This window comes from Helianthus annuus, chromosome 11, assembly GCF_002127325.2.
Source record: "Helianthus annuus cultivar XRQ/B chromosome 11, HanXRQr2.0-SUNRISE, whole genome shotgun sequence".
In the NCBI taxonomy this organism is placed as follows: Eukaryota; Viridiplantae; Streptophyta; class Magnoliopsida; order Asterales; family Asteraceae; genus Helianthus; species Helianthus annuus.
Window position 1 is genome coordinate 187,660,017 of NC_035443.2, and position 144,179 is coordinate 187,804,195.

The 144,179-nt window shown below is 36.1% G+C and overlaps 3 protein-coding genes, 4 long non-coding RNA genes, 1 other non-coding gene and 1 pseudogene across 10 annotated transcripts; 4 read left to right on the top strand and 5 right to left on the bottom strand.

The window, feature by feature from the left end:
* Positions 1 to 4,554: 4,554 nt before the first annotated feature.
* Positions 4,555 to 5,596, bottom strand: LOC118484352. Its single transcript, XM_035980391.1, has 2 exons — positions 5,332 to 5,596; positions 4,555 to 5,231 (listed from the first exon to the last, which is right to left on the bottom strand). Exons 1-2 carry the CDS (start codon positions 5,590 to 5,592, stop codon positions 4,668 to 4,670), a joined length of 825 nt encoding a protein of 274 aa, XP_035836284.1. The 5' UTR covers positions 5,593 to 5,596; the 3' UTR covers positions 4,555 to 4,667.
* A 1,067-nt stretch (positions 5,597 to 6,663) lies between these two features.
* On the top strand, positions 6,664 to 48,920 carry LOC118484233. The gene is made up of 6 exons (XM_035980234.1): positions 6,664 to 6,812; positions 7,099 to 8,062; positions 19,296 to 20,303; positions 22,127 to 22,228; positions 47,235 to 48,221; positions 48,735 to 48,920. Exons 2-6 carry the CDS (start codon positions 7,103 to 7,105, stop codon positions 48,918 to 48,920), a joined length of 3,243 nt encoding a protein of 1,080 aa, XP_035836127.1. The 5' UTR covers positions 6,664 to 6,812; positions 7,099 to 7,102.
* On the top strand, positions 47,120 to 55,830 carry LOC118484353 (wall-associated receptor kinase-like 10). The gene is made up of 6 exons (XM_035980392.1): positions 47,120 to 48,221; positions 48,735 to 49,634; positions 50,185 to 51,117; positions 54,081 to 55,088; positions 55,405 to 55,591; positions 55,666 to 55,830. Coding segments are annotated over exons 2-6 (2,421 nt in total). The 5' UTR covers positions 47,120 to 48,221; positions 48,735 to 49,343; the 3' UTR covers positions 55,668 to 55,830.
* Positions 55,831 to 56,135: 305 nt separating this feature from the next.
* LOC118484234 lies at positions 56,136 to 60,743 on the top strand (annotated as a pseudogene).
* Positions 60,744 to 82,934: 22,191 nt separating this feature from the next.
* On the top strand, positions 82,935 to 83,087 carry LOC118484589. Its single transcript, XR_004873697.1, has one exon. It is a non-coding gene; the product is annotated as a U4 spliceosomal RNA (small nuclear RNA).
* Positions 83,088 to 83,301: 214 nt separating this feature from the next.
* Positions 83,302 to 85,416, bottom strand: LOC118484354. 2 transcript variants are annotated; one of them, XR_004873443.1, is made up of 6 exons: positions 85,380 to 85,416; positions 84,446 to 85,286; positions 84,154 to 84,209; positions 83,849 to 84,012; positions 83,628 to 83,741; positions 83,302 to 83,538 (listed from the first exon to the last, which is right to left on the bottom strand). It is a non-coding gene; the product is annotated as an uncharacterized LOC118484354 (long non-coding RNA). The 2 variants fall into 2 exon arrangements; XR_004873442.1 differs by lacking the exon at positions 85,380 to 85,416 and having other exon boundaries at positions 84,446 to 85,336.
* A 3,242-nt stretch (positions 85,417 to 88,658) lies between these two features.
* On the bottom strand, positions 88,659 to 92,950 carry LOC118484355. Of its 2 annotated transcripts, none has more exons than XR_004873445.1 (3): positions 92,657 to 92,950; positions 90,744 to 90,832; positions 88,659 to 90,526 (listed from the first exon to the last, which is right to left on the bottom strand). It is a non-coding gene; the product is annotated as an uncharacterized LOC118484355 (long non-coding RNA). The 2 variants fall into 2 exon arrangements; XR_004873444.1 differs by having other exon boundaries at positions 88,659 to 90,288; positions 90,455 to 90,526; positions 90,744 to 92,950.
* Positions 92,951 to 105,653: 12,703 nt separating this feature from the next.
* LOC118484356 lies at positions 105,654 to 108,189 on the bottom strand. Its single transcript, XR_004873446.1, has 3 exons — positions 108,033 to 108,189; positions 107,167 to 107,252; positions 105,654 to 105,856 (listed from the first exon to the last, which is right to left on the bottom strand). It is a non-coding gene; the product is annotated as an uncharacterized LOC118484356 (long non-coding RNA).
* A 2,836-nt stretch (positions 108,190 to 111,025) lies between these two features.
* On the bottom strand, positions 111,026 to 113,513 carry LOC110896927. Its single transcript, XR_002568288.2, has 3 exons — positions 113,379 to 113,513; positions 112,513 to 112,598; positions 111,026 to 111,202 (listed from the first exon to the last, which is right to left on the bottom strand). It is a non-coding gene; the product is annotated as an uncharacterized LOC110896927 (long non-coding RNA).
* Between the last annotated feature and the right edge of the window lie 30,666 nt (positions 113,514 to 144,179).

Consider the following 144,179-nt stretch of genomic DNA (forward strand, 5'->3'; position numbering starts at 1 on the left):
GCACTCGATCGATCGGCAATCCGATCGGACAGCCATCCGATCCAGTGACTGCCCCGACACTTTGTGTAATCTCGTTATTCTGTCCGACTCTTATCTGTTGTATTCTATCAGGCTAATTCTAACAGAGCTCCCTTTGATCCAATAACAGTCTATACTATTAAGCAATCACTATGAGTAATCTATCAGGCTAATTCTATACTGTTAATCTCGTTATTCTGTCCGACTCTTATCTGTTGTGCTATGTGACGTTTAATCCAGGGGGTGTAGTTTCGCCTTAACAATAGTAGCGCTATAGGAGGTGCACCTCTCCCATTATTCTCGGGGGGTATTGTTAGGAGGATTCTAGTTTACCTTGAGTCTTGGGTAAACACTAAAGCATCGGGATACTTGGGCTATCACTGCATGGAGTGCGATACTAGCACGGCTGAAACTATTTTATTCTTACACTGTGGATATGAGTTGTTTAATCTATTATTTTATTATCAAACTTGTATACTCGCCAATACTTTTGTATTGATATTTTAATACATGTTGTAGTCTGATAGGTTGCTATAGGAACACAAGGGAATCAAGCTAGGACGATGCCTAGAAACGTCACATAGCTAATAAGACTTGAACAATCTTTTGTGTCGATGTAATATGGTACTTGATGTGTTGGATATTCGTTTTAGACTTTTATGCATGAAACCAATTTAAACTCTATTGAAACATCTAGTGTTATGGAACTTCATGAGCAATCTAAACGCTTAGTGCTCGCACCCCGATGTTTCCGCCATCGGTTGGGGTGTGAAAAACTACTTGAACAATTAGGAATTTTGTTAAGTGTTCATAGGTGATTAGAACTGGGTTATGACATAAGAATTAAAACCCATAATTATGATGGTCAAATTGTGTAATTGCTTATAAAAAACTGAAATTTACATGTTTATTTGGTTGCTACTTGAAGCAAGGAATGATGAATTGTAATGATGTAGTAGGATGATGACAATGTGAGTAAATAAGAATAGTTTAAAAATTATGCACATAAGGTGTTTGGTAAAATGCCCAAGTGAAAGCAAAATGCTAACAACTTATGAAAATCATTGGTCAAGAATTATATGAATGGTTGTTAGCAAGTATTAATGGTTGTTAGGAAGTATTGAAAAAATAGCCTAGTATGAAGGCCTATAAATGATACCTACTAAGTGTATGATATAGCGCCTAAACGAGTTCTGTTGAATTGTTAATGCATTCATAAGTGTTAAACGACAGTTTGACTTCTAAGAGTCGATTTGACCTATAATAGGATCAATTGATAATTTTGATATAAAACTCGTAAGGTGGAATGGTCGTGATAAATAATGACTAATCTAACCATCTTGCGAATGATAAATGATAGTTTGATGCTTGAAAAGCTAGGTGGAAGCTTGGGAAAGAAGCGGGTCAAACGAATCAAGTACGCGGGAAAAGTACAATCGGATGCAAGGTAAGTTAAGCTTACAACTTTAAAATAATACGTCTACTATTGTAATATGATTAATGATGAGCGTCTAAGCAATTGAAATGAATCTTTGAAATATGATGTTCTGATGCGAATCAATACGAATTGGAACAAATAAAAATGGTAGAAAACCATATTTGTTGGTTAAAGGCGTAAAACCATAATTTAGTCATGTGATGACGAAAAGTCAACGAGTTTTGAAAAGTTACATTATGGCATAAGCCATAATGGGCGACAAGAATAAAGGAAACGACATCTAAGAATTTGACCCTGTGGTGAAAAGCCGTGATAGGTCAAATGCGTGAAATGGTAAATAAATACCATTTCGTAATATATCTATATAATGTTTGATCGTTTAGGTCAAACGGGTCAAATGGTGATATTATCACCATCGTACAACCCTTCTTATTTGACTTCAATTATCATGCCTAGTTAACTATAACATAACCTTACTTAACAAACTAATAAGTGAATCGGAAATCACTTACCTTGTGCATCCGTGTCCGTATCCACTTCCTTGCCTCCTCTTGACCCGTTAGCCTTTCATGCTTGAGTCCATCTTGATATGATTCCTCTACTTTCATGCCACCAATTCACATTCTCGTTAGCATACACAATTGTACATGTTAAAGATCATATCAATTGCATATTTCACATTTGACTTTCATTAATCAATTATAACAAGCATAAGATATATACCCAATTTAACATCCTTTCAAACTCATACAATTTACCATGTCATTTCATATAACGCGTATAGATGTAACATGTACCATACGACTTTCTAATATCCTACCTTTGCAACAACAAGTCAAATTATGCTTCCTATGCGTAGTTGACTTTCAGAAGTCAACGGTTTATCATATGAACTTCCGACTTATTCACCTATATCCGTAACATCATTTATGCTATATCAAAGACACTATATACATTTCTTACTCACGATGCAAATGTGCTTACAATCACATGATCACCTAGTGATATTAAACACAACGTACAAGTCCTTAATGCATAGTCTTGAGCAAGACACACATTCAACCCGAATTCTTGTATGAGTTCCATCTAAAGCACCTTCTTCAAGTTAGTATACTACTAATTACATCATTGCCTCATCTCATTCATATATAGCAAACCATTTCATACAATCTCACATCTTAACTTCACTTAGACATTTCATCATACAATTGGTGCGCGTACACCATTTAGTGCACATTGTACAACTAATTAAAGCACATTCTTCCTAGTTCATCCATGGATTTACATAATCATTCACAAATCGTTATCATAACCAAGCATCATATGTTTTATATCAAATCATCCATCTAACTACTTTCTATAACACTACTTTAACATTAACATTACATAATTCATCATGAATCTTCACTAAACTTCATCTTCCTACAAATTCTAAGTGGGTTTTATCCCAACTCATCAATATAATCAAAATTAAGGATATTACAACTTCCACACATTGATATTAACTAACATTCATGTTCAATTTCATAATACATTCACGGATTACACATAACCCACTTCATCAAACAACACCAAAACATAAAATTCAACTTACTTGGTGTCAAGAACACTTGAGTGATCATAAATCTTAGTTCATGCATCCATTTAACCTTCAATTCCCTTTTCAATTTGGCAGATTTTTGATGATAAGGGTTTGGTCTTCTTCTTTGTTCATCACGTCGCACACACACACACATATGTCTGATGTATGTGTTTTGTATTTTAAGTTTTTAAATTTATATTTCAAGTTGCCTAAGTTTGACCCCTCAAGTTTACCATCTTCCCATACTTGTCACAAGCTTCTTTCCTTAAAATTTGACTCAAACTTTAACTAGGTTATTTAAAACCAGTTAACCCACTTCATGCCTTGAAATAAGAAAACATATTCGTAAATTAAACATTTGGTTTTTGCGGCGTTAAAGACCGGGGGGATGGTTTGGGTTATAGAGTAGTTTAGGATGTAGATAAAGGTTGACGCAAAAGAAACAAATGAACAAATCCGAGTAGCGGCTTCGGGGTTGCCGGAAGCCTGCCGGAATCCCGCCGAGGAAGAAGGCCCCTAGAGCGGGTTTTGATTGTTATGTTTTGAAAGTTTTATGGACTTGACAATAACAGTCCCTGTGGTTTCTAATATTTTTCAAACAAGTTTTAAACTTAAAATTTCCTTGTATTATTGTACATTCAGTTTTGCCTAAATGTTAAGTTTAGTCCTTCACTTTTTAAAACTTTATTTAATACAAATCTTATATTCAAACTTTAGAATTGTAAAATATTTTTATAGAAATGATTTAGTTATTTAAATTTATTTAATATTATAAAAGTTAAATGTAATATATATAAAAGATAACTCGAAACATTTATTGAAGAATAATGTGTTGCAAATAAAATAAACGAATACAAAAATATGTGTTATAATTATTTGTGTTTTATTTGGTGTCAATTGTTGATTAGTTATTTAGTTAGGTATTATTTGGCGTTAAGTGTTTATTATTTGGGTGTTATTACGCGTTGTTTGTCGATTATTTAGTCGTTAATTTGTTAGAAACTTTGTCGATTATTTAGGTGTTAATTTCATTAAGACCTAAGAGACACATTTTTTCAAGCTCGGACAAGGCACCTAAATTCTTTAAGAGGCACATTTTTTCGAGCTCGGACATGGCACCTGAATTCTCAGGGCCGGCCTCGAGCACAAGCATGCTCACTATCTATAGTTCCAGGTAAAACCCGCAACACAAAGGCTCACTGTGTAACGCCTAGTTGAGATCAAATTCGAACTTAAACTTAAGACATGTGGCTTTCAACCCCGAATCTTCAAGTCCCCTCTCAGTTGAGCATATCTGAATACTATCTAATTATAAGGGTGTAAGGGGTGCTCACTTCTTAGGTGAGTCCCCCCTCTTACACACAACCAATCACATAGTGCCATGTCAACTCCCCTAATACACTCCCCTAATACCGATTTTTGATGGCGGCACTCACCTATTAGGTGAGTTCAAAATTAATTTTTTTTTGGTAAAATTATGGATGTTTAAAAATTAAATAAAAGACATTTCATTAAATTTAAATAAAAATACATTCAAAGTAGAAAATAAAAAACACATTCAAAGTAGAAAATAAAAAACACATTCAAAGTAGAAAATAAAAATTACATTAAAACTAGAAAACTAAAATTTTAGAAATCGCATGGCCACCCGTACTTGTTAGCGATTTCTCGCTTTCGGGCGAGGATGATCGGCAACATACTTGGCGGAACATCGTCGTGCGGCTTAAGGAATGTTTTCATATCTCGATCGAAATTGTAGTTTTTCATCGTCTCGAGTTGTGCCGATATGAGCTCGCGAGCCTCCGACTCTCTTTTTTTCCTCAATTCGGTCGCCTCCAATTCTACCGCTTGCTTCGCTTCTTTCATGGCGGTGTACACTTTGAATTGTGCCGCCAACTCGGCCGAGCTTCCCTCGGACGATGTAGCTTGACGCTTGTCTCGCCGTTGTGCTCTTTGTGGCGCGGGATCTTCGTTCATATCCGGTATCGAAAAGTCCACGTCAACGGGCTTTCTTTTATGTGCCGAACCTTCACCTTCCTCACCCATCAATGGGACTTGGGCCCATTTCTCGTGTCTTCGAACGACCTCCCACGCCTCGATGTGTTGAAAACCGCTTGGAAATCTTTCTTTAAATTCTTTTAACGCGACTTTCATCACGTCGAGATCCTTACATCCGCTTGCTCGTGTGCGATCCTACATGTTATAAAATAAAAAAAATTAGAAAGTGTTAAAAAAGTATGAACTTAGAAAAAAAATTAAAAATATGCAATGTTAAAAAAAATATAATTTTTACCGCTTGTTGGTATAGGCCGTTGAAAAAGTTTATTTTCGCATGCATCGGGTTCCATTTAGACCGTACTTGATGAACGGTCCGGTTACTTCCACCGATAGTTTTGTTAAAGTGCTCTAAAATTTTACCCCAAAAACTTTCGCGACTTTGTTGATTGCCCTTTTTTTGTTGGTAGAACAATGTACCCACGCCTTCGCCAACGCCTCTTCTTGTTCTTTTGTCCATTTTTCGCTCACCGTTTTCCCTTTTTTTCTCGAGCCTCATCTTCTTCGTTGGCCGCGTCTTCGTCCACATTATATTCATCTTCCTCGTCGTCGTCGCCCAAATTTTGAGTTTCGGGCACTACCTCATCCTCGTCGTCGTCGTCGTGAATAGGTAGAGGACGTTCGACATTTCCTCGTGTAGAACGAACTTGTGAAGAACGATAAGCATATGGGTCGAAGGCGGGGGATTGAGGAGGAGCGTCCATTGATAACAAATTTTGAAAATAGCCGAAATTGGGTTGTTGGGTGTTGTAAAACGAGGGGTGTGGAGGTTGTTGGAAAAAAAACGGGGGTTGTGAAGTGTATCCGAAAGGGGGTTGTGGTTGAGCATTTGCACCGCTCGAACCATCTCGAGACGATTTCGAGACCCGTCCCTTAGTTTTTTTCTTGGCCTCGCGGGGTCGGTTCTCCATTGCTCGGTGTATAAAAAATAAAAAGTGAAGGGGGTTTGGTTGGAGAGTATAAAAAATAAAAAGTGAAATGGGTGTGGTTGGAGAGTTTAAAAAAATAGAGAGAATGAGATGGGTTGAGTATAAAAAAATGGTGAGAATGAGATGGTTATTTATATTAGTTTAAAAAAAGTGAATTTTTTTTTTAATTAAAAATCCGACCGTTGAAAGAGGACCGTTCCTCAAATCTCGTGCAAAATCAATCGGTGAGTCCACGCCTAAAATACACCCCGAATCGGGACCCCGCTTTGATGGCGGCGGTGTTCCCAATCGGGGAATGCCATCACTGAACACCCTCACCGAAGGCGTGTATGATTATTTTATAAAGTGTTGTAATTTTTTCCTTGTATTTGCATCGGAGTTGTAACTTTTTTTTCATAGGATGTCTGGCATATTTTTGCAGCTGAAACATGTGATGTGCACGTTACCATTTTAATAATTTCAAGGCTAGTAAGACAAGGATCACGTGACTTGTTCAACCTTTCACATTAATCCATGTCCTGACTTGCTTCTTCTTTATATTCCCCGAGGTATTCACCAATTTGATCATTTTGAAATTTGGCGGGAAATTGTTTTGTATCAATAATTAATCTTACCAGCTTCTTTATAATTAACCTTTTACTCCTTTCAAAAGAAAATAATAATAATAATAACGTTTTACATCCGGCTGCCACTCGATCGCTTGTTGTCTACTTCTCTTTCACCACCGCTCGCTCGCTGCTACTCTTCAGATCTGCTGCTCCTTTTCATATCCGTTTCTACTCATCACCAGGTTCGACCCTTTTTGACAATATGTTTGTTGCTGAGGTGGTTTTGGTAAATCAACTACACCAGAACCAGGGATTACTAACCCGGTTACTATATATACTTTTGAAATCTAAAACTAAAGGACTTCATTTTTAACAGATTTTTTTTTTTCTAAAACAAATTGCTTCAAAACTTTTCATATATAGTGTGGTTGCTCATATGTATAAGTTACATTCTCTCATTCATTTGTAACTTGTAACCCACTCACTCATTTTTCACTCTTTTTTTTTTTTTTTTTACTTTATTAACAGAATCATGACAACAACAATCGCCAAGCTTGCTCACTTACAAATCCCACTTGAAGATGTAGTAAAGGCCACCAACAACTTTCATCATGATAACGTCATCGGACGCGGTGGATTGGGACATGTATACAAAGGACAACTCCAGCGGTCCGGGGAGTTGATCACCATTTCTGCGCTGAGGTTAGATCGTAAGCATGGTGGAGGAGTCGTAGAGTTCTGGACGGAAGTTTCAATGCTTTCAGATCTCAAGCATCCAAATATAGTCTCTATAGTCGGATTTTGTGATGAACAACATGAGAAGATCATTGTAACCACGTATGAGGCCAAAAATGGAAGTCTCAAGGAGCATCTAAGCAACCCGAACCTCACATGGACACAAAGATTGAAGATATGTGTAGGCGTGGCTCGTGCGTTGAGTTACCTCCATTATGACCAGCGCCGTGGTTATGGTGTTATACATCTCAACGTCAACAGCTCGACAATTTTATTAGACGAGAACTGGGAACCCAAGTTATCCGGTTTTAAAGTTTCCATCAAACAATCACTTAACCGAATGGACCAGGTCGTCCTTTCTGAACCTATTGGCACAATAGGGTATTTGGACCCAGAAATTGAAAAGTCCAAAGGGGTGACCTGCAAGTCGGATATCTACGCATTCGGTGTTGTTTTATTCGAGATATTGTGTGGGAGGAGAGCATATATTAGGAACGATGCTAATAGGTTGCTAGCTCCATTGGTCATGCAACATTATGAAAACGAAACGTTGCCAGATATAATCCATCCCGATCTAAAGAATCAAATGTCCGGATTCCAAATATCCGTAAGATCACTCAGAACATACTCAGAAACGGCATATTCTTGCTTAAAGGAAGAGCGAACACATCGCCCACATATGCTCAGTATTGTTAATGAACTTGAGAAAGCATTGGAGAAAGCATTGAAGTTTCAACCCCCACCACCTGAAAAATGTGTAAGAACTTTTATTTTTGTTTTTCTCTAGCCTTTAATTTTATTTTCCATCAATTTAATTTTTGTTACATTTAAGAATACCGCTTTAAGAAAAAAAAAACTAAAATGTTCATATAATATTTGTAAAAGTTTAACAAACTAACATATATAACTTTACTTTAAAATTCTTTGTTAGTTACAGATATAAGAAAATTTAAATAAAATTTATTTTAAAATTACTAGTAAAATTTAAATAAAATTTATTTTAAAATTACTTTATAACAGTTGTTTATTTAGAAACTGTCTTTATATGGCATTTTTAATTGCCCATCGATTTTTTTAAATTTTACTTTAAAATTACTAGTAATACTCGCGCTTCATAGCCGGGGCCTTAAGTAGGCTGTCTATAGGTTTTGACGTTTCACATGTGGAAATTGTTAGGATTGAACACACACGAAACTGAACACACACACGAAAGCAATAAATGACACGGAGATTTAGGGCATGTTTGGCTAAGCTTATTGTGAAAAAGGACTTTTTGTGAAAGTAACTTATTGACTAATAACTTTTTGAAAATAAGTTTTTAAAAAAGTGTTTGGATTAGCTTATAAGGTGGGAAAAACTAATAAGTCAACAAGTTGTTTTTTTAAAAAGTGTTTGGCTTAGGTTATTGATGTAAAATGACTAAAATGGACAAATAAATAATATAAGGAGGGTTGAATCAGGGGTAATATGGTAATTTGGTGTTTGAAAAGTTATAAGCTGATCAAAAAGTCACAACATGTTAACTCCTCAAAAACTCATTTTTCTTCTTTAAAAAAGTCATTTTGAAAAGGACTTTTAGATTTGTCAAACACTAAAACTCGTTTTTAGCTTTTTGATTAAGTCAATAAGTCAGTAAGTTGGTTGGAAAAGCTTAGCCAAACATGCCCTTAAAGTGGTTCGGTCAACTGACCTACGTCCACTGTTCTGCAACTAGGGTTTCTTTATTACTCGGGTGTTCAAGGAATTACCTGTATAATGATATCAATATATAGAGATTAATCTAGGGTTAGGAAACGTGATCCCCAAGTTAAGTCGAAGCCCACGTAGAGATAACTATTGCCGGCTAAACTAAAACCCTAATTTTACTACCAAATAAAGACGTGTGGGCCGACCCAAGGCTAGGGTCGGCCGCCCTCCCTTGATCGGGCCTCCACACCAATTCTCCCAACAATCGCCAAAATCACCCTCGCAACAAGCACCATCTCAAATGCCCCAATCACCAACAATCACACCAATACCATCCGTATAATTTTTGGATGCTTATGTCAAAGTGACATTAAATTAAATCATTCCAGACCATCTCAGGATTTGAAGAGAAGTTTGGTGTCAACCACAAAGTCAGTGCATATTTTAGCGACTCGCGAAAGCATAGCACCAAATACATGGGTGTTATTTATGGTATTAATCTCACGTGTGTCATCAAAGAGCGCACTTGCGAATGGCGCCCACCGTGACGCTTGATGGAAATGTCTCCGAATGCAACCGTACGAGTCGAGTGGCATCCACCGTGGTATCCACTGAGTCATATTCGGATTTTCGCCTTGTGGTCAAGGCGAGTTCGAGTGGGGTAGATTGATACATGCCCAACCTTGGAGCAACAAGCACACGTCTACATCATTGCATGTGACGTTTGTTATTATCTTTAGTTATGTATTTGTTATTTCCCTTCATTCACGTATATGGTTGTTTTGAGTCGTAAGTTTCCTAAGGGGACTGGGGGTGGTCCGTGATGACACCCCCATCACGCGTGGAACATCCTTGCACACCGCCGTCACCATGAAACATAACGCGTGATGTTTAAAACGCGTTGATAATATCACGGGTTGAAGATTGTTGAATGTATGTGTATGAGTTGTACATTGTGTATTAATGTACATTGGAATCCCATCACTAGTGATGACCCGCCACTAAAGAATGTTTGTGAGTGATAGAATAGTGGTTGCTGACATGACGGAACATGATTGGATGTTTGTGAGTAATGGAATTTCAACACTAGTGACCACCCCCACTCCCCTAATTGTAGTGCTTGGTCAAATATGGGTAGTTACCCATGTGTACATGTTTTAGCAGGTTTCGAGATTTAAGGGTTTTCTAGTTACATGTAATCCTTTTAATTGGAGTTGGAATTTATGGATGAGATATGAATGAAAAATGATTATTTCAGTCTCTTAAATCTCAAATTCTATCAAGATTCTATCTATTTTCTTTGGATTAATTAGTTAACGACTCGGATCGTAACAATTTGTATTAGAGCCCCCGTGATCCTCCTTCTGACCTACGGCTGCTCACAAACTATCCAAACCCGAGTTCTGTCAATGAGGGAATCCTTTGCGAGACTCGAGTCCCGCTTTGAAACCGTGTTCGTAGAGCTTCGATGGACCCAAACCGTGTTTGAAGCCTGCCACACCCCTACATCGCCATCACCAGTTACCGCTCCCGTCCCACCACCGGCTTCCGCCAGAACACCACCACCAAAACAAGCATCATCCGCCCCAACAACTACTCCCGTACCGGTTCCTAAATCTGTACCTGTTGCTATACGGTCACCAGCTTCAAAACAGGAACCGTTACCCGCCCGTTTTTCACCGGCGCCAACCCCAAAAGAAACACCATCATCTGAAGTGTCCACACCAGTTTTGGTTCGTACAGGAACTCAACCTAATCGGCAAAACGCCTTCGTTGAGCAACCGGCAGAGGCTATTGTAAATGTCACACCCCTATTTTCCACGTGTCACCGGTGGGCCGGTGGGGAGTATCGTGACGTAATCGATATCATCATAGTCAAACAACACAACATATGAATGCACAGCGGAAGCAAAAGATATAGATTTATTTCAACTGAATATATTGTAATGTTTAAGTATCACAAAACAGTCGAAACAGATCCACAGGCGGATCACATAAAAAGGAAAACTGTTCAATAGACTTTGACATCTAAAGCTTGCGAGACTTGAGTAATGATGCCTGGAGTAGCCAGCCTATTTCGTCTAGAACCTGCACTTAGCCTTTTTGGAAAATACGTCAGTTTGCACTGGTAAATACAACTTAACTGACTCATTTTGAAAACATTTAGAAAATTGATTTGAGTGCACTTAGGCAAAAATATATTTTTAACTTGGGACAATTATTCAAAATAATCTTGTATACAGTTTTACTCATCTGTCGTCCGTCAGGGCCGGTTTGTAGGGCCGGACTCAAGTTAACTGACACACCACAGGTATAGTGCCCACAAGGTCGAGTCCTTATAGTGGGATACCAGTTTTTACATAAGGCAGCTGTCAGGTCTACGCCTACACCCCGTGCTTAGGTCGTGGCCATTTCATGAATGATGCCAAGGATATCCGGGACATGGTCATTTAACCCTCAAGGGCCATACACCAAATAATACATATCAAACAGGTTATGTAAATACATAAATCACAATACGATTTAAATGACTACATACACCCGACCAAGCGGTACTTTTATAGCACCGTATCCCAAGCCCGTATAGGGAAAATAAGTTAAGAGTATTTACCTGAGCAATGTATAAATCAAATACAGCAAGTACACGTATCTTTTACTGGGATCCTAATCTGGAACGAAGGTTTTAATAATCTATTAGAATCCTAACGGGTCTTTTATTAAGCTTATACTTAGACCGGTTAGTTTTCAAAAGGAAAACACGGTTCAAACGCACGATGAGGCGAAGACCGGTTTAGAATGTGGTTTTGACCCAACAAGCTTGAATACTTGTTTAATATGGGTAACTTAATCACATTCTGGATTTTGAGACGAAAACGATTTGGTTTGACCCGTTTCGGCTAATATATGCAAACTAGTTACATAGGCCGATCCGAACGCGAAACATGCGTAACGGGTAACTGCAAGAGTCATGAACATGTTCCATAAGTCAATCTGCCTTTGATATGTTGTGATATCAGTAGGATATCTTTCATTATGCCCAAAATGAATTTAAAACCAACTTATGCCTCGAAAGGGTATTTTGGTAATTTCACATAGACTTAAAAGGTTAAAACTAAGATTCTGAGTTTAAGACTTTTGCTTACTGCTAAAGTATAGGAATTTACTTAAAACATCAGTAGGTATCAAGTCTTATACACCCTAAATGGTTTTTAATACATACTATGCGTTAAAAACGCTTAAAAGGCGATTTTAGGCCATTTTCGGGTTCTTAAAGGAAAGCTGATATTTTTACTATTCCAGAAGGCTTAACACATTATATTTATCATATTATATCAGTAGAAAAAGATTTGGTATCAAAAGGTTTTGTAAAACTCATTTTATGGCTTAAAGGGTAAAATCGACAATTACCGAATTAAGCTTAGAACTCTAGGTTATGATCAGCCTAAAAATAAATAAAAATCTTCAAAAATCCTAAAATATTATATTACATCAGTAGGTAAAAGGTTTGGAATCAAAAATTGGGTTTAGATAGGCTATATGCTAATCATACGGTTAATTTACCGAAAAAGCTTCTTAATTACGCTAATGAGCATATCTCCTAATCTAGACCTCAAACTGATGTGAAATTTTATGGACATGCTTATAGATCAGTAATAAAGGTTTTAGTCCTTCACATCTTCAAAAAATATTGTTTTAACATTAAAGGGCATTATAGTCATATTTAGGCATTATGGAAACATGTGATGGTCTTTAACTCTAAAGAACCAAGTAGTATAACTTTGGGAGGTTATACTATCATATAACATGGTCACAAAGGACCCTAAGGCATAAATAAACTCAAGCTAATTCGGGTCAGAACTGAAAGTCAAAGCAAAGGTCAAACTTTGCGACTTTCGGTTGCGAACCGAGCCTATACTTAGAATTGTCGGGTTGAATCATGCTTAGACATGATCAACTAATATTTACCAAGTTATTAAAGTGACAAAACTGATTTTAAAGATTTTATATCATTAGTTATGAATTTTATTTAAAACAACCCGATTGACATTAATTTGACCCGACAATTAAACTAAGTAAACGTGGTAATTAGGAGATGCCCTTTTGAGGGTTAAACACCTACCTAATTACGATCACGTAGCCATGTTCAACGCGAACCATGGCTTAACCGATTAAAAGTCAAAGTGTTTATCGATAACGCTTGACTTTTCGGTTTAAACGCTAAACAATAAACTAAGCATGAAAGGAATCACTTACATAAGTCCAAAGGACTTGGAAGAGGTTCTCAAGAAGCTCAAGACCCTCAAAGTTTGCAGAGAATTCAGAAAGGAATGGAAGGTGCAAGTGAAACCCAAACAAGAGGGGGGTATTTATAGGATTTTGAGAGCCGTTAGGATCGTTCCTCGTTAAACGAGCTTCGATCTAAGCCGTCCAAGTGTGCCCCCTGATTTGTAATACCTTGGGCACCCTTAAACAATCCCATAGACTTGTTAAAACCATTTGCAAACACGGGGAACAGCTGGAACAAGCTGGAAATCAATTTTGCTGTTCTGGGGGTTCCTTACGGACCGTATGCAAAGGTCCATACGGACCGTAAGGACCTTGCAGGTCAGCAACTTTCAAAAATGGCAAAACAGGCCCCTGCACCCCTAAACTTGGTTTTTGATGCATTTTTTGACACGTTTAAGCCCCGTTAACCTCATTTCAAAGCTCTAAAATGAAGTTAAAGTATAGGGAAATTGAAACATGCTCAAAAATATGCCGGATGTCGGTTCGTTTGGTCGTACGGTCCCGTTGTTCGGTTAATTACGACGAAACACGAACGGACGCTAAAAACGAACCAAATTACGCGACGAATGGAATTTTATCAAGCCAAACACTAAAATAAAATATTTTAGTGCTTACATAAATTTTTGGGCGTCCGGGGATATTCAGAATGCGAGATATGCGCGAAAGTGCAAACTTGTGCACTTTTTGACACTTTTAGCCCCTGCATGACATAAAAGTGTATTTTTGCGCACCAAACACCTCTAAGACTATATCTAAGCTATATAAAGGTTAATTAGAGTATACTAAACTCATGGTCATATTCCGGAAGGTCCGATTCCTTACGAATTGACATACTTTTGCAGTTTGACGCTTTTAACCCCTCACATACGAATATTGTCATAACTTTCTCATACTTTATCGAAACCTTGTGAATTTTTTATCACACATTCTTGTGAGTATAGTTAATCATTACAAAGCTTTGGGTCTGCCAAAAGATCACTCAGAGGTATACTTTAAACATGTTGACACATTTAGCCCCTGTAGTTTGTAATTCCTCACTTTCTTTCACAATTAGCTTCGTATGATCCATGACTTATTCGTTTTAGGGTATAAACATCATGTAGGGTTATTTGAAAGGCATATTTATCCATTGTTGACATTTTGAACCCTTATGTTCACATACTTTCCTTGTTTGTCAACTTTAGTCCTTCATACGAAATCTTTCACACGTTCATAGCTTATGACACGTGTCAGTACATTATTGGACATGAATTTTCGAGGTGTTACAGTAAAACAAGCGAAGGAGATGAAAATGCGAAGTGCTAAGGCCATTTCCCATCTTCTTGATTCAAGGCTAATCAAAGAGGTTGTATGGGACGTAAATGGGAAGACTGGATCAATGAAACCCATGGTCACTTCAAATGCAAAAGTCAACATTGTACAATCAACTAATGGTAATTTTAACAGCCGTAAGCTAAGTTATGATACAAATAAAATATCACCAAATTATTCCTTGTTGACATCATCATGGCTATCAAAGAGTGGTGCCCACTGTGGCGTTTTCTAATACTTCTCCAAACGGAAACGGAGGAACCAAGTGGTGGCCACCGTGATGCACCGCTAATGATCCGACTTCATCCTTGAGGACAAGAACAGTTTTGAGCGGGAAATAATGTTTTATGCCATTTCCTTATGCTAACGGGTCATCGCCACTGGGGGGTGTTCAAAACCGGATATCCAAAAATTCAGATATCGAAATTTTCGGATACCAGATTTCAATATCTGAATCCGTATCCGAAATATCGGATATTCGAATATCCAATTTTTTATTTATTTTTTAATTTTTTATTATTTTTTTAAATTCGGAACCGGATATTTCGGATAGATCGGATTTCCGAACATAAGTTTTTGGATATTTTTCAGATATTTTCTTGACAGCCGTATACGCCTCTTCGACTGATGGTAGGGGTTCCATTCGAAGGATCTCCCTTTTTATTGTATCATACTGTCGATCAATCACATTTAGGAACTAAAATAACTTCTGTTCGGTTCGAAGTTTGTTGTATATGGCAATGTCAACTGGTGAGGTCATGGGGTACGGATCTCTTCGATCTATCTCTCCCCAGATTCCTTGCATTATAATCCAAATTTATTTGAGTGGAATCCCATTTTACTTAATCTATTCGTCTTAACATGTAAGTCGAATGTTTGAAGTTTATCTTTACCACTACTATATGTGGTCACGAGTGCATCCCACAGAGATTTAGCGGTGGAAAAATCGGTCAAGTTACTTGCAATATTGGGCCCGATGTTTTGTATTAACCATGAAAATACTACAAGGTCGTCTTGTTCCCAGTGCTTGAACCCAACATCAGTCGGTTTGGGTGGTGCTGGATTTCCTGACAAATGGCCAAGTAGTTGTTTCGATATTCCACCGAGTGGCAGCCACTCTGATCATCCGAGCCCATAGTTCGTAGTTCTGATTGTTAAGCTTGAGACTAATCTTCAAACCGTCTGAAAGGTTATGTTTGTAATTTTGGTTTTGGGACTAGATCCCATTGAGGAGATTGGCTAACTGGATTGAAAGGTCATTGTTGTTTTGATTGTTGGAGTCATTGTTACCAGCCATGGGGTTTTGAGGGATTTTATGATGTAGAGGGGTCGATGATGAGCAACCTGTGAATCGGTCCGAGAACCATTCACTGCTCTGATACCATATTGTCGAAAAGAGATGAAGAAAGTTGGAAATTGTATTGATATTATATGTTTCTTGGTGATTACAAATGATAAAAAAGGCCCTATAAATTAAATAGAGATACAAGATATACTGAAAAAAGGAAATAATAACAAAGAAAACAATAGAAAGGGAAGGATTGAGCCTAACGACTCCTAGCCTTGAAGAGTGCAGCTGACAAAAAAAAGTCCACCAGAAAGGAGATGATGAACTTGATTCTGATCCTTTTTATTTTATTTATTCTAACATTGACCAGTAGTCGGTATTTTAGGGACGACAACGGTGACTTTCTCAAAACAGTCTGAATTCCCTAACAACCAATCGTAATTGTTAAGCACTAAGCAATATCCTTGGTGTAAGAAAACGTAAAAGAAAAGGGAATGTGAAGGAAGCGGTAATGGCGTAAGGAAAAAAATTAAGGAATACGGTGGCAGCCTAGGGTAGGCTTGTAAACGACCTGAACGAACGTGAACGAGGCATGCTCATATTCGTTTATTAACGTCAACCAAACCAACGACAAATGCGGACAATGATACGAACGGAATTTTCTTGTTTGTGTTCATTAATTAAATAAATGAACGTATTCGTGTTCGTTTGTGTTTGTGAATAGTATAAACGAACGATTAACGAATGTAAGGAATAAACATAATTAAACATAGATGAACGAATATAACCGAGCAGACTCCAAATAAAAATAAACATGAGCATCAATACGTTGGGTTAAAAAGTTATTAAAACTAGACTAAATTGTAAGAGGTGATATTTTAATTTCATAAAACTAAACTAAATTGTAATAGACCTAATTAATTTAAATGAATCTTTCTATACTAATAAACAAAAATCCTTTATGGACACGTGTCATTCTCTGGTAATTTCTCACCCTTAATTTTTATTTATCTCTTTTATTAAATGATAATAATAATAATATTAAACATCAATTTAACTAAATCTATTTATCTTTATTGTTTTCATAATTTGAAATTGATTTCTTTTTTAACTACAAAGTTTTAATATTTGGCAATTTAAGTCTAAAGTTTCAATATTTGGTATTTTAACCTGTTTGATTAATTTGATTTTTCAATTCTAATTCAAAAGTTTTCATCTTTTGCAATTTAACCCCTTTAATATTTTTTACTTTCAACCCAAAGCTTTTCATCTTTTGCAATTTAATCTTAACACTTTTTTTACTTTCAACTTTAGTCTCTTATATACTTTTCATCTTTTATAAGTTCTCCGTTTAACGTGTCGTTCTAAATTTCCAAGTTAACACGCCGCAACGTGTGTGTGAGGTTCAACGTTTTTTCATCTATTTTTTCTGTTTGACGTATCCGTCGCAGCGCGTCTATTTTTCCCGTTTGATAGGTCTGTCGCAACGTGCGAGTCAGATATCGACTTAGTTATTTTTTTCTCGGTTTTACACGTAAGCTCGTGGTCATGTGAGAAACATTTGTTTTTCATCTAACATGATACATAACTAATGAATCCTCCGCCGCATTGCGGCGGGTGGTAATTCTAGTATATTATGAACGAGAATGAACTTAAACAAACCTAATCAACAAACATAAGTGAACGTAAAAAAACAAACATACACGAGCATGAGTGAGCAGGCATAAATGAATGGTCACGACATAAATGAACGAACTGGACGTGTGTTCATGCTTCTTTGTTTAACTAAATGAACAAAAAAAAAAACATTTGTTTATGTATGTTCAATAAAGGAACATAAACGAACTTTCCGTCAAACAATTTACAAAAAGTTTACTAGATGTTCGGTTCGTTTAGAAGCCCTAGCCTAGGGGAAATGTAACAAAAAATTATTTACAAAAGATACTGAAAAGCAACAACCAATCCCAAAGAGTGAGTGTTATGTATAGAGAATGCAGTCAATAACATATGTAGTGTTTGGTATGTATGAGTGGCTAAATGGAATTGACCATTGTTAGGGATTGAAAAAAAAATTGGTGTTTGGTTGGTTAATGAAATGGAATCACCAATTACACAAGGATTTCCATTCCATCCAAACATCTCAAATTCATTCCATCCACCCTCTGTTTTTTTTTTTTTTTTTTTTTTTTGGAATATTGGATTTTAATAATCCCAACTATTTGTCGTTGGCTGCCAATAGTCCCAACTTAAAAAATAACAACTGGCAGTCCCAACTATTAACATATTGGCCTCCAATAGACTCGGACTAACAGAAACCTAACGCCGTTAGTCTTCGATCGTCATAAAAACGATTTTGGCCGGAAAACTCCTTTTTAGCCGAAAAACTTAACGTTTTCGCCCCAAACTTCCTTGTAACTTTATTATGAACTCGTAGGAACCTTTTTCTAGTAAAAGTCCTAGTAATTAAAGACGCCAAAAAACTCCTCTTTGGTCAGAAAATTCAATTTTAACTCAACTTTTTGGCTGGAAAACTCGCCATTTTCATCTCAAACTTCTTTGTAAATTTAGATCGGGCCTTTAGAAACTTTTTTCTGACCAAAAACGGTTTTTCGGCGACCGGAGACTAACGACGTTAGGGTTCTGTTAGTCAGGGTCCATTGGTGGCTAATATGTCAATAGTTGGGACTGTCAGTGGTTATTTTTGAAATTGGGACTGTTGGCGGCCAATGACGAATAGTTGGGATTATTAAAATATAATATTTCTTTTTTTTCATTCATTTCTCTCAATCAACCTTCACTAATGGCCACCCCACCACCACCGACTGTCGCCACACGACACAATACTGCCACCACTTGCCGTAGCTGCCTTTGCCACACACACGACCACCCACGCCACCACCACTCACCACCACCCACCACGATCCACCCTACCCCTGCTACCACCACCCCTCACCCCTCACCCGTCGCCGCCGCCCACAACCACTATTGCCGCTCACCACTGATTGTATTCCTTGTCTTTTCTTGCCTATCAAACAACATAGAATAATGATTCATTCCATTTCTACATGATAACCAAACAACAACTACCAACACCAATGATAATGATCCATTCTAATACCTAGTTCATTCCGTTATCTCATACCAAACAAACCCTTTAAAAAGTTTTTATAACAATGCATTTACTTTTATTTAGTATATTTTCGTTTTATTATTACAAAAGTGATTGAAAACTAGAAAACAAACTTAACCGAAAACAAAACCTTGGAGCAAAATATATCTATGGAAAAAACAAGCCTGATATGGCGTTAGTTTGAAATGTAAAGCGAAAAAAAAATTATTAACCACAAAAATTTGTTCTCGTGTTTCTAACAAGTATATATAATTTCATAATTTGTAATTCTCATTTCCCAACATGTAGGGAAATAATTTGGAACATTTGAAGATTCGGCTGGATGATATAAAGTTAGCCACCCATAATTTTTCAAACGAATACAAAACTGATACTGGCGAGTTGTATACTTGGTACCAAACAGAGCTCAACCATTTTGATAAAGAAAACCCTTCCTTTGCAGAAGGGAAGTGTACAAGTAAACAATCCAATAGACACACCCCTGTAGTTATAAAGCGTTTCCTTTCTAAAGATGACGATCTCGGAGAAGAACTATTTTTTACAGAACTTGAAGTACTTACTAGTATTAAGCATCACAACATAGTCACCCTAATAGGATTTTGTGTTGAAGGTTTCGAGATGGTACTTGTCACCGAGAAATTTTCTAATTGTAACCTTTGGTATTATTTGGGAAATTTCAATGACATGCATAAATTAACTTGGGAAAAACGTTTGAAAATCTGCATTGATATTGCACAGGCGTTTATTTACCTCCACAATGAGATGGAAGACAAAAAAATGATAATACACGGTAATATAGATAGCGCCAGATTTATGTTGGATGAGAATTGGGTGGCAAAGATTGAAGACTTTGAGTTCGCGGTCTTCCTACCTCCAAATCAAAAAGATGAAGCTCTATGTGAAAGGGCAAAGTTTAAGTCAAAGTACTATTTAGATCCAGAATATGCGAAGACCGGTAAGCTAAAAAGAGAGTCGGATGTGTATAGCTTTGGAGTAGTTATGCTTGAAATTCTATGTGGAAGGTATGCTGATGACCAAATTTACCTTAACAAGAGTGAGGAAGGGCTTGTTCATGTTGCAAGAGCAAACTTTTGCAATGGAACAATAGAGGACATGATAGATCCTACACTAAAGGAAGAAACCGGTAAAATGAGTTATATTTCAAATAGAGGAGCCAACAAGGATTCTTTGCAGATATTTTTAGAAGTTGCAAACCTATGTGTGGCAAAGACTAAAGATCAACGCCCAACTATGACAGTTGTTCTCAGTGAACTTGAGAAAGCATTCATCTTTCAAGTAAGCTAGCCGTCTTTATGTGTGTATATAACCATAGGGTACATATTAGCTTAATGCACAACGAATACATACTACGCATATAAAATGCTACAAAATTTTTACTAATTTCTTATATTGAAAAGATCTTTGAAAATGTCCAAGTGAAGACACAATTGAAAGAAGAACCCTTCCACTTAAACACAAAACCTTTCAAAGATCAAAAGCCATGACCTGTAGTAATGCTATTGCATGTGCATACTTTGTTAAAATAAAGGAAAATCTACTTGATAGGAAACCTAGTCTCCATCACTTTCATTTTTAGAATAGGCCGGCGAGGCTGGCCGTTGGTTAAAGCTTATGGGATTCGGATGGGGGACATCCTTTGATGAATCTCGAGCCCTTGTCGATTGGCCGCTCGTAAAAATAGTGTGTTTTTGTTACTTGCTTGCCCATTCATTTCGATTCAAAATGTGTTTATATTCCATAACACTATATGCATTTTTTAGTACAAAAAAACTAATCTTCATTTTAGACCCATATCCTTGACAAATTCTCGTCACCAATCGTTTTCGTGTATAAAGGTCACAATGGAACGGCCAATTTCTTTGATAAAATCTATATGCATATTTCTTTTTAACCGGACTAAGTATATGGTATTGATTATATCTTCTTTTAATATCTTTTCTAATATTCATTACCTTTTTTTAACCAAATTTGACCTGTAATTTATTGTTAAACTTATTTGATCGTTTTTAAGTAGGGCTGTAAACGAACCGAACGAACACGAACAAGGCCTTGTTCGTGTTCGTTCGTTAAAAAAATAAATGTGTTCACGAACGGTTCATGAACACTTACCGAACGAGATTTTATGTTCGTGTTCGTTCATTAAGGAAATGAGCGTGTTCGTGAACGGTTCACGAACACAAACGAACACAAATAAATTTGGCGAACGCGACGAAGGATAAAAATAGATTGCCCAGAGAGTAGCACTCGAACTTGAATCCCTTATTGTGGAACGGAGGTCGATCGTATTCGCCGATGTAAATAATGGGAAATGAAAGGGAAATGATGCATAAATAAGGTGAAAGTGGTTTCCTAGTTTAATTGTTAGGGTAATAAACTAAATAAAAGTTTAAGAATATAAGAAGTACAAATAAAATATAAGAAAGTACAAAGATCTTCAATTAAAACACAAACATACGAATATAAACGAATGCAAATCAACGAATGTTCATGAACACGTTCACGAACACCTTACCGAACGTTCACGAACACAATCGAACGAACGAGACCTCTGTTCATGTTCGTTCATTTAACTAATCGAACGAAATTTCTTGTTCATGTTCGTTCGTTTATTAAACGAACGAACATAAACGAACTTCCCGCTGAACGGTTCACGAACTGTTCGCTAAACGTTCGATTCGTTTACAGCCCTATTTTTAAGGCATCACCTTTAAACACCAAATTTCGTCAACATCTTATCATTTATTATATTTTTAATTATATAATGGTTTTATACTTTTGTAGATTTTCTTAGAAAATAGCGTTTTTTTGAACGGCAAATTTTGATCACTGACGGACCACTGAGTATCATCGTGCCACCAGTGGAACCACCTGATCATATCAATCTCCATTAGGCATAATACCTATACACCAATTCAGAAGGAAACCCAATAAATATTGGAAAAAGCCCCCTTATAGGAATCAAACCCAGGACATATTGGTCTAAAGTCTTATCTCACTCCCAAGATGCCACTAGGCTATAAAATCGTACCAATTTGTTATTTTGTCCCAAATTTATAGAATTGAGCGTTGACTTTTTTCTCACATACTCTTCCTGAAAGGTGGAGCAAGTACAGCAGCCGAATAAGGAACAAGTTGACGACAAACTTCATATGGCAACTCATGAAATTCCTGTAAGACCTTCCTTTTCATCTTTTTTGTTAGTAAATTGTTTATAAATGAAATGAAATCTATAAAGTAAATTAGAATTTAATGAAATTTGATATCATATACATCAATTATTGATCATATACAGATTAATAGGGTTAATATCTATCTATCTATACTAAATAATACAATAAACCTAACGGAACACGTGTCATTCGTTGAGGCCATTTTTTTCCTTTTCTTGTCTAAAAGATTGATTATATACAATTTATTAGTTATTGTTTTAGTTTACAAATATGAAATGTGTGTTGCATTTTCTTTGAACAATACTTTAATATTCTAATTGCAACAATTTACATTACTTTAATTAGTATTCTTGTGTAATACACAGCTGTAGGTATCTAACCTAGTTATTTTAAACTAGTGAGGAGCAACCTGCACTCAGCGGGGATAATGTGAAAAATAGTACAGTATATTTAACATGTATTTTGTATCAGTCGAAAACCATAAAAATAAACATCAATATTAATATATTACCTTACCTTTACCCGTTATAATAATGATGCAAATAATACTTTCTGATGAATACAAACAAATGTAAATAAAAATAAAATGAAATGAAAGTTACGAAATGTACATGTATACGGATATAATATAAATAATAATAGCCCAAAATCAGATATCAGAACAATCAATTAAAATCCGAAATCAAATAGCAGAACAATCAATTAAAACAAAAGAAGGAATAAAATGATATGTCTATTTTTTTTTTTCTTGCCTTAGAATCCAAAGGAGAAACAAAATAAGCAAAACAATCAATAATTCTATATATAATTATCCTATATATAAATATCCTATATATAATTTAGATTTGAGTAAATTGGCATTTTAGTCCCTAAGTTTTGTCCAAATTTGTCATTTTAGTCCAAATAGTTTTTTTTTGACTCTGGGTCCCTGACTTTTCCCTTTTGTTGCCATTTTGATCACATACACTAACTCCATCCAAAAACTCCATCTTTAACCAGGGGTATTTTGGGGATTTTCATTTTAAATGTTTTCAATTGCCATTTTTATCCAATTCCAAAAAATAATAAAAATTCCAAAAAATCAAAAAAAAAATTAAAAAATAATAAAAATTCTAAAAAAATCATAAAAATTCTAAAAAAATCCAAAAAATCCGTTTCTACGCGAACCGTTTCGAACCCGAACCGTTTCGAGCTGAACCGTTTCGACGCGAACCGTTTCGACCCGTACCGTTTCGACCCGAACCGTTTCGAGCTGAACCGTTTCGACAGGAACCATTTCGACCCGTACCGTTTCGAAGCCGAACCGTTTCAAGCCGAACCGTTTCAACCCGTACCGTTTCGACCCGAACCGTTTCGAGCTGAACCGTTTCGACGCGAACCGTTTCGACCCGTACCGTTTCGACCCGTACCGTTTCGAAGCCGAACCGTTTCGACTGAACTGTTTTGACGCGAATCGTTCGACCCGTACCGTTTCAAACCGAACCGTGCCGTATGGAACCGGACCGTTTCGAGCCGAACCCTTTCGAGCTGTACCGTTTCGACGCGAACCGTGCCGTATCGAACCGTGCCGTATCGAACCGAACCGTTTCGACGCGAACCGTTTCAGCTCGAAACAGTTCGGCTTCGTAACGGTTCGCGTCGAAACGGTACGGGTCGAAAAGGTTCAGCTCGAAACGGTTCGGGTCGAAACGGTACGGGTTGAAACGGTTCGCGTCGAAACGGTTCGGTACGGGTTGAAACGGTTCGGCTTGAAACGGTTCGGCTTCGAAACGGTACGGGTCGAAACGGTTCGCGTCGAAACGGTTCGGCTTCGAAACGGTTCGGGTCGAAACGGTTCGCGTCGAAACGGCTCAGCTCGAAACGGTTCGGGTCGAAACGGTTCGCGTCGAAACGGTTCGGGTCGAAACGGTACGGGTCGAAACGGTTCGCGTCGAAACGGTTCGGCTCGAAACGGTACGGGTCGAAACGGTTCGCGTCGAAACGGTTCGGCTCGAAACGGTTCGGGTCGAAACGGTACGGGTCGAAACGGTTCGGGTCGAAACGGTTCGGGTCGAAACGGTACGGGTCGAAACGGTTCCCGTCGAAACGGTTCGGGTCGAAACAGTACGGGTCGAAACGGTTCGCGTCGAAACGGTTCGGGTTCGAAATAGTTCGCGCCGAAACTGATTTTTTAGAATTTTTATGATTTTTTAGAAAACTTTGGAATTTTTTTGATCTTTTGGAATTTTTTTTGATTTTTTTGAATTGGATCAAAATGGCAATTGAAAATATTTAAAATGAAAATCTCCAAAATACCCCTGGTTAAAGATGGAGTTTTTGGATGGAGTTAGTGTATTTGATCAAAATGGCAACAAAAGGGAAAAGTCAGGGACTCAAAGGCAAAAAAAAAAACTATTTGGACTAAAGTGACAAATTTGGACAAAACTCAAGGACTAAAATGGCAATTTACTCTTTAGATTTAGAAGAAGTTTAATAGTGTGAAGCCACTAAAATGCGCCGTACATTTTTTACATATGTTTTTTTTCTCTTTTATAACATATTCTTTTTTAAAAATTTTTAATGTAACTATAATCTTTTTATGGGAAAATGTCACGGAACAATAACCAACTTTTAAAAGTGTTCTAATTAGATTACTCGTATCGTTTTTGTCCCATTTAGATAACTTAACATTCAAATTGAGTCATGTCCTTTTTTCCATGTGTCAAGAAAAAATGGAGCATAAGATGCTGGGCTCGGGTTATTTTAATATATGAAATTGTATTTATTAAAAACAAAAACACTATAATTACATTAACAAATAAAAAAAACAAGTTACAATCCACGTCATCACTCGACGTTAGCATCAAATAAAAGGGAAAAAAGAAATAAAAATTCACATCACCATGGTTACACATGAAATAGATGAAAAAACCTTTAGTTTTAATGAAAAAATGAATGTTGAGTGATCGGATTGGAACACTTTTGAAACTTGAGTGACCTAAGTGTAAGACTTTTCAAACTTGGTTACTATTCTACAAAGTTACCCCTCTTTTTAATTGTAAGTTGGTCCTTTTATTGGGTTTATGTTTTTTACCGCACGGTTTATTTTTAGATATTCTCTTACGTCTGTCATGAACCGATACTGACTGAACAAACTTCTGTCGCATGTCGCATCCCTGTGACAACGCACGTTTTTTTTACTTTTCCTCTTTTACTTTTCTTATTATTATTGGTGTTGTACTAAACATCGAGGTTGTGACAATGCTAAGATGATATTGACCGAATTTGCTACGTTTGTTATAGCACGGTAACAAACCGATACCAATTGAATAGCCTTCACATTGCGAGAGGAAATGCGGAAAAGTTGTTACCCTCCATGTAGCGCGGGCTCACCTTCGACTCTAGTTATATATATAGTTAGCAAATGACGATGAATAGTAACATTATTTTTAAAATAATATATAGCTTTTTATTATTATATTTGTTTAATATATTATAATAGTTTATTATTTATTTTACTTTTAATAACGTATTTTAATTTTTTTCCTTTTTTAAAACGATATATTTCCTTTACTATTTTTTAATAATTCTTTTTTTTCTTTTTTAGAACATATATTAATTTATCAAATAATTTGATACTTCTTTAATAACTTACATGTATAACTTTATTCTAAAAACTTAAGCACGTAGTTGTGTTTGATTTTTTCACTCGACATTCCTTATAAGTTTTGTTTAAAACGAAGTTGTATTCAAAATAAAGTATTTATTTTGTATCATAAAACGGTACAATGATAAACTAAACCGTTCTAATGCTCTAGCTTTCTAAACAACATGTTTTATTTTCAAATCAAGTTTGTTTTACATTATCATTTGCTCGGTTTCGCTGCAACGCGCAACGTAAAAAAAACTAGTTAAAATAAAATAAGAAATAATGGATTTTTATTCTCGCCTTATAAAGAAAAAGGGAAGAAATTAAATAATATATATTATCAATGGGCTTGTTTATGTCCCTAAAAATGGCCGGCGCTCAACAGTCGTCGCAAGCCATCAACAACCCGCAATTACACGGCCACTACAAGCCCCAACGCCACACACTGCCTTTTATGTGACGCTGCCGCCCAGCAAACTGTCACACCCCGATTTCCACGTGTCACCGGTGAGCCCGGTGTGGGGTATGGTGACGTAGTTGGCATCATCATAGACAAACAACACAATATAATAATGCACAGCGGAAGCAGAAATAGATTCATTTCAACTTTAAATAAAATGTAATAATAAATATCACGAGTAGTTGAAACGGATCCACATGCGAATCAAATAAAATAAGATAATTGTTCAACAGTTTTATTGTCGTCCGAGCTTGCGAGACTATTGTGGACGCTCTAGGAGACAGCCAGCCTAGTACGTGTAGTACCTAAACTTAACCTTTTGGGAAAATACGTCAGTTTACACTGATAAATACAAATTAACTGACTCATTTTGAAAATGATTGAAAATTGATTTAAATGCACATGACATAAAATATTTTTATAACTTGGGATAATTATGCAATATAAACTTGTGAACGAATTACATGTTACTCGTGCGTTCAGTAGCCCGGGATCTTGTCCGGGTTAAAGATTAATAGACACACCACATTAAAGAGTTATACACTGACGGGTGTACGCCTACACCCCGTGCTCTAGTCGTGGCCATCTCGTAAGATAATGCCAAGGATATCCGGGACATGGTCATTAACCCCCCAAAGGCTTTAAGTAAAACAAGACTGTTTAAACGAGCCGATCAAATTATTCAATTGAACACCCAAGGGTGCAAGATTTGTACGCTCGATCAAGCGGTATTCTATATACCGTACCCCAAGCCCGTATAGGGAAAATAAGTTAAAAGTATTTACCTTAGTAAGTATGAATCACAATTGGCAAGTGAGGGTAGCTTTTACTGGGCCTCCTATTCTGGAACAAAGGTTTATAATAACCTATTAGATTCCTAACGGGTCTTTATTTAAGCCTAAGCTTAGTCCGGTTAGTTTTAAGGATGATACGGTTCAAGCGTACGATTAAGCGAAGACCGGATAGAATGTGATTTAGACCCGACAAGTTTGAATACTTGTAAAATATGGGTATACTAAATACATTCTGGATTTTGAAACAAAAATGATAACGTTTGACCCGTTTCGGTCAATTTATGCAAACTAGTTACATAAACCGAACCGAACGCTAAAAGAGCGCTACGGGTAACCAAAAGAGTCATATGCAAGTTCCTTGATATAATATGCTTTAAATGTGATATAATATCAGTAAGTTATGTTCTATTATGCCCCGAATCAATTTAAACCCAATTTATGCCTTATAAGGGCATTTTGGTCATTTAAAAGATTATAAAAGAGTTAAATTGGAAATCTGAGTTACAAGTCTGATTTATACAGTAAATATACTTAATTTGACATATTATAACAGTGGGGTATGACCCGTATACGAAACTTATCATTTAAAACCAAACTATGCACCGTAGGGGTATTTTAGTAATTTCACAAGGGCTAAAAATGTCAAAACTGGAAATCTGAGTTCAAAAACTTATACTTACTGTTATTTTATGAAAATATGCTAAATACATCAGTAGGTAAAAATCCTTATATGTTTAGTATGGGTATAATGCATACTATGCGCTAAAAACGCCTAGAAGTGCGATTTAGAGCCGTTTCCGGGTTTTTTAAAAGAAAGCTGAGATTTTTATATTTTCCAGAATGCTCAAAATAATTTATTTAACAAATAAAATCAGTAGAAAAAGGTTTGGGGTCAAAAGGATTTATAAAATTCATTTTATGGCTTAAAAGGTCAAAACCGGCATTAACCGAATCAACTTAGCGACCTATGATACGATCAGCCAAAAATTAAATAAAAATCTTCAAAAATCCCAAAATATTATATAACATCAGTGGGTAAAAAGTTTTATATCAAAAAGTGGCCTTAAATAGGTTATACGCTAAATGCGCCGTTTATTTAACATAAAGCTTTATATTTACGCTATCGGGCATAACTCAAAATCTGGACCTCCAACTGGTCTCAAATTTTCGGTGCAAGTTTATAAATCAGTAATAAAGGTTTCTACTCTTTCATTTTTCCAAAAATCACGTTTTATAACAAAAAGGGCAAAATAGTCAACTTTAAGCATAAATCGGAAACATGCATATGAATCGGTTAAGCATAGACTTAAGTAGTAAAAATTCCAGGGAATTACACAAAATTAAAAATGGTCAAAAATAAACTCCAATACAGATCACAAACATGCATGCATGGATCCGAATCGAGAGTCAACGAAAAAGTCGTTTTATAAGACTTTCGGTTCTGATCCGAGTTTATACTAAAGATTGTCGAGCTAATCATGATAAAACATATTCTTACATTTATTATAAAGTCATTTTGATGATCAAACTGATTGCATGTCATCTATATTACCATTTATGCTATATTTCGCAAAAACACTTCCTGTTGACTTTTTAAGAACAACTTTGACTCGACAAATAGCATGCTTAGAGTGGGAATCCGAGAATACCCTTTTGAGGGTTTGTTTCCCACATAAATACCAACTTATAGGTACTTCCAATTTGAGAAATGACTAAGCCAAATTCGTTTAATCGAAAAGTCAAACTATATAAACAACGAATTGACTTTTGGCTAACAATCTATGATAGAACGGATTAGAGGAAGTTATGGATGCTTACAAGAGTCCTAGTGAAGCTTAGATAGCACTTGGAAGTAGCCTTGTCGATCAGAATGCTCCTGGAGTTGTCTTGTGAGTTTTTGAAGTTTCAAGTGTTCTTGTTTTCTACTCAAGAACTCAATTGTGAAGCTTTTGATCAGATTAAGGGTGTTTCAGATGTTTGGAGAGGCTCACAAGTGTCCATACATGCATGGGATTCGATTGGTGCAAAAGGGAGGTGATGCTAGCTGTTAAACACTCACAAAATCGGACCAAAAGCAAAATTTCACGAATTTCTGTTACTGGGCATGCTATACGGACCGTATGGTCCCTGTTATACGGTCCGTAAGGACCTGTTCAGCATAAGACATCTTTTGTTAATTGGCAAATTTGGGCCCTGTTCTACGCACGCGAGGTTTTGCCGTTTATCTTGACTCGTAAACCCCCAAACTTGGTTTTTAAGAACCTTGGGACATTTACCAACATGGTAAAGTCCTCGGTTAACTTTGCGCTCACCCGAAAAGCCATGAAATTCGGTGTTGACGCTTTTAACCCCTCAAGTACGGTTTTGGCCATAACTTTCTCATACGATAACGAAACTTCATGAAATTTTTACCACATATTCTAGTGAGTATATTCTAGCATTACAAAGCTTCGGGGCTATCACTCAGAGGTATAAATTCAACATGTTGACACTTTTAGCCCCTGTAGTTTGTAATTCCTCACTTTCGTGCATTATCCGCTTCGTATGATCCATGATCCATCCGTTTAGGGTTATAAACATTATGTAGGGTTATTATAGAGTCTATTTATCCATTGTTGACACTTTGGACCCTTACGTTCCATAGTTTTCACTGTTTGTCAACTTTAGTCCCTTTAAAGTATGTTTTCGCATATGCAAACTCTATGACACGTGTCAATACATTATTGGACGTAAATTTTCGAGGTGTTACATCCTCACCCCCTTAAAAGAAATCTCGACCTCGAGATTTACTGGAACAAATGAGGATATTTTTCCTTCATCGTGGATTCCACTTCCCACGTATATTCGGGACCTCTACGGGCATCCCATTTGACCTTAACAATAGGTATGTACTTTCTTCGGAGTTTCTTAACCTGTCGATCCTCAATCGACAACGGTTTTTCCACGAACTTCAAACTCTCATCTATGTGTATATCTGTATGCGGTATAACCAGTGATTCGTCAGCGAAACACTTCTTCAAATTACAGATGTGGAACACATTATGAATAGCGCTAAGTTCTTCCGGCAAGTTTAACTTATACGCGACTGACCCGACACGTTCGACAATCTCGAAAGGTCCTATGTATCTCGGGCTTAGCTTGCCTTTCTTACCAAATCGCATTACCCCCTTCCAGAGCGATACTTTAAGCAACACTTTATCACCTACATCGAAGTGAAAATCTTTGCGCTTCGGATCCGCATAACTTTTCTGCCTATCCCTGGCAGCTTTCAAACGATCGCGAATCTGCACGATATTGTCCGTCGTTTCAAAAACGATATCTGGTCCTGACAGTTGGACATCTCCAACTTCTGCCCAACAGATGGGCGATCTACACTTTCTACCGTATAAGGCCTCAAAAGGCGCAACTTTTATGCTGGAATGGTAGCTATTGTTGTAAGAGAATTCTATCAGTGGTAGGTTCTTATCCCAACTACCACCCAAATCGATCGCACATGCACGAAGCATGTCTTCCAAAGTTTGAATGGTACGCTCACTTTGGCCATCAGTCTGAGGATGATAAGCTGTACTAAAATTCAAACGAGTGCCCAATGATTGCTGGAAACTCTTCCAAAAATGAGACGTATATCTAGTATCTCTATCGGAGATAATAGATACAGGTATACCATGTAGCCCTACAATCTTATCGACGTATAATTGAGCTAACATATCGGAGCTATACGTCTCCTTGATGGGTAGAAAATGAGCTAACTTCGTCAGTCTATCTACTATGACCCATATAGTATCATTTCCCTTTTTCGTCTTGGGCAACTTGGTGATGAAATCCATTGTCACCATTTCCCATTTCCACTTGGGAATTTCAGGTTGCTGAAGCAAACCTGACGGCTTCTGATGCTCAGCTTCGACTTGCGCACAAGTCAAACATTTAGCTACATATTCAGCTACGGACTTTTTCAAACCAATTCACCAGTAGTTTGCCTTTAGATCCTGGTACATCTTATCAGCTCCAGGATGAACGGAATATTTAGAGCTGTGGGCTTCCTGGAGGATAACATCCCGAAGTCCTCCATAAACTGGAACCCATATTCGTCCGTTCAGTCTAAGCATTCCATCTTTGTCGTAGGATAACTGTTCCTCAGTTACTCCTAATTTCTCTTAGCTTCCAACACAGCTTCCTTCTGTGCAGCTAACACCCTTTCATTCAAATTATTTCTTATTTCAATGCGCTTGGCATTGATCCTTATCGGCTTCACTCTTTTTTTTCTGCTTAAGGCGTCGGCAACTACATTGGCCTTGCCTGGATGGTATCTTATCTCACAATCGTAATCATTTAAAGTTTCCATCCATCGCCTTTGTCGCATGTTCAATTCCTTCTGATTGAACAAATGTTGAAGTCTCTTGTGATCCGAATAGATTATACACTTGGTTCCATACAAGTAATGTCTCCATAGTTTCAATGCAAATAGAACGGCACCCAATTCCAAATCGTGGGTGGTGTAGTTCTTCTCGTGCACCTTTAGCTGACGAGAAGCGTAGGGAATGACCTTGCCTCTCTGCATGAGTACACAACCCATACCAGTGTGTGATGCATCACAATACACCACGAATTCTTCTATACCATCGGGCAATGTTAACACTGGGGCATTGCTCAACTTCTTCTTTAAGATGTCAAAGGATTCCTGCTGCTTAGGGCCCCAATCAAACTTAATCTTCTTACGAGTCAACGAAGTTAGGGGCGCAACAATCCTTGAGAAATTTTCGATGAATCGCCTATAGTATCCTGCTAATCCTAGGAAACTGCGAATCTCGGTAGGAGTCTTTGGCTCCTGCCAATTCATAACTGCTTCTACCTTAGCGGGATCTACTTGGATACCACGCTCACTTACCACATGTCCAAGGAATTGGACTTCTTGAAGCCAAAATCACACTTCGAAAATTTGGCATAAAGTTTCTCATGATGCAGAAGTTTGAGAATACAACGAAGGTGTTTCTCATGGTCAGCTTGGTTCTTCGAGTAGATAAGGATGTCGTCAATAAAGACGATGACGAATTTATCTAGATAAGGCTTGCAAACGCGATTCATGAGATCCATGAATGCGGTTGGTGCGTTAGTGAGCCCAAAAGGCATCACTAGGAACTCGTAATGTCCATATCGAGTCCTAAACGCTGTCTTGTGCACATCTTCATCCTTGACCTTCAACTGGTGATAGCCTGACCTCAAATCGATCTTTGAGAAATAGCTTGCTCCTTGCAACTGATCGAACAGGTCGTCGATCCTGGGTAACGGATATCTATTCTTGATAGTGACTTTATTAAGCTCACGGTAATCGATGCACAGACGCATCGATCCATCCTTCTTTTTAACGAACAAGATTGGCGCTCCCCAAGGAGACGAGCTAGGTCTAATAAAACCTTTAGCTAACAGCTCATCTAACTGTGTCCTTAACTCCGTCATCTCCGTTGGTGCCAACCTATATGGTGCTCTTGCTACTGGCGCCGCACCCGGAATGATGTCAATTCGAAATTCCACTTGCCTATCTGGTGGTAAACCAGGTAGTTCTTCAGGGAATACTTCAGGGTATTCTGAGATGACAGGGATATCTTCAATCTTTGGCCTTGGCTTATCAATAGTAACTTGTGCCATATAAATGACACAACCTTTCTGCAGACATTTGGATGCCTTGAGCATGGACACTTGCTCTGGCAATCCATGCTGGGTATCTCCCTGGATAGTAAGTGACTCACCAGACGGAGTCTTAACTACCACTTGCTTTTTGTTGCACACAATCTGGGCTTGGTTACGCGATAACCAATCCATGCCTATCACTATATCGAATCCGGCTAGCTTAAAGGGAAGCAAGGATAACGGGAAAGAATGATTCCTAATGGATATAACACATCCATCTAAAACAGTCGAGGCGGTTTCTATGGTTCCATCGGCTAATTCCACCTCATACTTCACAGTTAAGGTTTTAACAGGTAGGTTTAACAACTTACAGAACTTATCATCTACAAATGACTTATCTGCTCCTGAATCAAATAGAACTCTAGCAAAAACATCATTTACAAGAAAAGTACCTGTAATAACGTTGTCATCCTGGACTGCTTCCTTAGCGTCCATCTTGAAGACTCTTGCATTGGTCTTCTTTCCATCATCGACTTTCTTAGCATTCTTTGGGCAATTAGGTCGGATTTGCCCTTTCTCATTGCAACCATAGCAAGTTCCTTGAGATAATATGCTTTAAATGTGATATAATATCAGTAAGTTATGTTCTATTATGCCCCGAATCAATTTAAACCCAATTTATGCCTTATAAGGGCATTTTGTTCATTTAAAAGATTATAAAAGAGTTAAATTGGAAATCTGAGTTACAAGTCTGATTTATACAGTAAATATACTTAATTTGACATATTATAACAGTGGGGTATGACCCGTATACGAAACTTATCATTTAAAACCAAACTATGCACCGTAGGGGTATTTTAGTAATTTCACAAGGGCTAAAAATGTCAAAACTGGAAATCTGAGTTCAAAAACTTATACTTACTGTTATTTTATGAAAATATGCTAAATACATCAGTAGGTAAAAATCCTTATATGTTTAGTATGGGTATAATGCATACTATGCGCTAAAAACGCCTAGAAGTGCGATTTAGAGCCGTTTCCGGGTTTTTTAAAAGAAAGCTGAGATTTTTATATTTTCCAGAATGCTCAAAATAATTTATTTAACAAATAAAATCAGTAGAAAAAGGTTTGGGGTCAAAAGGATTTATAAAATTCATTTTATGGCTTAAAAGGTCAAAACCGGCATTAACCGAATCAACTTAGCGACCTATGATACGATCAGCCAAAAATTAAATAAAAATCTTCAAAAATCCCAAAATATTATATAACATCAGTGGGTAAAAAGTTTTATATCAAAAAGTGGCCTTAAATAGGTTATACGCTAAATGCGCCGTTTATTTAACATAAAGCTTTATATTTACGCTATCGGGCATAACTCAAAATCTGGACCTCCAACTGGTCTCAAATTTTCGGTGCAAGTTTATAAATCAGTAATAAAGGTTTCTACTCTTTCATTTTTCCAAAAATCACGTTTTATAACAAAAAGGGCAAAATAGTCAACTTTAAGCATAAATCGGAAACATGCATATGAATCGGTTAAGCATAGACTTAAGTAGTAAAAATTCCAGGGAATTACACATAATTAAAAATGGTCAAAAATAAACTCCAATACAGATCTCAAACATGCATGCATAGATCCGAATCGAGAGTCAACGAAAAAGTCGTTTTATAAGACTTTCGGTTCTGATCCGAGTTTATACTAAAGATTGTCGAGCTAATCATGATAAAACATATTCTTACATTTATTATAAAGTCATTTTGATGATCAAACTGATTGCATGTCATCTATATTACCATTTATGCTATATTTCACAAAAACACTTCCTGTTGACTTTTTAAGAACAACTTTGACTCGACAAATAGCATGCTTAGAGTGGGAATCCGAGAATACCCTTTTGAGGGTTTGTTTCCCACATAAATACCAACTTATAGGTACTTCCAATTTGAGAAATGACTGAGCCAAATTCGTTTAATCGAAAAGTCAAACTATATAAACAACGGATTGACTTTTGGCTAACAATCTATGATAGAACGGATTAGAGGAAGTTATGGATGCTTACAAGAGTCCTAGTGAAGCTTACATAGCACTTGGAAGTAGCCTTGTCGATCAGAATGCTCCTGGAGTTGTCTTGTGAGTTTTTGAAGTTTCAAGTGTTCTTGTTTTCTACTCAAGAACTCAATTGTGAAGCTTTTGATCAGATTATAAGGGTGTTTCAGATGTTTGGAGAGGCTCACAAGTGTCCATACATGCATGGGATTCGATTGGTGCAAAAGGGAGGTGATGCTAGCTGTTAAACACTCACAAAATCGGACCAAAAGCAAAATTTCACAAATTTCTGTTACTGGGCATGCTATACGGACCGTATGGTCCCTGTTATACGGTCCGTAAGGACCTGTTCAGCATAAGACATCTTTTGTTAATTGGCAGATTTGGCCCCTGTTCTACGCACGCGAGGTTTTGCCGTTTATCTTGACTCGTAAACCCCCAAACTTGGTTTTTAAGAACCTTGGGACATTTACCAACATGGTAAAGTCCTCGGTTAACTTTGCGCTCACCCGAAAAGCCATGAAATTCGGTGTTGACGCTTTTAACCCCTCAAGTACGGTTTTGGCCATAACTTTCTCATACGATAACGAAACTTCATGAAATTTTTACCACATATTCTAGTGAGTATATTCTAGCATTACAAAGCTTCGGGGCTGCCAAAAGATCACTCAGAGGTATAAATTCAACATGTTGACACTTTTAGCCCCTGCAGTTTGTAATTCCTCACTTTCATGCATTATCCGCTTCGTATGATCCATGATCCACCCGTTTAGGGTTATAAACATTATGTAGGGTTATTATAGAGTCTATTTATCCATTGTTGACACTTTGGACCCTTACGTTCCATAGTTTTCACTGTTTGTCAACTTTAGTCCCTTTAAAGTATGTTTTCGCATATGCAAACTCTATGACACGTGTCAATACATTATTGGACGTAAATTTTCGAGGTGTTACACAAACCGCCACACTCACGCCACAAACCAACCGCCCGCTTGCACACACAACCGACAAACCCGTCTCGAACCCACTTGCATCAGTTATAGATCAAGACGCGATCTTCTGGCAATCCTCATCCCATTCCCCACGCGTCTTGATTGATAGCAGAAAAGGCCTGAACCCAATGTTTTAAGTACCGGTATGAACTGCCTGGTTATACCTGTTAAACCGGATATCGGACACGGGCCGGTACAGGTCAGTAAAACCCGAATACAGTATGTCCGGTTTGCATTATCTTAAAATTTATTTTTTTTAATTGGAATAATGGATTTTAATAATCCAAACTTTCACCCATTGGCCGGCAACGGACCCAACTTCAAAAATAACCGGTGGTGGTCCCAACTTTTCGTATATTGTAAATCAAAGGACTTTTACTAAAAAAAAACCTTAATTTCTGTTTGTTTCCTTATCCTTTTCGGTTTAGTAAAGATCCATTGGTTTACATTATACGAAAAAGTTGCCGAAAAGGATAAGGAGACAAAAAGAAATTAAGGTTTTTTTAGTAAAAGTCCTTTGGTTTACAATATACGAAAATTTGGGACCACCACCGGTTATTTTTGAAGTTGGGTCCGTTGCCGGCCAATGGGTGAAAGTTTGAATTATTAAAATCCATTATTCCTTTTTTATTTTAATAAAATACGATATAAAGGTAATATTAACCTCCCATATTTCCATTAATTAACAAAATGCCCTCCATTTTAATATTCCATAACTGTTGGAACTGTTACTCACCTTGTGCAATATAATATTGTTTATAAGTAATAAAAATCCTCTTAAAATGCTTAATATTTTACAAGAAAATAGTTTTTCTTTTAGATAAAACCATGATCAGTTACATAAATCTTAATAGAGATTAGATTATTTTTCTTTGAGATTAATTTGTATTTTATGAAATTATAGGTTTGACTAATAACTCTGTTGAACCGCCCGGTACAACCCGATTAAACAATTTTATAGTCAAACCCAGTATGATAGGAGAACTAATTTTTAAAACATTACCCGAAACTAACATCACTGCTTGTGAACCTCTTTCTTGTTCCGCCTCTACGGACTACCATACGCACTGAACAACCAACGGTAAACATGAACCATGTTATAGTAACTTGCAGGAGAATAGTCTCACGTGGTCCCATGTTTGTTAGGAAAGGTTGACTGACATAGCCTTTTTATCTATAATTTATAATTATAATAAATCAAACCAACTTTGGCCACATGTCCTTCTCTTAGACTATGAAGTGCAACGTTGCAATTATACACTCCATTCTTTATTGGTTTGAGCGGTAAAACCCAATATTAAAGACACGGTTTCGTCTGCATCGCTATGCTATTTATAGTATAAGTAGGCAATATTCGTTTTTCCTCTCACACGGCTTTCTCTCACAATATTGTTTCCAAAATATGAAACACTTTCATTTATAAATCATTAATATGTAGAAAATTACTTGTAGAAGATATTAAGAATGTGTCTTCTTTTTTAAATATATGCACTTTCCTTTGTTATCTTTTGGAACAATATTTTCGTCATTAAAATTACTTTTGTAACAGTAATTTGTTAAAAAAAAATACTTACAGAAGCTTGCATATGATTAATTATTTTACACCAATTTTTAACTAGGTGTTTTTGATCCATTAAATTTTTCAATTTTAGTTACTTAACATTTCAAATGAAAACTTCGATGCTATTTTAAAGGTTTAAATACATTCTTTGTTTTATTAACATTTAATAATATTCTTTTACTTCAGCATAGAATTATCAATAGTTTATTCAATATTGTATACGTACTTTTTTAAATATTACATTAAGTAATTAAAAATGTTTTTGATTATTTTGATGTATCATTGTTTTTTTAGTAACGTTCCATTTTTAGATTAATCAAATCTTTTTTTGTATTTATGAGATTTTTTACTTTAATTTCGAGATGGTGTTCTCCATTATACGAAGTTGTTTCTGTAACAAAATTGTAAATGTAATTATAACTATATTAATTTTTAGTTTCCCTTTCTAAGACATCGTTCCTAAAACACTTAATATAATATAACTGACTTCTAAAAAAAATAATATATATATTTTACGTATTCAAATTATAAAATAATTAAAGTTTTTAATTATGTTCAGAAATGGTAATAGTTTAAATTGCCTTCTTTTTGTTAAAATAAATCAATATAACAATTACTAATGAAATCTTGAATGATAATCGAAAATCATTTTCATATTTAAAATATTTGCATAGCTTATAAATAAATAACAATTTGATGTTTAGCAAAGGCAAAAACTTTTAGATACACTTATATTTGAAGGTTTTAGGTTTTCAAGCCTTCTAGTCCCACTTACAACATAAGTAAAGAACAAAAAAACTTGTATATTGTAATTTTACTTTTTCATAAATAAATTATATTATAGAGTAGGGTTCGGGTACAAAGTACAAATTTCCTAAAAGGTGTAAAAAGTTATAAAACACTATAATTTGAGCCATAAAACACACATAAAACCCACAAATAACAGACTGGAGACTACTAAAACACCATATTCATACCCTAATAGTGCATAAAAACTTCAAACATATCATGGTAGAACTATAAATATAAAACACAACATGCTAATCAACATAAAACACAATAATGTTTATCATTCCATAATCAGAGCCTTATCATCTAAAACACAACATAAAACCCACATATATGATGTTTTGGTAATCTTTATTATATTATTTTGTAAGTTTTTCGTGTGTTTTATGGTTCACATTATGATGTTTTATACTTTTTACATTTTTTAGGAAATTTGGACTTTATAGCCAACTCCTAGCCTTATATTATATATTATATAAAGTAAAGTATATTATATAAACCAACCTGTGATTTTTGTCGTATTTATTTGTTAATGAGAAGCCACTTTGTGTTAAAGAGTATGGGATGTTCAAATATGTTAACAATCATTACGCGGGAACCAATTATGAGTATAGTAGCATCTACATCTATAATTTATTAAATCAATATATTTATAAGAAGTATTTTCTTTATGCAGTCCGTTTAACACACGAGATCTTAACAAGTTGTTATATAATATATATAGTATAAAACTAGTATGAAGCCCCCTACATTGTAGCCAGACATAAACCGTGCCAAGTAGCACTAATGTTACACCATTATCAACGACCAACAATACAGGAAAAGCTCGTAATAACAAAATAAATAAAAAGAAAAAAATAACACCTAACGAAAAGCAATACGTAAAATCGTTGAACCATGCATGCCCGTTGCGCCGTGCTAATGCGAAGAAATTAGAACGAAACGTAAAAATAGAAAGAATAACTTAGTCGATCTAAGACACGCGCGTTCTGACGAACTTGTTAAACACGAAAAAATAGACGCGTTGTAACAAACATGTGAAACGAGAAAAAATAGATGAAAAAAACGTTAGAAACCCACATGCACGTTGTGACGTGTTCACACGCAAAATTTAGAACGAAATGTAAAACAAAAAAATTGCAAAAGTTGAAAAGTATGAGAGATCAAAGTTAAAAATAAAAATGTGTTGGGGTTAAATTGAAAAAGATTGAAAGTTATAGGTTAAAAGTAAAAAAAAAAATTCAAAAAGGTTAACACGTAAAAATTGAAAACCTTTGAGGTAGAAGTGAAAAGTCAATTTGTTTTTTTTTTGGAAAACTTCCCATACTCCATCCTATACTTGAAGTACAACTCCATAAAGCATCAAGATATTCATATTTTATGGTATGGTAATGGTAATATAGTTTTTTAATGAGTTAATTACTGTTTTCGTCCTTATGGTTTGTCAAAAATCACTATTTCAGTCCATTAGTTTAAAAATTGCGATTTCAGTCCCTGTGGTTTTTTACTTTCGTAACCATTTCAGTCCACCGCGTAACCATTTCAATCCCTGTACTTAACATAATAATGGATTGAAATGGTTACGAAAGTGAAACCACAAGGACTGAAATCGTAATTTTTAAACTAATGGACTGAAATAGTGATTTTTGACAAACCACAAGGACGAAAACAATAATTAACTCTTTTTTAATAGAAACAATTATCTAAACCAATAATAAGTATAACAATCAAATACAAACAAAACTAACGTAAAAGACGATGTTAAAATCAAAGGAACTTTACAAATGTAGCTGTAAATATGCAAAATCTGAATAACTGAACAAATTTGATTACAGACCTTGGGTTCAATTGAAGTTACAGATCTTGATTTATGCCAAGGGTTGTGATTCTTTTTTCTTATCCTTTGAAGCTCGAGAATCAAATATAGAGATGGAAACGCAAAATTCACCTAGATCGATAGCTAATATGATTATTGAGTTGAACCTTCACGAAAAGAATGACATGAGTTTGTGTCATGCTTTTTTTCCTATGGATTTTATTTGTGATCAATAGTTGAATAAATAAAATTAATTTCCATTGCGTGTGTGTGTGTTCGATTGGTTGTTTGCTTTCAATTTTCTTCCTTTGCTTGAATTTAATAGCTGAAACATCCAATTATACATGTAAATAATTACTCTTGTTATAAAACAACTTTCATAAGAATAATACTTTGAGGCTATTTGGCAAGATCTGAAGCATTAAGAGCCAAACTAATAAGATGTCTGAATCATTAATAGTCAATCTGTGCTCAACTGTTCAGAGGCAAATGTCTGACCAATTCAGATTAGAGGTCTTAACCATTCAGACTTAGTATAATGCTTAATCATTCAGAGGCAAATGTCTTAACCATTCAGATATCTCCTCGCGAAACAAACAGTCTAAACCATTAAGTGCTGAACCAGTAAAAGGTGTGAACCATTAAGAGCCTTGTTAAAAGGTAAACAAACAACCCCTTACTCTAGTTATACGTAATAGTTGCTTTACATATTAAATAACTAGGTAATTGTGTAACTGTATAATTACTTTCGAGTAATTATGATCCAACTTAAATTATGATAATTACTCTAGTTATACTTTAGAGCAATTGTGATCCAACTCAAATTATGATAATTACTCTAATTATATAAACTTGATAATATTTTCAATTTTTTCACGTCGTGGAATTGGTAAATTCATCACTACGCACACTTGGTACATTAATTCCCGAACTTAACCCCAAGATTAATAAATAGCTTATTATTTTCACACTAAAAATAATAACAAATTATCTATTTTTTTTAACGGTCAACAGAATCAATCCCGAGCACTCTCGGGGCACCTACTGTACAAACGGAGTACTCCGAGAGTAACCCGAGTCCACCACCAATTCCGGGGAAAACCCAGTAACCCACCCGCCCGTAGGCACGACAGTGAAATGACCAGTAAAACCCGTTTGGCTCAAGGATCCAACCCAAGTTTCACTGGGTCTCCTATCATTGTCTACCAGTCCCTCACTCTGCAACAAATTATCTATCTACTATAATAAAAAAAAAACAAATTTTGGACACGTGTCATTCATTGAAGCCATCTAATTTTATAGATAATTAATATCAATTAAAAGATAATTATACAATTAAATTTAATATAAATTTAAACACTTCATATAGGAGATAATATATAATATTTTAAAATAGAGTAAATTAAAAAAATCGTCCTTTATTTATGTCACTTATTGCAAACTGTGTCTTTGTCTTCAATAATTACAGAAAATGTACTCAATGTTTGCAAACCCTTGCAAGCTATGTTCTTTAGCCATAACTCAGTTAGTTTAAATGATTTATTATTTTGTTAAACTAAAATAGTTAAGGGTAGAACCTATTTCAAAAATGTTTAAAGGTGTTTATTGGTTCTATACTTATATTTTCGTGTTTAATTCTCAACTCAAATATGGTATCACTATGTTTACGTGACATTTATAAGAACAATCACCGCAATCACCCCATCCATCGTATATCGAGTATATCCGTTAGTTTTTTTAAGATATAAATTTTTATTAGATTCATTCAACCCGTGTAATAAACGATGTTTTTAAAGATATAACGTTTTATTTTTTACTATACAAAATTACATTTATGCAACTTGCGTAATACTTGGGGTTTTAAAAATATAATTTTTTTTATTATGTAGTATATAAGATTAGATTTATTCAATACAAATAACATATAGGATTTATAAAGATATAACTTTTTATTGTTTTGTTTATAAAATTATTTTTATTGTTTGGTATATAAAATTACATGTGTTCAACCCGTATAACACAGCCTCCCGCTTTAGTCTCCCTAATGGTCGAACTTAGTCTCGCTCCTCAGCTTGACGAGGTTCTGAAAGATATAACTTCTTTTATTACTTAATATATAAAATTAAATTTACTCAAACCGTACAATACACGGGGTTTCTAAATATATAACTTTTTTATTATTTAATATATAAAATTACATTTGTTCAGCCAATGTAATAAACGAGATTTTTAAATATATATTGTTTTATTATTTGGTATATAAAATTACATTTATTCAACTCGTATAATCCACAGAGTTTTAACCTAGTAACTATAATAAATTAACATATAAATAACTTGGCAATCAAAATAAAAACAAGTTATAACTATAATAAATTAACAATAGTAAACGGATATATATTAGTTATCTATTACTTTTTTGTTTGAAATATGAGTAGACATCTAGAAGTGTACGATTGTAATATCCCATACGATTGTAATATCCCATCTTTTTTACCATCAATATTGTCTGTTTAAAGGTTGCCTATTTAAGAACTTATGAATTTGTGTTGGGTTGGGTTGCTCTAGTGGAAACGTCCTAGTAGGTCACATCCTAGTACTACTCTTACCTAAGCATTCTTAACTGTGGAGTTTTCATATACTTCCTAGCCAACTAAACCCAAAATGTATTGACGATTTAAGAGTCAGGGAATGGCTTATGAACCAAGAATCCCTCCTATTCAAGGTCGACGTGAGATTTGCCCAGGGTGTCACAGTAGTCCATATTAGTCTTCTCAGTATTAGTATCGATATCGTTACAATCACCCCTTCCCTTAGGGACTCATCATCCTCGATGAGGTTTGCCCCACCATCCCAAACGACACAGGAGTAACTCCATTACCATTTGTAACAACCCATGTAAATTGTGCCAACATATTGTCCGCTTTGCTTTCGATGAGTTGCCTATTCAGAAACTCACGTTTTGTTTCACCCGACGAGTTGCTCGCCCAAACAAAACGCGTTTGGGTAGAAAAGGTTTCCACCCTCTTATAAGGAAGGCTTCGTTTTCCTCCTCAACCAATGTGGGACTTAGAGCATTCACATCCATGACATCAAATTCTGTGTGTGGTGTTTTTAAAATATAAAGAGTATAAAAAGTGGTTGTGATTGGAGGAGATAGAAATGTACTGTTCATCTGTATATTTGGGGGATACTGTTCACTCCTATAATTTTTAATATATATTTTGAAAGTGGTTGTGAGTGGAGGAGAGAGAAAAGGTAATGATAAAGGTATAAAAAAATATTATTTAATTAAAAAGATAGGAAAAAATGTAGTGTTTTTAGTGTAATTTAGAGTAAAAATATGGTGAGATGGATGTGAATGCTCTTACATCTCCACCCCCTTTAGGGAGCCTAGCATCCTTGTTGGCACACCGGCCTAACTCCTAGCTCAGATACCATTTGTAACTTCACGCCTCTCTTACCACCAACATTGTCCATTTTGCCCTCGATGTGTTGCCCATCCATGAAGTCATGGATTTGTTTTTGGTTGCCCTGGTGGAGGCTTCCAGGAGGTCACCCAGCCTAGTACTACTACCACATAAGCACGCTTATCTGTGTAGTATTTATGTGCTCTCCGGCCAACTAAGTCCAAAACGCGTTGGTATTTAAGAGGCAAGGAATTTCTTATGAATCAAGTATCCCTGTTGACCAAGGCCGATATGAGATTGCCTAGGGTGTCACAGTTGTCAAGTATCTTCTCAGTATCAGTATCGTTACAATAGTAACTAGTCACTATTCACTATGACTAGTCAAAGAATCAAATAACTAAATCATTTAAGAAGTTTATGAGATTCCTTGTGGCATAGTGGTAGGAGGCTTGGTTTCTCCAGTGGAGATCCATGTTCGATCCTCACTTGTGTCACTTTTGGTATAGATTAAGGCAACCAAGGATTTGAGCTAAGCCTTGTGCGAGATTATCAGTTCGAATATATATTGATTTCTTGCCCTCAAACTTAAAACAAGCCTGACCATAACCAACAAATGTTCGAGAAAGGTCCGTAGGAGGTCTGCTTATTGTATAATCACTAATAGATGACGATAGCATACTCATGGGCCGGGTTGCGAAAGAGAATCTTTGATATTATCTTTAGGGGATCTTTCGTTTCATCACATTTGTAACTTTTTTTCCTGCATGGGAAAAGGAAGAAATATGAGACCACCAAGGTTGGATGTCAAAAGGATCACAATTTTAATTATTTTTGTTTCTAAATGCTATTTTTTTGTACGATTTCCATCTATACCTCTGTGGTTGGCTAGTTTTACTAAAAAGGTTGACGTTTACTCATGGTATGACGTAAGATGGTTCACATACAGGTAATTTATAGTTAGAATTTTGGCACTCATTTTATTTTCTTATCATCCCTTAAAGGAGGAGGAAGTACATTGCCCAGATAGGGATGACGTTGCAAATAAGCTTGGGAAGCAATTGGAACTTCCGGTGACACATGAAATTATTGTAAGACCCTCCTTTTTGTTTTCCTTTCATTGTTCTTTCATATTAATTTGAGTTTTGGTTCTAATAAGCGAAAACCATGAGATAGTATGAGGGGTTTGCATCTTAAATGTGGTGAGGCGCTAGATGAGAGGCAAGAGCTTCACTTGCGCGATGCAATTACGGAAGCGGTTAAATGGCTTAAGAACGCTTAGTTAATCAAAGTCTCTAATTTGAACTAGGGGTGGCAAAATGGGTGGGTTGGGCAGGTTTGGGTAATGGTTTAAGATGGGCAGGTTTAGGTAAAGATGGTTTTTGTTAAGATAAATTTGGGCATGATAGGCTAAAAATATAAATAAATAAAAAAATTTTAAAAAATCAAAAAACTTTTAAAAATTTTAAAAATTTTAAAAATTTTAAAAATAAAATAAATCAAAAATAAATTAAAAGTAAAAAAAAGTAAAAAAAAAAAAGGTTCAGTGCTTTTTGAGGATTGTACGTAGAGGTGGCAAAAAATCAGAAATTTTTTTTTAAATTAGATATTTCTACCCGGCTTTAGCATCTTAATACAAGCAAATCAATCTAGATGACAGATTGACAGAAATATAAGCTTATGAAGTAATACCAAAACTTTCCGGTTGCACACACACATACATACCTACATACATACATCAACAAGTGGAACTTGCACTTAGCTGAACCAGCCAAATATTTATTCACACACATGATTCATTTGCAATACTAAATTACATTACAATCATTTAAAAATAAAAAGCCTCAATTTGTCTTTTTAGGTTTATTATTTGAATATGATCTAATCATCTATTCACAAAACAAATGGTAATCACAACCCTAAAATTCAAAAATCCTTTTTCTTCACAAAACAAATCTCTAATTAATCAGCAGGTAGATCGAATAATAAAACAAACACAAATGATAAATCTAGAGATATTCTCTTGACAGCAGAAGCTGTGTACATTTCTTTATCTTGAAGAAATCAAATATTTGGGTCTGCGTAAAACCTAAAATTAAAATCAAATCAAAACTCTCAAACATTTCATGCAGACACACAATACGTAAACGGAAAACTCAATACTTTTAACCGCCGGCGGAGGATGATCGGAGCATTGAGGGCAGAACCAGGGGCCAATCGGAACACGAACAACAATAGGGCGGAGACACATCATGTGAAAGGCTTTATCACATTTATCGCACAGCAGCAGCCCCGGCGCTTTATCACATTTATCGCACAACAGCAGCCCCGGTCACCGGAGCTGCATTCATCGCAAACGGTGTCGTTGTAGTCGTTGTTGTGTTAAACGACAGAGGACACAGAGAGAGTACGGTGATTTAGGGTTGAATCCATGAAGTCTGATGCGTTTTTGGGTTAGAGAATTAAAAACCCATCCTGACCCATGTTAAAATTTAGATGGGTATTTTAAAACCCATCCTAACCCATCTTGACTAAATCTTCATCCCATTCTGACTTATTTCCTTTTTAAAGACCCAAAATAACACAAAATATCATGGTTGGAACCATAGGTTCCAAGAACAAAGTTCTATAATTCAAATTCAATAAAAAGATAATCAAAGTCTCTAATTTGAACCATAGGTTCCAAGAACAAAGTTCTATAATTCAAATTCAATAAAAAAAAAAAACTAAGCTATAAACACTAACAAATTAAAAGATAAAAATCAAACAATATACGGAAAATATAATTAAAATAAATATTTGAATTTAAATATACGGATAATGATAATGATATACTCTCCATCTTTCAAAAAACTTATCCTTAGGTCTACCAATGGACCAAAGCCTCCTGGGGTAAAAGGAATAATGTTTTGTTTCTTCTTATATATTCCAAGGACACACAACTTCACTGTTTCTAGATTAATTGGCTTTAGGTTTCTAATTGCCATTGGGCCTGTTTTATTTTCTATTCTCACATAATTCAACTCCTCTAAGATTTAGTGACCCACCGTCAATTTTTTTGTAATTAATCCATGAAACCCACGTGTGATCTCCTAAAGATTTTCAAATTCAACCGATAACGGGACTATGTATCTCTCTTCATACATGCCTAGTCTACCTTGAAAACAAACAAAAAAGGGTATATTAAAGTATTAAACTAACCTGTAAGCTCTCTTATTCTTATTAAGTTGTCTTGCAAAATTCTTGTTCCTATGCATTATCATATAATTATTTATAACATCTAATTTTTCATTTGATTTATGAAACAAGTTAAATACGTTAAATAATTTTAAGTGTTACAATAGATACTTCCTCAACTCCCCTTTTACAGTTTATTATTTAATTTTATTTAAGTTACAAACATATATAATCCTCTTTCTTACCAACAATTAACTTAATTAGTTGGTCTAGTAACTTATTTCAGTTCAATAACACTAAGGCAACACATATTATTAACAACAATATATAATTTTAGCAAATCTATTCTTAGGCTTATTATAGTCAAAGGACAATAAATTTGACCAAGCTTAACCCATAAGATTTATATTGGTTTCATATTATCACTCAATGTATATGGGCCTTATTTACTTATTGAGCTAACTATAAATGATTTGTGGGCTGGTAAAAACATGTTGGGCTGGACCATTCATTGTAAGCCAACCACATGTAAAACTAGGGCACATGAAACAGAAGCAAAGCAGAGGTCGTCTGGTTTCTAGATTCGAGTGACGGAGAGGAACTTTCACTGTGGTGCAAAGAGGATGGAATTAGATGGATATTAACTTCATCTGAATAGATATTAACTATCAATTTCTTTCAGTCCCCTTCTCGTTTTTCTATCTTAGCTGTAACTCCTTTGTCACAAATTTAATTTGCAGGTAGGGAAGAACTTGGAACACTTGAAGATTCCTCTCACTCATATTCAATCAGCAACCCATGATTTTTCAATCGAATACAGAATTACAACTTTTGTGGATGGCTATGCTTTCTACAGAGCAGAACTCGAGCATTATGATAAAGAGAATCCATCATCCAAGAGACACAACACTGTACTTATCAAACGCTACCCCCCTTCTGGAATTGAGTTGTTTGGAGAAAAAGAGATTCTCACAGAAATAGAAATTCTTTCCGGTGGAGTTAAGCATCCCAACATAGTCAATCTGCTTGGATTTTGTCTTGAAGCTTCTGAGATGATCCTTGTCATTGAAGATTTTTCTAATGGATTTCTTGGTGATTATTTGGGAAACCTCAAAGACAAACGTCTTTTGACATGGGAAAAACGTTTGAAAGTATGCATTGATGTTGCACACGCATTAAGGTACATTCACACTGAGATGGAAGACCAAACGAGGATAATAAACCGTGATATATGGATCTACAACATTGGGTTGGATGCGAATTTGGAGGCAAAGATTGTTAACTTTTGGCGGTCCGTATTCCTGCCTCGAAATCAAGAAGACGAAGCTCTCTATCTCGAATATATTGGCACACGTAACTATGCAGATCCGGAATATAAGAAGACTGATAAGCTAAAAAGAGAATCCGATGTTTATGGTTTCGGAGTAGTCTTGTTTGAAATTCTATGTGGGAGGTTAGCCAATGACCCAATATACCTTAAGGAGAGTGACAAAGGGCTGGCCCATGTAGCAAGACGAAGCTTGAGCACAGGATCACTACAAGAGTTGATAGATCCTGTAATAAAGGAAGAAGTTGGTGAAAACGGTTTTGTTCTAAATAGAGGACCCAACAAGGATTCTCTGCACACGTTTATTTCAATTGCACACCAATGTGTGGCGGAAACTCAAGACCAACGCCCAACAATGAAAATCGTAGTCAAGGAACTTGAGAAAGCATTATTTTTTCAAGTAAGTCAGTGTTCTGAATTCAGTTTATCAATGCCTAGAAGTAATCTGTGTGATGGTTCACTGTTATATAGAAAACAAATTAGAATGCCTTATGAGGTTGGGTTCAAATTATATAAAATTCATTGTTAAAAATCCTTTCCAACTTATAATGTCTAGGATCAACCTATCATGTTTACTTTTTAGACATTGTGGGAATTTATCAATCCTACCTTTTAGACTATTAAGTTAGGACCTTGCTAGAATTGCTTATACGTAAGTATAATAATAAATAAAAGTTCAATCCAAAACCTTTAGAAAACACAATACACTGCATATTTATAAGGGACATTTATCATCATATTAATATCATGTTGTTCAGTGTTTGTGATCAATGATGTGACCCAATTATCAATTTACTCATCATTTATAGTTTTTCATAATATTTAGAAAAAGATAATACCAATTTAGTTTTCTATTACCACTTTATTAAAGTTATTAATATATTTATTTTATTTGGTGTGTCATGTTTGACAGAACAACAACAAGGATAACCCCAAAATGTCACTTGAAGACATAAAACGGGCGACACAAAACTTTCACGATGACAATTTCATCGGTGGGGGAGGATTTGGTAAAGTCTACAAAGGAAACCTTCATGATGGAGATGGAATTAAAATCATTGTTGCAAAGCGATTGGATACAAGGTTTGGTCAAGGATAACAACAATTCTTTAGTGAGCTCCAAATTCTTTTGGAGTATAATCATGAGAATGTCGTTCGTCTTGTAGGCTACTGTGATGAAACTGATGAAAAAGTCCTTATCTATGAGTATTTGTCCAAGGGAAGTCTTGATAGGTATTTGAATGATACTTCTCTTACATGGGTGAAACGACTTAATATATGCATTGATGTTGCAAGAGCGTTGGATTTCCTACACGGAGGAGTAGGAAAACTAGCAAAGGTGATACATAGGGACATCAAAACTGAAAACATCCTGTTAAACAATGATTGGAAAGCAAAACTGGCTGATTTTGGGCTTTCGCTAATATGTTCAATAAATCAGGAAACAGACTATATCATCGATCATGCGTGTGGCACAAAAGGATACGTGGACCCACTTTATAGACAATCGGGATTCCTAACCATGGAATCTGATATTTACTCGTTTGGTGTTGTTTTATTTGAGATTTTGTGCGGGAGATCAACGTTTGAAATCCAAAAACATGAGGGACACTATCTACCAGATTTCATTGAAAAAAGTTTTAAAGAAGGAACGCATGGTGAGGTGGTGTTCAAACAAATGAGGGAACAGATCGTGCCGAAATCATTAATTACATTTCAAGAGATTGCCTACCAATGTCTACATCTTGATAGAGAAAAACGACCAACAACAAAAAAAGTTTTAATGCAACTCAAGAAAGCATTGGTATTTCAAGTAAGTTATCGCAATTTTATGAAAGCAGGGTTCCTTTAAGTGCACTAATACAAATTATGACTTTAACTTGTGTTCATCAAAAGGTTATTAATGGTATTTTTATAGATTAATCTTTGAACGACCAGAACAAACACACACATGTGTGTATATTAGAAACTGTATTCATTCTAGATGTTTTAGTGTATTGTTTTACGTTTTAATTATTTATATCTTTGTTGTAAAATACTTGACTTTTTTATCATTTTTTTGTTATATTTGAATATCTATAAAATAATTGATAACCAAATAGAAAGAGTATGCAAATCCTTATGTACGTGTAAATTTAAGAGTTTATTATATCATGTGTACCTTTAAATTCGTGACTACCTATAAATCATTATATTTATTCAATTTTTAAGCTTATTTAATTAATGGAATAGAAAGTCAGGGATTCAGGTTGCTAGATCTGATATATTTATGTATGTGTGGTTGCTCATATATCTTACTAGATCTTACCTTCTCTTTCATTTGTAACTTGTTGTTTTAACACTCCCTTCTGCTTGATAAACAGAACATGGCATCAACAATGAACCAGTTTGCTCACTTACAAATCCCACTTGAAGATGTGGCGAAGGCCACCAACAACTTTCATCATGATAACATCATCGAACATGGTGGAGGTGGTATTGCATATAAAGGACGACTCTTGTGGTCTGGGAGGTTGATGGAGATCGCTGCACGGAGATTTGATCGTAAGCATGGGGATGGAGACCTCGAGTTCTTGGCAGAAATTTCAGCGCTTTCTGATCTCAAGCATAAAAATCTGGTCTCTATTATTGGGTTTTGTGACAAGATAGATGAAAAGATCATTGTAACCTCGTATGAGGCCAATGGAAGTCTAGGGCAGTATTTAAACAGCCTGAACCTCACATGGAAGCAAAGATTGAAGATATGTCTAGGTGTGGCTCGTGCGTTGAGTTACTTACATTATGACAAGGGACGTGATTATGCTATCCTACATTGTAACATCAATAGCAACACTATTTTGTTGGACGATAATTGGGAAACCAAGTTATCCGGTTTTGAATTTTCCTTCAAACAATCAGTAAACGATAAGGATCAGGTGTGCCCTTGTGAACACACCGACACATTGGGGTGTGTGGACCCAGCAATTGAAAAGACGGGAGGTGTGACCCCCAAGTCGGACATCTACTCATTCGGTGTTGTTTTATTCGAAATATTGTGCCAGAGGAAAGCGTTAATTCATAACGAGGTTGATAGGTCTCTAGCTCAGTTGGCCAAGCATCATTATGAAAAGGGAACATTGCATGATACAATCCATCCTCCTCTATTAAATCAAATATTGTCTCCGCAATCACTCCTCATATACTCAAAGGTAGCATATTCTTGCTTAAATGATGATCGAGCACGCCGCCCAGATATGCACCATATTGTGGCTAAACTTGAGAAAGCATTCGAACTTCAGTTGCGTCATGAAAATATTGTAAGACCCTTTTTCTATTTTATTATCTATTTTTTTGGTATTCATTATTCTTGGATGGTTACTTTTCTTTTGTTTCAGTATCTTTATTTTCTATTCTACTTGAAAGTAAGTCAAAATAGGATGCTAAAAGAATCCAAATTGAACGAAAAAACCGAAACATCAAGGATGGGTAGCATAGTTTTATTTTTTGTGGGTTTGGACATGTATGATATTAGGTGATATAACCGTCCAAGTAACCGCATAGAATATGATATATGAATTTAAGAAATATAGTAAATAACATCTTTAAGTTGTTACAAACTTAAAATTACTAAAGAAATATAATTTTTGTTAGAAGTTTGTTTGAGTACACAATACTTTAATTCGATTTTTGGTGAGTTTATGATTGGATTATGGGTAATGGGTGTCCCAACGGGTAATTTTTACCACATGACCATACGAGATATACTCAATATGTGCGGGTACACCTTGTAGCCCACAGGTAATGTATACATGTCTGATACCAAATATTAGACACAATTTATAATCGGGTATGAAATTGAGATTACCAAAACCGACCCTTTACCATTCATAGTGAATCAGATGGAGTGGTTGGGTTGACGCGTTGGTTATAAACTTTTTATGTATTTATCACCATGGCAATACTAATTTATACTTTAAAATTAACTTTTTTTATGTTCAACTTTTTTGACTTGCAATCTAATTAAGCATGTTATTTTTAATTACTTAATTTATTAACAGTTTACTTAGGTAATTATTAATCTTTTATTATTATAGTACTTCTGTTATTACTAGTCACTACCAGGTGTAGTTAAATTTTAATTTTGGTCTTCTATCTATACTCGGCTGTAACCCATTGAATGTTGTTTGTTTCTGGTATAAGTTTTATTTTGGTTATCATTTCCCTTTGTTTGAAATAGAAAACAAAAAAAAAAATTTATTCAAGGCTTTGGTGTTCTTAAAAAACCCATGTTACATATGGATGCCTATTGTTGGAGAAAACCTCAATCATTGTTTTTTTTTTAAAAAAAAGGGCAAGGGTTCTTAAATATCTAAGCAAATCACAGTTGGGTTTATGAAGAACACTATTTTTTGTTATTATACGAGAGGTGACAAAAACATCCAGGCTAGTTGTTTAAGATTGTGGGGTGTGGACTCGACATTTGGCAAATGTGGGCTCCACCAGTTCACACCCAAAAAAGTGGAGTGTAGGAGTGGCGTGCCAGGCCCACGTGAGCTGCCATGGGTTTTTTTTAACTTTGACAGTTATATAAAAAGCACAACTTACATTAATTAAAAAAAAAGTTACATAAAAGACAATTCTAAAATATAAAAAAACCTATTTAAGAAATCCTAAAAAATTAAAAAAAAAACCTACTTATTAAATCCTAAAAAATAAAAAAAATCAACTTATTAAATCCTACAAAAAAAATAAAAAAAAATTACAAAGCACGGTAAATATTAAGGTGGGGAACCCACTTAAACTCCGTATTCCCGTCGTGCATGTACTCGATCTTCGCGATCTCCACTCAATCGTCATAGGTCAAGTCGCCCGCAGGGACACGGTCGAAGCAAACTTTAAACCAATCCAACCTCGGTTTGAGCTCACGCATTTGTGTTGACACGCTTTTAAGTTGTGACGCGTGTTCCCGACGTGTTGTTGGTATTGTTGGAACGCTCGGCCCCAATACGCAGTTTGACCGCGTTGTAGAGTATGTTGTGCGTCCACAATCGATGTCACTAGTGCTATTTCCTTCTCTTTGGTCCAATGCACCATTTTCGACTTTTTGGTTTGGGTTTGGTGGAAGAAGAATGGGAAAAAATGTAATATTTGGTTTGGGTTTGGGTGAGTATTTGTAGTAAAAAATGTAATTTAAAAAAAAAAATTTGAGTTAACATATCTAACCGCCACCCCCAACGGCTACCCCCAAACGGCTACATCGAACCAGCCAATCAAAGCCAGCCATGTCACACTGCCCCCTCCCCCCTTCCACGCCAGGCTTAATCCTCACGCCAGCGGGGCAACGCCGTGTCTAACGCTAGCTCGGTATGGTCTAGCCAACGTTTTTGGCATTTTGCCGCCCCAACCCACGCTTCACACCCCGCGGTCTAAGGTGAAGGGGACCGGGGGTACTATGCTGCCTTGCAAATTTATTATCATGCTTATTATGTGGAATGGAAATTTTAATTTAATTAAACTTTACTAAAACACATGATTTGGATTCCTTTTAGACTATCATTTAATATACATAATTTAATAGTATTAAAGTAGTGTTCGTTTCATGGAATGGAATGGGATGAAATTGGGAAGCTTTTCTTTGTAAAATTGATCTTGGTTTGGAGAGGGAGGAATTTGAAATCCAATGAATTTCTTTAATCAATGAAATTTGTGACTATTTCAACATTCCATTCCATTCCTTCATTAGAGTGAAGGATTTCTAAGGAATGTTGAAATAGTCACAAATTTCATTAGAGTGAAGGATTTCAAATTCCTCCCTCCCCCAACCAAGATCGATTTTACAAAGAAAAACTTCCTAATTCCATTCCATTTCATTCCATGAAACGAACGCTACCTAAGTATTTAACTAATTCAAAATTTGTGTTATTTACAAACTGGGTAACTATAAAAAGTTTATGGGCTTGGTAAAACGAGTTGGACCATCTTCCAAGGCCAACTATGACGTCTTGATGGAAAACTAGGGCACGCGAAACACAGGGAAAATGGAATCAGGGGTTGGCGCCAGACTCACTAAGGTTCTGGTCTGCAACAATTGAATCAGATAGCAACATTGGGTTGCTATACTTTGTACAACGTAGAACCCATTTCCCTTGTCTAATTGTAGTAGTGGCTAACTGTCAATAGATTCGAATGTCCTCTTTAGTATTTCTAAAAGGAACATAATTTCTTCTCTATTAATATTCAGTTTTGTAACTCTCTTTTTCCCTTTGTCACATATTTGCAGGAAAACAAGTTGGGAGACTTGAAGATTCTTCTTGGTGATATTAAATTAGCAACAAATAATTTCTCAGAGACATACGCAATTGCATCTGTTGGTAGCGAATGTACTTTGTACAGAGCAGAACTCCACTGTTTTGATAAAGAAACTCCTTCATCTGAAAAGGGGAAGAATAAAGGAGATCATCCCAAGGGACACAACATTGTGGTTATAAAACGGTACCCCTCTGGAAATGAGTGGTATGGAGTAGAAGAGTTTTTTACAGAAATTGAGATGCTTACGAGTATTAAGCATCCGAACACAGTCACTTTAATTGGATTTTGTATTGAAGATTCTGAGATGATCCTTGTCATTGAGAATGTGTCTAATGGATACCTTGAAGATTATTTGGGAAACAACAATGATATGCGTTTTTTGACATGGGAGAAGCGTTTGAAAATCTGCATTGAAGTTGCAAACGCATTGGAGCACCTTCACTCTGAGATGGAAGACCAAAAGATGATAATACACCGTGATATATGTAGCTACAACATTGGGTTGGACGAGAACTGGAGAGCAAAGATTGATGGGTTTGGAACCTGTGTATTCTTGCCTCCAAATCAAGAAGACGAAGCTGTCTATATCAATTGGCGTGGCAGGCCTAGCTACATAGATCCAGAGTATGAGAAGACTCGTAAGTTAAAAAGAGAATCAGATGTATATAGTTTTGGAATAGTATTGCTTGAAATTCTATGTGGGAGGACAGCCTTTGACCCAATTTACTTGAAGGAGAGTGACAAAGGATTGGGCCCTATGGCAAGACAAAGTTTCTGTACAGGAACTCTAGAGGACATGATAGATCCTATACTAAAGGAAGAAACCAGTGAATTCAATTTTGTCCTAAAGAGAGGACCCAACAAGGAGTCTTTACACACATTCATGAAAATTGCATATCAATGTGTGGCAGAAACTCAAGATCAACGTCCGACAATGAAAGTCGTTGTCAAGGAACTTGAGAAAGCATTATCATTTCAAGTAAGTCAACGTTCCAAAACATTAATCTTTTTTATACACATGCAAAATGCTTGTTAATAGTATTCATATGTACAATAGTATTTGTACTCAAATCATTACGTTTATATCGAAAAAACACCCTTCAATTTTTAAATTCTAGTGTTCGGGTCCTAAGCCCGTTCTTAACTATTGATGAAGTTATCAAAGCTTCTCTTTAAACTAACTCTTTTCCCTTAACTATTGATGAAGTTATTAATGCCCTGATGTAGTATCCCCCGGGGGCTGCTATTCTCTATTCACAATTTTAATATTCATTTGGCTTTTCACATTGTCCCAGTTGAATTCAAAGGTTAACTCTGATTATGTGGAGAAGAGTCATGCTTCCATAATTGAGACACAAGTAGTGGAGATTTCCAATGAACTGAACAATATGAACATGACTGGCAAATCTGAAAATTTTGAAATTCATAACAAGGAAAATAAGTTACACGACCAAACCGATGACCCAGCTGAACCTGACTGTTGTAAGTTTGCTATCTTTTAAATTTTTAAAATGATTTATCAAGTGGATTCTTAAGCCGGTTATATGTGGGTTCAGGAAAGTCAGACTCTTAGGAAGGCTGCTACACCTTCTTGGCCAAATATGCCAGAAGAAATGCACAAATATGAAAAGGAGGCTAAGTTGCAGGTGCTTTTGGTTGTTGTATTTGGTGGGGTCGGCTTTCATATAGGTTTAAACAGGCTTGGTATTTTGAGTTGGACTTTTTTGCATATATCTTAATTTGTTTGTATAAGTGAATGTCATGTTGATCCTTCTCTAGTTCTTTCTTTACTTGTTTATGTTGGTAATTTTAGTGTTATTGGATTAACTTGTCCACTAAGTCGGTCTTGTTAAAATTAAACGAGTTAGGAGATGCAGGAGTGCAAGCTCGATTTAGTTCACAAGATCGGGTATCGGTTTGTTTTGGGCCTTGCTGAATCAGCAAAACTAATTTGTTATTGGGCCTAAGTTGGTTATTTCATTTGGGCCTGTAAGCTTTAATCAGATCACTTGTATTTGGCTTTGGGACTAAGTGGGTTATTTGTCATATTAATAATCACATGTTTGTGGGCTTAGATTAGTTGTTCTAATGGGCCTATCATATTGGATGTGGGATTCTACGCATCTGTGTAAGTTTTGTGATAAGAAACAAACTGTTCCAGCTCAGGATGATGTATGTGATGATACCCGAGACTTTGGTGTTGTTGAGTTCAGCAAAGTAGATACACACTTGCTTCCGACTATACTTCTCATTGGCCGCCCCAATGTTGGCAAATCCACATTGTTTAATCGGTTAGCTATTCTAATATATGTCTTTTACTGTTATATTATAGGTGAATTAGCTAGTCAGTCAGACATGTGGGGTAACTTGCCAAAACAAATGTTGGTAAAACGATAATTTTTTTTGGTACGGGTTAAAAAGGTTAGGTTGGCCTGAACGTTTTTTTTTTTTTTTTGCCAAAAAGGTTACTGTGTCAAGAATAATATATTTATCGAATAAAATGATTTAGGAGCCTTTCAACCTGTTTGGCCCGTTCTATTTTAAGCTACTCTTTTTTACCCATTTGACCTGTTAAATCGTCACCCAAATTAAACCATTTGTAAGTCCGTGGATATGGTATTTAGTTTTATTTATGCACAATACAACTAATTTCTTTTTGTTGTATTTAGTATCATTCATTATATATGGTTGGTGTGGATATGGTATTTAGTTTGATTAGAAGAAGAGAGGCACTTGTGTACAACACTCCTAGTGATCATGTGACTAGAGACATACGAGAAGGGATCGCGAAATTGGGTTATTTGCGATTTAAGGTGTTGGATTCAGCCGGGTTAGAGGCCGAGGCTTCGTCTGGTTCTGTTCTTGGTCGGACTGCAGAAATGACCGCAAATGTGTTGAGAAAGTGTAAAGTCGCACTATTTCTTATTGATGCAAGGTTAGTTTTATCTTCATCACTATATCTTTTTATGTGCGCTAGTTTTTGACATAGAAACAAAATAAAATTGTTTTTTATGGGATGACTAGAGACGGGTTGCAGCCCATGGATTTGGACGTTGGAAAGTGGCTCAGAAAGCATGCTCTTGAGATCAAAATTATTACGGTAATGAATAAAGCTGAATCACTTGATGATCGTTTTGGGTCTGTTAGTGAAGCCGCCGCACGTACATGGGGATTTGGAGATCATGTTGCTCTCTCTGCAGAAACTGGTTTAGGGATGAATGATTTATATCAAGTTCTCAGGCCATTGCTTGAACAACATATGCTTCAAACTGTACAAGGTACTGATGAAACTAATGAAGAGGTGTCAACGCTACCACTGCAGTTAGCATTTGTGGGCCAGCCTAATGTTGGCAAGTCAACCTTGTTGAACGCAATTCTGCAGAAAGAGCGTGTTTTGGTGGGGCCAGAGACAGGCTTAACAAGAGATTCGGTCAGAGTCGAGTTTAAATTTGAAGGAAGAACGATATACATGGTAATTTAAATTTCTAAAGTTGGTAAATTATCATTGATAGATTACTTTTGCATTTATTATTATTATTATTATATTCCAAAATTTGGTTGTTTTTAGGTGGGCACAGCAGGTTAGTTGCAGAGGACAAAGTCAGAGAAAGGAGCATCATCTTTGAGTACTTTGTCACTTATTTATAGATAATTATGCATTAATGGGGATTATAAAAACAGTATTATTACAATTATAATCTAGATCTTTGAATAAAACAATTTTGATGTTGTAACGTTGTATGCAATAAAAATAGAATATTCGTTATGCGTTTGTATGGAAATTTTTGCATTAATAGGTGGTTTGAACTAAAAAGGAGTGTTTGTAGGTGGGCATGAAAAATTTTTTCATCTCTAGGTGGGTCGCTCCTTCAAACAGCAAACTTCAGCTCACCTGCTGACACAGTTCTGCAAAAGCTGCAGAAAAGAAAGAACAGGCAGAAACTCGCTGTTTCAGGATGCAAAGTTGCTGGAAAGTCGCTGTTTGAACATGCAAAGTACTCAACATCGCTGTTTCAACCTGCAAAGTATTTAAGATCACTATTTGATCCAGAAAACCTCTATAAGTTTGCTGTATTAAGCAGAATACTCATATAAGTTTGCTGTTTCATGAATAAATGTTCTTTAAGTTCGCTGTATGAAGCAGAATACTCATATTAGTTTGCTGTTTCATGAATAAATGTTCTTATAGTTCGCTGTATGAAGCAGAATACTCACCTAGTTTGCTGTTTCAGCCATAAATCTTGTTAACTTTGCTGTTCCAAGCAGAAAAGTCATTTAATGCTGAATTAAAATTGTTGTTTCTCTCTGATGGGTAAACTGATATTAGACTATGGGGTATGGGGCTTGGGTTGGGGGAAAACGCCCAAGCCACCACCCCGGGTGGGCTTGGGTTGGAGCGTGGCCCTTGGGGCTTGGGTTTGAAGCCGGGCGTGGGCGAGCTTGAGATCCGATGTGGCGGCCTCCTATTCGCTGTCCACCGCCATGTCATAGCGGGTTTGAATTTTAAATTCCAACCGTTTGGCCAAGCCAAGCGGTCACCCCAACCCCCAACATCCCCTATAAATGTAACTCCAAACCCCATTGGTTACCCCATCCCAAACCGTCGCTGTCCACCGCTACCCCACCAGCTACCCCAACCATAACCTACTTGATCCCACGAACCCGCTACCCCAACCCGAAGAAGATGGCCTCTTGGACCCACGAAAAAGAATTGGCTCTCGTCACAAGCGTCGTTGACGCTATGAAGGGGCGACAACCCGGCCAAACACGATATTGGCCGGAAGCATTCGCAAGCTACCGACATAACGTCGGACACGACCGGCACAACTTAAACGCGTGCCAACATAAATGGCGCGAGCTACGGCCCAAGCTTGATCGTTTCAAGGCGCAGACGAAGCCGTTCCGAGCGACGAGTTAAGCCACGAGGACCGGGTGACGGTGGCGAACATTGAGTTTCGGGGCAAGGAGCGAAAGGTGTTCGACAAGCTCGCACTTTTTGAAATTTACCTAACGCTCTAGATTTTTTTTATTTTGTAAACGTTTTTACGTTTTTTTGTAATTTTTAGGTTCTTTTTATTTTGTAATCGTTTTTAGGTTTTTTTTATTTTGTAATCGTGTTTAGATTTTTTTAATTTTGTAATCGTTTTTAGAATTTAATAAAATTTTAGGCTTTTTTTTAATGTTGTGTGTATTTTTTTAATTTTTTGTAATTTTTTTTAATAAACTGCCAAGCCGGACACCTCATATATGAACATAGTGCATCATCAGTTTAAGATAAAAACCAAAGTCACCATGATATTATATATTTCAACGACAGCAACTACTTCACTTTTTATGTATCAAACAGCAGTTATAATACATTTCTTGATGAAACAGCAAACTTACTAATATTCTGGACCAAACAGCAAACTTAAATCACTTTTCTGGACCAAACATCTGACTAATATTAGATGTATTGATGAAACAGCGAACTTAGCTAGATATCTGCACCAAACAGCGACCTTCTCTTACTTTTTTAAACCAAACAGCGAACTAGATGGAAATTTGTACATCAAAATAGCGATCTTAACTTTTCTGCAGCTTTTGCAGAAGTGTGTCAGCAGATTAGCTGAAGTTCGCTGTATGAAGGAGCGACCCACCTAGAGATGAAAACAATTTTCATGCCCACCTACAAACACTCTTTTTTAGTTCAAACCACCTATTAATGCAAAAAATTCGTTTGTATGCCATTGGAGGTTTCAAAAGCTAGAAAAAGCTTGACACATGATGATGAAGTAGTGATAGTAAAACGAGCTATAGAAGAAGGGCAGGGTTTGGTTGTGGTTGTGAGTAAACTGGATCTTGTTGAAGAAAGATTATATGATCGGGTTGTTAAAGCTGTCCCTCAAGAAATCGAAACAATCATCCCCCAGGTTAGTTAACAGGTCAAAACTCAAAAGTAATGTTAAATATATTTACATTTTACCAATTATTTACTGATACCACTAAGAAAAATGGATAAATCATAATATAAATCATGTTAACAAACATGTATGTATTATTGGTGACAGGGATACCAGTTGTCTTTGTTTCAGCATTAGAAGGGAAAGGCAGAATAGATGTAATTATGCAGCAGGTCATTCAGACATACAAAAAGTGGTGTTTGAGGTTATCAACTGCTCATCGACATAACCGTTGGCTACGCAAGGTTATCATCGTTGGTCCCTATAATAATAATTATTATTATCATCATTATTGTTATTATTGTAAAAACATTATTGTTTCAGGTAATGAGTAGACATTATTGGAAGGATGTAGCAGGTCAGCCCAAGGTGAAGTATTTTACACAAGTGAAAGCCCGACCACCCGCTTTTGTGGCCTTTGTTAGCAGAAAGACACTTTTAGACACAGACTTGAGGTTCTTAATAAGATCTTTGAAGGAGGACTTTGATATGATGGGTGGGATCCCTGTTCGTATATTGCAACGAGCAGTTGTACCCAAGTCGAAAAGCAGTTTTCTTTGTGCTCTCATATCTTAACCTAGTAGAATTCCAACTTTGACTGTATAATTTATGTTGTTTTGGAGTGCTTTCCTGCATTGACTTCTCATGCTTCAAGTATTGTTGACTTTTGACCGCATTGACTTCTAGTTGACTGAGGCTCACCTTTTAGAAGCTTTTGACCAAATCCAGACCATCAAAATCCAGTATGTTCTACATTAACTGCTATGATCAGGTCCTTCATCCCTTGTCCATATTTTACTTTCAGATAACTAATTAACATACTCCTCCCTTTACCATATTCATAACAAACTTTGACCCAATAACTCCCATAAACATGACCACTTACCACAAGCATTTGACTTCTAATTTATTTTTACCTTTAACTTCAGTTGACCTGCAGAATAGGAATATGACCCACGATATTCAAGATACGTTCCTAATAACAATTTAATTAAATTTCAAGTCTTCCACAATAAACTGCTAATTTGACTTGTACCCGTTAACCCGTCATTCATGACCCACTAACCTTCCTGTGTGACCCATGAATAAACCCGATTAACTCAACAGTTCAAAGTACAAATCAACAATTCTCTATGACTTAAAAGAACCTAGTTTGATCGAACTTCTATACAAAGATATGAAAATACAAAACTAGTAACAATTTGATTGCTCTTGTGATGTAGGCTAGAAAATGTCAGATGTTGCTGCATTTGACTTCCCAGAGTTGACTTTTGACTTTTCAGCCGATTGTAAAGTTTCGGCATCAGTTGAAGCTTTAGAGAGTACTGAAACAAACATATACATATAAACAAACTATTTTGAAAATGGGTTTTCATGTTATGTTTTATCTTTAACTGTTTTAAGTGCTAATATCATCAACTAAGATTATGGCCATTGTTGACTTTTTGTTGTATAAGTTGATGCTTTGAGCATTTTTTCCAACTTGTATGCACCAAGATCCTCCTTTTTAATCAAAACTGAAACAGTTTCTTCAACGATGGGTTCGGATGCACCAAGATCCACATTTTCATTTAGAACTGCAGTTACTAACTTCAAATGGTAAATTTACAACCAGTTAATTTGATTGATGCAACACAACTAAGATATTTGGAGAAGTAGCATGAAAAATAAAGCTTATGGCTTATTATTGGAAGAGTAAATGACTTGCAACTCATGAACACCCAACAAGTCCTCTGCACTCTTTACTTTTATCTATTTAATCTTTTAGCCGTAGATTGATTAACTAGTAGTAATTTATAGGAACGTCTGTGGCCGTGGCAATTGCGGCGGTGACTAAGGGGGTGGGGATGTGGGGCAACACCATCGATACCTTTATTATTACTTTTATTATTGTTTTGTCATCCAAATCATTACAAATTCAAATTCTTATGATAGATTCCATTTCCTTTAAATTCAGTTACTTTGATATATATTTCAATTCCTTAAAAGGATCCACGAACCCAACGCATGTTAAGTAATGGCCCGTTGATGACTTACAATTAAGCATAATTATGTAGCAAAGAAACTTTCTATTGATTGTGGTTTGTATCCGGTTTTTCACTAGAATGCCAAAGGTCTGATCAATAGGTATTGGACAATGAATTGTTGGTCAATTAGTAAAAGTCAATGATAGTCAAATAAGGGCTGATGTGATGTCTGCCAAAAGATGTATAAGAGTTGACATTTGTGATGACCTATGGAGAAGTCAATCCTTTTATGTAAGGATCACAGTAGTTTGGATATTTGGTTGCTGTTGTATGATTTTTATTATAGAAAAGTCAACAGAAATAGATGTTACTAGAGTCTCTGATGCTACTATAAATAAGCGGTTCATGCAATGTGAAAGCTGGAATTTTGCAACTAGAAAGTCCAAAATTTTGACAGCAAAATATTAGAAATTGCGAGGTAATGGAAATTGTGTTTTACCAACTTTAGGGCAAATCGTTTTGACTACCAGATTAATGTTGAGACCACTTTTTGAAGTTAATGGATGTCAAGGTTGGAATATGGGTCCGAATAAAATTAAGAATTATAGTACTGTGTTGATTCGTGCAGAAAGTCAACAACTATATTGGCGTATGTTTAATCTGGAGTCAACTGGTGCAAAAAGTCAACAACACTACCAAAACAACCATACACTTTGGCCTTAAACATGGTCCAGTAGAAAAAAAATCCACTTAATCCGATATTTACAAGCCCAGTATTAGAATTGTCATCCCTATATGGCATCAACATTTGACCAACAAGCTGAGTGTGACTTCCGTTGACGTTTTGGTCAACATTGATCGCAAAGTCAACACTTGTATTTTAAACCGAGCTGGCTCGGCTTGGATTTGAAACCGAGCTGAAAATCTAAGCTCGGGCTCGGCTTGGTTTTAAACCGAGCTGGCTCGGCTCGGCTCGGCTTGGTTTGACTCGATTTTAAAAAGCAAAATATAATATATAGCTCTCAAAATTCAGTAGCCTAAAATATTATTCAATACTTCAAAAAAACATATTCAAAATAAGTTTATCCTAATACATTACAAGCCAAAATCATGTTCAACAACGAAAAATAAGTTTTAAATTTCAATCAAATACAATATTAGTTCATTAGCAAGGTAATTAAGATTCAAATATGCCATGGATATCAAATTACAAGCCTAAATACATATAAATAATCACAAGTTTTTTGTAATATATTATAATGTATATAAAAATAAATATATTATAAAGAAAAATAATCCGAACTAAGCCGAGCCGAGCTACCAAGCGAGCCAAACCGAGCCAATTCGGCTCGTTACGAACCGAGCCGAGCTGGCTCGGCTCACTTTCTAACCGAGCCGAGCAGGAAAGATAGTACCAACTTAGTATCAAAACATTCTTCTCTGGCAAAATTTGGTAAAAATTAGTATATAAAGTTTAAAAAATGCCAATTGCATGAGTTTAGTGCTTGACATAAACAAGCTTCGGGAATATCTATCCATCGGAAGTGCACAAACAAAGTCAACAATAAGATACATGAGTTTAGTGCAAAAACAAAGCCAATTGCATGAGTTTAGTGCTTGACATAAACATACATGTATTATCAGGTGCCACTAGTGTCATAAATGATGCAGGCTAGAAAATGTCAGATGTTCCTGCATTTGACTTCCATGAGTTGACTTTTCAGTCAATTTGAAGCTGTAGAGAGAGCACTGAAACAAACATATAGATATAAACAAATTAATTTTTTTTTTTTTGAATAGCCAAACGAACTTTATTCCTCATCAAAATTGCATTCGGACCTACAGCAAGAAATTATAGAACCGAATGCTACAATGTTTCAGTTACATCTCTCTCTCTCTTTTTTTAAAAACAAAAAACATCCAAAGATTTTATTTACACCATGTAAAAAACTTCCACTCTTCCCATGATTCAATTTGCACCTTCGTTCTCTGTCTCATCCATTGGTACGACTCTCCCTTTATTTCTTCAATTAGTTTGTAGACTGCATCACACCTATCTTTAAAGATCTTTGCGTTTCGATTCTTCCAAATCACCCAAGCTGTTAACATAACTATTGCGTGAACTGCTTTCTTCTTAACCTTCGGCCACTGGCAGACGTTTATGTCTTCAATTACTTCCTTCAGCGTTTCAGGTTTCCTTGTTCCTGTGATCTTTACCCAGCTCCGAATCTGTTCCCAAACCGAGTTTGCATGACAACACGACACAAGTAGATGATTTGGCGTTTCATCTGCTCGGCCACATAACTTGCAAATGACAGATGGGATTTGAACGCCTCTCCCCCTTAACTGTGTTGCCGTGGGGATCCGACCCTGTAGTGCCCTCCAGACAAACAAACAACACTTATTTGCAGCCCACTTATTCCATTGGAAGTCTTCCGCAACTTCATTTATATTCAGTTGGTTTGCTAGAGAGTTTCTCACGCTTTTTACCGTAAATTTTTGGTCTCCCTCGTTACCCCACGTCCATACATCTGGATCATCCGATAGTTGAATCTGCATTAATCTTTCTTTTAGATCTTCCATTTGTTGCCTTTCCTCATCCGTAAATAAACAAATTAATTGGAAAATAGGTTTTCATGTTATCTTTTAATTGTTTAAGTGCTTATATCATCAACAAGATGATTATATTTATGGCCATTGTTGACTTTTTGTTGTATAACTTGATGTTTTAAGCATTTTTTCCAACTTGTGCGCACCAAGATCCTCCTTTTCACTCATAACTGAATCAGCTTCTTCAACAATGGGTGTGATTGATTGATTGTCTTTCCAACTGGGGTCCCCAAGATCCTCCTTTTGAATCAAAACTGCAACGAGTTCGTCGCAGCTTCTTGAACCTTTTCTCTGGAGCGTTTTTTTTTCCAGTTCCGGTACATCAAGATACTTTTTTTTTCGAAACTACAACAGGTTCCTTGACAACAATTACCGATGAAATGCAACCTGCAAATTGCAAACACTTTTTAGCTCTTTTTTAATCTAAATCTTAGTCATCATTAATGTATCAAATATCTTTAGAATAAAGGGTAATTTTGTAGAATAGTAACCAAGTTTTAAAAGTGTTAAAATTAGGTCACTCAAGTTTTAAAAATGTTCCCATCAGGTCACTCAACATTCATTCTTCATTAAAATTAAGGGTTTTTTCATCCATTTTTTAGGTAACCGTGGTGATGTGGATTTTTGTTTCTTTTTTCTCTTTAATTTGATGCTAACGTCGAGTGATGACGTGGATTGTAACTTGTTTTTTTTTTATTTTTAATGTAATTAAATGGTTTTTATTTTTAATAAATATAATTTCATATATTAAAATAATTTGACTCCAGCATCTTATGCTCAATTTTTTTCTTGACACATAGAAAAAAGAACATGACTCGATTTGAATGTTAAGTTATCTAATTGGGACAAAAACAAAACCAGTGACCAAATTAGAACACTTTTAAAACTTGGTTATTATTCTGTGAAATTTTCCCTTACAATAACTATATTTTTACAAGAACAATCTAATTTGTTACAATAAAACAATTTATGAGTATTTTGAATACACTTTGGTGTCTTTCAACTCATTTAAATTTACCTATTTGACCCGTTAGAACAAAAAGTATCACCCAAATCACCCGATTCGGTCGTGGGTTAAAATTGTCACCTCTGACTTGAGTGATACCCAGCACTAGAAGAACCTTTTGGGAATTACCTGAATTAAAAAGAACAATATAGAATTTGGGGATGATGCCATATTTGACTGCGAAGCATACTCAATATATGATTTATACCCCATTATCTACATAATAAAAAATAAATTATAGATAATAATAAGATGCAAATGGTTGGTTTCCTCACATATATCACATACCCGCTTGTTTTTTGGGACTGAAGCCTATGATCACAACATAAAAGGCATGATTGACTAAAAGTATTGTTTGTTCACTAAAAAGATGTAGAATACTAATGTTTTTAGGACCGGGCCGAGGTCGACCCGGTTGCCTTACGGGGTCAAAAGTCGGACCGGTCCGACCGGATTTAAGACCCGGATTACGTCATAAATTAATAGAGTTAACTTCCGTTTTGCTACCTAACATAGTCAATATTTTTAGTTAAAAGTAAGGGTATGCCAGTAAATTTACATGTAATTAGATGGGTATTCTAGTATATCAGTGATTTAATAATTTATTACAAATTCAAAATTCATTTTTGGTGTTTGTCTTCACATGTCAATGTAGTCTTGATTTAAAAGTCATTATTATGCATATGGATATGCAGTATGTGCAGAGCCCTTTAACACCAACTGCCTCCACCAACACCAACTACCACCACTAGTTTCCACCACCAACAACCACCTTCAGCCATCACCAACTACCACAGTTACCAACACCAACCACAAGCCGTCACCAACCACCACCACGAGATTTGCAACCTCCGGCCATGAGATTAGCAACTTCCGGCAGCGAGATCTGAATACTCCGACCACGAGATTTGCAACTTCGGTGACTGTATGGCATCCAAAGGATGGTGGTGGTGATAGGTGTAGAGTGAGAGAGAGAGAGAGGGGACGTGCGAGAGTGGCGGTGGTGACGGGTGATAACGGCTGATGGTGGTGGTGATAGCGCCGGCCCGGCCTGAACTAGACAAACCGCCGACCCGACCGCTCGGATCCCAGCCCGACTTCTCGGTCGATGTTGAAACGTGTTACATGCAAGAACCGGCCCGGTAATGCTTCCGGCTCCCGGCCGGACCGGTCCGACCGGCCGGCCCGGTCCGGGTTCAAAAACATTGTTGACAAATACATTAATAACATGAACAGCATCCAGTGCTGGAAATAATTAGAACTTTACAGTGAATATCAACTCACCATCGAGACTTTAGATTAGAAATAAACTATGGTGGATTAGCCTTTCTGAACCATTGTGTCCTACATGTAAACTCATATGTAAGATGGTGAGATTAACATGCTAAATATAAACAACTATAGTAAAAGGGTAAAAAGATAAACTTACCAAGAAAAAAAGTTCATGTTGCATTTGGGTTGCCTCTTGCACAGTTACTTACTTACTGATAATGCCTAATAACAAACAATGTAAATGACCATAAACCATAAACAATATAAATTGTCTAATTCTTAATATTTGTGGGATATAGTTGGACCACACACTGTGGGAGGGCATGAAGAATGGGCGTGAAACGCCATGTGGCAACCAAGTCAGCATTGTGGCATGGAGAAAAAAGCACGGGTGGGAAATGGCGTGAAATGGCGAGGCCTTGATGCATTAGTGTCTTTTTGGTCCTGATTGATGCCTAAGATTTCAAATGCTCTATTTTTCTAACATTCTTTTATCTTTTGTTCAGATGACTAGATTAGATTTTGTGTATTTTGTGTTTAAATGGCATGGGTTCTTTGATATTGATTATGTCAAAGTGATAATCTGTTATGCACACCATCTGTTTGATGAAATGCTTGAATGAAACCCACTTCAATGAGATATGAAGCATCGATTGTTTTGTTTCGAACCTGTTCTACATCTGCAAAATGTAAAATTCTTGATTTTCTGGGTAAGTGATTTTAGGAACCCAGAAATGTTTTGTAGGTTAATATCAATTTTTTCATATCATATAGCTGAATATACATATATGCTTCTGTTTGAGGTATGGGTTTTGTGGATTTTAACAGCAGCTACTTAGGAATTGTTTATCGGCAGGGTGGTAAATACAGAAAATCTAGGGAACTTGTAAATCATCGGGTATCTTGTATACGGCTTCAATCTGCCTCTGTGAACATACATTAGCAATCAAACAAGTTGGGATTATGGCTTAATTGGCAATTTCATGACTTTTTATCTGATTGCCCATGAGTCCATATGTGTGACACTTGCCATGCTGGCAATCAAACACAAACAAATCTTTAATCTGGTGTGCTCGTTAGTGAGGTGGTTATCGATACATGTTGATGGATGGGATGTTAGAGATGGTTATAATTGGCAATAGATATCTATATAAGACGCGATTAGACCTGTTTACTGAAAAATTACACAATGTGATTTTTTTACTTTTTTTAAAATAAATAAAATTATGAGGTTAGGACCCATCATTTTTTTTCTTGGTACATAAAACATACAACTGTGTTATAGACATGAGATATCAAGTAGTTAAACGAGTTGTATTCATATTTAATACTTGTGTTACACGCGTCTTCAGAGACCTGTTAAACGAGATAAGACACGATTTGCCAGCCCTAGTTATAATAGATGTCGTTTGTAACTAACTTGTCGGGTTGAGAGGAGACAAAATTAACAGCAGCCATCAAGATAATGAAGACCTGCTGAACATTAATTCTGCAAAAACATTGACTTCGACCAAAAAAGTCAATATAGTCAACAGCAGCAAAAGATGTTTTGATAATATGCTACAAGCACCCACGTCTCCTTACCACTACGTGCAACTTTATTCCATTTTTATTTAAGCATGTTTAATGCAGTTGATTTCAAAGCTTTCATAGTTGTACTTTCAGCATCTTCAGTAGTACTTTAATTAGTTTCAGTTCTTAAAGGTGTTTTACTAGGACGTGAGCAGTCACGATCTCCTATATGTACAAAGCAAAGTTGTGACGACCTTTATTGGCGAGAACTTTAAGGTAGCGTTCGTTTCATGGAATGGAATGGAATGGAATTAAGAAGTTTTTCTTTGTAAAATTGATCTTGGTTGGGGGAGGGAGGAATTTGAAATCCCATGAATTTCTTTAATCAATGAAATTTGTGACTATTTCAACATTCCTTAGAAATCCTTCGCTTTAATGAAGGAATGGAATGGAATGTTGAAATAGTCACAAATTTCATTGATTAAAGAAATTCATGGGATTTCAAATTCCTCCCTCCCCCAACCAAGATCAATTTTACAAAGAAAAACTTTCTAATTCCATTCCATTCCATTCCATGAAACGAACGCTACCTAACTTCCAAGCAGGATTCTCTGTAATAAAATTCTAAAGTGATGAGGGCAATGAAGGACGTGAAGATTGGTGAATGGAAGAATGCAGTGAAGTTGTTCCACGTAATGCCCGACAAAAACATCATGTCTTGTCGTTGGAGGGTTTCTGCAAACTGGGGAATTGGATCAACCACGTAGCAAGGTGTTTGTTGCAGACGACTGGGTCAATACAACCTGGTGTTTGTTGGTTCAGGCCCCAAAATCACACACGCAAACTCACAAGTATATTGCTCTCAAATATTAATGAAAAGAACTCTACCAAAACTTGCAGAAATGAAAAGCTTCTTTATTAAAATGTGAAAGATGGATACATCACAATTGAGATAATACTATTATTTATAATATAAATATAACCATCACATGCAAAAACTAAGTCCACCTTCTCCTTAAAACCAGCTAACAACTCAAATGTTCAGCTTGCTCCACATGTGCACATCTGTTTTACTCGGTCAAGCTACACCAATTTTGCAACAACCTAACCGACCCGTTAATGCTAAACTCGTTTTCGACCCATACCCATTCACCCAACTTTGACCCGGTCAAGATTATACCCAACAGTGTTGACCTGTTTAGCTAAACGTATTCACATAGTTGACACAAGACTAACCCGAACCAGTTTAGACTTTAAACTAGTCACTAACCCACCTATTTTGTAATGGATTCGTATTTTGTTGTTTTGTGTCAAGAAATTGCTGGCCTTAATCTGAAAAACTAAAATGCAAATTTTGTTGAAAAAAGTGAACCAAAGTCGGCAACTAAGTAGCCCAAAACTGAGTGATTCGGTTCATTTCAAGTCAAAATGAGTGGCTGCTGAAAAAAATAGTTTTCCATCACTTCTTTATTTCTCTTCCTTCATATGCATTGTTGACATTGGTCATCGTTGGGAACTACATTTGACTTCCCACAGTTCACTTTTGTTTTTTTTTTTGGATGGCAAAAAATACTTTATACACCAATTTGCCCAGCTTAAGCCTTGTTCTTTCGCCCTGTGCTACATCCACATAAATGGCATCGCCTGCGTTTCTCCGAAAATCCGATCGATTGATGCCCGCTTGCCTGAGAATATTAACTCATTACGTGTTTTCCATATCGCCCAACATGACGCTATAAAAATCAGTCTTAGCAGACTACTTTTGTGACCCGAAACATCGCGGCCTTGTATAAATTGAGCAGATCCCTTACATTAGAAATTGGATTCCAAGGGACCTTGCACCAAATGGGTGGCTAACGGGTTCGTGTTCAAACAGTCATTTTTCATAGAGGTTTAAACAGGCTGGGTTGATTGAGTTTGACTTTCTTTGCATATAACTTAATTTGTTTGTATAAATGAATGTCTTGTCTCGTTGATGCTTCTTTAGTTCTTTATTTACTTGTTTATATTGATAGTGAACTTCGATTTTGTTAAAAAAAAAAACGCATCAAATTTAGATTTTTGTTGTATGCCCCAAAATATAGACCTTAATTTGGATAGAAGATGGAAGATGAAAGAGCTAAAGATCTTAGTGTCTGAAAAACGGATGAAGGGTTTGAATTATGCCCAACAAAGCAGGTGGTTGAGTCGTGTTGGGTGTTGGGTCACACAAGATTCTCAACAGAACAGGATTGAGTGAAAATAAGTGTGAGTCAGAACCACCAGTCTAAAGAAGTATCACGTTAGTTCAAATCAAAATTGGCCGTATCAAAACTAGCTTTCTTTTCAGGAAAATAAAATAAAAATAGGTGCACCAACCATAAACATTTTTAGGGCGGCTAGTGGCCACAATAACGTGGAGGCAGCGATGGCTCATTTGAACCCCTTTAAGTTATCTAAGTGTTTTAAAATGATACGTGCTAACCCGTTGTTTAATTTGAATTGATCTATCTTGACCCACTGTTTATTTTTAGTAGAAGCATATGAATTTGAAATTTGAATGTAACTGTTTATTCAATCTACCTAGAGGTGCACAAAAAACCCGGAACCGGGTTTTTTGATACCTGGGTATTCACCCGAAACCGGAACCGACCCTACCCGTAGGGGGGGGGGTATAGATAGGGTATGTATTTTGATCTCAATACCTGGAACCGGAACCGGAACCGATCATACCCGAAACCGGACAAGAACCGGAACCGTAACAGATTATACCTGACTATACCCGATACATGATTATAATATCTTTCTTTTAAATTTATGTTAGTGCATTTATTTTAACTTTTTTTTTACGTTATACAATGCATATTTAATAATAAGAAACAAAAAAATACGAGAAATAGGGTAATAAAAACACAATAGAGTATTAAAAATATGAAAATATTGAACTAAAAAAATTCAGAAATAGGGTATAAAAAACCCAAAAATAGGGTATTTTAATACTCGGTTCATTAAGAACTTGAACCGAACCCTACCCAGAACCGGGCACATAGGGTATGGTTTTTTTCTCAATTAGGAACCGGAACGGAACCGGTTATAGCAATAACCAGTCCCAACTCTTAAAACGAGGAACTGAAACCGATTCCATAACCAAAACCGGTTATTAAAAATACTCGGTTTGTGCACCTCTAATCCTACCCCTCTTGGCCTAAACATATTATATATCCCATCATTACTACAGATCCAATTTGACCTGCATGTGGACCATTTATTGATATAAAGACCCAAACGTTTATGGGCTTCATTCCAATTATTCATATGTTTCATTCGGTTTTGCAACCCAGCCCACATAATGCCATGCCAATTGCACCATGCTGATTTATGTGCAAATCTCTCTTTCATAGTCCGAATATATCCATTTTGTGTAAACCCAATGGAATTCACACACAACACTATCAAAACAACCACACTCTGGGCTTAATTATTGTCCAGTAGAAAATAAAATAAAAAAAATCCACTGATTACAAGCCCAATTTTTATATCGCGTTGGCATCAAAATCTGACCAACCGGTTTGACCAAAAAGTCACCACTTGAAATTTGAAAACATAGCATTTTAAGCTAAAGTTTGCTGTCTAAATAGAAGATACCAAACTAACCCGCATATTTCCAGTGCATTGTCTATTGTACCTTCTGCTTCACAACTTGTACCCTAGACGAAAAACAATTTTCATTATACTTGCATATTTGAACATAGTGGACCCTACCTTTGCTTTGCTATTGGTGAGATTTACCGAGTATGATGATGATGATGATGATGATGATTTGAACATAGTGGACTTCCAATTTTGACTTATTAATTCATGTTGATATGTAGCGTTTTCCTGCATTGACTTCTCATCCGCCAAGTGTTGACTTTTAATTGCAACCTACAATTTTAAAGCTTCAGCTACAATCAACCATATCTAATTGATAGTATGACATTGGTTGACTTTAGCCCCTCTTTTAGAAGCGTTGACCAAATCCAAACCATTAAAATCCAGATATGTTCTACAATTGACGGTCAAGGTCAGAGTCCCTCATCCCTTGTCCATTTTTTGATTTTCTGTTAATCGGCTTGGGTGCCGACAACACGTCACATCATCATTAACCAAAGGCTCGGGTTGTTTGCCACTTGGTGATCTCGCATCAGCGAGCAGGTACTTTAAAGGTGTAGACTATTTCCCAGTGCTCCAAGTTGTAACGTTTTCCATCGCTTCTTTATTTCTCTTCCTTCATATGCATTGTTGACATTGGTCAACGTTGGGAACTACATTTGACTTCCCACAGTTGGCTTTTGTTATCTTTTCTTTTTGGTGTAGGCTAGAAAATGTCAGATGTTGCTACATTTGACTTCCCACAGTTGACTTTTGACTTTTCAGTCGATTGTAAAGTTTCGGCATCAATTGGAGCTGTAGAGAGCGCTAAAACAAACATATACATATAAACAAGATTATGGCTGTTGTTGACTTTTTGTTGTATAAGTTGATGTTTTGAGCATTTTTTCCAACGTGTGTGCACCAAGATCCCTCCTTTTCACTCTAAACTGAATCAGCTTCTTCAACAGTGGATTCGGATGCACCAAGATCCTCTTTTTCAGTCAAAACTATGTTAGGTTTGTTCAGGCTTTCCTACAACTTCATGGGTGTGATCGATTGATTGTGTTTCTCAATCTGGGGTCCCCCAAGATCCTCCTTTTCAATCAAAATTGCAATGTGTTCGCCAAAGCTTCTTCGAACCAGTTCTCTTGAGCCTTTTTTCTAATTCGGGTGCTTTAGGATTCTTTTGTTTTTCGGTCAATACTGCAACAGGTTCCTTGGCAGCCTCACGAATCTGTTCACTTGGTGCACCAAGATCCACATTTTCATTTAAAACTGAAACGGTTTGATCAATTTTCGTGCTTGATATCTTCACTGACACCCCCTGAATGATTAATTTAATATCTTCACTGACACCCCCTAAGCAATTCCATGATCCAATTCAAACTTTTCAGTCTTCATTTCTTCAACACTTCGGAAACACGTTCACAATCAGAAATGATCTATATATTGCCTTATTTTATAAACTAAATGGTCAATGTTTTCCTGCTTAACACGATCATGCTATCCACCAACATATGCGGAAACTTCACGGGTCATTTTTGTAAATACTGAATCATTAACTTTCACAGGTTTGAGTTTCAAGACCCCTATCCTCCCCTGCCTCTATTAATGTTTAGCCTCTTCTCACTTGGACCAGATCATCTTGACTTATCATCTTGGGATCTTACAGACAACAAATTTCACAAAATTTGCAACACCCCAAGACCTTTTTTAAAAAAAAAACATGAAATCATCTAAAACCAATTCTAAACTGGTCAACTTAACCTTCCATGGTTCCACAGGGCTCACTGGTGTTTAATAGTTGGGTGTGGGTTTGGAAAAGGCAACCCACATCTATCACACATACAAACCACATGACTCGTGTCCTGCAAACATCAAGAAATCAACAGAATCAACAAACAATAGTTATGATATAAAAAACCAACGAAATAAAAGGTCAAAGAGGGCTGCTGTGTGTGATCTGATCTTGGACATCCATACAGGCCCTGTAGCCAAGTGATGAGGGCGGTGAAGGACATGAAGATTGGTGAATGGAAGAATGCAGCGAAGTTGTTCGACGTAATGCCCAACAAAAATAACATCATGTCTTGTCATTGGAGGGTTTCTGCAAACTGGGGAATTGGATCAACCACGCAGCAAGGTGTTTGTTGCAGACGACTGGGTCAACACAACCTGGTGTTGACTCGTTTAGCTAAATGTGTTCACATAGTTGACACAAGACTAACCTGAACCCGTTTAGACTTTAGATTAGTCACTAACCTGAACACAGTGATAATAACATACTCAAACTATTATTTTAGTTCTTCGACTTGTGACAAATCATAAAAATACACAGAAACTGATTGAACAGCAGGAAAGATAGTATCAACTTAGTGTCAAAAAATTCTTCTCTGCCAAAATTTGGTAAAAATTAATAGATAAAGTTTTAAAAATGCCAATTGCATGAGTTTAGTGCTTGACATAAACAAGCTTCGGGAATATCTATCCATCAGAAGTGCAAAAACAAAGTCAATAATAAGATAATTTTAAAATAAGTAGAAATTTACTAGTGTAGGTTGAAGCTCTGTCAATCATCCAGGATTGTTTAGAAGATCCACTTGCGTATGTTATAAAGTCAGTCAATAGGTTGCGTTCTTCTTGTACCTCTGTTACTAAGCTTGTTACTTTTGCTGCATATGCTAAGTGAAACCAAGTAATTTGATCCATGAAACTGATTGAAATACAGAAACAAAATTTAAAGCAGCCAAAGATATGACAAAATACGGAGAAAGTCTATTTGGCAAAAACTCATATAGCACTTTTATCAAACACGTGGTGTGCATGCATATAAGATGAAGATAGAAAAAAGATGTTGATCAATTCATTGGATGGTACTTACAAATTAGTGTTATCCACTCAGATCTTCAGCTCATGTCACTAAGACTAAAGGGTATGGGGGCCGGCTGAGGGCCGGCTAGGACCGGCGCCGGTCCCCCACACCGCCCCCTGGGGCTCGGCTCGGCAAAAGCGGCTCCCCACAGCCGGAGGAGACGGGCCTCCTTACTCTCACAATAACCTATACATACATACATATAATATATATACATAAAGGGGCTCATCCCCCACCCCCCTAGGTCCGTCCCCTCCAAGCCGAGCCTACGTGGCGCTGACGTGGCGGCTCATCCCCTTGGGGATGAGGCTCTCCATACCCACTAGCCTAAAAGAAAGCAAATACATGGGGCTCAAGAACATACATGTATTATCAGGTGCCACTGGTGTCATAAATGATTCAGGCTAGAAAATGTCAGATGTTCCTGCATTTGACTTCCATGAGTTGACTTTTTAGTCAATTTGAAGCTGTAGAGAGCACTGAAACAAACATATACATATAAACAAATTAATTTGAAAATAGGTTTTCATGTTATCTTTCATCTTTAATTGTTTAAGTGCTTATATCATCAACAAGATGATTATGGCCATTGTTGACTTTTTGTTGGATAACTTGATGTTTTAAGCATTTTTTCCAACTTGTGTGCACCAACATCCTCCTTTTCACTCAAAACTGAATCAGTTTCTTCAACAGTGGATTCGGATGCACCAAGATCCTCTTTTTCAGTCAAAACTGTGTTAGGTTTGTTCAGGCTTTCCTACAACTTCTTGGGTGTGATCGAATGATTGTTTTTCTCAAACTGGGGTCCCCCAAGATCCTCCTTTTCAATCAAAATTGCAACGTGTTCGTCACAGCTTCTTCGAACATGTTCTCTTGAGCCTTTTTTCTAATTCCGGTGCTTTAGGATTCTTTTTTTTTTCCGGTCAATACTGCAACAGGTTCCTTGGCAGCCTCACGAATCTGTTCACTTGGTGCACCAAGATCCACATTTTCATTTAAAACTGAAACGGTTTGATCAATTTTCGTGCTTGATATCTTCACTGACACCCCTTGAATGATTAATTTCAGATCCTTTTACAACTCCTCTAGCAATTTCATGATCCAATTCAAACTTTTCAGTCTTCATTCTTCAACACTTCGGAAACACGTTCACAATCAGAAATGATCTCCTGCCTGATTTTATCACTAACCTCTAGCAAGGTGTTTGTTGCAGACGACTGGGTCAACACAGTCTGGTGTTGACCCGTTTAGCTAAACGTATTCACATAGTTGACACAAGACTAACGCGAACCCATTGAGGCTTTAGACTAGTCACTAACCCGGATATTTTGTAATGGATTCGTATTGTGTTGTGTCAACAAATTGCCGGTTCTAATCTGAAAAACTAAAATGCAAATTTTGTTGAAGAAAGTGAACTGAAGTTAGCAACTAAGTAGCCCAAAACTGAGTGATTCAGTTCATTTCAAGTCAAAATGAGTGGCTGCTACAAAAAAAAAAGTATTCCATTTTTCAGTAACAAGAAAAAAAACAGTATTTGAACTTTAGAAAGCAGAATTCTACAGGTCATGTTGAATGTACACCTAAAACAGAATTCAACCGTTATTGTTAATAGAACAAATGTATTCGATGTGGGAACATGGCCAAGAATTCTTTCCAAATCTTTGGCAAGCCAATGCACATGTGCACAGTCCAATGGCGGTGAAACCTTCAAACTTCTTCATTTCTTTCCTTTGCATGTGTGTTTCTCATTGTGATCCGACCTGACAAAATTTACCACAAGGTCAATTTGTATAAAGCCCATATGAGTGGGAAAACAAACAACTAAGAAGTCTAAAAGCACATTACAGAATCAAACTTCGATTGTGGTCGTCAGACGGACATCGTCCAATAGATAACCAATTTGAAGTAAAGGACTGTGTATATACATGCCTAGTGCCTTATCTCTCCCTCCCACTATATCTAGGGATGTTCACTGGTTCGGATATCCGTTTATTGGGTTTAGAAACTTTTTTCGGGCCTAAAGGATAACGGAACCAATCAGAACTAGAAATGTGTCTAACAGAACCGAATTCAGTTTCAACCGATTAAACAAATAAATGATAGAAATGTGTCTAACCGAACCGAATTCAACTTCAACCAATTAAACCAATAAATGATTAAACCGGTTATTATTTGTTTTACTCGATTGGATAAGCAAGATTTGTGGAGCTGATAAGCAAACCGAAAACCGAATAAGCAATTTGGCTAAGGTTAGGAACTGAACAGAATAATCGAAAATGATTTCGGTTTATTTGTTCGATACGGTTTCGGATTTAGGTGTTTTTCGATTATGGATAATAATGCACGCCCGTGCAGAGTAACTTATGAGCTTCAATGTCATTGTAATGCATAAGAAATGAGCTTCGATTACGGTAACAAAAAAACCACCAGCCATCACAACCCGCATTATATATAGCTCCGAAACCTTATCTCGATTATTCGTGCATCCCCTCATGTGTTAATATCAAATACAGCATTCTACGTTGACACTACTTACATATCATATGACTCGTATAACATGTCAGAATCGTTCCCATAAAATTTATTATTCAAACGTTTACAAAAACAACAATTTTCTGTGTCAAACAATTAAACATATTTATAACATTAATTGGGTTTTGTGTTGAAGACTCTGAGATGATCCTTGTCATTGATAATGTTTCTAATGGATACCTTGATGGTTATTTGGGAAACGCCAAAGATATGCGCATTTTGACATGGGAGAAGCGTCTGAAAATCTGCATTGAAGTTGCAAACGCATTGGAGTACCTTCACTCTGAGATGGAAGACCAAAAGATGATAATACACCATGATATATGTTACTACACCATTGGGTTGGACGAGAACTGGAGGGCAAAGATTGATGGGTTTGGAGACTGTGTATTCTTGCCGCTAAATCAAGAAGACGAAGCTGTCTATGTCGGCTCGAGTGGCAGACCGGACCACATAGATCCAGAGTATGAGAAGACTACTAAGTTAAAAAGAGAATCAGATGTATATAGTTTTGGAATAGTTTTGCTTGAAATTCTATGTGGGAGGACAGCCTCTGACCCAATTTACTTGAAGAGTTACAAAGGGTTGGGCCCTGTCGCAAGACAAAGCTTCTGCATAGGAACTCTAGAGGACATGATAGATCCTATACTAAAGGAAGAAACCAGTGAAAACATTTTTGTCCTAAAGAGACGACCCAACAAGGAGTCTTTACACGCATTCCTGAAAATTGCATATCAATGTGTGGCAGAAACTCAAGATCAACGTCCGACAATGAAAGTCATTGTCAAGGAACTTGAGAAAGCACTATCATTTCAAGTAAGTCAACGTTCCAAAACATCAATCTTTTTTTATACACATGCAAAATGCTTGTTAATAGTATTCATATGTACCATAGCATTTGTACTCAAATCATTACATTTATATTGAAAAAACACCCTTCAATTTTTAACTTCTAGTGTTCTGGTCCTAAGCCCGTTCTTAACTATTGATGAAGTTATCAAAGCTTTTCTTTAAACTAACTCTTTTCCCTTAACTATTGATGAAGTTATTAATGCCCTGATGTAGCATCCCCCGGGGACTGCTATTCTCTAATCACAATTTTAATATTCATTTGGCTTTCTCATTGTTCCAGTTGAATTCAAAGGTTAAATCTGATGACTCAACTGAACCTGACTGTTGTAAGTTTGCTATATTTTAAATTCTTAAAATGATTTATCAAGTGGAGTCTTAAGCCGGTTATATTGGGCCTAAGTTGGTTATTTCATTTTGGCTTGTAGGCTTTAACCAGATCACTTGTATTTGGGCTATGGGACTAAGTGGGTTATTTGTCATATTAATAATCACTTGTTTGTGGGCTTAGATTAGTTGTTCTCATGGGCCTATCATATTGGATGTGGGATTCTACGCATCTGTGTAAGTTTTGTGATAAGAAACAAGCTCAGGATGATGTATGTGATGATACCAGAGACTTTGGTGTTGTTGAGTTCAGCAAAGTATATACGCACTTGCTTCCGACTGTACTTCTTATTGGCCGCCACAATGTTGGCAAATCTGCATTGTTTAATCGGTTAGCTATTCTAATATATGTCTTTTACTGTTATATTATAGGTCATTTAGCTAGTCAGTCACACATGTTGGGTAACTTGCCAAAACAAATTTCACTACGGGTCCAATAAAATGATTTAGGAGCCTTTCAACCTGTTTGGCCCATTTTATTTTAAGCTACTCTTTTTTACCCATTTGACCTGTTAAATCGTCACCCAAATTAAACCATTTGTAAGTCGGTGGATATGGTAATGTAGTTTTATTTATGCACAATGTGTGTTTGTACCTAGTAATTTCTTTTTATTGTATCTAATATCATTCATTATATATGGTGGGTGTGGATATGGTATTTAGTTTGATTAGAAGAAGTGAGGAACTTGTGTACAACACTCCTAATGATCATGTGACTAGAGACGTATGAGAAGGGATTGCGAAATTGGGTTATTTGCGATTTAACGTGTTGGATTCAGCCGGGTTAGAGGCCGAGGCTTCGTCTGGTTCTGTTCTTGGTCGGACTACAGAAATGACCGCAAATGTGTTGAGAAAGTGTAAAGTCTCACTATTTCTTATTGATGCAAGGTTAGTTTTATTTTCATCACTATATCTTTTTATGTGCACTAGTTTTTTTTTTTTTTTTGGGTAAACACTAGTTTTTGACATAGAAACAAAATAAAATTGTTTTTTATGTGATGACTAGAGACTGGTTGCAGCCCATGGATTTGGATGTTGGAAAGTGGCTAAGAAAGCATGCCCCGGGAATAAAGATTGTTACGATAATAAATACAACTGAATCACTTGATGATGGTTTTGGGTCTGCTAGTGAAGTCGCGCATACATTGGAATTTGGATATCCTGTTGCTCTCTCTGCAGAAACTGGTTTAGGGATGATTGATTTATACGAAGTTTTCAGGCCATTGATTGAACAACAACATATGCTTCTTCAAACTGTACAAGGTACTGATGAAACTAATGAAGAGGAGTCAAAGCTACCACTGCAGTTAGCATTTGTGGGCCGGCCTAATGTTGGCAAGTCAACCTTGTTGAATGCAATTCTGCGGGAAGAGCGTGTTTTGGGGGTCCAGAGGCAGGCCTAATAAGAGATTCGGTCAGAGTCGAGTTTAAATTCGAAGGAAGAACGATATACATGGTAATTTAAATTTCTAAAGTTGGTAAATTATCATTGATGGATTACTTTAGCATTTTATTATTATTATATTCCAAAATCTGGTTGTTTTTAGGTGGACACAGCAGGTTGGTTGCAGAGGACAAAGTCAGAGAAAGTTCAAGTAGTTAATATAAGTTAAACATATAACTGTTGTTCGAGAGTACTTTTGAGTGTGTGCTGCGTGTGTTCTTGGGCCTGATCCAACACACGTTATCATTAACCGAAGGGTAGACTGTAGCTTCATCTTTTTGAACCACAGTGTCATAAATGCTGCATTTGACTTCCCAGAGTTGACTTTTGACTTTTTATTGGATTGTAAAGTTTCAGTATCAGTTGGAGAGCTGTAGAGAGCACTAAAACAAACATGTACATATAAACAAACTAATTTGAAAATGGGTTTTCATGTTGTGTTTTATCTTTAACTGTTTAAGTGCTAATATCATCAACTAAGATTATGGGCATTGTTGACTTTTTGTTCTATAACTTGATGTTTTGAGCATTTTTTTTCCAACTTGTGTGCACCAAGATCCTCCTTTTCACTCTAAACTGAATCAGCTTCTTCATTAACGGATTCAGAAGCACGGGTCAAGTTATTCTACAAAGGCTTCTAATTGTAAGAAGTATAAGAAGGATTTATAGAGTGACAAGTGTCCAATAAACTAAAACTAAACCCATTACATCACCACCAAAAACCTAAACACCCACCCCCACCCTACCCCACCACCACCCAAAAACCTAACCCCCCCCCCCCTCCCCCCAACCGGCAAAAAAAACAAAAAAAAAAAACTATACCTCACCAAAAAAAAAAAACCCAAAAAACCTAACCCCCACCCCCAAAAAACCTAAAAAAAAACTAAACACCCACCCCCACCCCCACCACCACCAAAAAACATAAACCCCCACCCCCCACACCCCGGCAAAAAAATTTTTTTTTTTTTTTTTTTTTTTTGGGGGGTGGGTGATGGGGTGGGGTGGGGTGGGGGGTTTAGGTTTTTGGTGGTGGTGGATGTTTAGGGTTTTTTTTTTTTTTTTTTTTTTTTTTTTGTAGTGGGGTTTTTTTGTGTAGTGGGTTTTTTTAGGTTATTGGACACTTGTCACTCTATAAATCCTTCTTACACTTCTTACAATTAGGATCCTTTGTATTTGATCCTAATCCTCAGAAGCACCAAAATCCTCTTTTTCGGTCCAAACTGTGTCAGGTTCGTTCAGGCTTTCCTACAACTTCATGGGTCCCCCAAGATCCTCCTTTTCAATCGAAACTGCAACGTGTTCTCTTGAGCCTTTTTTCTAATTCCGGTGCCTCAAGATCCTTTTTTCCGGTTAAAATTGCAACAGGTTCCTTGACAGCTTCACGAATCTAAAATGGTTTGATCAATTTTCGTGCTTGATATCTTCATTGACACCCCCTGAATGATTAATTTCAGATGCTTTTACAACTACTGGGGTAATTCCACGATCCAATTCAAACTTTTCAGTGTTGATTTCTTCAACACTATCATGCTATCCACCAACATACGCAGAAACTTCAGGGGTCGTTTTGGTAAATACTGGGTGGAATGGTGGATATATAGCACGCGAACTTGCTCTGACCCGACCCATTTGAACCGAACCCACTTGACATGTTTTCTAAAAGCTGCCCATTTTGACCCTTTACCCAACCCAACCCAGGCAGTCATGTTTGTTTGGACCCATTACACAACCCATCCCACATGGGAACATGTATTCTTTCTCATAAACATACCTGAGAACCCTGGTTCTGGTTGTATTTAACAAGAAAATAACTTTTTTTTTTACAATTGATGGTGCAAACTAAAGATAAAATGAGAGTAACTGGTTGTATTTAACAAGAAAATAACTTGTGTTGTTCTGAGACCAAATGCCAACAGTGCGCTGTTGGTGTGCGAAAAAGATGGTTGTTCATTTGAGACAGCCCAGCAGATTATTGTGGAGCCATAGAGCCCCGGCTCGTTATCCTTCAACTATCATGAGCGAGGGGTTTTCGCAGCTCTGTGAAGCCAGCCTTACGCAGTGCCCCCTGCTTTAGGAACCACGTGACCCAAGCCTTCGCTCGAGACACTTGGTCCAACTCACAACTTGGAACGGGCAAGCCAGCTTGTGCGCCAATGGAGCCAACCTGACTGGACTGAGTCACTGTCCAACCATCTTTGATACCCTCACTTGAGTTACAGGCATGCGTTACCAAGCCCGGTGACACTTTATCTGCAAATGTGTTTTACAAATAGGAGGAAAGATTGTTGTTCAGTCGATGTGGGATAGAAATGGTACTTTTTGAAATTAAAGTAAATTCTACAAAAGAAGAACATGGTCTGCTCACTAACCCACTAATTAAATTAAGTTTTTTTTAACCGTTTTCTTTTTTTGAACAGACTAATTAAATTAAGTAACAATTAGAAGATACACTAAAAAGAAAAGAAAAAAAAAAAAAAACCATTCATAAGTGGCATTTTTTTTTGTTCAGAATCGCTTATTGTTGGTTATTTTGTTAATTAATCATTATCTGCACATCTATAGCGCAAGTTGTTGAGGTAGAAAAAAGATCTAATTCTAAAAAATCGCAGCAGATTTACTAAAGAATCATCACCAGAACGAGGTTATAACTGACAAGCACAGATTATAAATTAGGTTATAACTGCACACAAGTGAATCAAAAGCAAATTGAATGGCTGTGAAAGAAGTTTTGAGTTTGTGATTGATCCCACATCGGAGGAGGGTATGAAAGGGGGTGGGGTGTGGGGATATAAAAGAGGGGTTAGGGTGTCGGTGAAAAGCATCTTTGCGCTTGGGGCAATGACGCAGCTAATGAGGTAATAACCGAGGCGCGTCAATTGCTGGTTGAAAACTATTTCCAAACCCCCTCCTCGGCTTTGGGTCTCCCTTGGCCGTCGAGAATTTCTGGAAGGGCTCCCTCTCGAGGGTAAAGCCCTACAACATCTAGTTCTGTTTTTTTTTTTTTTTTTTTTTTTGCTGTTATACTGGTTTGTGTAGAATTTATGGATGCTCTGGCTTTGGGCCTGACTTTTAAAATGATTTTGTTGATAATATGATTAATCTGTTTATATTTTAAGATTATTATTTATTAATAAGTATATAGAATTTTAATAAAAAGGTAAAATATTTAATATGTAATGGTAAAACATACTGTAAAATATAACTTTTTTATATAACGAATATTTATCGATAACAATATAATGAGAGTAACATACTATAGCCACCAGAATACATGAAATGAATCTCATATTAATGTTACTTTAAGATTCGATTTTCTGCTTCTGTTCTTTGCCTATAGAGGGTGCAACAGTGGATAATCTTGAAGCATATTCTGCTCTGTAAGAGTATCATTTTCCTTCTGTGGGGTCCATAACACCTCAACTGCCTGCAAAATGTTAGCAAGCAAACAAACATAAAAAATCATGATTTGTGAATTGTGAGTTAGCAAAGAAAACAACTGCAAACAGGTCTCACCAGTATATTGTTTGACGAGATAGATGCAAGCTTTTGCAAAGCTATCTTCACAAGTTCCCTCGTTTTGATCGGTGGCAGTTCATGTGCGCCGCTAGCAGCCACAATGATCGTAACCTTTTAACCAGAATATATACTTTTTAGTCAAGGAATGTTTGACAGATTATGTGATACCGAATAATTAGAATCAGATAAGCAAAGCAGTTGTAATAAAACGTACTCACCACAACATATTTGTTACAGACTGCATCGGATACCTCCACTTTGCTTTCTGATGTTGTTGAAGTTGACCAGAGTCTCCTCGTCAAATTTATCCCTTTCTTCTTTAGAAAGTTCATTAAATCTTTTCTCGCATTCGTGATTCGTCTACTCCCCTTTTCACTTCCACCTGCAACATGTTAATAAACAAAGATTTTGACTTTTAAGGTTCCACATAACAAAAGGTTTAATGATCTTTAAGTTTGTGTCAAATATCAACCATTTGACAAATTATCAATCAGAAACAAGACGGGTATCTATTAGGACATACCGAAGAATAACCTGAAATGCAATAATCAGGATGTTGAAGCATGGATAGTGTTGTCTCTGTAACCAAATAGAAATCAGTTAAAACATCGAGTGGTAGAATTTTAGCTGTGAGTTGAGACGAGAAAAGCTATTTACATACACATGTACACATATGTATAGAACTATTAGCAAAGTGTCACAACCTGCCTAAATTTTAATCGCTATGCACGAGTTCTGGAATGTTCCAGATAAAAAGATAACACCATGACAAAACGGTGGTTATTGTGACACGTCATTAGCTGTTATTATTTTACCTTGTAATATATGCCCGAAGCCCTTAGGGGTGGAGGTATCAGCTGTCTCCGCTATTTGATTAAGATCCTTTTGCAGTGATCTAGCGATACCCGATAATCCAACCTTAACAATATACAAAGTTAGTAGTAATTACCACAAATTGTACTATACAGATTCTTGAAAAGCAGAATACCTGAAGCTTAAGAACACTTATTTCGACACGATTTTCATCAGCATACCGTCTTAATCGCATGTAAATGGCAAAAACAGTAACAATGATAATACAACAATCACGGAGACTAAATTCAACTGTAAACACTTGCCGGGCTGGGCATTTTATCTGTGAAGTCATCCTTACGCAGTGCCCCCTGCTTTAGGAACCACGTGACCCAAGCCTTCGCTCGAGACACGTGGTCCGACTCACAACTTGGAACGGGCAAGCCAGCCTTACGCAGTGCCCCCTGCTTTAGTTATTTTCTTGTTAAATACAACCAGTGGATTTCGGATCCTTTTACAACTACTGGGGCAATTCCAGGATCCAATTCAAACTTTTCAGTGTTGATTTCTTCAACACTATCATGCTATCCACCAACATATGCAGAAACTTCAGGGGTCCTTTTGGTAAATAATGGGTGGAATGGTGGATGTATAGCATGCGAACTTGCTCTGACCCGACCCATTTGAACCGAACCCATTTGACATGTTTTCTAAAAGCTGCTCGTTTTGACCCTTTACCCAACCCACACAGTCATGTTTGTTTGGAGCCATTACACAACCCAACCCACATGGGAACATGTATTCTTTCTCATAAACATACCTGAGCAACTTTGAAGAGCTCGTCCATTGTGCAAAAGATCATACCTGCAAAAATAAATAATAAAAAGCAGTCACACAAACAAGTTTTATCCAACATCAAAAAGTGAATGTGTAAAGTTACTTGCACGAGTTGCATACATCTAAAAGTTGCATTATACCGTATCTATTGTGAAAGATGATAAACTCAAAATGTTAATGATTCTAATCATAAAAGTAACTTTTTGCAGTAAGAACGAAAACAGGAAAGCTTACTACTTACCTTCATTATACAAGTTGCGTTGAAGTTTTCCCCAAGTACTCATGCTTTTTCATATGGTGGAATTACATCATACGAGGTTGTCTCGACAAGCTTATCATCTTCATCTTTTGCCAGTAATCTCACGTATTTTCTGTAACTTTATTAGTCCATCTCACCAATAATCTTTCATGTAAAATCTGTATGAACACAATGATAGTGACATACTCATATTATTATTATTGTTATAGTTTATCACGTTGTGACAAATCATAAAAATACACCGAAACTGTTTGAAGTAGTGGTGCACAATATAAAATGTTTCGAGACCCGGAACAGAAACATAACCGGTTCTAAACCCATAGACCGGTTCCTACCCGTTGAAACCATAGGATTGGACCAGTTTGGATTCCTATCCTTGAGACCGGTTTGAACACAAACCGAACAGGCAAAAAATGCTCAAAGTTGTTTTGAACCCGAGCATACCAGTAAAAATGCTCAAAATCGTTTTGAACCTGAATGGTACTGGTAAAAAATACCGGTCAACAATCTGACTGAACCACAACCGGTTTTGACTTATTGTGGACCAACCCAAAAAGGTCAAAGTCATTTTGAACCCAAACTTACCAGTAAAAGATGCTCAAAATCGTTTCGAACCTGAATGGTAGTGGTAGAAAATACCGGTCAACAATCCGACTGAACCCAAACCGGTTTAGCGTTACGAATCAATTTGTGATTCTCTACCTAAAAGACTTGTCAGATGAGCTAACTGAGTAGAATAGGAGGATTACTTCAATACGAGGTGGCAATTTCAACTCATTTTACAAGCTAAAGACCAAAAGTGTGGTTTCAAATTCTTTTTCACTATCGGCCATAAAATATAAAAATTAGCTAACAAGAGAACAAGCCAATGACTCGGATCCAATTGTGTGTAAGTCATGTTTAAGTCATGACCATTACCGGCTAAGAAACCATCAATACGAGTACACATGACAAATAAAACATGTCATGAAATTAACGGGGTTGTCTGATAGTTTTAATTGCACAAATAAATTCCTACGAAAACAATAAGTTACGGGCTTGTAGAACCCAATTTGTTGGTGGCCAATATGTACCACTAATATATGTAGAAAGATGGTATGGGCCTCGAGTCGAGAAGCCATGTGGTTATGAGTTGTAACGAGGTTATGAGTCAGTTACTTAGAACCATTTGTACAAAATCTTTCTTGAAAGTTACACTTATTAAATCTTCAAGTTTGTCCATCTTTGGGAGAGTATATGGTGTACATTGGAGTCCTAACGGTATATGGCGAGAAAAACTCTTGTTGAATGGGTCGAATGTGCCATTCTAAGAACAGTTGTTAACTTAAATTAATCTGTTTTACACAAATCAACCCATTCAACAAGAGTTTTTCTTAAAACAAATTAAACAACAGGTCGAATGTGCTCTAAGCTTTAAATTTTCATGCTACTTCTCCAAATATCTTAGTAATTAACTGGTTGTAAATTTACCATTTGAAGTGAAAATGTGGATGTTGGTGCATCCGAATCCATTGTTGAAGAAACTGATTCAGTTTTGATTGAAAAGGAGGATCTTGGTGCATACAAGATGGAAAAAATGCTCAAAACATCAACTTATACAACAAAAAGTCAACAATGGCCATAACCTTGTTGATGATATTAGCACTTAAAACAGTTAAAGATAAAACATAACATGAAAACCCATTTTCAAATTAGTTTGTTTCTATCTATATGTTTGTTACAGTGCTCTCTGAAACTTCAACTGATGCCGAAACTTTACAATCGACTTAAAAGTCAAAAGTCAACTCTAGGAAATCAAATGCAGCAACATCTGCCGTTTTCTAGCCTACATCACAAGAGCAATCAAATTGTTACTAGTTTTGTATTTGCATATTTTTGTATACAAGTTTGATCAAAATAGGTTCTTTTAAGTCATAGACAATTGTTGATTTGTACTTTGAACTGTTGGGTTACAGGTCACATGGGCAGGTTAGCGGGTCACGAATGACGGGTCAACGGGTACAAGTCATATCAGGAGTTTAATCACATTGCATGGTCTTTTGTTATTTAAAGTGTTAGTTTATTAATAGTATCTATACTATTATTCAAATCTGTACGTATTTCAAGATTTTACATAGGGCTGGCAATCACAACCCAAACTATCATTTACGGGTAGATATGGGTCAAAATTTTATGCCTTTGGGTTACTTTGGGTAAGTAAAAAGTGAAGGACGGGTCAAAATGGATAGCTGACAAATTCTTGCTTTGGAGGAGCGGGTCAGCATGGGTCAAGGAAGGTGACCAAACTGGTCAGAACGGGTCGAGGCAGGTGAAGTTCGGGTTCTTCATTATTCTGAAGACTGAAGAGCGGGTACAGTAGCCTCTTCATCTACCGCATTGGTAGTCGCCTCGTCGCCGTCGTACACCACCGTCATCCACCACTTAGTTTATTAATAGTATCTATACTATTATTCAAATCTGTACGTATTTCAAGATTTTACTGCATGTAAACAAAGTAATTTGAAAATGGGTTGACATGTTATGCTTTATCTTTAACTGTTTAAGTGCTAATATCATCAACAATAATTGTGATATAAAAAACCAAGAAATAAAAAGGTCACAGAGGGCTGGGGTGTATGGTCTGATCTTGGACATCCATACCGGCCCTACAGCGAAGTGATGAGGGCAATGAAGGACGTGAAGATTGGTGAATGGAAGAATGGAGCGAAGTTGTTCGACGTAATGCCCAACAAAAATAACATCATGTCTTGTCAATGGAGGGTTTCTGCGAACTGGGGAATTGGATCAACCACGCAGCAAGGTGTTTGTTGCAGACGACTGGGTCAAATAACCTGGTGTTGACCCGTTTAGCTAAACGTATTCACATAGTTGACACAAGACTAACGCAAACCCGTTTAGGCTTTAGACTAGTCACTAACCCGCATATTTTGTAATGGATTCGTATTGTGTTATTGTGTTGTGTCAACAAATTGCTGGTCCTAATCTGAAAATTTTGTTGAAAAAGTGAACAGAAGTTAGCAGCTAAGTAGCCCAAAACTAAGTGATTCAGTTCATTTCAAGTCAAAATGAGTGGCTGCGCTGCAAGCAAAAAAAAAAAAAAAAAAAAACAGTAATCCAATTTTCAAGTCAAAACGGTGGTGGTGGGTAGTGGTGTTTAACCATCTGCAGACCTTAGAAAATCTTAGAAATGTCTGGGTCAAGTTTGCGTTAAGAAGAGCTCGCATAGACGTTTTTTATTGAAACGTTTTCGAAAAAACAAACAATCTACGTGTGGCAATGTCTGCGCGTGCTCTATGCCGCATAGACAGAAGAGCCGAACTTTTCTGGAAAAAAACAAACAACACCAACTCGTTTAAAAGTCGACTCTGCAGCCTACCTTGTAGCGACTACTCGGGGAGTACTCGGCCATGGAGACCTTGTTTTACAACCATGACAGGAATTGATCTTTAAACCAGTCTTCTAATATGTAGAATTTAGCATTAAACTCTCTTTTAAACAAATTAAATGTTATTTCTTAGAAAGATGAAACCAAGCTACTTACTCCAAAGTTTGCAGTGCAAACAGTTTTATCATATTAGCCTTGTTATTTACTTTATTGATTTTATGACATCGAAGGTTGAGTTGGGGCATGATGTTGGAAAAATGTAACACCGACGTGTTTTTAATGCTTTATCTGTTCGAAAATGCAACGTTCGACTTTCCATTACTGTAATAGAGTTCTCTTATACCATCGCATCAAAATTCGACCTGCCAGTTTGACCAAAAAGTCAACCCTTGGATTTTTTTCTCACCTTCCAAAAAAAAAAATTAAGCACAAGTTTACATTTCTAAAGTTCGGACCTGGGAATGCGTACTGATAGAAGATAGAAAACCAACCCAACAGGAAATCATCTGCATATTTCCAGTGCATTGTCAAATGTACCTTCTGCTTCACAAGTTGTACCCAAAGCGAAAAGCAGTTTTCTTTATACTCCCACTCATATGGTAACATAGTAGAATTCCAACTTTGACTGTATAATTCATGTTCTTTTGGAGTGTTTTCCTGCATTGACTTCTCATGCTTCAATGTTGACTTTTGACTGCATTGACTTCTGGTTGACTGTGGCCCACCTTTTATAAGCTTTGACCAAATCCAGATGATCAAAACCCAGATATGTTCTACATTCACTGCCATGATCAGGGTCATTCATCCCTTGTCTGTATTTTACTTTCAGATAACTTATTAACCTGCTTCTCCATTTATCATTTTCATAGCAAACTTTGACCCAATAACTCCCATAAACTTGACCATTGACCACAAGCATTTGACTTCTAATTTTTTTACCTTTGACTTGAATTGATCTGCATAAGTAAGCCAATGTCACAAGTAAAATAGTAGATGGCAATCTGCAAGAATTCCAAACTCACATAACGCAGCCAGAGACACTGATGAACAAATGTATAAAGCGCCAGCCTTTAAAACTTTTACTTGAAGCAACACCGCCATAACACCCCTTGGCACTATCTAGTTATATATTTAGCACGGTAAGTTAAACGTGCTATGAGTATCATAAACGGGTTGAACCCTTTTGGATATGTTTTTCATCTTGGGAGTAATGTGTGGTCCTAAACCCATTTACCCCAAACACTAACCTTTTTAAGCTTGCAGCACCGACCATATAATTAATCAAACACTCACATGGGGTCCTGAAACGTCAACAAAAGAAACGGGAATTTCCAGTAGCACATAAGTTATTTTTTCCTTGTATAGCATGTAGCAATTTGCCTCTTCTGATTATCAAGCAAAACATGTAAGTAGAAATATAACACGAATGACAGAAAGATAAAAGTTGTGGCAACTAACATTCTGCATACTAAAAGGTATGAATGTTAGTGAAGTTACTTTGAACTGATATATACTGAGAAAAAAAAACATGCTGCAGATTCTACAACTTACTTAACTGCTACTGTTTTATGCAAGTGCTATGTTTGACAAAAAATGGATAGATCCCGATGCTGCAAGAAGTGACTGCACAAGTTGAAGACAGTAAAAATAATAAGTAAAACAACTATACATAAAGAAATAAGGAAATTTAAAAAAAAAGTATTTATTTATTTATTTATTTTTTTTTAGATTAATTTTTTTTTTTTGAATTGTAAAGACTTTAAGGACAATTACACCAAGATAGCCGGTAAGCGGGCAACAAGCTATGCCGCTACCCCCCTTTTGAATAGCGAAACCTAACCTAGTAAAAACGAAACCCCGATCTCTAGGAGACGAAATGTTGCTGTGAACAACCCGTTGGACCCGTTCAAAAAATGCATTCAGACCGACCTGAGCAGCATATCTAAATGAAATAAGTTAAGTGTGTATCCAAAAGCAAAAAATATAAAACCAACCAACCATCTTGTACAATCAATATCACTTTCAGAATGCACAACCAACCATCCCAAAACATTCTTTTTCCGTTCCCAACAATTATGTGATAAGCACTAAGCACGGAACGAATTAATTTAAGAAACTGCATAACTACTGTTTCCCAATGACACATAGTCACATAGAGCTAGGAAACAATGGGTGGAGGGCCAAAGTCAACAGCAGTTGGAGTATAAAGTTTGTAGTAGTCAAAATCAGATTGCTGCTAGCCAATATCTGATGTATATGGCAGGAAATCTAAATAATGATATGGTAAATTCAGGTCATAAGCAAAAGTCAACTAAGAAATCAAATTGGGCTTATTATCAGACGTTTTGTCGCATTGTGCAAATGGAACCAAATGATTACAAGTGGATCAAGTTTGGTATTTTTATGACAAGGGTGTCACACTTCTATCTAATGTTATTTTTGCAGAACACTTTGGTGTGTTAATAATTTTTTAACTGTTACAGTTACAAGTACTTGTAGGCAACTACAACTGAAATGTTGATTTAATGGATTGAATACCAGTTGTTCCCTAACAAAAGTGTTGAATAGGCTGCCTCATGAGATGATTGATGTTAGAAACCAACATAACTTGCGTGAAATGGATCTCTTGAAAAGAAACGAATTGCCTCCCTAATGATCTTTAGGTTCATTTTGTGAAAACATACAAATAATTTATTTTATATTGCTTCGTTCAAATGGTAGTTTTGTGATACAGATCCTCCTTGACCGGGTCAAAAAACCACCTCGTCCATGCTTCCATGATCACAGATTACCCACGTTTCCATTGAAAATCCTTTTTATTTTCATTTACGGCAGTTAATCATGTGGTGGGTTAAAGCATTAGGTCCATGTTTTCATTTCTGTCATGCACATGCACGTTTCCTTCTTGTAAGCCTATATAAGACCTTTGGTTTTATTGAATGTTAAGAAGAAAATTGGTAGTAAAAATGTCTCTTCTTCTTTATCTAATTTTTGGCAATTAAATTTGGTTAAGTAATGTTTTGGTCCAAAAACTGCTGGGTGGAATGGTGGATAAAGGAAAGTAGAGAAACATGTTTACATGTCAAAAACATGATTAAAGACAATAAGAGGAATGGAAACTAAACTCAATCTAGTACTCTGTGTGCTAAGGATAATAAGGTTAGTTGATTCCATTGTACTGTTTTGCTGATACCCGGTTTTGATATTCTTGAAATACTGTAGACGTTATACGTATTTTTTCTGTAGCAGACTGTGCACGAACCGGAGAAAGAGGTATCAGACGCAAAAAGAAGCAAATCAGATGAAGAATGGAAAAGGACAAGAAAAGGGGAATCAGAAACCTACATAGGAAAAAGCAAATATACGAAAGCCACCAAAGGACTTAAGCAAGAAGGGTCATCTACCTGTCGCCGTCGGTGCCACCACAGCAGTAGCCATGCCGCCACTGTCACTAACCTCCGTAAAAACAAATATAGCACAGTAACCCACTTTGACCCAACCCGTTCTGACCCCAATCCATTTGACATGTTTTTCTAAAAGCTGCCAATTCAGAGACGAACCCAATCTGGCACTTTACACAACCCAACCCAACCCCTTCCTGACAGTTTGGACACATTACACAACCTGACCCAACCCACTGTTTTCCAGTCATATCAATGACATTCTAATACATGTAAAAATGAATTAGAACTTAATCACAACTTACACATATTCACATAACTGTTACGAACTATCATGCTGCACAAGACTGACCTGAGCCGAGACCTAGAATGGCGTGGAAATTGCATACCACCCGTTTGATGAAAATCCTGTGCGTTTTGACTCCACTTTAAATTAGCATTGCTGGGTAAGCAGTTTCCACCTGTAACTTTCATTGAGGGATGTGGGTAACAAGTATGTAATAACGTATTTTAAATGTGGCTTGGGCTCAAAATAAAACAGAATCCAATTTTTTTGGTGGGCAGCCCAACATTAAGCCCCATCTGTTATTCTGATCCATTTCAGTTACTTGACTAGCTCTACATGCTTTTAGGCCGAAAAACAAGGTGTGCATAAACAACCTACGTGCGTAAAATATTTTCTGAAATTTAACTAATGAGACGCTTCTTATCACTTCTGTTTATTCGTCTGTAATTTCTAATATTTAATTAATATATAATCTTGCACACCACCTGTTTGATTAAATGCCTAGGTGAGTCATTGGTTCCCGTTTGATCCCGAGACTTCAAATACTTTATTTTTTTAAGATTGTTTTATCTCTTGTTCAGATAACTAGATTAGATTTTGTGCATTTTGTGTTTATATATATTGACTATGTCAACGTGATAACCTGCCATGAAACCCTCTTCAATGAGATATAAAGTGTCGATTGTATTGCTTTGAACCTGTTTTAAATCTTCAAAATGCAAACTAAGCAAACATCTAAACTTAGGTCTAGATTTTTAACTTTCTGTGCAATTGATTTTAGGATTTTTGTTTGAGGTTGGAATTTTATGGATTTCAAAAGCGGATCGAATTATCGATTGGAGAAAATTCACCTTTTGTCCATGTACGTTGAATGGTACCATTTCATATTTTCATTCACCAAACAACCCTCACAAACGCTGACAAAAACATATGGTCCCTAACTATGATTGACGGATGTCCCAAATATAAAACACGTCCAATATATAATTCAATTTATTATTATTCATATTTTTATTTAAATTTGTGATTGCAATTGCAAATCCTATTGTTTGCATATGTTAGCAAAAGTAGGTCCTGTTGGAGGAAAGTTCCTAATAATCCCCAATTATACAAATAAAACCAAGAAAATGCAAGCATCTCCATAACTTTAAGTTACAATCAATGCAAATAAAAACAATGAAATGTGAGCATCTGTAAAAGATAAAATTATTTATACATGGATTGTGACCGGTGAAGCCATTAAGAGGAGTTAATAGTATGTGGGCTTGCAAATGTAAGCATCCGTGAATGATAAACTATTTATGTGACGTGTAATAATATATTGTTAGTCCCTCCTTGATTGACTTATGTAGCTCAACACATGGGAGCAAGGCTCACACCATTAGAAAACAGGGCTAATGTGTTTTCATGACCTGTTCGCCTTGACTAGTGATGCATGATTTTGAGGGTTAAATAAGTTGAAATCCAGAAGGTGTTGACAAAAAAGATTATGCAATTGGCCAGGGGATCGGATTTCACTTGTGAAATTCATAACCACATCTTCAAGTTCATGCTGATATTCATGGTGTCACTTTGTGTTTCCATGGGAAGTTCAAAGTACCCAAAGCAATTGGCTATAATGAGGGTGACTTGTTAGAAATAGTACAATATTGAAAGAACAAAACCAAACCTATTTATTTAGAAAATACAAAGCACATGCAAAAAGAATATTACCCATGACCCGTTAGCTGATGGACGACCTATTTACCCCTTGACCCGTGACCCATTATGTTATGGATCGAAACCATTGCAAGGTATGGGACTTGTCTCACATCGGTTGTATGGGCAATCAATGTGGGGTTTATATACCAAATGGGCTCTCTCACCCACCAGACTAGTCTTTTGGGTTCGGTTCTCTCGTTTGTTATGTAACACGTTAAACCAACCAATTAACCCAACATACCGTGTATCGGAACCTTCTGGGGTAGCCCAGTTGGCCAGTCTCACCCAGCCTCTTCTTGAGGTCACCGGTTCGATTCCCGGCAATGCCCTAATGGGGTGTTGGGGCTCTTCACCGTGGGTAATCACCGCCAGGCAGCTATGGGGCTAAGCTAGCTTGCGGAGTTGAATTACTCCGGCGGATGGGAGTTCCGTGCAACTACCCCCCCCCCCCCCCCCCCCCCCCCCCCGTGTATCGGCCAATATTATCTAGTGTTGGGTGTTCTTGGATGGGGGTTTGCATTATGTTGGGTGTTCTTGGATGGGGGTTGTTTATTCTGAATCTGGTGTTATTGAACTATTTTTGGGTTAATGATGGCAACTGGGATAGTCTTGACAGCCTGCAACTCATTATTTTGTGGAGAAAATATGGCCACATTTTGATAAAGGTCAAAGCTGGTCAAAGTAGCATAATGACTGTGATTGACCATTTTTTGTTGTTGATTAACAGGGCTGCAAATAATCTATTTCTGGAAAAAAAATCGAAGAAAGTCAAAGTCAGAATTTGCTCTTAGTCCTAATGGGCCAAATTTGTATACTATGCTGATCTTACAGATTGTGACAATTATAGAAAGTCAAAAGCTTCTGATAGGTCAAAGTCTACAGCAGCTTGTGATAGTTGGCAGCAGCTGCTGAGGATGTTGATATTATGGGTAAAATCATAGGATGTCAAAGAATACGGCAATCGATCCAACAAAAAGGGGGTGTTGTTCACTGTCAACTTTATACTGGGCCTTTACATTGGCAGGTAGAAAGGGTTATGATGGGAGTCGCTGTTGGTCAACCATTACTCGAAGGTCAAAATCAATGGCAGTAGGATCACAAGAAATGATGGCGATCTGTGTGACACGTACCATGCTGTTAATCAAATACAAATAGATCACTGACGTGTTTCTTTTGTAGTACTTTAATTAGTTTCAGTTCTATAAACAAATTCTAAAATTGATGAAGTGGTAAATGTTGACGCAATTGGAAGTCTAATGTGTCTAATGGTGTGTGTAAGTCCAAATAAAAACTATGTTAGTGTGGTTAACAAATACTTTGCAAATATAGGAAAGAGGCATTGGGAGGCTATTAAGTGGATCCTTATATACTTAAATGGTACTAAGGATGTTGGACTAATGTCAAAACTTGTTAATACACGTTACTATTTATAAATAGTTGTGCTCAGAAACTTCATCATATATATTTTAGGTAACATAAATATAATAATACATTTTAAAAATAACTTATTCAAACTAGACTTTATATTAAAACCTCAACTTAATTGTAGTGTTATCTAATGAGTCACCATGTGAGTTCTAACAACTAATTATTAAATTCAAAAACAAAAATCAATACTTAAATGAGCATGAATGAAAGAACCTATAGCAATGTTATCTTTTATCTAACATACCAGAAGCCCAAGTAACGGGAATAGAGTCGGGCCATTAGTGAAAAAAGGTAGGGCTTTGGCCAGTGGGTTCGGCCCAATAAATGATTATTTGTTTGATTCTATTTCATCTCACCCAACACCATTCATATTAATTGGATTTTGTGCATTTTGTATTCATATTGATTATGTCAACCTATTATGCACACCATTTGTTTGATGAAATGCTTTAATGAAACCCACTTCAATGAGATATGAAGTATCTATTGTATTGTTTTGAACCTGTTTTAAATCTGCAATGCTTATGTTGTTTGTGTGATGTTCTTAAAAGGACGGTTCAACCTTTTAAAATTGGATCCTTCAGTTTCATGAGATGATATAAAATGTTTTATAAATCTTTGCATGCTAAATATTTCTTTTTGTCTGTTTAGGTTTGATCGTTGAGGTCAAACTAGTTCTTAGGGTGTAAGGGGCGCTTCCCTAGTAGGGAGTGGTAAACTCTCCACCACAGCCAGTCATCTCTACTTTCCATTTTGCACTCAAACATTAGGGGTGCTCCCCTTGTGGGGAGTCCTTTTTTTTTTTTAAATTTATGCATCAATAATTAAAACATTTTTTAAACAAAATAAAACTACATTATAATAAAAAACACATTGCATTAAATTTAAAAAAAAGGCATTACATTAAATTAAAATAAATAAAGTCACAATAAACTAAAATTAGTAAAAAAAAAGACGTGTCCCCTCGGGTTTGAACCGGATCCTCGACTAGCCAAACCTTTTTTTCTTGGCATCACCCTTGTTTGTTTATCCATGGTGTATGAGGTTTGTAGTTTGGTTATGAATGTTTTTGAGTTATGAGAAAATGAAATGTGAGAGAGGAATTAAATTTAGAAAACAAATTATTTTCTTTTAAGTTATAACGGGTATAGAGCCATTGGAGATGAACAACGGTCAAAAAAAGCATGGATTCTGTGCGGTGACAAACACCCGAAGGGGCTTGTTCACCTACCGATGGGGTCGGCAACGGTGTCGGTGTGCCCGCGCGGCAAACCGGCTCACCGAACCCTCTCCCCGAGAACACCCCGGGTAACTCAATCAAGAATAAGAATATTGGCACGATACACTTTTTTCCATGATTATAGACTTCTCTAGATTAGACAAATTTGTCTCTACTTATCACCTAGCACTTCAAAGGTCTTCTAGAAATGCATGTGTTTTAACCAGAAATCATTCTTGTCGTCAAATTTCTCTAAATCAAACCTCCAATTAATATCATCATCATTGGTAGTGTGCCCTTGAATGCAATTTCAAGTCTTATAGTTTCGAATGGTGTCGTCATTTATTAGTGACGTTTTTTTTTTTCGTGATATATGCAAAGTATATTTAGGTTTTTTTTTCATCACCTGAATGGGTAATCTTTCTAATCTACACATGTTGAACAAATTATTATAATATTGAAGAAATACATATCTATCATTTTATATTAGCCTGGGTAGGTACTCTCGCAAAAACATTATTGGAAGCCCACTCATCATGATCCCCACTTGGACTAAGGGAAGAAAAACAACAAAATGTAAGCATCACTAAAATATAAATATTTATGGATTGTGACACGTGAGGACGTTGGTTATGAAGACTAATCTGTCCTGCAAATGTAAGCATCAAGGAATGATAAACTATCTATGCATTGATTATGACTTGTAATACTATATTACTTGATTGTTTGTCCATAACTCACTTGTTTGTTTTGTTATTTTCAATACCAAGGCCATGGTGCACCATAGTTGACCAACTAGGAGCCAAAGTTACAGCTTTTAAACACAGGGTTAGTGTTAGTATGCATATCAAAATTCAGGTTTGTGTTCCGCATAACACCCGGACAGAGATATCAAATGATTGTTAAGAATCAATGGCAAAGGTTGACCCAAATGACCGCGAGGGGGGGGGGGGTCGAAAACGTATATACTCAAAAAAATTTATACGAAAATTACATATATAACACTACTGAGCGAAGGTCCCCCCCCTACTTCGCCCCTGTTAAGAGTAAAACCATTTGAGATCTGGAATGTGTAGAGCAAAAGGTTATGCAATCGAGAGGAGTATTTTACTAGTGAAACTAATAACCGATGGTTTCATGGATGGAATCTATGTGACACGTGCCACCCTAACTTTAGGAATTATGTTTAATGGAATAAACAAAAGTAACAAAATTCAAATAAGACGTATACTTTTTGACCCATTTCATCTGTTACAATTAAGAGAATTGTTGTAGCTCAAATAAAATAGTAAACGTATGCCTATTTTTTGGTGATTGACATATGATATTAAGTCATATGCTACCACTAACCATTTAAAAATCATCACTACTTGATCGACATGAATCTCTAGTCGATGATATATGCTCTTTTAGTTTCATATTTTTTTTATTTAGGTGATTAAAGACAAGACTGGTTATCACTACGGATCCATGAAAGTTCACGAGAATACAGTTTGAAGACAAAAGTTCTGGATGGCTTTCTTTTAAGATGTCTTCGTATTTCTTAAATTATAAACTGTTAAAACTAACCCAAAAACAATATCTTTTAAACACTAATATAATAAACTCACAAGTCATAATAATTTAATTCTTTTAAGTTTCTAGTTACCTACTACAAAAATAATTTAATTCTTTTATGTTTCTAATTACCTACTACTGAGAAAACATTAAAACACATAGTGTAATAAAAAATCATTTGAAAACAAGGAAGGTTTCAATGGTTTCACAATAAAAAAATGACTAGTCAATGGTCAATTTATAATATTTCAGAAAAAAAAGACTTTTGGGTGGTCGATTGGCACTTGAGCCACTTATAATAGAAAAATATACTAGTCAATGGTCAATTTATAATACTTCAGAAAAAAAAAGACTTTGGTGGTCGATTGACCCTTGAGTCACTTATAATATTATACTAATAGGTTGGGACAAAAAGCAATGTGTGTCTGATCACAGATTTTAGGGGTGTAGCTTGTTGACCGTTTACCTTCGATTTCAGTTTAATTTCCATTTGGAGACCCAATTTGACTCAAACATGTTAAGATCCAAGGAATCAAAGAGGAAAATTCTTCATAGCTTCAAATTGATATAGAATCAAGATAAAACATTACAGAAAATTAAAGAATTACAAGTATACTAGCTTAATTTTGGTCTTCTAGAAGTGCATGCATATTAACCCGAAATCATTCTTGTCATTTGTCTTATCCAAATGAAACATCTTTAATCCCATTATATATCATTAGCAGTGATTTTGTATGCAATTTCAAGCCTTGTAGTTCTAAATGTGTGGTCAATTGTAAGTGATGCCTATTTTGTAATGAATTAGTTTGGTAAATGTTCATGAACAGTTCGTGAACACATATATTTTCTTAACAAACGAACACGAACAAGGTCTTGTTTGTGTTCGTTCGATTTGTTTGCAGCCCTATACAGGGGCGTAGCTTACTTGGGGCGGAAAAAAATGGGGGGTCAAGCTTCGCCAATGGCCCTATAACCTCATGTGCCTGCTTCAATAGTTTCATGCATGGCGCATATTATTGAAAAAATAGTCATTAAAATTTTGAGATAATATCTATCTTTAGCAACAACAGTTCTTTTCCCCGGTCTGAATTTGACTTCCCCATTGACTTCCCGCAAGCCTAGACTAAGAACTCAAGTGAGTAACGCTAGTATGAAAACATCCTTAGTAAAATTTTGCTTATGTTTGTGTGCATTGTGACATTAGAGATTAGGACCTAACAATGTATTCAATAGTTTCATGCATGGCGCATATTATTGAAAAAATAGTCATTAAAATTTTGAGATAATATCTATCTTTAGCAACAACAGTTCTTTTCCCCGGTCTGAATTTGACTTCCCCATTGACTTCCCGCAAGCCTAGACTAAGAACTCAAGTGAGTAACGCTAGTATGAAAACATCCTTAGTAAAATTTTGCTTATGTTTGTGTGCATTGTGACATTAGAGATTAGGACCTAACAATGTAAGTGTTTTCATTGGCTGTCTTGTATTGTTGGAATATCATTATCTCCGGCCAGCTTAACACTTTTTAATAATTGCAAGTTACCATTTCATATCCATCTTGTATTGTAGGGTACGTTTATAATAGTAGTAGTTGTTGAGAGTAGATTTACATTATAAAACAAGCAAGGCATCTTGTAGTTGTTGGAATATAATATTATAGTTATCTCCAACTATGACAACTTCACGTTACCATTTTATATTTCTACATCATGTGTTCAGCTCCAATGTAAAAAGTCATATCATTATAAGATATAACGTAAATGGATTAGGATCCAGTGAACAATTAACATAGTCACAAAGATGAACTTAATTATTCCTCTCTTTTTTTTTAACGGTAAATTTGGATCAGTGACGGACCACTGGAGTATCATCGTGCAACTAGCGGAACCACCCGATTATATCTATCTACACTAGGCATAATGCTTATATATCAATTCAGGAGGAAACCCAATAATTATGGGAAAAAAACCTCCTTGTGAGAATCGAACCCAGTACCCATTGATCCCAAAGCCTTATCCCACCATCAAGATGCCAGTAGGCTATAAAGCCATAGGCATTTTTCTTCCGATCATATTTTGACATTTTTCAATCGAACAATTAATTCATTTGTATATAAAGAAAAGTTATTTTAAAATAAACACATTTTTAATCTCATTTCCCATGCAGAATGGTCCGTCCCCGGAGAAAAAAAAAAACGCCTTTCTAAGCCTGGAAGAAACTTGAAAGAGATGATAAAGCTAAGAGAGTTAAGAAATTAGAATTTAAGAACTCAAAAAGTAGTTAAGAAACTGTTATAAGAATAGGAAAAGGTACACAATTTTTAATGCCCCTTTTTATTGTATAAAAAATGGGTAAATCCACCAAAGAGGCAAAGAGCAATATTGGTCAAAGAGAGTGGATTATTTTTTTCAACTTCGCATCTTATTTCAACCACTAATCCATATGTTATCTAATTTTTTTATTCAAGACAAAAAGAAAAACACACACACATATATATATAGAAAGTATAATGTACAAAACGGCTTAACGTACATAACATATGCGACGAAATTATACTAGTTCATTTGAAAATCACGCAAGTTATGAAGTTAAAACCCTAATCACGCTTTGTACACAATCACGCATAAGTGTGCATAATCACGCATGGCAAAATTGTTCAAAATATAATCACGCACGTTGTAAACTTAATCACACATGTTGTAATTCGTCGCGTACGTAATGTCCGTTAAGCAGATTTGTACGTTAAACGGGATCAGAAAAAAACCCTCAAAAGTATGAGAACGGTGAGAACGCATCCTGGCCCAACACGTGTCACGCGACATAGAGAAGGGCGGAGGGGCTTTTTTGTCCTTTCATCTTCTGCTTTTCCAGTTCCGCTTTTCCGAATGTTGTTTTAATTTTTGGGGTTTAAGATTTTTGGCGTTAACCAAATTTAATAATTAATGGCGTTTAATGGTTTTATCGTATTAACATTTTGGCGTTTATTCAAATTGTATGCCATTGGAACCCAGGGTGGTCAGGAAATCTATCTGAATGGCGTTTTTCAAGGAATTAAAAAGATGGCCCGTTGTTCTATTATTTTTTATAAACATTTTGGCGTTTGTGGTATTTTGGCGTTTTACAATTATTAGATTATGTTTCAGCCACAGGAAAAAGAATACAAGCGAAGAAAATAAATTAAAAATCCTAATCGGTTCTCTCTTCACAATGTTCACTGTCATGAGTCTCTCTATTCTTTAATAGTACAAGAACTGGCACAAAAAATATGGCGTTTTATGTAAAACTTAACAAACCCATGGGTTTGATTATTTTGTCTGCTCGTCTGTTGAAGTGGCGTTTTTTGTGGATGTTTGCGGACATAGATCTATGACGTGTGTCTGCTCGTCTGTTGAAGTGGCGTTTTTTGTGGATGTTTTGGGACATAGATCTATGACGTGTGGGTAGGTTTTTCGCTTTTTCTTTATGTTGATCTTCATCTTTATAATCATCCCACTCTTTAGTGTCATGGATCTCTTCTCCTCATCCAAGCCTTCTTCAAGAACAAAAAAATACAAAATGCCATATGATTATATGACTGGCAACAGTGTCTTTTTCTTGAATTTTTGTCCATCTCATGCAGCAAAATCTTTCTGAGTTACTCGCCTCCGCTAACAATTCATTCAGTGAAACTTCACGAATAACAATTCTGAATATCCAAGAAAGCATATTAGCCATCTTTGATTTTTTTTTGTTTTTGCGTTTTACAGTGAGTGGTATTTAGTAGTATTGGCGTTTGTTTTTTTGATTTGATCAAATGGAAGTTGCTGAGACATATCATTTTATAGGATCTCTTTTTGGCGCCTAAATTAGGCGGTGCGTTATTATAATAAAGTATTAGTCTTTTCAGCTATTTGAAATTATTGCTTTTGAGAAGCTTTATCTCTAAAGTTTGTAACACGTTCCATCTTTCAAGTTTGACGTTTTAGATTCTAATTTAATAAATTTTCCCTATCTTCAGTATTACTGATTTGTAGTTACTGTTTTTAGTTACATTTTCAAGTTTGTTTCTTTATTTAGTTTATTATTTTATTTTTTTTGGTTTTTTTATAATACTTGTCCAAAGTAAATTTATGATGGTTTGATAAACACCAAAGGTGTAAGACATTTGGCTTTGGCGTTTTTATTAGATATGGCATTGTTTCTATATAACAATCAACTGAAAAGGAAAATTAAACAAAATAAGTATTGATCTTCCAAATCTTCACTGTCACCAGTCTCATTCTTCTTGTGAAGCATCTTCACTGGCTGTTTCGACTTTCATATGATTTTTTTTTATTTTTGTTTTTTGAAGTTGTTTTGTTGTCGCCGTTTGGAAACACAAAGTCTGAAATCAGCCTCTTTTTCTATAATTTTTGTCCATCTCATGCAGCAAAATGTTATTGAGTTTACACCCTTTTAGCGAAAATATTATCTTTTTTGGCGTTTTAGCAAGAAAAAGAACGTCACAAAATAAACCATCTTAAAACTGTAAATTTGATCATGCTAAAATCAACAAAGTGTTGTTGTATGGTGATGGATAACATTGTTAATCCTCAGTTAAGAAAGATAACTAACAATGTTGTCCACCCCATACATCTACACTTTATTGACAACAATATATTTGATGTTTGGGTTTTTTTGGCATTTTATCAGACGAATGGTATATATTAAATATGGCGTTTCGGGTTTTTGTGTGTGTTCTTAATTGAAGGTCTGAGTTGTTTATATATAGGATTTTTTTGGCGGTTTTTTTAGGAGGGATTTTACTATAATTAAGTTTGGCGTTTTATATCTAATGGCGTTTTTAGTTAGAATGGTGTGTGATTTTTGTTTGGCGTTTTATTTTCATGAGATGGCGTTTTGTTTGGAGTAGTCAAAAGACGCTTTTACCCTTAATGAAGCGCGGCCACGTAATAAAATTGATGTTATTTACGAAAACACCACCGCGCCAATCTAGTCCATAGACTGTTTTGATCGGACGATCCATAAGCGTTCTCACCGTTCTCACTTTCCACCGTTTTCTCTAAATCCCGACCCTATATATATATATATATATATATATATTGCAGGTTGTTAACGTTCACAAAGGCCAATTCCCCTGAAGACTCGCTCAAATTGGTTAGAAGAAAGACGTTGAAGCCGGAAGTAACGGACTGCAAAGGGGAGCTATCTGAAGAGCATATGAAGACTTTGGAAATGGATTGCAGCGAGTTACCTTACGGTAAGGATAGTGCTGTTTAGAAGGTCTCTTTTACCCGCTAAGCTTACAAGTATAGGAAAGGTTTTAGCCTCAAAGGCGCGCTTCACTATGGAGCTTTCTCCCATAAATCCAGTAGGTTAAAGACACTATGGAGTCTTCGACCCCAAAGTCTGTGTCTGCGGGTGGAAGCAGCGTGGTGAGGGGGATGGGTGGCGCTCTCTTGCCGATCAGTTTGGACAGCTTCCCTTACCGATCAGTTGTATTATAGAATGAAGAAAGAGGCCGATAGAAATGAAATCAGACTATATATATATATATAGAAAACAAATGCACTTGCGAATTTATCCCTTGAGCAAAAATAAAAAAACCAAAAATTGAATATATTCAGAGAAGAAAAAATCAGAGTGAATTGCTTATTTGGTTTTTGGTTGGGTTATGGGTTTCACTAATTTTGCTAAATAAACTGCATAATAACGGGTTTAATTGGATAGCCAAACTGATAAGTCGGTTTAAACAGATGAACAACGTTCGATTATACATACATCTAATTCGGATCGATTCAGTTATACCAAAAAAAAAAAAAAATCAAAACCACCGTAAAACACCATAGCTACTTAACAATGGCAATGACTCATCTTCCCACTTTAAAAATTACTTATGTGACGAAAGTACCTACTTGTATGCTAACGAAGGGGAAAATTAATTGATTTTTTTTGGCCATCGATTTGTGTTTGTATACACACACCATTATATAATATAGGTCCCTTTCAAAGAAAATTGTTAGAAAACTCCATTGATAATCCCTACTTACATCAAAGGAAGAAATAAAATAAAATGTAAGCGTCAATAAAATATAACATTATAAAAAATTGCATAAATTATTTTGTATTAATAAATAATTCATACCTAATCACACTAACAAATATAGAAAAAATGATTAATTGGTTGTATTAACCCATACATGATATAATATATCTCCCTTAGAAGACAAAAAGAAACACATATATTTTAAAAAACACATTTCCTTGTCGCATGACTCATCTTTCCACTTTGGAATTATGTATTCGACCAAAGAAATTGCGTATATAATTGAAAAAGTGAAAATCCCGGCAATTTTTTGCAATCCGTGAGATAGAGTGATTGGTGAAAGAAGGCTAAACTTCTATTGGTTTCACATTGTTATTTCTAAAATAGTTAAATTTGATGATTAAAGGCAGACAAAAGGAGAAGGAAATTTCTACTTTTCGAGATCTAGAGAGCACAACAACTTGGCATGGATATACTAAGGGACGCAAATTGCAGTTTACTCTAGTTAAACTCGCTAACTAATTAACGCAAATGTAGAATACTAAAACATAAATTTAATATCTACTCATCATCGAAGTATGAAAACTTCCATCAAAGTTACACATATAAGTACGTGTCAAAGCCCCTAACGAGATAAAATAATACTTTATTTTGAAACCAAATCAGTTTTCAATAACATTTGTATCAGATTATTCACAAAAACAAAATTAAACGACATTGAGTATTTAGATTTTTTTAAAGAGCTAAAGAGCACAAGTTATTAAAGAAAAATAAAATCAACCAATAACTAAAATATTACTGAAGAAATCATTCAAAATTTCTTTCTACATGACTACACTCACAGTACTCACGCTATTGTGGTGTGATGTCCACTCTATAGTTATGCTGCCACATCATTTCCCATGGGTGTCGTGATGACCGCACTGGATACCCTAACATACAACGTATATTGGAAAAAAAATCAACCAAATCAATGACGATAATTAGTTTTTTCAACCACCATGTACTAAATCGACCCAACTGTTACTACTAGCCATTCAATTGTTTATGTTCTATGCATCTCATTTCGCTTCTACCTAAGGCTGCTTGTAAGACCTGTCTCTATTAATCAATATTATAATATTAAACACGCATTTTATACAAAAATGCAAGCTTACAAAAACTTTTTCCAAGTTAATCTTCTTACATAATTTAAAGCATTCCAAAATATAATTTCAAGTGTTTACAATATCACTTTTTAAACTAGAACAAAATAAGATCGTTGCGGAAGCTTCGAGACATGTGTTCGGTTCTCCTTTCTTGCTTGATCCTCATCCGGAGTTCCATAAGACATTCCTAAAATCAAAACCAACATAAAAGTTAGTTTTGACAGTTTCACAACAAGTTATAAACATATTTCCATCCAATTCATTCATCCATTATTCAAAATTCTTGTTTCCTTCGAATTCAAATTTCCGGTTCTTAAACCGAAATATTTGACCCGTTATGGATATTTATGTCAAAACTATAATTTTATCAACTCTTATTTTCTCCAACCGTAATCCATATTATGGTTGGTACATGTACCCTTCACGAGAGTATCATTCCTTGTGCGTACCTGGCACGGGTCAACTTTGACTCGTTTTTAATACATTGCATTACCTTTCGCCAACCTTGGCAAAACATGCTCATACTTTCTGCTTGCCTATATTTGAAACACTTAACAATACATAACATTACCAATCATCATTTATATTATTATACAACTTCTGACCAAGTATTGAGTTAAAACTAAGTGTTTAAGACCCCGAAACATTTTCTGCAAGTACGGACCTGCTTGCTGTCAACAACTATTTTGTTGACAAAACGTCCGCGAAAACCATGTTAAACGACTTCCGAAAAGTGTATAAAAATTACCAATCATCATTTATATTGTTATACCACTTCTGACCAAATATTGAGTCAAAACTAAGTGTTTAAGACCCCGAAACAATTTCTGCAAGTACGGACCTGCTTGCTGTCAACAACTATTTTGTTGACAAAAAGTTCGCGAAAACCACGTTAAACAACATCCGAAAAGTGTATAAAAATTACCAATCATAATCTATATTGTTATACCACTTCTGACCAAATATTGAGTCAAAACTAAGTGTTTAAGGCCTCGAAACAATTTCTGCAAATACGGACCTGCTTGCTGTCAACAACTATTTTGTTGACAAAACGTCCGCGAAAACCACGTTAAACAACTTCCGAAAAGTGTATAAAAATTACCAATCATCATTCATATTGTTATACCACTTCTGACCAAATATTGAGTCAAAACTAAGTGTTTAAGGCTTCAAAACAATTTCTGCATATACGGACCTGCTTGCTGTCAACAACTATTTTGTTGACAAAAAGTTCGCGAAAACCACATTAAACAACTTCCGAAAAGTGTATAAAAATTACCAATCATCATTTATATTGTTATACCACTCCTGACCAAATATTGGGTCAAAACTAAGTGTTTAAGGCATCGAAACAATTTCTGCAAATACGGACCTGCTTGCTGTCAACAACTATTTTGTTGACAAAACGTCCGCGAAAACCATGTCCATTTTATTATTCACAATGCTATCAATTATACAAGTAAGTATTCTATTCTAGAAGGTGTAAGCTTTACTTACCTTGCATCCGGTTATTCTCTTCCCCGTGCTCAATCCGTTTGACTCGCTTCCTTCCCAAGCTTCCATCTAGCTTGTTAAGCATCAAACTATCATTATAATTCGTAAGACGGTTAGATTAGTCATTATCAATTATGACTATTCCACCTTACGTATTTCATATAAAAATTATCATTCAATCTTATAAATGGTCAGTTTGACTTTCAAAGGTCAACTGTCCCTTTTTAATGTATGAAATACACAATTGAGTTCAACGAACTCACTTAGGCATTTCTTCGACTATTCGATAAGCGATATTTTAGGCCACTAATTTAACCACATTTATCAACATAGTCTACATACATTATATAATCATCTAATTACATAAAACTTATACTTTCATTACGCGAAATCTACGGGTTCCATTTATGAGTGAAACCAGTTTCACCATGTTATTAGGCATTCATCCGGTTACCTAATCAAATCAAGTTCTACATTCAAACTAGTAGATATCATGATTTCAAACATCATATTCATGAATTAAATCACCAATTTCATTACAACATTCAAAACCCACTTCGAATCATGTATGATCAAGTACTCAAACTTGTAAATTGCTTATGTATCTCGCTTCAACTATCAATTATGATGATTTGAAGCACAAGTATATCATCACCTTCTCTATTTAGTCAAAAACCGACTTCCTAGTTTACTTGTTAATCTCTTACAAGTAACTTTACATCAAGTTCTTCATAATTTCATCATAACTAATGAAATTAAACATATATAAACATTCAATTTCAACTTTGGATCACAATCCAACAATCTATTTGCAAGTAACCTACTTGTCTCAATTTTCAACTTTAACTAATTTAGGTTTTATGACATACCTTATAATCCCCATGACTAGGTGATCATTTTTATGTGTTCATGCATTGATTTAGGGCTTGAATCGAGCTTTAATTTGATGATCTTGAGCAAGCTAGGGTTTGAGCTCCATGAGAGTTTCTCCTGGCCATCTCCACGAATGCACACACACCCTTATGTGTGTGTTGTGTTATTTTTTTTTTGTTTATAAAACCATTTTCAAATTATCCAACTTTGGTCCCTCAAGTTTAGCTTTTGTTTAAACCCCTCATAATACTTACTAGAAATAATCAATTCTCATAACTAGGTTTAAATGTTCCTAGTTAACATAGTGGGTTCGGGAAAGTCATAACCCGTTTTTTTTAAGTCCTGTTGACTCGGCCTGTCATAAGCTTTGTTTTTCTCAAAACTTTTATTCTCTTTTTATTTAATATTAGGTTTAATTATTTAAATCCTAATATTTACCGGGTTAATTTTACCACTAACGGTATCTTACCCGTCTTTTAGTATTAATGGGGTTTGATTACCAAACCCGTTTTCGGGGTGTTACAAGACTACCCCCCTTAAAGAGGTTTCGTCCCCGAAACCTTATTTACGTAGTTCGTTGGTTTAATCAAATGAACCTAGTTTCGTTTTCAAGGCACCCGTTTCTTTTGGTCAAAGCTTTCATTTATATTGACACGTACCTCTTTCATGTGTAAGGCCCAGTGGGCCTTTACTTTCAGCTCGTGTCAGTTATCCTTATTAATTATCTATTTTGGCGGTTAGACTTGTTAGTCGCCATCACTTCATACCCTGTCACCCGAGTATTTGATTGCCAACCCGCCCCTTTGCGTGTTTTCTGATTTCATATCTCGTAACTCACATTATGATGTGGTTATATTATGTATCACCCCCTCTTTTTTTTTGTGACCGTGACCACACCACGTCTTGTTTACGTTTATGTCGACTTTTCATTATCGTAAATCTTTCTCTCGAATTTATCGCGCCTTGCATCTGTCAGTGTCAAGATCTTTATTCTTAGATACTAATCATTTTCCGAATTCATCTCATAATATTCATATTTGTTAAAGCGTTGTTTCTTACTAATACTAAATTTTAGTTTAACGCTTTTCTCTTTGACTATGTCAATTACTCACGTCAAGGAAATTGACAACCCACAATTTATTCTTTTTCCATTCTCGTTTTAGACGGGGAATCATAATTAGTTCCCTCGTTTTACGCTATTGACCCGTAGGTTCTTTCACTTAGTCTCATAGGCTAATTCTTTAGATTTTCCCCCTTTTTAAGGTGAGACCCAACAGTTCGTTTCCTTCTATTTATAACTTGTGAGTCATTTTGGTCCGTAGACTTTAACACTACTTATAATCCCGTAGTTTATGATGATATTGTAGATCATCTTTTATTAGTGTCTTTATGCAAATATACCTAAGACATCCCTTGTTTGTTTGGAATCATTTGTTTTTACTTTTGAACTTTAGTTGACCTTGACCGTAGTCTAAGGCTTCATTCATAACCCATTTCGGACTAATCTTCCGACTTTATGACTCCTCACGTCATATACACATCGGTTTGCTCTACGTTTATTGTTTCCCGGTTCATACTTATACTTCTTTACAACCCATTACTCGGGTTCTTTTATCTTAATGTTTTTAACGCCAATGACCCTTTACATAGGTTTATTAATATTTCGCGCTCTTATTTATTCAGTTCGCGCTTACTTGTATTAGCAAGCGTCATCCTTTATTTAACTCGTTTGACTTATTCGTGTGAACTTCGTCACTTATAAGTGTCAAGCCTCATTCTTTGTTCGACCCGTTCAACTTTAAAATAGTTGAACGTAATAATTTTTTTAATTTCTTTTTTTTTTCAAAATTTCTATCTACAGCATCTTATCATCTTTTAGTCATGACCCGAAACCCGAGTCTTTTGACTTTCCTTCCGAGTTCCCGCTTCTCGGTCTACGCATGTGTTTAAATCCCTACCCATCAACCGGGTGTTTTACCGAAGTCGTTATTATTGCAACCCTTCCGGTATGCATTAAGACTTTTCTTCGATTTATTTGGTCGTCTTAGTGAAATCCATCGCTTTCATTCGACCATGTCTTTTATTCTTTATGTGACCATCCTTGACGGCCTTATAGATTATGAATGACGATTATCATCGTCATCCTTTCTTTACTATGACCAAAGTTAACAACTTTGATTATCTTTTTCGTGTGGGCAATACCTTCGCTTTTATGATCCGGCAGATCATCTATACTTTGGTTTTACTTGCCCATTTTATCAACCATGGCTCTTTCGTCCCTTCTCTCGGGCTCATTATTCTAATGTAATACGCTTCCGTCACCCGGCTTGCGTTTACATTATTCTCAAGTATTTTGCTTATTTTATTCATTTGGGTACTTTTAATTTATCCCATTTACCCTGTCCTTACTACATCGGATGTAAGTATGTCCATCATAAAAAGTTTATGGTACCACGTGCTCACCACTTACTTGGCCAGAGTAAGCGATCAATACCTGGTATACATGACCTTTTTATAATTTTCACATTACACCCCATGTAAGTAATGCCTCTATTTGTTTCTCTTGAAAACAATATCCCGGATAGGTTTTCTATTCGGGTTTTTCCAAGTTTTTAATCTACATATGCAACTTTCAATCTCTACGTATTTGTTGCATATTACTATTCACGTAATAATTTAAAATGCGCACCTGTAAATGCTTGCCCTAACGGGCTTTCTATGTCGTTATCCTTGTTCGCGATCGTCACGCGATTTAGGTCCTTGATGAGTATGCTCTGCTTGTCATACCTCGGAACGTTCCACCGTCATATCCACAATTTGTTAAACTCTCGCTATCTTCAGATGCGAGTATCCGGATTTGTGATCAAGCCTCGAACCGAACACACTTTACTCTTTAACCATGAGCTCTGATACCAACTTGTAAGACCCGTCTCTATTAATCAATATTATAATATTAAACACGCATTTTATACAAAAATGCAAGCTTACAAAAACTTTTTCCAAGTTAATCTTCTTACATAATTTAAAGCATTCCAAAATGTAATTTCAAGTGTTTACAATATCACTTTTTAAACTAGAACAAAATAAGATCGTTGCGGAAGCTTCGAGACATGTGTTCGGTTCTCCTTTCTTGCTTGATTCTCATCCGGAGTTCCATAAGACATTCCTAAAATCAAAACCAACATAAAAGTTAGTTTTGACAGTTTCACAACAAGTTATAAACATATTTCCATCCAATTCATTCATCCATTATTCAAAATTCTTGTTTCCTTCGAATTCAAATTTCCGGTTCTTAAACCGAAATATTTGACCCGTTATGGATATTTATGTCAAAACTATAATTTTATCAACTCTTATTTTCTCCAACCGTAATCCATATTATGGTTGGTACATGTACCCTTCACGAGAGTATCATTCCTTGTGCGTACCTGGCACGGGTCAACTTTGACTCGTTTTTAATACATTGCATTACCTTTCGCCAACCTTGGCAAAACATGCTCATACTTTCTGCTTGCCTATATTTGAAACACTTAACAATACATAACATTACCAATCATCATTTATATTATTATACAACTTCTGATCAAGTATTGAGTTAAAACTAAGTGTTTAAGACCCCGAAACAATTTCTGCAAGTACGGACCTGCTTGCTGTCAACAACTATTTTGTTGACAAAACGTCCGCGAAAACCATGTTAAACGACTTCCGAAAAGTGTATAAAAATTACCAATCATCATTTATATTGTTATACCACTTCTGACCAAATATTGAGTCAAAACTAAGTGTTTAAGACCCCGAAACAGTTTCTGCAAGTACGGACCTGCTTGCTGTCAACAACTATTTTGTTGACAAAAAGTTCGCGAAAACCACGTTAAACAACATCCGAAAAGTGTATAAAAATTACCAATCATCATCTATATTGTTATACCACTTCTGACCAAATATTGAGTCAAAACTAAGTGTTTAAGGCCTCGAAACAATTTCTGCAAATACGGACCTGCTTGCTGTCAACAACTATTTTGTTGACAAAACGTCCGCGAAAACCACGTTAAACAACTTCCGAAAAGTGTATAAAAATTACCAATCATCATTCATATTGTTATACCACTTCTGACCAAATATTGAGTCAAAACTAAGTGTTTAAGGCTTCAAAACAATTTCTGCATATACGGACCTGCTTGCTGTCAACAACTATTTTGTTGACAAAAAGTTCGCGAAAACCACGTTAAACAACTTCCGAAAAGTGTATAAAAATTACCAATCATCATTTATATTGTTATACCACTTCTGACCAAATATTGGGTCAAAACTAAGTGTTTAAGGCCTCGAAACAATTTCTGCAAATACGGACCTGCTTGCTGTCAACAACTATTTTGTTGACAAAACGTCCGCGAAAACCATGTCCATTTTATTATTCACAATGCTATCAATTATACAAGTAAGTATTCTATTCTAGAAGGTGTAAGCTTTACTTACCTTGCATCCGGTTATTCTTTTCCCCGTGCTCAATCCGTTTGACTCGCTTCCTTCCCAAGCTTCCATCTAGCTTGTTAAGCATCAAACTATCATTATAATTCGTAAGACGGTTAGATTAGTCATTATCAATTATGACTATTCCACCTTACGTATTTCATATAAAAATTATCATTCAATCTTATAAATGGTCAGTTTGACTTTCAAAGGTCAACTGTCCCTTTTTAATGTATGAAATACACAATTGAGTTCAACGAACTCACTTAGGCATTTCTTCGACTATTCGATAAGCGATATTTTAGGCCACTAATTTAACCACATTTATCAACATAGTCTACATACATTATATAATCATCTAATTACATAAAACTTATACTTTCATTACGCGAAATCTACGGGTTCCATTTATGAGTGAAACCAGTTTCATCATGTTATTAGGCATTCATCCGGTTACCTAATCAAATCAAGTTCTACATTCAAACTAGTAGATATCATGATTTCAAACATCATATTCATGAATTAAATCACCAATTTCATTACAACATTCAAAACCCACTTCGAATCATGTATGATCAAGTACTCAAACTTGTAAATTGCTTTTGTATCTCGCTTCAACTATCAATTATGATGATTTGAAGCACAAGTATATCATCACCTTCTCTATTTAGTCAAAAACCCACTTCCTAGTTTACTTGTTAATCTCTTACAAGTAACTTTACATCAAGTTCTTCATAATTTCATCATAACTAATGAAATTAAACATATATAAACATTCAATTTCAACTTTGGATCACAATCCAACAATCTATTTGCAAGTAACCTACTTGTCTCAATTTTCAACTTTAACTAATTTAGGTTTTATGACATACCTTATAATCCCCATGACTAGGTGATCATTTTTATGTGTTCATGCATTGATTTAGGGCTTGAATCGAGCTTTAATTTGATGATCTTGAGCAAGCTAGGGTTTGAGCTCCATGAGAGTTTCTCCTGGCCATCTCCACAAATGCACACACACCCTTATGTGTGTGTTGTGTTATTTTTTTTTGTTTATAAAACCATTTTCAAATTATCCAACTTTGGTCCCTCAAGTTTAGCTTTTGTTTAAACCCCTCATAATACTTACTAGAAATAATCAATTCTCATAACTCGGTTTAAATGTTCCTAGTTAACATAGTGGGTTCGGGAAAGTCATAACCCGTTTTTTTAAGTCCTGTTGACTCGGCCTGTCATAAGCTTTGTTTTTCTCAAAACTTTTATTCTCTTTTTATTTAATATTAGGTTTAATTATTTAAATCCTAATATTTACCGGGTTAATTTTACCACTAACGGTATCTTACCCGTCTTTTAGTATTAATGGGGTTTGATTACCAAACCCGTTTTCGGGGTGTTACACTGCTCAAAATGTAGGACAAGATAAGAATGATGAAGTGGATGTTAGGAACCGAGTGCAACATCGTCCAGTCCCATAGTGTATGATAGCAAACAAAACCATTATGGTTCTGGATGGCCATCATGTTCATCCTCAATCTCTTTCTTTCTCTTGATTTATATATTTTAATTATTAAAAAAATGGTTTTAGAATGTGTGGGATTTTGAGTACCCATTTCCATGATTTAAGGATGAAAAACTGGTTTAGTGGACGTAATGTTTACAAAAGATGGCGATGATGATTTTGTCTATCCTAACAAGTTACACTTATTTGCAAGAGATTAAAGAAAAAGACAATTTTCATAGTCTACACCAACTTTGAATTAAGGCTATGTGTTCTCGTTTTAATATTTTGTTGGTACACTTTATGTGGACGCGACTCGACTCGTTTCGATTTGTTTCGGTTCGACACGGTTAGGTTCGGCTCAAGCCCGACGTCACGACATTCCTCCGTCGTGCGCCCAAGAGTTCGACACGCGAAGCACGGAGAGCCGCGAACTAATTCCCACCTACACATCATCATGACATCATCATGATGATGTCACATGTTGATTTAGCTTTACAATCTGCATATTTTGAGATTCACGTACATGTTTGGGCCAATCAACTTCATTGATTAAACTCTAGTGGGCTGAAACTATATTGGGCCAAAACCCATAAATTGTACATGCACGTCGACGAAACTCTTAAGATTTCGTCGACCTTGAAGTTTCGCCATGTTTCGTCGACTCCCTGCTTCAGTTTCGTCGTACCTGGTCCTATATAAACAAGACTGAAGACAGAAGACAAACTAGAGAACACAGTGAGAGAGAGAGAACCAAGACTTTAGTTGTATTTCTTGTATTATCTTTCTGTAACGAAACTCGATCGGTATCAATATACAACCATTAAACGTTGAATCTTTGTGTTGTGTCTATCTCTCGCTCAGTTTGTATCGTAACATGGATTTCGCACTCGTTATGGTATTCGAAACAAGATCTCGTAGTTGTCCGGCGATCCGCAAACGGACCTACAAGTGGTACCGATGCAATTTTCGAGTGGGTTTTAAGCTTTTCTTGGACAAAAATCATAAAGCCAGTTCTAGTTCATAAAAATCTGGATTTAAAACTCGAAAAATCTGTGTTTGTTTGATGGTGTTTGGTTTAAAACTTGTTTTAAACATTGGAGATCTTTAAAGGTACAAGTTGTGTCGAGTTTCTACGTCAAAATCTGTTGTTCAGAAAATTCGTTAGTGGCCGGAAAATTCAAATCTTCAAGTGTTCTTCAAAGAACCTTCAAAGTGTTCTTCAGAATATCAACTTTTTGATTCTTTGTAAACCTACTGTTCAAGTTGTTATTGATTTGAAAATTAGAATTTGATTAAAATATTTCATAGACCATGCTGGTTGGTATGTTAAGCATGGTGTGAAGTTGAAAACGGGTGTCATGTGTCAGAAGATAAGATTTCTTTGAAATATCCCACCAAACCTTATCTCTTAGATTGATGAAAATCAAGGTTTCATCCAACCCATGTTTCGTCAGAAGTCAAGTTTCATCAACAGTCAACAACCAGGTTTCGTCATAAGTTCAATAACAGAAGTTTCGTCGAGCTTAATCAAAAGAGGTTTCGTCGAAGCTTTAATATTCAAAGGAGTTTCGTCGTTCATTAAACAAAACAGAAGGTTTCGTCAAAGGTTATCAATGCACAGAGTTTCGTCGAGAATTATTTCATAGAGTTTCGTCGTTCATTAATTTAAACAGGGTTTCGTCGAGCACAAAATCATAACAGGTTTCGCCATTAAACTCAAGTTTCGTCGCTCATAGAGGATTCGTCAAACATATAGTTTCGTCGTGCTCAGATTTCGTCGATCAAAAAGTTCTTCATGGGGTTTCGTCCAAACCTGTTAAATTTTTTTAACAGAAGTATTGCAAAACTATCATAACTGTCTGTTTTCAAGTGTGTGGCCAGGTTTTCACATTCATACATTGATCATGAGTTGTATGAGTCCATGTGATTAGAGTACGGACCCACGACCAGGTCAAAATCTGACTTCGATGGCCGCATATTTAATGAATTCCATACCTCAACAACAACAGTTGTTAGTGCATTAATGTCTATCGCCTTCGTCAATACGAGCCGTAGCGAGAAACCGAAGAAATCAAGCTTTTATTGTAATATTTAGATAGAATTAGCAAGGTGGCATTTTGGTAATTAATGAGAAATCTCATTAATTCCAAGGGCTATAAATAGGAGCTTTAGGTTTAAAGTTTAAGACTTTGGCTCATTTGTGATTTAGGAGATTCAAGTCTAGAGAGAGAAAGTCTAGAGAGAGAAAGTACTCTCTACGTGATTCTTGTATCCTACACGTCATATCTTTCAATAGATTCACGGTTCTAGTACGTTATTGTGTGTTCGGTCACACACGTTCACGGATTCCGCACGTCGAACGTTCGTTACGCAATCGAGCGGTGTCAAAACCGGTCCTACAAGTGGTATGAGAGCTAGGAGTTCGATTGCACTGATCAAACACATTGATTCGTACCAGATTTCAGCGATTTCAGATCCGAATTTCATCTATTTCTTCATTTTTTTCACTTTTATCGCTAAAATTCGTCAAATTGAACGGGATTTTACGGTCCAAATCGGCTGAATTTTTGATATGTTGTGCGAAAATACCTGATCTATAACCCTACCAAGTTTCAGATCCAAACTCCTAGCCGTTTAGGAGAAATCGAAGGTTTTCGGTTCGATTTCACGTCAAAAATCAGAGGTTTCGCTCATTTGTCATCTGATTTCGCTCGTGTGGTTCGCTCATAGTGACATATTTTGAGGTTTCGCTTTTTTCGTCATTGAGTGGTTTCGCTCTTACGTACATCTAGTGGTTTCGCTCATTTGGTCACTTCTTGGTTCCGCTCATCTGAACATCTTGTGGTTTCGCTCGTGTGTACCAAACAACGTTGCATGTGATTACACTGTTCGAAATTTTTGGTCGAATGATAGTTAAATGTTTAGAAACTTGCATGATTATCTGATAATAAAAAATAACATCAGCCAAATCATATGAATACGTTTAAAAAGTTGTCAGCCCACTTGGTTTAAAAGGCCCAATCACACTTGAATACAGAAATCGGTTCAATTAGAATTAACAAAGTGACGGCAATCAATTAATGTGAATTGTCGGTCATTAAATGCTCACAAGAAACCGTCAGTTATTAAAATCGAATAAAATCAAATTGTCGGCCACAATCAAGTAACGGCCCAATCATTAGACAAATAAGACCAAGCGGCCCAATTACGTTCTTGCTTTAATATTGATGATTGTCTGCTAAAATTGAATTGTGCAAGTAATTGGTGTTGAATTGTAAATTGATATTGTCAATTGATGTTGTCGGCTTAGTGTAAGCTAAAATTGAATTGTGCAAGTAATTGGTGTTGAATTGTAAATTGATATTTCAATTGATGTTGTCGGCTTAGTGTAAGCTAAGGCCTAATCACACTTGAATACACAAAACCGGTCCAATCACATTGTTGTGTGTTTGTCGTTTGTCGGCTCAATTAAAAGGTTGTCGGCATAAAAAGGTTGAAATTGTGATTTGATAAATTCATATTAATCGGCCCAATCTTATAACAGTTTAGTGAATCATGTGGCCCAATCATAAGTGTTTGTTGATATTGGTTGTTTGATATAAGTGTGGTTAAAATGTTTGACGAAAAGGAAAATTATACACTTGAAAGTTTAAATGATTGGTTTGATGGGTTTTGGGTTAAAAGAAGAGAAGATGAGAATAAAAATATTTCGGTTAAAAGAAGTGAATGTTTTTTGTGTAAGAAAGATGAAACAGTTAATGAGTTGGAAAAGCGATATGAAAGTTTACTTGACAATTTAGAATGGTACGAGATAAGAATGTTAAATGCTGAAAAAATATCAAAATTTGCAGACGCGTTACCTTCAGAGTGGGATGAATTTTTGATTGAATTGAAAAAGGATTCTAGGTTCTCAAATTTTTATCCAAATGAATTTATCAATAAGCTCAAAACACACAAGTATGAAAATGAAAAGAAAAAGAAGGGGTTGATGAATGAAATAGAAAAGAACTTAGAAAAAATAAATTTGGATGTCATTTTTGAAATGAGACGAAGAGTCAATATGTGTCTTGCAGCAAAAAAATGTTATGAAATACGATATTAAGAGGGGTTGTTATATTGACGAAAATATGAATCCTCTTGACTTTGTTAAAATCTTTTGTGCAGGTACATACAAAACAAAGGAAGAGTAAGTTCCAAAGAATGAAGAATTTGTGAAGAATGAATCTTCAAGTTCTGAATCAGTTTGTACCAAATGTGACAACTTTAAGACTGACAATGACAAACTCTTGAAGGCTGTGGAAAGTTTGACATTGGAAGTCAAGAAGTTGAAAGATGAGAAGCAAGCTGATGATAAACAGATTCTTATGTTTCAGGAAATTTGTGAGAAACTGAAAGTTGAAAATGACAAACTGTTGGGTAATTTGAACAGTTTGACATCAGAAAACAAAGTTTTGAAAGAAAAAGAAAAAGAGTTTGAAAGCAAACAGAAATCTTTAGAAGATGAAGATTTTTGGATAAAGCTTGAAAACAAAACGTTGAAAGAAAATGCAAAAATTGTTGAAGATAAACTGAAAAATTTTGAAAATGAAAAATTAAAAATGGAAAAAGAATTTCAAAGTCAAATAAAATTTCTTGAAGATGGGAGAGATGTGTTTAGAAAAAACAACATCGAAAAGCAAAAATGATAAATTCTCATCTTCAGAAGATTATTCAACTTGAAAAAGAAGGTGAGCAAGCTCGAAAGAAAATCAACGAGCTTGAAACGAAATTGAAAGGTTTTGTGACTTCTTCAGAGTATTTGAATATTCCATGTCCAAAACCGATCAATTCTGTTCCAATAAGTGATACAATCACAAACTATGACAAAGTCGTAGTTGAAGATTGTGATGAGAAATCTGATGATGAAAATGAAAAAATTGAAAAACAAAAAATGTTTTTGAAATTAAAAGAAAATTTTTAGAAAACTGTTCTACAATCGACTGAAAAGGGAGAATGCTCTAAGCAAGAACCTTTGAAGAAGAAAGTGGAACAAAAACAAAAAGGTAAAAATTTGAAAAATGTTCAAAAAGAAAATAAAAGCTCATCAGATCCATCATCCAATCATAATCAAAAATCACAAAAATTGAAAAATCAAAATTCAAAAATTGTTGATAATAAGTGGTGCAGGTCGGACCACAGTACTCAAAAGTCAAATCCAGCAATCAAGAGGAGAAAGGAATATCACCAAGCCAAACAATGCTATGATCTGAGCATCTGGTGTGAAAGTGGTACATGGTACGATAACAGAGTGTGTTACCGGTGTGGTTATCAAGGACACATTGCTGTTAACTACCAGATTTGGAGCTATGAGACGAGAAGATGCTATAATTGTCAAATCAAAGGTCACATTGCCAAAGATTGCCCAAGGAGATTGAGTGACAGATTGAGGGCTAAGTCTCAAAAATTGGCAAAGATTCCAGTGAATGTCAAGCCCCATGAACAGAAGGTTCTAAAACTAAAAGTTCAAGAACCGACAATTCAAGAAAAGAAAGTTAAACTTTCACAGGGGCAGAAAGACAGACTGAGGAAGAAGAGGAAGAAGGCGAGAGAGTATCTCGAGAAGATCTTGTCCTTGGGTTCACCGGACAAATCAAATAAGAGTTCTGATGAATCAACTCCCTCGACTGCAAAGTCAAGCAAGACGAATTCATCAGATACAAATCTGAGGACGAAAGAGGAAAAGAGAAGGTAAAAGTTGGTGGCAATGAATCTATTTCTTCGGAAACAAAGGACCCACATGTCGGCGATGAATCTAGCTCATCAAAGTCAGACAAGCCACATTCAGGCAATTATTCTGGTTCATCAAAGCCAGAGGAGCCGGTAGTTGAGGTAAAATCTGAGAATTCAGGTTTAACAATGGATGATGCAAATTTTCCACCATTGTTGAACAAGAATTCAAAATCACCCAAGGACAGTCAGGCTTGGGTGAAACTGTTTAAATGAAAAACCTGACTTGCCGGAACCCCCAGGTTGGTAATTGGGGAGTAGGAATCGGCATCTTTCTCGAGAAATTCACTTCGGTGATATTTCGACTTTCAAAAGATAAATTAAGGACATTAAGTGGTACTTGATTCATCTTTCCTACAAGTGATAATTTGAAAAAAAAGGTGATGAAACCCCGAGTTTATGAATGACACACAAAACTAATTTTCTGGAAAAACCATTTTGATTAAAACAAACTTAAGTGTTTTGAAATCATAATGGGAAAATAGTTTGTTGTGAGGGGGAGTTCTGATTGTTTACGCCAAGTGAATGGCGAATTAAAGCGATTTGATATCAGTTTGTCACGTTTCTTGTATAGTTTGTTTTCAAATTTTCCTAGAAAATCAAAATTGAAACATATTTTGATTTTAGGGGGAAAAATTTTAAAAAAAATTAGAAAATTTGAAAATGTCAAAAAATTGGAAAATTCAAAATGAGTTTTGTTGCGAATAAGAGGAAATGATAGTACATTAGTGGACTATCATAGCCTGCTAAAGATATGAAATGTCAAATGTGATAAACGGTTTCACTGATGATGTATCGATAGGTTTTTGCACAATTAGTAGATTTATTCGGGATAAACTTGCGAAATTTGTGGGGAACACTACTTGAATATATAGGTAACCCCTAAAATCTCGTTTGAAAGGTCTCTTATTCTGATATACTAGGTTTTTATACTCAATGATGTCTGGGGTATTATTCCGGGACTTCTGCTGAATGGAAGTTCTGACCTAGTCCTTGGATAATACTTTCCGCAAATGCTTGAAACATAGCATAAGCCCTCAGCTGATTAGACAATAAAATTGATAATCATTGCTGTTGTAGCTAAAAGATCCTCTAAAGGGGACATACTGAAAAGTCGAAGCTCATATCTCTCTGCGCATACGGAAGTATCGACCTGAGATCCCTCAGTCCTCGCATTACCTAATTTATGTACAGATATCATTGTAGTATACTCACCTGTAAGACTGAATATTGGGATTCTGGATACGGGAGTATATTCAAGAGGTGGGACACATGAATGAGCTAAGTTCATAAGACATCTAAATCGTATCCTGAGTAAATTGAAATTTGTGTGAGAATTTGAGATGGATCAGTATATCGATAATCAACGTGAATCGTTTAGAACTTAATATGTTTTAAAGCTTAACGGTGCTAGTGATGTGTCTCAAAAACTGATATGATCCTCTTACACAAACTCACAAAAATCTGTCTGTATATAGTTTATTTCCCAAAATCCAAAAAGATTTTAGTGTGTTTTAGCCTAATTTTTGAAAAATCCAAAAAGATTTTCGACAAATGATGTTGAAAAGCTGATATTCAAAATCTTAAAGGCTAAACAAGATGAACAGTTGGTATGGTTAAGATGATGAGAAGTTGGAAGATAATCCTCAAATGTTTAGATGATTCATTAATCTGAATCACAATATCGTGTGTTATATGTTTGAGAATTTTGAGTGAATTTTTTTAGAGTCAAAATTATTTTGTCTTACGAGAGGTTGAGATGTGTAGGTTTCTGATTCTGTTGTTACGGAAAGCCAGTTGTCGATCCTAAAAGCACGGAAGCTTGACGAAAGGGGGAGCCTGAAGAAAAGAAGTTTGGTCGATAGGAAGAGCAACTGAAGCTGAATACAGATCCACGAGGATTCTGTTCGAGAAAGAGAAAGAAAAGACGCTACGAGATTGACTGCGGCAATATCCAAGGGGGAGATTGTTAGTGCATTAATGTCTATCGTCTTCGTCAATCCGAGCCGTAGCGAGAAACCGAAGAAATCAAGCTTTTATTGTAATATTTAGATAGAATTAGCAAGGTGGCATTTTGGTAATTAATAAGAAATCTCATTAATTCCAAGGGCTATAAATAGGAGCTTTAGGTTTAAAGTTTAAGACTTTGGCTCATTTGTGATTTAGGAGATTCAAGTCTAGAGAGAGAAAGTCTAGAGAGAGAAAGTACTCTCTACGTGATTCTTGTATTGTACACGTCATATCTTTCAATAGATTCACGGTTCTAGTACGTTATTGTGTGTTCGGTCACGCACGTTCACGGATTCCGCACGTCGAACGTTCGTTACGCAATCGAACGGTGTCAAAACCGGTCCTACAACAATCAATAAGTGCAAGTCAATGGGCCTTGGTGTCGAATCAAAATCAAAGCATTCAAAATCTATTGTGTTGGGATTGAACCCTACCAGAGGAATAGATAATGAAAGCCAAAACCAGATCACAACAATGGATTCACAATAAGCAGCTGTTTACTATAAGCTTTCCCCTTGACTGTGGCTCCAACATCTGATATACTGCAAGTACTGTCCTTATCAACAACTGCTGATACTGGAAACTGCTGATCAAATCAAAGACTGATGAAGAACTAAAGTGATATACGTTAAATTATACATGTTTTTATACCCCAAAACACTTCCGTTTTAAGCATTTTTGACCGAAAACACGACGGTTAGGTACCAAAATCGGCACTTTTATATTTTCAGGTCTTAAATAGAGTATAATGGAAAAATCTGGTGAAAACGGAAAAAATCTGATGCACTTCTGATGAAAATGGCAAAAATCTGATGGACTGCCAGGTGTGGCACGACCGTGCCACCGGCGGCACGGCCGTGCCGCTGCTACGATCTCGGAAGCATTGCTAGTGCAACCAGGAGTGCCAACTATTTCTCGGACCGCACTACCGTGCCACCCGCGGCACTACCGTGCCATTGCCAAACCAAGCCTTCTGACCAACATCTCTGAGGAGTGGCACTACCGTGCCAAATCGGCACTACCGTGCCGATCTGCTGACTCAGGCAACTTGTCCACTAGTCCACTTGGCTGACTCGGGATCGCTGAAACTGACGTCACACGACAACATCTGACCGCACGACCATGCCAAATCCGCACGGCCGTGCCATTCTGGAAATCGCCTATAAATAGCAGCATCCGCTACTGGTTCAAATGTTGGGTTTTTCTCCATGTTTCTGGGCGATTTCTGGGTTCCGAAGCAGTCCTGATCAGACCACTTTGAAGCTTAAAGACCGAATGGAAGCATAACCGATCCAACCCATCAATTCCTTTCTTGTTTATGGTTCGATTCCTTGTTCTTGAACATGTATTCTGATCATTTTGCAAGTTATGAGCTGATGTTAGTTTATGTTTAATGTAGTTATGTAATAGTAGTAATGAACTTGTATCTTGAATAATCTTTATGTTGTAATCTTGTTTTTATGAATCTTTAGTACTTTTTCACGTTGAATCTTCATGGTTATATAATGAATGTTTCACTGATGTTGAGTTCCTGATTATGTTTGATTATCTTGGATAATATATCTGTGGTTAGTGGGATGGTAACTATTTCCTGATTAATCACTTATTTGTAGACTTTGTTTACAACATGAAACCAGACCAGGGTATTGGTTTTATACAAGATATATCTTATTTTGATTAGGAATACTTTCTTGCACGTAAGGGTTCTAATGAATCATATGGTGTTGATTGCATGTTCTTAGATGCGGTTTATGATCCATGTTTAGTAGTTTTAGTCTGAAATTGCTGACATGGTAGATTTGTGTTTAAGACGTGAAAGGTAAAATTGTTTGTTATATGATCTACATAATTGCTTATCCTCGTGGCTGTATTGTGACCATCGGTATTGCTTTCTTTGATAAGTGAGGTTAGGAATCCAGACCCGGTAAATAACCTATCTTTAAAGGTTTGCATGAATAAATATCAATAGCTCGCTAATGAATGATTTTAGGTGGTTAGCGTGTGACCATCGCGTTAACTCTCCGAAGAATCATAATGCTAGAAATCCAGACCCGGTAACTAGCTGTCTCGAAATTGGAAAATTGATTAAGTGCTTTTGTGACATATCTGATAGATAACATGTATAGGTTGTTTGTGAAACAAGATAGTAGTATATTTATGTTTTAGATGTATTTTAGATAATTTAGTTAAACAACCATCCGCCTATCTTTTTATCTGGTAATCTAATGACAAAGATTTAGTACATTATAACGTCCGTGTTCCATGGATCGATATCTGGCTCTTACCAATACTTTGCTACATATATGACGGGATACACTTGTCCTTTGTTGTGTGTGTTTTAATGTTAAGGTATAAACCATTTTTATAAATATAAAACACATTTCGTCGGGCACGTGAACATACTGTAAATAAATGTATATAACTGCCCACGTCATAAAGACCTGCTGCTCAAACTACTGCCTTGAGTCAAGCACCGCTGTTCATGACAAGTACTGTTGGGTTCACAGCAGTGGAAGGATGCAACAGCAGTTTTATACATCTTATGTAATGTAATATAGTATCAGTAGTTAGCATAGCAGAGGTTGTATAGAACAGTAGATAGAGTTTGTTAGTTTGTTAGATGTCACTTTCATGGTGACGTCAACTGAGATGCCTCAGTGGTTTGGATTGTCTACATATGTAACAGTACTCTGTACTGTTACATTTGATTGACTGAGTGGATTCTTCTCCTACAGTCCAATCCTTTCATCTTGTGCAACCAACCTTAGGGTATCAGGCTGAGGGGGAGTTTAGTTTTTGTAAGCATGCTTTGTAATTCTTTGATTTACTTTGTAATCATTCAACTGAAAGCAAATCATGTGTTTATCAAAACTATTTTCTTCACTGATTGTGTTTAAAAAGTTTGTTGTTCATTTCCGCTGCACTTAATCTCTATTCATATCTATTTAACTTGTTCAATATATACAAATAAACACAATCATGACTGCCATAGATCCTAACAATTGGTATCAGAGCCTGGACAGTCAAATTTGATCTAACAATCAATTTGACATAACAGTTTAGCTCAAAATTCATTGATACTAAGGTTGATTGTATTTAGTTGAAAAATAGATTAATGAGTATGAACGTTCAAAGTTGCTATTCAGATACTCTGTAAAACAACCAAGATGTCATAAGACACACAAACTTCACATAATAAGTGATATCATACATAAAACACCTATTAGTTTTCAGATCTGAAAATATGTCCGAAGACTATGGTATAACTCTGTTAGCTTGTCAAAATTGGTTTCAACTGTTGTAATGAAGTTTGTAATGTTTCTATCATGATTACTGCTAAGGTGTTTACCTCGTGTCAACAAAATCCATGTTCGGATAAAAACATGAGTGTTTTTTGGTAACCTAAAAAGAGGGAAACCAAACTTTAGTTATTTGAATCTTATGTATTGAAAAACAGGTTGAGGGTTCTCTAAAAGGACCAAAATCAATTGTGTTAAGAATACATTAAGAAAATCAGTAGTCAAAATAATCCAGATCATGAGTAATGAGCAATTTTGGCATAAGCATGTGCAAAAATGTCCAAATCTCTCAAAACATTGCTGAAAATGACTTTGGATTGAGTATTCTTTCATTAAAAACCTCCCAGTAAGTATTTTATTACTTATGAATGGGAAGTGTAAAAAGGGAAGAAGAAAAATTACAAAAACTCAAAGGTGTGTTTATCTCAAAACTTTTGAAGTCAAAAGAAAAGAGCATAAATGCAAAACACTCAAGAGTCCAAAATTGGGGAAAAGAAAGGTCATAAAGCAATTGTGTGCATTCATTGATTCAGGGAAGTTCAGGTAAAAATAGTATCCCAGTGATTGAACTTAGAAGAGGATTTTGCAATCAATTGATAAGAAAATGATCCCAAACAGTGGTCATAAAACTTGAAGATGATATGATTGTGAACTTATTTGAAAAGTTGCCAGATCCTTTTGATGTTATTTTCAAAACATCCTTTAACTATTTTTAAGGTGTTTTTCTCAAATAAAACTAGATATATTATTCATTTTTTTAAAATAATATATTTTGTACTTTTACTCTTTTTGATAGTAAAAGTTGCATCTCTGGTCGCGACGTAATTTCCTTATTTTTGTGTGAAATTACTATTCTTAAAATTGATCAAAAGGAAATGGTGCACATGTCAAGGTCATATTAAGTTCAAGTCTGTCAAAAATTGATTTCAAACTACTGAGATACACATGCACTAGTTCAAATAATTAGACACAAAATGTGTAGCCTTAGTAAAGAAGGTTTCATCATCTGAGATGCTAAACCACTGTTAGGAATAATGTACATGTGGTAAACCTAGAACGTAATTTCCTAGAAAAACTGCTGACAAATTAAACTTGATAATCTGCATCTAAAATGTAGTTAAGTATAGCATTTCTGCAGAATAACAGATGTTGGACATGATATTATGCTTACACAAGACAAAATTAATCCTCACATCTGAACAAGCAGATGCTCAAATTTTAACTGTCAAAAGTTCAACCATTGCTGCACTAACAGTTGTTATGCTAATGGCTTTTCATTTTGTTATCAACCACTGTTTTCCCTTAACTACTGTTGTGTCTCAAACATCTGCTTTCTAAAGTCTGTCCACTGCTGAAAGTCAACCCCTGCTCTCTCATATTCTTGATAAGCACTGTTGTTCAAAATCAGTGTTCTATCCACTGATATGCTATCCACTGATAGTAAAAATCACCCACTGTTTCATTTTGTTACCATTGTAACTGCTGATGGTTGATCCATCAGTGGCTTTTAAAACAATTGTCCTCCATTATTTACTCTTTCATCAGGGGTTGGCACGTGGTCAGTTTTTAGCCGTCAGATCATTATAACCGCTGCCACATCAGCATTCACTTTTTCCCTAAATAAAACCCTGACTTAAACCCCAAACAGGGTTTCACTGTCGAATTGAATTCTAAAATTTCTCTTCACAAAGCAGTTTCCCACTCATCGTTCCAAAAATCATTCTTCGATCTTCTTCATCAAAAATGACGAAATCAAAATCGAAACCGAAATCAAAACCATCATCTTCTTCTGTTTCAACAGACGCCACTCAAATGGCCGCTGAACCCATTGAAATCCCATACAAATCTCCTCACAACTATTTGGGTCTCCTCACTAAACCTTCTTCCACAAACACTTTCGACTCCATCATCGACATCATATCTGCATCAAAGTACAAAACTTTGCTTACAGCAGATGCTCCCATTTACCAAGAAACCCAGAGAGAGTTCTGGAAAAATGCTATTCTTGAAAAACAAGATAACACCATCAAAGCCATTAACTCCTCTATACAGGGTAAAGCCACCCAAATCACTCCATAATCCATTTCAGAAGTCTTTAAACTCGATGATCAGAAAGGTAAAACTTCTTTTTCTAAAACCGAGTTGAAAAATGATTTCATTAAAAGGGGGTATGCAGAACAACCAAAAAGAGATACCTTATAAAAAGGGTATTTCCCTTCTGCACCTAGGTTTTTATTTCACACTCTTTTGATGTGTGCTTCAAATAAAACAACTTCATTTAACGAAATACCATTAAAGATTCAATGCCTGGGTTATGCTATTTTAAACAGCAAAAATTACAACTATTCCCAGGAGATCTTTAATGACTTGGTGAAAAATGTTGATAGCAAATCATTCTTGCTTTTTCCAAGGTTTCTAAGTTACTATTTTGAACAAAAATTTAGAAAAGAGGATAAAAATTTGTTCAAACAAGGCACCCATTTTCAAATAAATGGTTTAACACCTGAGACATTCTCAAGGATGTTAACACCTTGCAAAACAAAAGCAGAGGTACTTGAGCAGAATTTAGCGGATTACACTGCTCCTCAGGTATCCGCTGCTGAGCCCACTGCTCCAGGTGATCATAGCAGCACAACCACTGTTTTGAAACCCACACATGCTACCACTAAAAAGACCAAAAAGAAAACATCCAGAAAGTTCACCAAACCTAAACCAAAGGCACCTCTGGAAGATGAGATCCCAAAGTCAATGCCAGTGACAACACAAAATTCACCAATAACCATTGCTGCTACTTCCTCACAGCAGATGGAAGAAAGATCTCCAACCTTACCTCAAACTCCTCCTGCATCCTCACAAAAGGATCAGGTTGTAAACACAGGGACCCCCACATTATGAAGCTCTAGACCCACTCGGCTCCATCTTCTTCAGTCCTAATCCCAAGGACATGTCTCTTTCAACTCCCTTACCTTCACCCCCCACATTACCACCATCCATAATACCTTTGTTACATGCAGTTGATATTACTCAAACACAAACCAGTTCCTCTCAATCACCTATCGCTGAGAGTATACTCCCACAAGTGACTGGGTCTGATGCTGATACCACTGCTATCCCAGCAACAACTGAGGAGGTTACACTACAGGAGCCACTACAAATGTTGAACCCACTGGTTTACATTTGGACAGTGGTTACATTCATAAGACTCTCTTGAAGGTAATTTCTTCAATAGCACCTCTGAGAACCACCAGTGAGATTGTTATGCCCACTGGTACCCTAAAAAGGCTATCAAGTGCTGAAGAAAGAAGTCCCCAGTACCAAGAACAAGGGGCATCAATGAATGACTTCTGGGATTCAGTTCCTAAGTCACACATTGGTACAACCACTGCTGGTGGGGATTGTAACATCCGTCAAAAACATATATCCAAAATCCGAACCGTTTTGAAATTCGAATCCTAACTTTAAACCAACGGATTTTTTTTTCGTGAAATAAATAATCGTTCAAAGATTTTTATCCTAATTTAATCCGGTCGGTTATTTATCTATTTATTCGTTTAACCAATTAAACTAATATATTTTTAAACTAGTTAGTTTCGTTAGAATTCAATGTTCGTTTAAAGCAATAAAAGTTGACCCAGTTAGTATAACTTAACCAAGTTAATGGAATCTCTAAAAGTCAAGGGACTGTTTGTGTAATTATCAGAATAGTATTACAGGGACTATTATAGTTAAAATTGGAAAAGAAAGTTTGTTTTAAAAACAAAAACTAAGGATGAACCAGGGATCGAACCCGGATTCACATACAAACAAGCAGAAGCACAAACCTCTCCACCAGCCACCTCATTTGATTAGTTAATCTCACTTCAATTTACGTAAACCGAAATATACGGAACATGTTAATATAAACTCGGTTTTCCGCTCAAAATGAAACAGCAAACACCCAGCCTTTTGACAGCTAACTTTCCTTTTTCGCTTGGTTCCTGATTGTACGGGATTGATTGATTAGTCCGCGTTTCCAAGTTTATATCAATCACGAACCGAGACTTGATACATACCCGCGTAAACATCTTGTTGTCCTTCCATTCTGCCTAAAATCGCTGATTTCTCGGTGATTGATGTCATTCCGCATTTCCATATTTGTGGCGCACAACGAATCTAGACTTATTATCGCACACGTGCAAATCAATCATTCTCGGTTGCCATACTTTACGACTCTTGTAGCTATAAAACCGAAGCCTCTCAGCCTACTCGACACCACCTTTTTACCCTCACAACATTCTGTACACACCCACCTTCATCGTTTATCGCCACCCCTCAAATCCTTATTCGCAACACTTCTTCGCGTACCTTTGCAACCTTGCCAGAAAGATCTGGACATCGCCGGAGTTCGGAACGTCACCAAAGTCCTATCGAAGTAAACCGAGCTCGCCGGGATTAACGTAACTCGTAGGAGTTTACGTCGGAACTTATCTTCTTTCGGTATAATCTTTCCTTCAGTTCATTTCAGTTTCTTTATATGATTTATTAATTCGGTTTCTGTTATGGAGATCATGAGGAATTAAACTAAGGTTATGAATAAGTTGAATCAAACACATAACAGTATGTTCGATTGTTTTTATAATAAAGAAGATGTTGTATTGTAAAAACTCGATTCTACCTCATCTGTTCAACGGAGTAGTTTTTAAAATTGAAGATGATGACCTATAAAGGCAACCACCATTTTGGCTATTTTTATTTATTTATCTATTTTTAAGTTTTTCTTTGTTAAATATAAATATTTAAACATTTTTTTTAAATAAAAATGATGTTCGTAATAATTTAAATTATCATAATCCCTTATAATTAATGGTTTATTATGAGATAAACTAAAATGTATAAATAACAGATTTGTAAACCTTAAATTCAAGAATATATAAAATCTTAAATTATCAACGATTTCTTTTTATTTATTTCCAATTCCTTTTCTTTTTAACAAAACCTCTCATTAATGACATGTATAAGTTGTCAATTATTATCCTTTTTATAACAATAAATTTTATTAAAAAGATAAAATATACGAATTGTTATTAAACGATAAATATCAATATTACTCACTTAATCCATAAATAATAACGCGTTCGTTATGTGATATTTTAATTATCTAGGTTAATCGCTTTGTCCGTTCTCTTGGACTTTCCAAATCTTCACTTGTACGTTCTTACAAGAAATCGCAACGCATCAATGTGAGTATACTCGATCCCATTTTCGTTTTAAACACTTTGGGTGCAACATGTATTTCATATTCAAATTACACCACACTTGAAACTTGTTACATTCACACTCTATCCACATTTAAACACGAAACATTTTACTGCTTGTTAATCTCATATGCTATACAAGTTGATCGTATAACACAAGTTGATCGTATAACACAAGTTTATCGTATAACACAAGTTGATCGTATAACACAAGTTGATCGTATAATACAAGTTGATCGTATAACACAAGTTGATCGTATAACACAAGTTGATCGTATAACACAAGTTGATCGTATAAAACAAGTTGATCGTATTGAACAAGTTGAACGTGTTAACCTCCCGCTAGTCTATTGGGAAAAGCAAAGTGGATCATGTTATTCGTGTTGGATATGAGTATTTAAACATTTTATTCTACTAGGCTATGTATCAAACTTGTATACTCGCCAACATTTTGTTGATGTTATTTTAATACATGTTGCAGGTTGATAGATGAAGAATTCAAGAATCCAGATAGGGTGGATTAGAAACACACCTAGAAATAAACTATGTTGGAATCCTGTTTTGTTTATTTGAACAATGTATGACATTTTAGCATTTATGAAATTGAATTTAAATTATATTGTCACATTTAGTGTTATGTTGTTTTGAGCAATTTGTTCGTCTCATCCCGATGTTTCCGCCATCGGTTGGGGTGTGACAGATTGGTATCAGAGCCATAACTATAGGGAATTAGGAAGGATTGCCTTACTTTTGCCTAGTCTATAGTAGGAGTACTCTGATACCAAATTGGTATCAGAGCCATAACTATAGAGAATTAGGAATGCCCTGCCTAGTCTATAGTTTAGAAGCTTTTTCACTATGTGTTGCTTAAAACAACTTCCCTTCTATCTTCTTTGCTTCCCTCTACTTTCTTTTGGACTCTTAATATACATGCATTTCCTAAGGCTAACACAATACACACTTGGAGGCTTTGAAGACACTCTTACAACACAATCGAAATGATTCATCAAGATAGGGGTGATTCCCACACTTGGTGATGATTTTTCACTCAGCTATACTTTGATTTTTGCACGAAATCTACCCTCAAGTTAGGAGTGATATCCAAACCTTGGAGGGAGTTTTCCATTTCATACTCTAGTGGACCCTTATCTTTTGCTAAGTACCAACCACATTAGGGTACGATGTTATCAAGTTAGAGGTGATACTCGCATCTTGTTAACTAGTCCTACTCCTCGATTTTCGCTCTCGCCAAAGTTTCGATTTTCCCAATCGATTAAGGATGTGTAGTAACTGGAAGGACAAATATCGTTAATCGCTTCTCGATGAGAGTATTTGTCTATTAGGCCAAAGCACGTTCCCTTAATTCGAAAAGGATTTCGACTTACTTTGGAATAGTCATATGTTACGTTCCGTGACAATCCATGTTTTACGTTAAATCTCTTTTATGTTATCTCAATTTCTATGTGATTTTACATTGAGCGTTATCTTCATTTCAATCTAGGAAGTCACAATTTACACTATCTTCGCAATCTAAAACAAATAATAATAATCTCTCTTGTGAACAAACTAATTTTTTTTTATGTTTTCATTTGGCATGTTACACTACGTGAAATTCATGATTATGATATGTGAACCTAATTAAACCTTTTGTATGCTATGTGAAATTATATGCTATGTGACGCATTCATGAAAACAATTTTTTTTTTAACAAAACGTTACAATCTAGTCTTATCTATTCTTTATTTTAAATCTTTAGAAGTTTTCCTCTTAGATTTCGAGGACGAAATCGCCTAAAGTAGGGGAGACTGTAACATCCGTCAAAAACATATATCCAAAATCCGGCCCGTTTTGAAATTCGAATCCTAACTTTAAACCAACGGATTTTTTTTTCGTGAAATAAATAATCGTTCAAAGATTTTTATCCTAATTTAATCCGGTCGGTTATTTATCTATTTATTCGTTTAACCAATTAAACTAATATATTTTTAAACTAGTTAGTTTCGTTAGAATTCAATGTTCGTTTAAAGCAATATAAGTTGACCCAGTTAGTATAACTTAACCAAGTTAATGGAATCTCTAAAAGTCAAAGGACTGTTTGTGTAATTATCAGAATAGTATTACAGGGACTATTATAGTTAAAATTGGAAAAGAAAGTTTGTTTTAAAAACAAAAACTAAGGATGAACCAGGGATCGAACCCGGATTCACATACAAACAAGCACAAGCACAAACCTCTCCACCAGCCACCTCATTTGATTAGTTAATCTCACTTCAATTTACGTAAACCGAAATATACGGAACATGTTAATATAAACTCGGTTTTCCGCTCAAAATGAAACAGCAACACCCAGCCTTTAGACAGCTAACTTTCCTTTTTCGCTTGGTTCCTGATTGTACGGGATTGATTGATTAGTCCGCGTTTCCAAGTTTATATCAATCACGAACCGAGACTTGATACATACCCGCGTAAACATCTTGTTGTCCTTCCATTCTGCCTAAAATCGCTGATTTCTCGGTGATTGATGTCATTCCGCATTTCCATATTTGTGGCGCACAACGAATCTAGACTTATTATCGCACACGTGCAAATCAATCATTCTCGGTTGCCATACTTTACGACTCTTGTAGCTATAAAACCGAAGCCTCTCAGCCTACTCGACACCACCTTTTTACCCTCACAACATTCTGTACACACCCACCTTCATCGTTTATCGCCACCCCTCAAATCCTTATTCGCAACACTTCTTCGCGTACCTTTGCAACCTTGCCAGAAAGATCTGGACATCGCCGGAGTTCGGAACGTCACCAAAGTCCTATCGAAGTAAACCGAGCTCGCCGGGATTAACGTAACTCGTAGGAGTTTACGTCGGAACTTATCTTCTTTCGGTATAATCTTTCCTTCAGTTCATTTCAGTTTCTTTATATGATTTATTAATTCGGTTTCTGTTATGGAGATCATGAGGAATTAAACTAAGGTTATGAATAAGTTGAATCAAACACATAACAGTATGTTCGATTGTTTTTATAATAAAGAAGATGTTGTATTGTAAAAACTCGATTCTACCTCATCTGTTCAACGGAGTAGTTTTTAAAATTGAAGATGATGACCTATAAAGGCAACCACCATTTTGGCTATTTTTATTTATTTATCTATTTTTAAGTTTTTCTTTGTTAAATATAAATATTTAAACATTTTTTTAAATAAAAATGATGTTCATAATAATTTAAATTATCATAATCCCTTATAATTAATGGTTTATTATGAGATAAACTAAAATGTATAAATAACAGATTTGTAAACCTTAAATTCAAGAATATATAAAATCTTAAATTATCAACGATTTCTTTTTATTTATTTCCAATTCCTTTTCTTTTTAACAAAACCTCTCATTAATGACATGTATAAGTTGTCAATTATTATCCTTTTTATAACAATAAATTTTATTAAAAAGATAAAATATACGAATTGTTATTAAACGATAAATATCAATATTACTCACTTAATCCATAAATAATAACGCGTTCGTTATGTGATATTTTAATTATCAAGGTTAATCGCTTTGTCCGTTCTCTTGGACTTTCCAAATCTTCACTTGTACGTTCTTACAAGAAATCGCAACGCATCAATGTGAGTATACTCGATCCCATTTTCGTTTTAAACACTTTGGGTGCAACATGTATTTCATATTCAAATTACACCACACTTGAAACTTGTTACATTCACACTCTATCCACATTTAAACACGAAACATTTTACTGCTTGTTAATCTCATATGCTATACAAGTTGATCGTATAACACAAGTTGATCGTATAACACAAGTTGATCGTATAACACAAGTTGATCGTATAACACAAGTTGATCGTATAACACAAGTTGATCGTATAACACAAGTTGATCGTATAACACAAGTTGATCGTATAACACAAGTTGATCGTATAAAACAAGTTGATCGTATTGAACAAGTTGAACGTGTTAACCTCCCGCTAGTCTATTGGGAAAGGCAAAGTGGATCATGTTATTCGTGTTGGATATGAGTATTTAAACATTTTATTCTACTAGGCTATGTATCAAACTTGTATACTCGCCAACATTTTGTTGATGTTATTTTAATACATGTTGCAGGTTGATAGATGAAGAATTCAAGAATCCAGTTAGGGTGGATTAGAAACACACCTAGAAATAAACTATGTTGGAATCCTGTTTTGTTTATTTGAACAATGTATGACATTTTAGCATTTATGAAATTGAATTTAAATTATATTGTCACATTTAGTGTTATGTTGTTTTGAGCAATTTGTTCATCTCATCCCGATGTTTCCGCCATCGGTTGGGGTGTGACAGGGATTCAGATAATCCCATTAACTTGGGTGATGATTCAAAATATCAGGAATTGACGGGTAGAGTTGAAAATCTGGAGACCTCAGTTGCTGAAATAAAGGATATGGTGCAACAGCAGTTAAAAGCTCAAAAAGCACAATCCACTACTGCTCCAGCTAAAGCACCTGCACAACCTGCACATGCTGCAAATGAGCTATGGAATATGTTCCAACCACTGCTGGAAAGACAAAAACAGAGGGCTGATCAGCAGCATGCTATACATGTACAAAAGCTAACAAACATGGTGGAATCAAGGTTTAAAGATACTCAGGCAGGCATCAAAGCTATCAAGGCTCACATCCAAAGTACCTCTCGAAAAATTCCTCCCACTGTACTTTTCATGAATGAACCCTTCCCAGATAATGCCAAAAAGGGGGAGAAGATCAAATGGAAGAAGAAAGGAATTGAAGATGGTATCTACATTGAGCCAGAAAAGAATAGCCAAACCAAAGCTGCAGTATCAACACACACCACATCACCACACACCACCACAACCACTGCTACACCATCATCATCATCTGTGATCACATCACCAAAACCAAATTCACCACCAAAAACAGCCACCCCATCATCACCTCCTGCCAAAAAGCAGAAGACAACATATGTTACAACATCTGCTGTAATGACAACAGTGGTTGAAACACCAATTGTTTCAACTGCTGTTAGTCAGTCACTCATCACCACTCAAACTACTGCCATCTCAACCCCTGCTCAAAAGCAGAAGACACCTGCTGATACATCAGTAGTTGTAATGACAACAGCGGTTGAAACACCAGTTGTTTCAATAGCTGTTAGTCAACCATCTACCACTGCTCTCACCATTCCTACATCACAACCAAAATCCCTTTCATCCATAAAGCTTTACACCAGAAAAAGAGAAATTACTCAGGCAAATGAGGACAAATATGATCCAAATGCTGCAAAATATTCGATGGAACTGGAAGCTGTGAAAAATGAGATGAGACAATTTTACACTGAAGATGATCCTTCAAACATAAGATTCCCTTCACTCATAGGCTTCATAGTCCCAGAAGATATAGATGAATATCTTGAGCTCAAAGCAAGGCAGGCTAAGATAAGAGCCAAGATTGAATGTGGAGGTCAAAGTGACGAAGCTATTGCTGAAAAATTGAAATTCTTGCTCACAAAAGTCAAGCAGATGGAAGATTATGCACAACATCTAGACAAAGAAAAGAAAGATAAACGAAATAAACTGAGAAAAGAATATCTTGAGTATATCATGAAAGAAAAATTCTATCATGCTGAAGCAAAACCAATTTGAAGAATGGCCAATAGTTGCTTTAATGCATGAGGCAGACAGAATTGAAAGGATTAAAAATGATCCAAGAAAGAAGAAGACAGCTCCAAATTGGAACAAATACAAAAAGCTCATTGCTGACCTAACATCTGAGTACAAAAGGAAGAAACAGGAGCTGATTAATGCTAAGGTAGACACTGCTGAAGCCATAGCAAAATGGTCAAAGCAGCACACCGATGAGGCTTATGAAAGGCTTAAGAAAAGGAGGAAAACCGTATCTGACACTCCAAAGAAGCCAGACTTCAACAAGCAAGAACAACAGCTAAATGCTCTTAAATCACTGATCAAATAAGCAGATAATCCTATTCTTGTGACGAACCAAGAAAAAGAAAAAGGAAGCTGAGTACTTCACAGAAACCATCAAGAAAATGGGTCTAAAAGAAGAGAGCTCAGTGAAACTTCAAAACCTTTTTAAGAAGGTATTAACCAAACCTGCATCACCAAATGATTCAGCAGAAATATCAGATATTGAGCTAGATCAACAAAAGAGACAAGAGCAGATTGAGATAGACACTGCAGAAGACATAGTTGCAGCAAATGATATCATTGAAATGGCCTTCAAACAAATGTCTGATAGCTTACAAATTTTCACAAGACCAACATCACCAAACTCATCTGGAAATAAATCTCTCCCAAGAAACCCATTGGGTTCAAAAGTACTAAAGTGGATATCTGATCAAAAGACCCACGTATTGACTTTGTTCAGATCCAATGGGGAAGTGAAGTACATATCAAGGAAAGAAGCACTAGGTCTTGGTGTTGCAGGTCTCCTTGAACTTTCACTGTGCAGGGATGAGGATGACTCAAGTTCCAAGGCCTTTGAAGAAGAATTTAAAAGACAAGCTAGGGAACTTTTCATGAGAAATAAAAATCTAGAATAATGAAGGGTTTTGGCATTATCTGTTCCAGGGGGAGATTGTTGGGATTGAACCCTACCAGAGGAACACATAATGAAAGCCAAAACCGGATCACAATAATGGATTCACAATAAGCAGCTGTTTACTATAAGCTTTCCCCTTGACTGTGGCTCCAACATCTGATATACTCCAAGTACTGTCCTTATCAACAACTGCTGATACTGGAAACTGCTGATCAAATCAAAGACTGATGAAGAACTAAAGCCCTGCTGTTCAAACTACTGCCTTGAGTCAAGCACCGCTGTTCATGACAAGTACTGTTGGGTTCACAACAGTGGAAGGATGCAGCAGCAGTTTTATACATCTTATGTAATGTAAAATAGGATCAGTAGTTAGCATAGCAGAGGTTGTATAGAACATTAGATAGAGTTTGTTAGTTTGTTAGATGTCACTTTCATGGTGACGTCAGCTGAGATGCCTCAGTGGTTTGGATTGTCTATAAATATAATAGTACTCTGTACTATTACATTTGATTGACTGAGTGGATTCTTCTCCTACATTCCAATCCTTTCATCTTGTGCAACCAACCTTGGGGTATCAGGCTGAGGGGGAGTTTAGTTTTTGTAAGCATGCTTTGTAATCCTTTGATTTACTTTGTAATCATTCAACTGAAATCAAATCATGTGTTTATCAAAACTATTTTCTTCATTGATTGTGTTTACAAAGTTTGTTGTTCATTTCAGCTGCACTTAATCTCTATTCATATCTATTTAACTTGTTAAATATATACAAACAAACACAATCATGACTGCCATAGATCCTAACATATTGCTTAGTGAGAGTGAGACGGTAGCAACAATCGGCCGCCAAAGTTAAATCACATGAACGACTATCCATCATGGAAGGGTCATTTCCATAATTACGTTCAAGGGCAAAACACAGAATTATGGACGTGTTTCACCTCTGAATATAATCAAACTCTTGAAGAAGCAGGATCAAATGCGGCATCTTTCAATAGTATGCAAGAAGCCAAGAAAAAGGCATATGATCTGGAGAAGAAGACGTATGTTATTCTCACTCAAGCACTTCACAAAGACATCTATCATCAATTCTCTTATTGTAAGAACACGAAAGCTTTATGGGATGCATTGGTAGCGAGAGGAGAAGGAAATGCAGCTACTAGAAAGATACGCCATTATTTATTGAAGAAAGAGTTTGAATCATTTCAATTCTTGGATAATGAAACCCTAAATGATATGACTTCTCGTTTTTATCATTTGATTAGTGAAATCTGTTCTTATAATGTTAATGCAACTCATCAGGAAATGATTGCACGGTTTACTGATGCTCTACCTCCTAAGTGGAGTCCATTCATTGAGCTTCTAAAGCATACGGGCGCTGTGGATACAGCCAATGTCACTCTCTATGAATTCGATCAGAAGTTGGAGCACAAGAACGAAGAGGAAATTCGGAAAGCTAAAAGGATTGCACCTCCTCAAAACACAGAAATGTATTTGCCTAGTTTTGGTCCTTCAGCTAGTTCTAGTTCCATTCAGCAACCAAAGCTTCAAACGGCGTTTATGTCCAACACAAGTTCTTTTCCGTTTCCACAGTCATCTCCTCCTCCGGTTTTCAATCAAAGTGCTTATCTTTCACAATCTCAACCCCAACCTCAAGCCAAACCACAACAACAACAAGCACATTATACCGACAATCCTTCACCCCAAAACACCAACACTGTCAGAGTTGATACTTCAAACCTCTCAAAAGTTAGCATTGAAGTAGCAAAGGAGCATATGGAACTCATTAATACAATGGTCAGTGCATACTGCAGATTGGTCGCAGGTCAAATTGGAAACATCAATATGACCAATGAAGACTATCAACAAATCGACCGTGATGAAATGGAGTTGATGGATATAAAGTGGGCGTTTGCAAGTGCTGTTAGAAGGGCAAAGGATTTCATGACTCGAACTGGAAGAACAAGCTTGGAAGGCAAAAATGATACAAAGTACGGTTTTGACAAGGATGCGGTAACTTGTTTTAATTGCGGCAAAAAGGGTCACTTTAAACGTGAGCGCACCCGACCAAGCAGACAAGTCAATCAAAGTCCCTTCTGAAGTCAGACAAGTACTTCCAACGCAAATCAAGGTAACCGGGTAAGAGGGATAGTAGCTGTGAACAACACCACCAACCGAGACTAGTCTGGACCATCAAACACCAATCGAGCATTGACCGTTCAAGCTGATGAAGGATGTAATCGGTCTGTACAATTCGGAGATAATGATATGGGAGGTGGAACCGCATGCTATGTAAAAATCATCAATCACATCAAGCATGTTCACAAGGAAGAATTTTCTTAGAGTGATGATAGCTCGGGTTATAGCGGGAGTTCAGATGAAGAAGGCTCAAATGCGGGAGATTATAATTCTGAAGATGGATCTTTTTCTTGTCAGACTGCCTTTATGGAAAATGTCTCAGCCCCTACGAGTCAGGTAAAATCTGAAACTTCTGCTCCTAGTATTTGTAATTTGTGTGCAGATTTGAAGCTTGAATCTGAAAATGTTCATAGTCACAATCAAAGTTTAGTTATTGAACTGTCAAAGTGCAAAGAGGCAAATATGGCTTTAGCTAGAAACGAAAAGGATTTTAAATCTGTAATTGAGACCTTAAAGAAAAGTGTTTCTGAATTAACAAAAACTGTTTTTAACAAAAAAAATGGTATTAACAATTACATTAATATCATCGAGGAAACCAAAAAGGAGCTAGTCGTTGCCAAATGCTAGCATGATGCGATCAAGCTCAAATTGGATAGTTATTCTAACTCCCGATATGTGCTTGATCACATCATAGACGTTCAAAAGCTGAAAGGGAACGTGAAAGGCGTTGGGTATAAGTCGTGTCCGCCCCCTTTGAGACACAACTATACCAGAATGCCCGATGAAGAGGATATGCCTCGTTTTGAACCTAGTGTGCCTCTTGATTATGAGGAAGTTACTACAGGATCAGGGTTCAAACCAGACAATTCCTCGAGTACCTCATCTGATGAAACTGAAACTTCAACATCGACGCATCAAAGTGCTCCAATTATAGAGGACTATGAGTCGTCGGAAGATGAATCAGATGTGAGTGATCAGGATAAATCACTTGATAAAATGAAAGGAGTGGATATTCCAATTGAGAATTACATTCTTTGTAATCCTCCTACTCCTGTTGTTCAATCAGTTGTCAAACAAGTGATAGATCCTGTCAAGGATGTCAAAGATGACAATGAATGTGTGTTTGCTGTTAAGAGCAATAACGTGTTGTACACTTTGGTCGGTGATTCTAAAATTTATTCAGATAATGATTTTCCAATAAAAAATGTCAATCCATCTTCGATTTATAAAGTTTTTGAAGATAATACAAACAAGTTTTTGGGAAAGACAATTCCAGGAGTTAATGTAACTCAATGTGATCCATTTCCAAAAGCTGAAATCAGAAAATAATTTGGAAATCAGAAACCACCGACAAAGCAACAACCTATTGCTGCTAAGGGTAAACAACCAGAAAGGCGAGCTCAAAAGCCTAACGTTTCTCAATCAAAATTTGAAACAAAGGGAGCTCGTTACAAGAAAAACGTTCAGAAGATCAACTTCGTGAAATCCAGAGGGACTGATAAAATTGAAACTTTCGAAAACAAATCCAACACGGATTTTGTTAAACAAGTTAAAATTTTGAAAAGAAACAGTCAAAATAATTACACACAACACACAAATGGTTGTGATGTAGGACCAAGTTGTAACAACTGTCACGAAAATCCATAATTAGGATGGTAATTAGGTAATAAGGAAACCCTAATTGAGAAACCCAAGTGATTCCGCATAAACCCTAAAATTTTCGTAACAATCGGAATTAGGATCAGGGCCCCTAAAACTCAGGGGGGATTAAACCCTATTAACATTTATCTTCAAAAACGTGCTGGAGAAGCAAAAGTTTCGTTGGTTAACAACTCACCAAGGCTAGTTTGGACACGAAACAGCCTAGGCTACGAAATAGATCCGTCGCGCCACGCGACGGGTACACAGGTCATCTTCGCGTGGCGCGAGGGAGGCCAAAATCCAGCTATAAATAGAAGGCAGTGGGACTTAGTTCTGTGCCTTACTCTGACGTTCAATTTCGAATTGAGCTCTGAGTTATAACAAATATCGTTCACACAAAACACACACCGATCACGAAGTGCTGCCGCAATCAGGGTAATAACTCGATCGCTATTACGATTCAACGTCCGATCGATTATAACTATCCAACGATAGTCCAGGTGCTGCTCAATTGAGCTTGTACTTTGATTATTCGTCGTGATTTCGACTTGAATATTAGAGTGCTGTTCGAATTCGGACTATGCTCTGTTATTCGTTGTGAATCCGACTGAATTATCGAGTATCGCACTGATTAATCGTTGTGAAGGTTTAATCTCGTGAATTGTCGTAACTGCTGTATTAGTTACTAACCTGCCTGTGTGTACATTGTGTTAAACTAGGTGAAATCAAGGCTAATCAGTAGGCTTATATCTATTGCTCGTTAATCTGCAATGTGAGTCATTCTTCTTTTTAAACTGTTTTCTCACCGTTTGTGAGTAAGTATTACAAAACTTCAAGTTATTTTCAAAGGTTATAATTACAGGGATTAAGTCTTTGTAATCACCAAATTACAGCTGGTATGTGGGGTATTGTGCACATTACTTTTATTATCACTCTATGTGAGTGAATATTACTCTATGTGAGTTATTTCTACTCTGTGTGAGTACACCGTCACTATATGGGCAACGGGACCCAATAGTGATATGACCACAGTCACAGAAATGAATCGAGTGACAAATACCCATTCTTGATAATTGGTTGATAGAAACATTGTAATCGCTCTTAATACTGTAAATTATAACTAACGGGTCGTTTTAGAAAACAGAATGATTCACTCAGTATTTCCCTGCTGACAAAACCTTTTTCAAACATGTTTCAGGTGATCTGTGTGATCCAGGAAAAGTGCAGTAAAGCACTATCAAGCTCAGAGAAGTGGCTCAGTATAAATAAATGAATAAAACATGTTTTGAGAAATAAAGATTTCTGTGTGAAATCAACGGATTGTAAATTAGGGGATTTATCCCTTAAACTTTGTGTAATATATTAAACGAGCATATTTCACGGATAAAAGATCCTGTTATAAAAAGACTTCCGCGGTCGCATAAATTAAATACCACGGGAACTGTCTCGCGGTCCCCCGACTCCGTCCAGGGTGGGTCAGGGGGCCGTGACAGCGAAGGTGGTATCAGAGCTAATAAGTAAATTGAGCCACTGATCGAGCCACTGATTAAGCCTAAATTAAGCATTTTGGACCATAGTACTTAATTTTACTAATTATTATTCTGTGATTATTTGTTTTATTAACTGGTTATTTTAGTGACAGTATGGGTAAGCAGAAGCTGTCTGCTATCTATCACAAAATAGATATTGCATCTTCTTCTAGAAACCCAGCAAACCTAGAAGAAGGAATCTTTGTCCGCAAGGCAAACTATGAGAATCCACTTTCCCCAGAGAAAAGGGATTCGATACTAAAAAAGAGTCAGGAGACAAAGAAACCCCGAACCAAGAGAGTTAGGTTTAACCCAGAGGTCCAAGAATTGGGTAATAGTACACCTTGGGAAGATAAAATAGACGGGAAATGGGCAAATCTCTATATGCTAGCTACTGTAGCAGAAAATGCTAATCTCTAAATATCGGATAAGTTGGGTCTAGTAAGGAAAATCACCACCCAGTAAATAAATAAAGTCCTAAGTGTGTTTATTTCTATTGTCCTTTGTATAAATTAGTATGCAATAAAAACTTCAGTGTTTGTTTGTTAAACTTTGTTCCAAGGTTTTAACAATTGCATTTTGCATATATACTATGCAGCATGAATGAGATGTCGGAAGCATTCCAGAATCTCAACTTATATCCAGTGCCTATCGAAGTCTCTCATGACTTTACTGGTTACATTGCTGACATAGAAGAACCTGTGGAATTCAAAGCTCCACCGCTGGAAAAAGCCAAACCTAAAAAGAAAAGAAGATACGTAGGGTGGAGGAAAGTACGCCGTAGGAAACCTGCCACTAGGAGACTCCCTAAAATAGAAAATCCAGTGATCATGAACAAGGGAAAGGAAATAGAAACTGGAGAAGGTTCGAAATCACCTGAAAAAGAAATAGGAATAGATCTGAAGCAAAAAGGAATAGAGATTGGCGAAAGCTCTAAACAATCCGAGGAAATCACGTTCCAGGACGAAATAGATCGCCTACTGGATAATTGTGATGTTATAGAGCCTATCAACGATAATCTCTTTTCTTACCCGGCTACAGTTCAATTCCCACTAAACCTAGGACCAGTTATTCCAGAACCACTAGTTCATACCCGACCATTAGGCCAAATGGAGGAATGGTGGACCAACGACTGGCAATTCCAAAATATAGTTAACAGTCCTTATAGCTTCCTTCCACAATTTGACCCAGAACCACTCCCGAATCCTCCCATGAGTAATGAAAACCTGGCTGAACTCCGTCAGTTCGGTGAAGAACTGATAGGTACAGGTAATAGGATTAGGGAAATGGGGGAGCATCTAACTTGGAAGTACGATGAGAGGGAGTATCGTTACTAGAAATCGTCAGTTAAACCACAGAAAGCCGTATTGTATAATAGTAACTTAAAAATCTGTAAAATGGGCAATAAAACTCTGTAAAATACGGTGTGTATGGATGCATATACAATCTAACATAACAAAGTAAAAGTCGAAGAATCGACAATTTTGGTTATGTTTGTATGTTGTGACAATCTATGTGTTTATCTATGTAAATTTTGTCATTAATAAGTTAGACGCTAATAATTTTTACCAATTAGCAGATGGAAAACGCTAACAATGAACCAATTAATGAAGTAAATCAATCTGAGCAAGAACAGGAAGATCAATATATAACTCGACAAGATATTGAGCAATTTATCGCCCAAGGGATAGCTCATGCTATTCCAGAAATTGTAGCTGCTGTTCGAAAACCTGCCGAACCACAATTAATTCCTAGTAAACGTACTCCAGAAGATAATGGCAGTAACAGCATAAATGGAGGCGGTAATCATGATGATCATGATCCGCAGCAGGCCCCACTCCCTAAAAGAATGAAAGCTGCAACGTCTGGTTGCACTTACAAAGAATTTCTTGCTTGCAAACCCGCTGAATTTGCAGGTAATGAAGGGGCAACTGCAACACTGCGTTGGTTAGAGAAAACCGAGGCAGTAATTGCAATAAGC

Coding starts and splice junctions, on each gene's coding strand:
- LOC118484352 (XM_035980391.1), bottom strand. CDS start 5,592: ATGAGGCTCGAGAAAAAAAGGGAAAACGGTGAGCGAAAAATGGACAAA. Junction 5,232..5,331: donor ACGGCCTATACCAACAAGCG/GTAAAAATTATA, acceptor TATAACATGTAG/GATCGCACACGAGCAAGCGG.
- LOC118484233 (XM_035980234.1), top strand. CDS start 7,103: ATGACAACAACAATCGCCAAGCTTGCTCACTTACAAATCCCACTTGAA. Junction 22,229..47,234: donor CCTTTTCATCTTTTTTGTTA/GTAAATTGTTTA, acceptor TTTAATTTGCAG/GTAGGGAAGAACTTGGAACA. Junction 48,222..48,734: donor AGAAAGCATTATTTTTTCAA/GTAAGTCAGTGT, acceptor CATGTTTGACAG/AACAACAACAAGGATAACCC.
- LOC118484353 (XM_035980392.1), top strand. CDS start 49,344: ATGGAATCTGATATTTACTCGTTTGGTGTTGTTTTATTTGAGATTTTG. Junction 49,635..50,184: donor AGAAAGCATTGGTATTTCAA/GTAAGTTATCGC, acceptor CTTGATAAACAG/AACATGGCATCAACAATGAA. Junction 51,118..54,080: donor AGTTGCGTCATGAAAATATT/GTAAGACCCTTT, acceptor ACATATTTGCAG/GAAAACAAGTTGGGAGACTT.